Source organism: Pseudorca crassidens, chromosome 16 (assembly GCF_039906515.1).
Source record: "Pseudorca crassidens isolate mPseCra1 chromosome 16, mPseCra1.hap1, whole genome shotgun sequence".
In the NCBI taxonomy this organism is placed as follows: Eukaryota; Metazoa; Chordata; class Mammalia; order Artiodactyla; family Delphinidae; genus Pseudorca; species Pseudorca crassidens.
In genome coordinates, this window is record NC_090311.1 from 53,478,238 (window position 1) to 53,602,676 (window position 124,439).

The 124,439-nt window shown below is 44.8% G+C and overlaps 3 protein-coding genes across 9 annotated transcripts; 2 read left to right on the top strand and 1 right to left on the bottom strand.

The window, feature by feature from the left end:
* Window positions 1-7,814: 7,814 nt before the first annotated feature.
* On the bottom strand, window positions 7,815-18,172 carry DYDC2 (DPY30 domain containing 2). Its single transcript, XM_067710372.1, has 4 exons — window positions 17,672-18,172; window positions 12,631-12,825; window positions 12,164-12,289; window positions 7,815-9,401 (listed from the first exon to the last, which is right to left on the bottom strand). Exons 2-4 carry the CDS (start codon window positions 12,775-12,777, stop codon window positions 9,189-9,191), a joined length of 486 nt encoding a protein of 161 aa, XP_067566473.1. The 5' UTR covers window positions 12,778-12,825; window positions 17,672-18,172; the 3' UTR covers window positions 7,815-9,188.
* Window positions 18,173-18,366: 194 nt separating this feature from the next.
* On the top strand, window positions 18,367-99,476 carry MAT1A (methionine adenosyltransferase 1A). 6 transcript variants are annotated; one of them, XM_067710368.1, is made up of 15 exons: window positions 18,373-18,536; window positions 21,443-21,612; window positions 23,543-23,644; window positions 29,948-30,040; window positions 33,364-33,420; window positions 33,900-34,001; window positions 47,371-47,422; window positions 86,018-86,095; window positions 86,935-87,057; window positions 89,827-89,939; window positions 90,295-90,438; window positions 94,693-94,911; window positions 96,063-96,245; window positions 96,581-96,714; window positions 97,384-99,476. In XM_067710368.1, the coding sequence occupies exons 2-15, from the start codon at window positions 21,466-21,468 to the stop codon at window positions 97,484-97,486; spliced, it is 1,650 nt and encodes a 549-aa protein (XP_067566469.1). In that variant the 5' UTR covers window positions 18,373-18,536; window positions 21,443-21,465; the 3' UTR covers window positions 97,487-99,476. The 6 variants fall into 6 exon arrangements, 4 of the variants coding, with proteins under 4 accessions (XP_067566471.1, XP_067566472.1, XP_067566469.1 ...); XR_010935912.1 differs by lacking the exons at window positions 86,018-86,095; window positions 86,935-87,057; window positions 89,827-89,939; ... (3 more) ...; window positions 96,581-96,714; window positions 97,384-99,476 and adding exons at window positions 62,451-62,610; window positions 70,194-74,279; window positions 74,502-82,381 and having other exon boundaries at window positions 18,367-18,536; XR_010935913.1 differs by lacking the exons at window positions 47,371-47,422; window positions 86,018-86,095; window positions 86,935-87,057; ... (4 more) ...; window positions 96,581-96,714; window positions 97,384-99,476 and adding exons at window positions 62,451-62,610; window positions 70,194-74,279; window positions 74,502-82,381 and having other exon boundaries at window positions 18,369-18,536.
* Window positions 99,477-117,005: 17,529 nt separating this feature from the next.
* On the top strand, window positions 117,006-121,517 carry LOC137208518 (pulmonary surfactant-associated protein A-like). 2 transcript variants are annotated; one of them, XM_067708917.1, is made up of 6 exons: window positions 117,006-117,288; window positions 117,756-117,917; window positions 118,135-118,329; window positions 118,590-118,709; window positions 119,482-119,559; window positions 120,035-121,517. In XM_067708917.1, the coding sequence occupies exons 3-6, from the start codon at window positions 118,158-118,160 to the stop codon at window positions 120,409-120,411; spliced, it is 747 nt and encodes a 248-aa protein (XP_067565018.1). In that variant the 5' UTR covers window positions 117,006-117,288; window positions 117,756-117,917; window positions 118,135-118,157; the 3' UTR covers window positions 120,412-121,517. The 2 variants fall into 2 exon arrangements, with proteins under 2 accessions (XP_067565018.1, XP_067565019.1); XM_067708918.1 differs by lacking the exon at window positions 117,756-117,917 and having other exon boundaries at window positions 117,084-117,288.
* The last annotated feature ends 2,922 nt before the right edge of the window (window positions 121,518-124,439 follow it).

Sequence of the window (124,439 nt, forward strand, 5' to 3'; positions counted from 1 at the left end):
AGATTTTCTGACAGCATTTGCTGGGGAGAAGCTCCTGGCTCAAAGTATGCATTACTGGTTCCTCTCCTAAAGAATTGCTTGCAAGATTTTTATCCTGACTAATCATATGCTTGAACCTTTTTTTTTTTATCTCCAGATGGCATTATTTGACTAGACTTACTTACTATTATTTGTGATGACATTTGCTGAGAAATTTGTTCTTTATTTAAGGTTCTTTATTTGGTTTGGTAGCTTTACCCATGACAATGATAATGCTTTTGATGTTTTGTGTTGAAGGGATCTAGTGATGAATACTAATGTACCCCAAGGCATGTTCTCAGGAATATCACCCCGCAGAACCCCTTCAGTAAACCTGACTACTGACTGTTCTGAGGAATAACCCTAACAACCTCTGCCCTGGGGCTTGCTCTTAAACAATTGTTAAATTTCTCCAGATTTCAAGGTTTTCTTTCTCTCTCTCTCTTTTTTTTTTTTAATTAATTAATTTATTTTTGGCTGCGTTGGGTGTCTGTAGTTTGTAGTTTGTAGCGCAGGCTTTCTCTATTTGCGACGACCGGGGGCTACTCTTCGTTGCAGTGCATGGGTTTCTCATTGTGGTGGCTTCTCTTGTTGCAGAGCATGGGCTCTAGGAATGCGGGCTTCAGTAGGTGTGGAGTGTCAGCTCAGTAATTGTGGCTCACGGGCTTAGTTGCTCCTCGGCATGTGGGATCTTCCCGGACCAGGGCTCAAACCCATGTCCCCTGCATTGGCAGGCAAATTCTTAACCACTGCGCCACCAGGGAAGTCCCTCAAGGACTTTATCATTTCTCATTGAGTCAACAAACCATTCTTCAGATCCTGCCTCTTTTGAGGGTTTTATTCTAAACATCTTGACCTTTGGGCGTTATTTTTCTGTATGACTTTTCTGAACATCTGTTCTGGCCAATCCTCTTGATGGAAACTTCTCTTTCTAAGGCCAGCAACTGATTTTTGAGGCATCTCATAAACACTGGTTTTATACACTGATTGTGACAGTGATGAATATTGAGGAATTTTTCCCCTGGCTAACTGTTCTCATGAAATTGCTTTCTATTGGCCATTATTCATGAGGATTTTCCTTAGCCAGGCTCATCTGCAGAATTTATCTCCCCTAGTGATAATTCTTGCAAAGTCTCTCCTCAGCTAGTTTTGTCCATGTAGTTAGTTTTTCAGACAAATGATCTGGAGGTAATTCATTCTGGCGCGTTATGGTCTTGGCATACGTCCCCAGTGGTGACTTTTTTTGGGCTGTAGGGAATTATTGCAGTCTGGCTTAAAATAGACTTGTGCTTCATCATTAGGCGCAATGATTCCTGACCAGTTTCTCCCTTCTTGGCATTATGTATGTGGACTTTTCTTTTCTGGTGCCTCTTGTGGAGCAATTTTTGCCCCGATAACCGGTATCTGTGAACTGTATTTCTCCTGAAATTTTTGATAATTCCATTTCACTTTAGCTAAACTTATCTATGAGTGTAATATTTTTAGACAACATCTTTGGTTGCTATCTTTTTAGTCCTGGAGGTCATCCTTTTTGACAATGGCAACCAACTTTTTTTTTTCTTTTCTAATAATTTCTTTGAGAAATCCCTGGCACTAGGGAGTCAGGATGACTTCTGACCATGGCTTCCAAAAGTCTGCTTTCTGGGAACACTTAATGGGACTTTCTGCCATCTGTGACGTTTGGACTTGCCTTTTGTTGAAAAGCATCAGAAGAAGTTTCTTCTTGACAAATAGAACTCAAACATGAACACAGAAAGACCCAGAGAACTTTCCCTTTAGTAATATGAGACATGCAACAGGGTTCAGAGCTGTTCCTTGAGGAACTGTTGCCGTAAGCATTGAACTCTCTTCATACACATCATAAATTTTAATCCTGTCCAGAAAATCACTCACTAGTTTTTCTTTGCTGACAAGCGTCTTCTTAGAACCACATTTTTAGTTGATTTAAGCCATTTCATTCTCAAATTCTGAAAATATCTGGTTGTGACATCACAGGTTTTGCATTCGTTCCCCCAAAGTCTTTCTTCGTGTTCTCTTTCCAAAGATAGAAAAGTGAGATTTATTCCACCCCACAAGATATTATTCAACCTTTTGAAAAAATTTACAATTTGCATAAAAATATAACAATGATATTACTAGGTACTAGTTATTCAAAAGAATATTTTCACTGGATGGTATTACTCTGTCACTGGGAAGAGCTTTAGTGATGGACTTCATCACTTATGTGGTTATCACAGTGCCCCTAAAGGGTCTAACATGAATTTTTGAAGTATCCTGCTTGGAATTTTAAATGCTTAAGAGAGTTGGTTAATTTTGGCTGATAATCAAGACAATAAAATATGAATGAGTGAGGTTAAATGCTTCCGGATGAAAATGATCATTTGAAAGCTCTTTGAAGATTTGATTTCATCTGAGAGGTAAGAAAAAGACTGTAATTGGGCTTCCCTGGTGGCGCAGTGGTTGAGAGTCCACCCGCCGATGCAGGGGACACGGGTTCGTGCCCCAGTCCGGGAAGATCCCACATGCCACGGAGCGGCTGGGCCCGTGAGCCATGGCCACTGAGCCTGCGCGTCCGGAGCCTGTGCTCCGCAACGGGAGAGGCCACAACAGTGAGAGGCCCGCGTACCGCAAAAAAAAAAAAAAAAAAAGACTGTAGTTGACTTGAAGCAAAATATCCACTGACAGAGGAATTAAAATTCCTTCATTAGAAAGCATTAGGCAGCACCGCCTGGCAGTCAAGTGTGTGGGCTCCTGACAGACAGACCCGAGTGCCACTGCCTTGCTGTCTGACCTTGGGCCAGCCATCAGCTTCCGAACCTAACTTGTTTCCTCATCCATAACATGGGGATTATTCAAGTATCCAACTTGTGGAGTATTGTGAGATGTAAATGAGGGAATGCAATTAAGCACTTAGCATAGTGCCCGGCTCATATTCAACGTCCAACATAAGTCAGACATTATTACTGACAATGAAGATCATGCTTTTAAACTATGTCCCTTTCTTTCTTTAAACATGTGTGGAGGAATGAAACTGAGTGGAAAGTGGGAATTTCCATATTCCCTTTTGAAGGGTATGGAAAGTCTGATGAGCACATACCCTTCGGGGGAAGATGTGCTCCATCCTAGACTCTAGCTCTTTGGGAGACGTCCTGATTTTAAAGTCCCTTCAAAAGCAGACATTATTTTGGGGTGAATTTACTCAGCCCCTTAATTTCCCCCTAAACAAATAAAAGCTGGAAGCCGTTTTGGACTTCTCTCCCACTCACTGTAGATTCCTCTAGGATCCAGCCCTTTCCCTGCACCCTGAGCCTCTCTGGCAGCTCCTCACACACACCCTGCTTATGCTTCAGAGTCTTCACTCCTGTCTTTGTGCCTTTGCACGTGCCCTTCTCCTGCTCTGAAATGCTCTTTGTGGTGTCGTTCACCTGCTTTTGTTTATGCCGTCATGTCCCCCTGCACTGGCCCGTTACTGTGGTCATTGAAGTTTCCCATGCACTCAACACTGAATCCCTTACTGCTTCTGTCCATCACAGCTGCTCTTGATCAATAGACAGGATAAGTGAGGAAAGCTGCCAACCACAAGAACTAGAGGGTGAGGAAAATAAGAGAGTCTTTCTTCAGTTGCTTGTCAATTGCTCAGCAAGAGCAAAGCAAGCCTGGTCAGAGGTGAGACACATAATGTAAGCTTAGAGGGAGAGGCGAGAAAGACTCTAACCGGAGTGAAGGCATTCAGCTCCCTTTAGAAAGAATGTGTGCATCAGAAGGGGCAGCACAAGCGCTGGCAGTGACCTCCAGGCATTGCCGGGTGTCGGAGGGGAGAGGGCTTGGTCATTTCACTTTGCCATTTTCAACCCCTGGGCCAGGCTAGCCCCGGGAAAGCCTGTGAGAGTCTGGTAACCAGTCATGACTTGGTCTGTCCTGGACTGCAGGGTAGAGCCATCTCAGCTGGGAGAGGATGAGGCTTCTGAGCCAAGTGCCCTTAACCCTTTGTTTCTAAGCCTGCTTTTCTGAGGACAGTGCTGGTGAGTGAGCTCAAGCCCTCCCTTTGGAACCAAAATGTTGGGATTTGAACACTGGCTCTCCCACTCCTAGCCACATGGGCTCAGACAGGCTACCTAATGTCTTTGTGCCTCAGTTTCTTCACTGGTAAAATGGGGATAACAACAGTATGTATTTGCAAAACATATATCTGATAAGTGTTTAGTATTCAGAATATACATAAAGAACTTTACTATTTTTCATGTATGACTGGCCGAAAATAAAAGTAAAATAACTAGCTCAGCCTGGAGCCACAACTAAGAAGCCCACCTGCTGCAACTAAGGAGCCCACCTGTTGTAACTAAGACCCAGCACAACCAAAAAAAAAAAAAAAAAAAAAAACTAGCTCAGTGTAGCAAGAGTATAAAGAAATGGCCATTTTCATGTAGGAGTGTAAATTAGTCTAGACTTTCCAGATGACAACTTGGTGAAATTGATTGCAATTAAAAATAAAAGTTTATTTTTTAAATAAATAATAATAAATAAATAAAAGTTAAACTACATTATGGGGATAATTGAGGATGTTTGAAAATAGACTGTACATAAGGTAAGAATTTTACAACTTTTAAAATTTTAAACTTTTAATTTTGAGATAATTATAGATTTATATACAGTTGTATGAAATAATATAGAGAGATCTCATGTACAAAAGGTAACATCTTGCAAAACTATAGACTACTATGATACTGACATTGGTACAATTTACCAGTCTGGTTCAGATTTCCCCTGTTTACCTGTACTTATTTGTATATGTGTGTGTTTAATTCTAAGCAATTTTTTTCAGATATGTAACTTTGTGTATCTATCACCACAATCAAAAGATGAAACAGTTTTATCATCACAAGAATTCCTCTTGTTGCTCTTTTATAACCACATCCATCTCCCTCCTTCCCCAACCCCTGTCCCTAAGCCTTGGCAATCACTAATCTAGTCTGCATCTCTGTAATTTTGTCATTTCAAGAGTGTTATATAAGTGGATTCCTATAGCATGTAAAAACACTTAGCATAATTTCCTTCAGATTCATCCAAGTTGTTCATGTATCAATATTTCATTCCTTTTTACTGCTGAGTAATATTCCACGATATGAATGTACCACAGTTGGTTTAACTATTCACCCACTGAAGAATACTTGGGTTATTTCCAGTTTTTGCCTATTACAAATAAAGCTTTTATAAACACTCACATAAGGTTTATATGTAAACATAAGTTTTAATTTTTCTGGGATATGTGCCCAAGAGTACAATTGCTGGGCTGTATGGCTATTAATTATATGCTTAGTTTCATAAGAAACTGCTAAACGATTTTCCAGAGTAACTGTATCACTTTACATTCCCACCAGCAAAGTGTGAGTGACCTGGTTTCTCCTCATCCTCGCCATTGACATTTGGTATTGTCATTATCTTTTAACTTTAGCCATTATGACATATGTGTAGTAATATCATTGTGATTTTAATTTGCATTTCCCTAATGGCTACTGATGTTGGACATATGTTCATGTGCTTATTTGTCATGTGTCCATCCTCTCTGATGAAATGTCTATTCATTCCTGTCTTTTGCCCCCCAAATGCAAATTTTTTTTTGATTTAGCAATCCATAGATATATCAGTGGAGATTTACTCAGATACGTGTACAAGAAAGTTCACTGTAACAAGTTTTTAGTAATAAAACAACAACAAAAAAGTCAATGTAAAGAACATTGGTAGAGATTGATTAAATTATCACCGCCCAGTGATATAATCCAAAATTGGAGCCAAATAATGTAACAAAGGCAAAAAAGCATGGAATCCTTTAAAGCAGGCAGAGGTTACACTTCCCTCACACAGATTGTGATGTCCAGGAGACAGCAGCTCCCAGATGGAGGACAAACTACCTGGACTTCACCTTCCCACTGAGGGGCTGCAGACCCACCAAGGAGTCCAATAGGTCTTCTACAAAGCTGTTTGCTCTGTGTGGGGTTTTGGGATTCCCTGACCTTTTTCAGCTACTCTGGAAAGCCTGGCTGCATGCCTTCCCACCAGGTGCAAATTAGATGCAATGACCTCAGCACATGCCTGGAGTGCTTTACTAAAGATGGAGCAGGTCAAGGTCACTCAAAGTTTCCCAGGGTTGCCCTCTGTAGTGGAGTCTGGCTCCATTTTTTTTAGTAAATTTATTTATTTATTTATTTTTTGCCTGCGTTGGGTCTTCGTTGCTGCTCGTGGGCTTTCTTTAGTTGCGGCGAGCGGGGGCCTACTCTTTGTTGAGGTGTGCTGGCTTCTCATTGTGGTGGCTTCTCTTGTTGCGGAGCACAGGCTCTAGGCTCGCGGGCTTCAGTAGTTGTGGTTCGCGGGCTCTAGAGCGCAGGCTCAGTAGTTGTGGTGCGTGGGTTTAGTTGCTCCGCGGCCTGTGGGATCTTCCCGGACCAGGGCTCGAACCCGTGTTCCCTGCATTGGCAGGCGGATTCTTGACCACTGTGTCACCAGGGAAATCCCTGGCTCCATTTTTTGATGTTCGACTTCTGACAGCTTTTGGCTTCAACTCTTTCTCTTCTCCTTGTGCCTGGCATCACCGGGCCAGCTGATAAGCTCAGGTGCTCCCAACTTTGGCACAGCAGGAGTTTCAAACCACACAAGCCCCTCCCCATGTATGGTAGCTCCTACCTGGGCCCCTCCCCTCAACACAATATAAACCCCAAGCCCGTCTCCTTTCCTAGCTGTCTTAAGCCATTTTCAAACCTGTTTTGGGAAGCCCGGAAGCCTCATTATGTGAGTAATAAACCTCTTCATGCCTTCTTGCTGTGTGGCCACAACATCCTGAAGGCGTTAAGTCCATGCCTGAGGCCCTTTTCCTATAACCCATAACTGAGATCTAGTCCTATAACCCATCCCTGACCTAGGATTTAATACTTTTTCACTAGGAACCAGTAGGTCTAATCATTTTTACATTTATTTATTTACTTTTATTTTTTTTTAGAAGGAGGCAATTCTTTTTTTTTTTTAATAAATTTATTTATTTATTTTTGGCTGCCTTGTGTCTTAGCTGCTGCACGCGGGCTTTCTCTAGTTGCGGTAAGCGGGGGCTACTCTTCATTGTGGTGCATGGGCTTCTCATTGCGGTGGTTTCTCTTGTTGCAGAACACGGCTCTAAGCGCATGGGCTTCAGTAGTTGTGGCACGTGGGCTCAGTAGTTGTGGTGCACAGGCTTAGTTGCTCTGTGGCATGTGGGATCTTCCTGGACCAGGGCTCGAACCCATGTCCCCTGTGTTGGCAGGCGGATTCTTAACCGCTGTGTCACCAGGGAAGCTCCTGGGTCATATTTTAGATTCCACATATAAGTGATATCATCTGATGTTTGTCTTTCTCTATCTGACTTAACTTCACTTAATCTCTAGGTATGGACCTAGAGATTTATCCAGGGGTATGGGGAGATGGGAGCTTTCCAAGTGGAGAGAAGAGAAAGTAAAAGTTCTGAGATTGAACCATGCTTGGCATGTTTGAAGAACAGGAGGTTGGCATAGCTGGCATGGAGAGAACGATACGGAGAGTAAAAAAGTGATGGGGAATCACTCTTATAGTCTGGTAGGTCATGGTAGGGGCCTTAAATGTTTCTGTGACTGAGATGGGAAGCTGCTCATTAGACATGATCTGACTTAATGTTTCACCAAGATCATCCTGACTTTAATGTTGAGGATAGACTAGAAAGGTCAAGGGCAGAACAAGGGTGTTCAGTTAACAGGCTATTGTAATAATTTAGGCAAAAGATGATTGTGGCTTATGCATTCAAGTGGTTGAATTCTGTCTTTATTTTAAATGGAAAGCCAACAGACCAGATTTAGGGCTAACAAAAAAGAGTAGAGCCAAGGATGGCACCAAAAGTTTTGACTGAGCAGATTTAAAAAAATGGTAGAAACCAATTCAGGGAGGATATAAAGGATTCCATTTGGATCGCAGTTGATCCTTGAACAACATGGCTTCAAACAGCCCAGGTCCACTCACATGAGGATACTTTTCAATAGTAAATACTACAGTACTATACAGTCAGTGGTTGGTTGAATCCCAGGGTATGGAGGAACCTCAGGTATGGATGGCCAACTATAAGTTATATGTGGATTGAGCTCTGTGTTGTTCAAGCGTCAACTGTAGTTAGGTTTGAGATGTCCATTGGTTATCCAAGGAGAAATGTCAAACAGGGAGTCAAGTTCAAGGAAATTCTGATTAAAGATATAAATCTCAAGCCATCAGCATATAGATGATATTTGCATGAATACAGATAGAAAATAATTGAAAAAAAAGTCAAACTCCTAACTTTTACTGTCACTGGAGCTGTTTCAAAAATAAGGACATGTATAAACACTCCAAGAGGCCTGATTGCAAAATTCAGCTAGAGTTAAGATATGAACACATGAGATGGATGTGTTTTCACTGTCTAGTCTCCAAAAAAAAATGATAAAGCAAAAGGAAAAAGTCTCATCAGTTTAGTTCCTTATTATTATTTTTTTAATAACTATTTTATTTATTTAGTTAGGCTGTGTTGGGTCTTCATTGCTGTGCGTGGGCTTTCTCTAGTTGTGGCGAATGGGAGCTACTCTTTGTTGCGGTGCGTGGGCTTCTCATTGTCGTGGCTTCTCTTGTTGCAGAGGATGGGCTCTTGGCACACGGGCTTCAGTAGCTGTGGCATGTGGGCTCAGCAGTTGTGACACACGGGCTCTAGAGCGCAGGCTCAGTAGTTGTGACGCACAGGCTTAGTTGCTCCACGGCATGTGGGATCTTCCTGGACCAGGGCTTGAACCCATGTCCCCCGCATTAGCAGGAGGATTTTTAACCACTGCGCCACCAGGGAGGCCCTGGTTACTTATTTTAAATCCTTATTATGAGTTATTTTATCCTATAAGTAGTTCAAATCTTCACATGATTAAGGGGTTTTCATGGCTGTCAGGACAGGACTTGGGCTGGAGAGTCCCTGCAGACATCTCCTTCCACAGCCTCTCATATCTTGGTTTAATCCACATAGTTAATCATCTTCAAGTAAGAGCTCTTCTAGCTGGCCGTCTTCTCAGCTTGCAGCTTTGAGAGAAGCATCACTAGAATCATCCACCTTCTATAACCTAGGGAGGAGATGTGGAGCTAGGATGCATTTCAGGAGCAATTTCATGCTAAAAAGCCTGGTAATTTATGTCTTGTGAAGTTTCAATGTTCCAGTCAACCTGGACAGATGGCTCTGAAGAAGGAGTCTGTTGAGGCATTCCTGGAATCATACTGGAAATTCCTGGCAGGGATTCCTGCTTCAAGGCTTCCTTCTCAAGGGGTTTTGTGTTCTCCTGCATGAACACGGTCTTCTTTGTGGAACTCGCTACAGATATCAGTGGCTAAATAGAAAACAGAAGAGAAAACAGTCATTAGCAGAGACTAAACATACTGGGCGTGGCAAGAATACAATATTGCCATTTTCATGCCCAAGACTGAACAAAACTGAAAAAGACCTAATCCAGCAAAGCATGAAACAAATCTAATTGGATCAAGATAACTCACCAATAATGTAACTGCCTGACAGAACAAAATTCAACACCTTTTAAAGGAACACTACACAATCTAGATGCCCCATGAAGTATCATCTACAATGTTTAGCATACAAGTAATAATTACTAGACATGTGAAGAAGTAGGAAAATGTGAACCATAATCCAGAGAAAAAGTATTTAATAGAAAGAGACCTCAAAATGACAAAGACGATGAGACTGGCAGACAAGAACTTAAAACAGTGATTATAAATATTTTTTAAAATTGAAAGGAGAAAAATGGCCATAATGAGTGAAAAGATAGGGTATATCAGCAGAGAAAATGGAAATCATAGAAAGGAACCAGACAAATTCTAGAATTGAGAAAATATCTGAAATGAAAAAAATTCATTGAATTCCTAAATAGGATTGGACATTGCAGGAGAACGGATCAGTTAGCTTGAAGACAGATCAATGGAAAGTATCCAAACTGGAGCACAGAGGAAAAAAGATGGAAAAAACGAATGCAGTCTCAGTGACCTATGAGATGATAGCAAGCATCCATGTAACTGCAGTCCCTGGTGAGGTAGGAAGATTGGAGCTTGAGCTCTACTGGCCATCTCTACCCCATCTTTGTCCATTTTCCACTCAACAGTGGACCCTGTGGGGCACTGCAGCGAGGTCTGTGGAGTACTTGCCCACATGATCTCTAAGACCTTCTAACTCCAAAGTGCTATGAATCTATGCAGCAAATCTATGTATTATTTCCATAAAAATTTATTTCTAAAACACCTGTATGGCCCAGATCTTTATATCAAAGGGATTGCTTTCAGACTTAGAAACAGAATAATGGTTTACTTACTCAAAGCTGCCTCTGCTTAATGAAGAGAAATCACTACAAGGGCAACTTCTGCCAGCTTTCTTCTAGGTCTGACTCAAATGTTGTCTCCTCTGTGAGTCCCTTCTTGATTCCCATAATTAAGTATGATCTCTACCACACATAGTGCTGTTTCTACTCCCCTTTGGACACATCCACCGGACCAGCAGTATTCAATCTGGGGTACTAAAAGCAATGATGGTTTTAAGATATTAAGGAAAATCTTGCAAAGCTTTTAGTATAGGCGTAAAAGCCCATCAGCTAAATCAGCAGGCCTGCTGAAATCCTGTGCAACCTATCCTGGGGCTATCTCAGATAAGTTTTAAAGCTCTGGTGATGAAATCTAAAGATGACAGTAGCAAGGAATAATTTGCTATTCACCTTGAGCCAACAAGAAACCAGAAGTTAGAATCTCATCTTATTTGATGTACCTCCACCTCTTTGCCCTTTATCTAGCTCTTTCAATTTATACTAGGAGAGCAACTTGCTCTTGGAAGATATGGCTCTCCCTTGCCAGTAAGCAATAAGCTTTGTTTTACATCACTGTCGGGTTCCCTTTATTTCCTTCTAACAAAGGGAATCGATTTCCATAACCACAATTTGCCCATGAATTCTTTTCTAAAGCTGAGAACTTGCACATAGTGCAGGCATCAGGCTGGCTCTCATTTCTCAACTTCCCTTACAATCGCTGATTGTCTCATACTTGGCAAAAGAAGAGCAAACCTTTTACTCATCCGAATCTTGCTAAGAAATACTGCTTCAGGGTATAAAATCTCCTGAGTGTAACACAAAGGGACAATTAGAAAGGTTGATGTGAACAAAGTGTTCTTTAATAAAGGCATCATAAAACCAGGGTAGAGTTTTGGGAGTCTTTCCCTGCCTTATATATTTATATTTCTATTAACAGTGAAGCATGGTGTTAGAAAAGGATTAGAGTGGGCAGCAAGGTGACGATGACAACTTTTGCTTAATGATCTCAATTCTATCATCTCCCAACAACTGTTCCAAGAATGAACTGTTCCTGAGGGAGAGTTGGTTCAACTACTATTTTCAGACTGTAGTAGGAAACTATCTTTCTTTTGATTTATTTATAAAACATCCAGACTTAAAAATATAAATCTATTATGAGGAAATCTGAGAATATTGATATAAATGTACATAAGCTTAATATTTTCATGTCTTCATCAAAGGTGGCTTTGAAACTAGCAAAAGCTAGTAAATTGTATAGGACTACATTAAAGATTTTCATGCACAGGACAGAGTGATAGTTAAAAAGATGCCAGATATCAAGTTCAATAAGTGAATGACCGCTATTAGAGCAACACAGAGGAGACATCTGTGGCTTGATACATGAACAGCATATATTAAATTAAATATTTAAGTAAATAGTATATAATAAATTAAATAATATACCTGAAGTATATACTAGAAACCATATTTGGTTTCTGAAAAATATTGAGCAATGTTTGAAAAGGATTCAAAGGATCTTGTATAGAAATATATGTTCCAAGTGACACATTAGATTTTTCTTAAAATCTGATTTTTTAAACCAGTAACATGTAATTTATTCCCTGACATCGTAAGTGGAATTGCCTTTAAGCATTTTCTTTATTCATTACAAGGATTTTATTGACAAGGATTGTCAATAAGATTGATTTACATACAAACATATGAACATGGAGGAAAAAGTAGGTTTTGGGAGCCTCAGGGCACTGTGCACTAGGGTTGAGCTGTCTTGCAGGTTTCCTGGTACCCACCACGGGATGACGCTTTTCACACTTCTGTTGAATCTCACACTCTTCTTGCATCAGCATTTCTGTCACTCTGGTTTCTTTGAGGCTATTTTCATATTCTTCTTGCAGTTGGATCTTCTCTTGCCTATCCTGGGGCGATATGACAGAGTAGAATAAGGTCAGTCCTCGGAAGCAGGGACCCTCCCAGGACAGGCCCCGGGCCCTTGAGCCCTCCTGACTTTGCTCCTGTAACTAACTAGCTTCAACCTGCTAGTATCTCCAAACCCACCAACCCCACAACTCCTCTGAGTTGGATTCTCTCTTCAGCCCCCAGACTCCCTATACTTCAGGGATATCTGGGCCTAAGCCATCCTCAAAAGTGGAATAAACCATGACACTCCCCAGGCCAGCTCCAGCGTGGTGCCTTGGATTTCAAATTCCTCTGGGAAAGCTGAAAGCCCTCCCCAAGTCGACCCTGTGCGCACACACACCTTTTCTTTTGCCATCGCCGTTTTCTTGTAATGATAAAGCCAGTGAGCCAGGTACTCTATGGGGTCACTGGGCTGAACCTTTGCCACTTCTGCCAGCGCCTGAGCCAGGCAATTTCCAAAGCACCTCTTCAGGTATTCGCTTTCCATCCTGGTGGGTTTAGAAAACGTCAAGCAGGGTCACACTATTTCACAAATCTAATTGGACATAAAAAATAGACACATTCTAACCAACGCAGGTTCATTTCAGGACAAATATGAGATGTTTCTGGAGCCCATCCTTCCCCAAAGAACCAATAAATACATAAGTACTTGCCAATAGCTCTTACATTCAAATGGACATTTTTCTAAAGCTCTCCAGCTCTCCCAGGTCAGTAAATAGGTCCCGGGGCTCATCAGGCCTGAGAGGAGCTTGGTGGATTGGTGCTTAAAAGAGGCTAAGGCCTCCACTACACGACTCTACCCTTGACTAGGGAGGAAATAACTGAGCAGGCAGGAGGGCCCAGGAGGGGCTCTGAGCACCCAGCAAGCTGCACTATTGTGAGGTTGGGAGCTACAGTCATCTCTGACATAGATAAGACAGGCTTATCTATTTCACAACGGACCATTGAGAAGCCCTGAGGAGGAGAGGGACGGAGAATGCCCAGCACTGTAGCTAGAAAATATTCCATTTTCTATTGCTTAAGCAAGAAACTACTTTAGGTTGAGTTGAGCCCCTGGATTTACTCTTAATCAGATGTCAAGAATTGGAGGGAATGAAGCCTGAGTTAAACCATAAGTTAGGAGTGGAGGTGTAGTGTAGCAGTAGGAATGTAGAATTTGAGATCAGACAGACCAAGTTCCAGTCCTGGCTCTGCTTTTTATTAGCTGTGTGATCTTCAGCAACTTACTAAGTCTCTCTGAGCCTCAGTTTCCTGATCTGTGGAACAGAATAACAAAAATATGTATCTCATAACTGTGAGGATTAAAAGAGATGATAAATCCATGTGAAGCACATAGCCTGGCGTGCAGTACATGTTTAATAAATATTAGCTGTTACAGTGGAAGATTGTGACATGAAATGGCCTGGCACCCAGCCTATGCCTGAACATCTCTATGCTCCTGAAGCTGACATATTTTAACTCCAAAAGAGCTAATAATAAAGTAAATAATAAAGGCTTAGATCAATTCCTAACATTTTCTGGAGGCATTTTTCAGTTTAAGAAGGGAAAGATAAGTAGATAGATAGATACGAATACAGAAAAAAAAATTCCCAGCTCCTTCCACTGCAAACGCCTAGAAGCAAAAACACCTCAGTAGCAACGAACACACAGAATTTGCTTTTTTAAAAAAATTGAGGCATAGTTGATTTACAATGTTGTGTTAATTTCTGATGTATGGCAAAGTGATTCAGTTATACATATATATATGTATTCTTCTTTATGTTCTTTTCCATTATGGTTTATCACAGGATATTGAATATAGTTCCCTGTGCTATACAGTAGGACCTTGTTGTTTATCCATTCTATATATAACAGTTTGCATCTGCTAACCCCAAACTCCCAATCCATCCCTTCCCCACAGAACTTGCTTTTATTTATTTATTTTTAACATCTTTATTGGAGTACAATTGCTTTACAATGGTGTGTTACTTTCTGCTGTATAACAAAGTGAATCAGCTATACATATACATATATCCCCATATCTCCTCCCTCTTGCGTCTCCCTCCCACCCTCCCTATCCCACCCCTCCAGGTGGTCACAAAGCACGAGCTGATCTCCCTGTGCTATGTGGCTGCTTCCCACAAGCTATCTATTTTACGTTTGGTAGTGTATATATGTCCATGCCACTCTCTCACTTCATCCCAGCTTACCCTTCCCCCTCCCCGTGTCCTCAAGTCCATTCTCTACGTCTGCGTCTTTATTCCTGTCCTGCACCTAGGTTCTTCAGAACCTTTTTTTTTTTAGATTCCATATATGTGTGTTAGCATACGGTATTTGTTTTTCTCTTTCTGACTTCCTTCACTCTGTATGACAGTCTCTAGGTCCATCCACCTCACTGCAAATAACTCAATTTCGTTCTTTTATGGCTGAGTAAAATTCCATTAGAATTTGCTTTTAAATAGGCTTCACCACTTAAAAAGAATCAAGGTTCCTTGGAGAAATGACTAATTCCAAGATCAGGGCAGGAAATGTCTAATAACCCTGGAATGTTTTGTTGTCCCAGAAAGGAAATGCTAAAAAATAAAATGGTTGGGGACACAGGAGCCAGCTTGAAGGGGCTGCTACTGGCCAAACCTGGTGCAATTTGGCCACCAGAATTAATAATGACTGTAATGGATTATAACCAATTGAATAAAATAAGAATCCATGAGTCCATGTAGGAATAAACAAGTGAATGGGAGAGCAGGTAAGTTCTTTCTTAAAGTAGAATGCCAACTAATAAATGTGGAAAGAATAATGCAGTTAAAGAAACATTTTGAAACCATCATAATATAACTGAAGCAGCTATCAATGAGCACTAAAACTTGGTGAATATTTGACAAGGAATAGGATATTTATATATATTCTCAAAGTTTCTCCCCACAAATTATGGATTAATTCCAAAGTAAACATGGAAACTTTACAGTGGTGAAACCTGGCCGACACAACGTTAACCAATTGATCAAAGTAAACATCACCAGTAAAGGGACAAAATAACATCATGTGTCTCCTGATGCGATGCACTGCTTAGAAGGACATAATACATTTCTGTAGATTCCTGCTCCAAATGCAAAACTAGAATCTGATTGAGGAAACATCAAACAAAGCCAAACTGAGAGACAGTCTACAACTGGCCTGTACTCTTAAAAATGTCAAGATCATGAAAGACAAAAAAAGATGAGGCCAGGAGTTCCCTGGTGGCCTAGTGGTTAGTAGTCGGTGCTGTGCTGTCCCTGCTGTGGCCTGGGTTTGATCCCTGGTCGGGGAACTGAGATCTGCAAGCTGTGCGGTGTGGCCAAAATATTAAAAAAATAATAATAAAAATAAAAAAAGATGAGGCCCCAGTCCAGATCAAAGGAGCCTAAACAGCCATCACAACTACATGCAACACATGATCCTGGGTTGGATCTGGACCAGAAAATAGAATTCTGTAAAGGACGTTGTTGGAAATACCGAATGTGAATTGTAGATTACATAATAGAATTGTATCAGGGGTAAAATTCCTGGTTTTGGTAATTGAAATATGAGTAAGTAAGAAAATGTCCTTGTCCTTAGAAAATACACAGTGTGGTAGGGCTGAATAATGACTTTCCAAAGTGTCCACATCCTAATACCTGGAACCTATGAAATATGTTACCTTATATGGCAAAGGGGACTTTGCAGATGTGATTAAATTAAGCATTTTGCTTGGGGGAAATTTTACTGGATTATCCGGGTAGGCACAATGTAATCCCAGGGGTCTTTATAAGAGGGACACAGTAAAGTCAGACAGGGTAGAAGGAGATGTGGTGATGGAAGCAGGGGGAGAAAAGGTGATGTGATTCAGGGCCACGAGCCAAGGAGTGTGGGTAGCCTCCAGAAGCTGGAAAAGTTAAGGAAATAGATTCTCTCCTAAAGCCTCCAGAAGGAGCCAGCCCTGCTGATACTTTGGTTTTAGCCCTGTAAGATTCATCTTCGATTTCAAACTTCAAAAACTGTAAGATCATAAATGAGTGTTTAAAGTCACTACGTTTGGGGTAATGGTGGAGGGTGGGGATGGGATGTGTGGTGGCTCCTTCTACCAATCTGGGGCCCACCTGAACCAATGCACCTGAATAAACTGTCTTCCACACCCCTTCTACTCAAAGTGTGGTCCACTGTCAGCAGCACTGCTTCAACTGGAGGTTGTTGAAATGCAGATTCTCAGGTCCCACCTCAGACTTACAGATTGAGAGTCTGCATTTTAACAAAATCCCCAGGTGACACACAGTTACAGATGTCCTCTGCCTTTATCACAGTAGAACTGCCCTTCCCAGAGGGCGGAATCACCAACTCTGCATTCCCAGGAAGCGTCTTCACTGCCTGGTCCTTGGTGGCTGCCACACTGCAGTAGGTGTGGCAAACCCTTTCTGGAGAGAGCATCTGCACATTTTCAACACTGGTCTCAACAAAATACACTGACCTGACCGTCACTAAGACTTGATGTGAAAACAGCAGAGCCAGAAAAAAACAGCCACCATGTGAAGCCTGGAGAGGGAGGAACCAAAGGGGTGCATTTTATAGCCCACTCCCCACCAAATCAAGCCACACTCACCAGTGAGGAGGGGGCTATTTTTCAGTTTCCCAGGGCTCCTCTGAGGGTCTGCTTATACTGGACCTCCTTGCTCATGGCCCTGCATTCAGTAAGCGGGGTGCTAAGTATAGGGATTGTCTTTGTTCACACCACATCCTTAGTGCTGGGCACTCAGTACTTGCTCAGCAAATATTTCTTGACTTAAGCAGTGAGGGCTCTGATGTTTGCGGGCCCAGGCAAGAGCTCATGCTCCCTTCCATTTGTCAGTGCCCACACTGGCACTTACTAAGTACCTCAACTAATGGTTAACGAGGCATCTCCTGCCCAGCACTGCCCCACATAAATTGAAACAGACCATGGGAAATGCTAGTTGAGGACTGTGCACAAACCACTAGCCCAGGGAAGACCGCAAATGGCAAAGGCTAGAAGGCTTCCTGGAGGTGGGGGTACCTGTGCTTGTTCTGAAAGGAATGCCAACTAAAGAATGTCCCCAGCCAGCTGGCTACACCAGGCTCAAGTCATTAGCCACTGCAGTTGTTGAGTCACTAACACACCCTGGAAGGAGTTCAGGGTGGAGATCAGGAATGTGGAACTCTGCTCTCTGGGAAAATTGACAGAACAGACCTTCAAATAGAAATTTCCAGGAGAAAATTTTATAAACCCAATTTCTTCCATCTTCACATACTTAGAAAAGCACTAAAATAATTAAGCTATCTGTGCCTGGTGGCTAGCAGTGACCTTTTACCTAGATATGTTTGATTGCAGGTATTCCTTCTCCAAAAATCACATACATGCTGACCTCCCCCCTTACCTCTTCCAAGCAGAAGCAGTTTCTCAGAGTTGTCAGAGCAGCTGTCTCCAGGGCTAGAGTCCTCAGTTAAGTCCCCAAATAAAACTGAACTCACAGCTCTCAGATGTGCGATTTTTTTCAGTGGACAGGAACCAGGCAGAAGTCACCAGCAAATGCAAAGGTGCTAAGCTGGGAAAATACCAGGCTGCTCAGGTAGCTAGTCTTCTCTGGCGTAAGGCTGTGGGGCTTCACCTATAGGTAGTCTCTGCCCTTTCTCTCTCCCAGTATGCGCCCACCTGCCGGCCCCGCTCGCTCGATTCCCCTTTTCGGCAGCCCGTCCTCACAGCCTCTAGGTTGCACGTCCCTGTTCACCTACCCAGGTGCTCCCTGCTCTCCATCCTGCACCTTGCACACCTCGCGCGCACCCGCTCTCAACTGCTCGTCCTACCCCGCCCCGCTCCGCCCGCCTCTGCTCTTTGCAGCACATCCTCTTCCGGACCCCGCCTCCGATCAACCCCTGTCCGCGCGCCCCCCCGCCCCCGAACCCCGCCGGGCGCAGTCCGCTCAGCTCTCCGCGGGCGCCCCTTCCTCTCTGCCCCCGGCCGTCTCCCGCACCTGGAGCGCGCACGCTCGTTGCCTAGCGACGGGACGCGACTAGCGGGTAGGTAGGCGCATGCGTCAGCCGCCTGCGTTTAGAACGCAGGCGCCGTCTTGGAAGAACGGCTTCCGGTGCTGGGCTGGCTTCCGGCGGACGGAGGCGGTTTTGACCGTTGGACCTTGCGAGTGGTGTAGGGCTCAGGCGACGTCCAGGCTCCAGAGGCGAGAGAGGGTTAGCTCAGCGCCGGACTCCGTGGGCACCTCTGCGGCTGGGTCCTCCTCCTCGGTGGTGAGCGGCGACGCGCCATTTGGGAGGGGCAGGGGAGGCGGGCACCCTTCCGCCGACCCGGGATGGAAAACCAGCCGAAGCGCTCGGAATCCAGGGTTGCCAGATAAAATTAGGCGTACCCAGTTAAATCTGAATTTCACAGATTTTGTGCTTTTTAGCACAAATATAGTATAATACAAAATTAGTCATTGTTTATCTGAAATTTAAATTTAACTGGGCATCCTGTATTTTTATTTGCAAAACTGGCAGCCCTACCTGATCCCTTCCTTTGGTACTCGGCCGGCTTTCTCCCAAGCATGAGCGAGGAACCGCCTTCTATTTCTTCTGACAGCTTCTCCAGGCTTGAGGCAGCTGTTTCTGTGGGAAGGGGTTTCTTATGTATGAGCCAAGAAGCCTGTTGCTGTGTATGAAAAATAATATTCCTTACAACAGGCTTTTGAGATGGGTATTGTCGCTGTTTCATGGGCAGGAAACAAACCAAGCGAGGTAACGAGTTTCATCTGGGTTCCGCTGTTAACGAGATGCAGCCTGCGTAGGTTTGAGACCAATCCTACTTGGGAGGTTTCTCCTTACGGACCACGGTACCCTTCCCATGTGTTTGTTATCTTTCTGGATTAACAGCAGGAATCTGTTCCCTTTTTAATTGTTACTATTTCAAATGACATTGAGATTTGTCTTTAGAGTATTATCCCATTGAATTAGTACGATGAGGATACCGTGTTCCATACTCAGTTGTAATGATTCTTTTCTCTGTGTGGTTAAGGCACACAGCTTGATAAGGAATTAGGTTCGTTTGTGCCGGTTTTTAGTTTGCTTTTATGACTAAATTTATGTATACACACATACACATTCCTTTCCCCACTGCTGTTGCTAATACAAAAGACTATACACAAGTTCTTCATCTTGCTTTTTTTCACTTCACATTGTGTTCTAGAGATCACTCCCAATTTTGGAGATCTTCCTCATTCTCTTTTTATTTGCACAATAATTCATTGTGTAGCTGTATCTCATTAATCCTTTAATGATGAACATTTGGATGGGGGTCCCAATTTGGCTCTCCTTAGTAATAGTGCAAAACAACCCTGTGCATATATCATTGCATATTTTTGCAAGATAGGATCCCAGGAGTGAGATTGATCAGTCAAAGGGTAAATACATACGTAATTTTCTAGATATTTACAAATTTTTCTGCATGGGGTTCTGCCGTTTTGTACTCTACCACCATCATATGAGAGAGAGTAGTATTGGGGTCTATGGATGAAACTCAGGAGGTCATTGTTTCTGAAACTTTGTGCAGAATGTTAGGTGGATTTGTCCAGGGACAGGTCTAGACACTGGCAGTCTGTCCCCTATAATTGCTCATGCCTGACATGTAAGGTACTCAATATATATTTGTTGAATAATGAGTACATTTCATCAGATTCTCAGAGGAGTCTGGATTCCATAAGGGTAATTCGAAGGTGATCAGTTTTTTCAAAGCACCTTAAATAGAGTAGTTACTGCATTTCCCTCTCCCTCTCCCTCTCCCTCTCCCTCTCCCTCTCCCTCCCCCTCCCCCTCCCCCCCTCCCCCTCCCCTCCCCTCCCCCTCCCCTCCCCCTCCCTCCCCCTCCCCCCCTCCCCCCTCCCCCCCTCCCCCCTCCCCCCCTCCCCCTCCCCTCCCCCTCCCCTCCCCCTCCCCCCTCCCCTCCCCCTCCCCCCTCCCCCCTCCCCCCTCCCCTCCCCCTCCCCCCTCCCCCCTCCCCCCTCCCCCCTCCCCCCTCCCCCTCCCCCTCTCCCTCCCTCCCTCCCATCTCTCTCTCTCTGTCTGATCTGAGATTCCTGTCCATATTTGTAAATAAACTGGGACATTACTGAGAGAGTGGAGAAACTCATTCACTTGCCACCATGGAGAGCAAGCTGTGTCCACGCTGTGATTGAAACACACTTTTTGAGGAGCTAGAGAAGTTTGTCCTCTAGCAGGAGGACAGACATGTGCATACACAAATAATGCTCAGATAGTGTGAAAAGTACTGTGTGAGCTGCTTGGGGAAGGAGGAACGTCTTCGTGTTGCCTGGGAGACGGTTGTATTAGCCACAGCGGTGAGGAATTGGAGATGATTGATACCTTGCAAATGAGGAGATATTTTCCAAGCTGAGAGTGAGGGGGCCATCATGTGCAAAGTCATGGAGATGGAAACATGCAAGGTGTGAGCAGCAGAATGGCAGGATGTTCTGTGTAGTTAGAGCCCAGAACATGTTAGAGGCAGAAACTATATCGAGAGGTGAGCCTGGAAACAGAATTGGGGCCAAAGCATGAGGAGCTTCATAGGCTGTTCTTTGAAGGTTGAATTTTTTATTCTTTGGCCTTGAGATACTTGGATTTTTAAAAAATTTGAGGTGGTCTATTGTGATATTTTCTAGAAACGACTCTCATGGCTTGGGAGGAGCATCTCAGTAAGTCACTTAGGGTAATGACTCTGGAATCAAGAGTTGGGTATGAATCCCTCTTCATCATACACCACCTGTGTGATTCTGGGCTGTTCACGTATGCTCTTTGGGCCTGGGCGACCTCATCTGCACAGTGGGGCTAATGATACCACGTTCAGGTATGTTGTAAGGATTTAGTAAGACATGCATCGCTTGCCATATAGTCGTTTCACCATCAATAATGACAGTAACCCTTTTCTGACACTTGGACTCCAGGGTCCTTCAGGTTTTTGAAACTATTTTAGTTGTAGTGACTTCTGTGGAGGCTTTTTGGACACTGCTAGAAGTGTCCTGGAGCCAGCTTGCTTGTGCCATCCCTGATGGCAGGTGCCCATGACTGGTGACAGGATGTAATGCTTTGTTGGCCTCACTGAACTCTACTTCGATTGTGCCTTCATTGAAAATTTCCTGCTCTAATGCAAAATGTTCATCTTTTAGAGGTTTTTATTTAGCAGTTAGAAATGGAGTCGGCATATCTTCAAAAGAATCTTGGGACATGTCTAACTCAAGGTCTTGCAGAAGTGGCAAGGATGCGCCCAGTGGATCCAATAGAATACTTAGCATTGTGGATTTACAATTATAAGAACAATGTGACCATGGAGCAACAAGTAAGTATGGATCTTCTTTTTTTTTTAATTTATTTTTTATTGAAGTATAGTTGATTTACAATGTTATGTTAGTTTCAGGTCTACAGCAAAGTGATCAGTTATGCATATATATGTGTGTGTGTGTGTGTATATATATATACACACACACACATATATTTTTTTCAGATTCTTTTTCCATATAGGTTATTACAAAATATTCAGTATAGTTCCCTGCACTGTACAGTAGGTCCTTGTTGTTTATCTATTTTATATATAGTAGTGTATATATGTTACTCCCAAATTCCTGATTTATCTCTCTCCTCCCAGCCTTTCCCTTTTGGTAACCGTAAGTTTGTTTTCTAAGTCTGTGAGTCTGTTTCTGTTTTGTTAATAATTTCATTTGGATCATTTTTTAGATTCCACATATAACTGATATCATATAATATTTGTCTTTCTCTGTCTGACTTATTTCACTTAATATGATAATCTCTAGGTCCATCCATGTTGCTACAAATGGCATTATTTCATTCATTTTTATGGCTGAGTAGTATTCCATTGTATATATGTACCACATCTTCTTTATCCATTCATCTGTCAGTGGACATTTAGGTTGCTTCCATGTCTTGGCTATTGTAAGTAGTGCTGCAGTGAACATTGGGGTGCATGTAGCTTTTCAAATTATAGTTTTCTCCGGATATATGCCCAGGAGTGGGATAGAAGGATCATATGCACTCTATTTTTAGTTTTTTTTAAGAAACCTCCACACTGTTCTCCATAGTGACTGTACCAATTTATATTCCCACCAACAGTGTAGGAGGGTTCCCTTTCCTCCACACCTTCTCCAGCATTTATTATTTGTAGACTTTCTGACTGGTGTGAGGTGATACCTCATAGTTTTGATTTGCATTTCTCTAGTAATTAGTGATGCTGAGCATCTTTTCATGTGCCTTTGGCCATCTGTATGTCTTCTTTGGAGAAATGCCTATTTAGATCTTCTGCCCATTTTTTGATTGGGTTGTTTGTTTTTCTGATATTGAGCTATATGAGCTGTTCGTATAGTTTGGAGATTAATCCCTGTTGGTTGCATCGTTTGCAAATATTTTCTCCCATTCCATAGGTTGTCTTTTTGTTTATGGCTTCCTTTGCTGTGCAAAAGTTTTTAAGTTTAATCAGGTCCCATTTGTTTATTTTTGTTTTTATTTCCATTACTCTAGGAGATGGATCCAAAAAAGATATTGCTGTGATTTAGGTAAAAGAGTGTCCTGCCTATGTTTTGCTCTATAAGTTTTATAGTATCCAGTCTTACATTTAGCGCTTTAATCCATTTTGAGTTTATTTTTGTGTATGGTGCTAGAGAATGTTCTAATTTCATTCTTTTACAGGTAGCTGTCCAGTTTTCCCAGCACCACTTATTGAAGAGACTGTCTTTTCTCCATTAATTGACCATAGGTGCTTGGGTTTATTTCTGGGCCTTCTATCCTGTTCCATTGTGGATCTTCTTTTATAAAATTAGAGGAGTGAAATAATTGGTCCAGCTTCTTTGCTTTTTAAAAAAAGTTCAATATTATCATTTCTTTCTATTATAAAAATAGTATGTTTATTATTACAAAACTTAGATAACATGAAAAAGTAGAAAGAAGAAAATAAAGAAGACCTCTATTTAGATTCTTAGGTATTTTTAGGTATTCTAGTCTTTTTTCTACACATTTGCCTGGAGATTTTTTTTTTTACACAATTGTGATTGTATTTGCTGTGTAATTTTAATTTTGTGTTCTTTGTTGAAATAAAACACACATTTCCCCAAATTATTATACAGTTTCCAAATGGATAGACTATAATTTGCTTAATCCTTTCCCTACTGTTGGAGATTAAGATGCTGTTAAGATTGTTTTTACAGATTGTTTTATCTGTAATTAGTCACATGATGATTTTTTTTTTTAAACCATGTTAGAGACAAGAGGAAATGGCCCAGTTGGAGCAGGAAAGAGAATTAGCTGTGATGGAGCAGGAAATGATGGAGAGACTTAAAGCAGAGGAGTTCCTGTTTCAGCAGGTGAGACAAGAGAGTTGGTGATTGGAACTAGTGGAGTCACCCTTGGTGTGGTGCAACCCAGGTGTTGAAAAACTCATCTCTTGTGCTTAGATGTAGCTTTCTTATATCTTCATCTTTATGTCTGTATGTGGCTTCTTTACTGGAGAAGAAGCAGTGATGAGGTAGGAGGAAAACCCAGAGAGTCTGCTGTCACAGAAGCCAAGGGGACAGCGTCTCAATGAGACCTGAGTGGTCAACCATGTCTGTGGCTGGTTGAGTGGGAACAGAACTGCCAAGTCTCATTTAAGGCCACTGGTGACCTTGGTGGGAGCACCGAATGTGGGGTGGGGTAAAGCAGGGGAGATGGAGATGGTGAGTACAGGTAATGCTTTCAAGGAGATTTTCAGGGAAGGAGTTTTCTTTTGTTTATTTGTTTGGTTTTTTTAAGGAACTGAGTGGAGGGGAGTGGTTGATGTAAAGAAATAAAGGGGATGATTACTAGAGTCAACTTTTCATGGAGACCAGAGGAAATTGGCTCTGGAACACAGGTTAGGCGGGTGGAGGGGCCCTTCTTTGATTCTTTGATTCAAGGAAGGAGAGGACGGTGTTAGGTACATGTGGTGTGTAGATTTTGTGGCAAAAGTTGAAAGCAGTTTCTGTGTGACTGTTTCTCTTTTGTAAAGTAGGGACCCTGATCATCTGCCCAGAATGAGGTGGTAAGGTAGGAGGTGTGGGGAGAGTGGTGAAGGTTTGAAACAGTGGCTTTGGAGAGGTAGAGTTGACCAAGGAAACTTAGCATCCCTCGGTAGCACTGAATTCCCTGAGACCAAGCAGTCATAATGGGGCCTTTTGGTTTGGTTTTGTGATGATGTGATTTTCTCCACCTAGGGCTGGATATTTGAGTGAGGATGTGGAGGAGACAGACCTTTGACTGAAGTGAGTTTGGGTTAGCAGGATTGGGGAGGTAAAGATGTTGGTTTGAAAATGGTTGAAGAGGTGGGTCATGGAGTATAAACCAGAGAGGGGCAAGTTCTAGAGTGGCTTCTGGACTAATTTAATTTATGGAGCTCTTGTAAACCAAGTTGGAGCCACCCTATACTTCTGTCATATGGTACTTAACTCTAGAGTCTCAACTCCAGTTTACATATTATAAAAAGGGAAAGAAGCCTGTTATTTGGGTGTGTGGATAAAAAAGGAAAATGTAGACATGGGAACTAGCTTCTCTGTCTTGTCTCCCATCCTTGATACTGGGGTAGATCATTCTAGGCACCTTAGAAGGATATGGCTATTCTAAGCACCTTTACTGCTTCTGAGTCTCCATCTTTCAGTCATTTGGCTTATTTTTGTGGGGTGGTTGCACAGTGTTGAGTTGGATGTTAAATGACCATCCAAATGGGCAAGTGTCTGCTGCAGTCGCCCCAACTTTGAGTGAGGATCTGCCCTGCCTCTTCCAGCTCCTAGAGCTGGCATCTGTCCCCTGTCTATCAGAATAAGAACTTCTCAGCAGTTCTCCTTCCCTAAGATAGTTAGATCACAGATATGGAGATGTTTAATTTGCTTTGACTCATCTTCTTTACCTTACTTAAATAAAATTTGGCAATACTGGAACCCAAACGTCTTTCTAGCTGTATCAGTATGAAGCCATCCCCTGTGCATCAAACCCTAAGCATTGTATTGGGGGTGGAAGACATAGTGATATCCTGCAGAAGATGTGGTGGCCCATTAAAGAAGTGGATTGGTGGGCAGAGATAGATGAGAGGAGGAGAAGGGACGGGTAGACCAACAGATGAAGAGAAAGAGAGAGGCCTCTCCGTGTCCCCCGAGTCAAGTGAGCTGGAAGGTCCCGATTCTGGTCACCTGCCTGTTGGTTGCAAGAGCAGGTGTCCTCATAAATTCAAGGACTTGAAATTCCTTGAAATTTTAGGCATTCTCCAGCAAGCCTGGGTCCTTGTGAGCAGGGCAACATTTTTCTTGCTGTTTTCTGCTTAAGAGTTCATTTTGGAAGTACTGGCTTTTGTATTTGTTTGAATGTTTTTCTAATGGTTTGACACATGTGTGAAGAAAGCGATTGGGTTTCGAACATTTCCTGAAAATGTTAAGAAACCGGTTATGTTGACCAATGTGGTTGGTATTTAGCAACTGCACTTTGTGTTATTGTTGAGAGGTTAATTTCGCTTCCTCTACAAATATCTGAAAGCTGATTGAATGATAACGTTCCTGCATTTTGGCTACGTAGCCCATCACTTTTATCTTAGTGGGGATGATATAGGAATATGAAGAAATTACCTTTTGTGAATAAATATTAATCACTGTTTATTATCTCTTTGTAAAAATGTATTATTTTTTTAAAATGCGTTTAAAAATATAGTTTTAAAGTGCTCTTAATGGAATGAGCTTATATTAGGTTGTTTATGGGGTGGCACTGGACTGATGGTGAGAAATTATTTTCTAGCTGAGGTTGACAGACTCTTTCTGTAAAGGTGGATATTTTATGATTTTCAGGCCAAGAAGCAAAATTGAGGATGTTATGTAGGGATTATGGTATACTGTGTAGCTATAACAAGAGAGAAAATAAATTTCTACAAATGTTTTATTGGTGAAGTAAAAATTTAAAAAAATCAAATACAGTTTTTTCTGCAGTGTAGGCTTATTATTGAGAAGAATTACATTCCCTTTTTAAAGATAACGTTTCACTTAGTTGGAGTTCAAAGATAATGTTCCCTGTCATCAAAATGTATTGAAAATATGTATCTGTTAATGCTGATCTGTAATGAGATTTTATGTGTATCATCTTTGAAAAATGTCTTTTCCCTCATAGGTCCTGCCAAATATTGATATCAGTTCATGTGCCTATAATTTTGAGTGTATTCATCTCTTGGAAGGCGCTCGTAGAATTCTATTAGATTTTCCTCTTGATATTTGTCTTTTAGCCACTAGCTGGTAGGTTAATCCCTTCCAGTTGAAGGTTGGTGAAAACTTCTCAGTTACACAGTTAGATGGATTTTGAAATGTGGGAATTTCCTTTGCACTTACGTCAAGGCCTAAAAACACTCTGGAACTATAGTTTGAGCTTGGAAAATGTATCTGTCACAAATTTGTGTGGGAATGGAAATCCCGTTTCTGACAGCACTGGGAGTGTATAAAGCAGCTTGACATTGTGATTCAGAAAATTAGTTGTTGCTGAAATGACTTTCCTGCAGTGTAAGTTTTACATATGATGCTGTTTTGCCTTGTAGGCAACTTTTAGGTTAAATTGATTTAAAATCGTTACTAAGTCTGCAGCGGAAGCTAATTTCCAAAGCTATTTAATGTTTGATAATGGTAGTTGAAAATGGTCTTCTCATTAAGAAAAACGTCAGTCTTGTCCCTGAGCTCAAAAATTCACAATAAAACATTACCACTGTTGAGCCATGGAACTGTGGGGTGGTAGGGCAAGTCAAGATATATTCAGCTTCTATTTCTGACAGAAATTCACCAGAAATGATGCTTAAGTTCATAAGGGTAAATGAAGGTCACTGTTGACACTGTTACTGAACCAAACGGGTCTGCTCGCCCAACGCACAGCAAAGCCAAATCTATTGACAGTGGGTTCTAGTGAAGGAAAGTACAGAGTTTACTGCAGGGCGCCAAGCAAGGAAGTGGGAGACAAGCCTCGGATCCACTCCAACTGAGTCTTTGAGTGAGGGGTTTTCTTAAAGGGGAAGAGCAAAGAGGCTAGGATTAATCTTGTGATGTTTCTGTGACATTTCTTTGCTTTTTTTTTCATTGAAGTATAGTTGATTTACAATATTGTGTTAGTTTCAGGTGTATAGCAAAGTGGTTATATATACATATATATGTATATATCTGTGTTCTTTTTCATTCTATTTTGTTATAGTTTATTACGAGATATTGAATATAGTTCCCTGTGCTGTACAGTAAATCCTTGTTGTTTATTTTATATATGGTAGTGTGCATCTGTTAATCCCCTACTCCCAGTTTAATCCCCACCCCCTTTTGGTAATCATAAGTTTGTTTTCTATGTCTGTGAATCTGTTTCTGTTTTTTAAATAAGTTCATTTGTACTGTTTTTCAGTTTCCACATATAAGTGATATCATATGATACTTGTCTTTCTCTGACTTACTTCACTTAGTATGATAATCTCTAGGTCCATCCATGTTGCTGCAGCACTTCTGTTATATTTCTTAGTCATTGATTTTTTTCAGTCAGTGATGGATTTTTTCAGTCATTTTGAACTCAACATTGACTCCTTTGGAAGTCAGGTTGTCTCCAGTTTACAGTTCTCCAGCCAGGTGGTCCATGGCTTGCGGGGGGTCTGTTAGCTCATCTTGTCCTAGAGAAACAACCTGAGTTTGTACATTAATGATTATATCTATAATAGCAATTTTAGTACATTAACTATGCTATTGACAACAGTAATTTTAGTCATCTGACTCTGGTTGATTAGTGTTCAGTTAGCACAGGATTGAGGTCAGAGGGGACAAGAAAGGGAATAAAGTTTTGGAAAGAGAGATTAATCAGAAACTCAGTAAGGGAACTCAGCTTTAGGGGGGACTCGGTTTCAACACTGCTGGCTCAATAACACATGATAGAATCAGATATTTTCTGCAGAGTAGCTGCTGTTGAATCATAAAATGAGAACTCATAGGTTTTAAACACTATGTTTTCACCAACTTTGTAAATTTTGTCCAATTAAGCCTTTTTCTGTTCCATACACACTTTTATCACTGTTTGTTGTAACACATCTGAGCAGATGTCACATCTGGTTGTATTGAATTAATGTTCCTCAACGTCTTTGAAGATGTTCTTGCCTGTAGTACTGTTCATGAAGACTGTTCATAGTGGTTGATTTTTCAGTCACTGCAAACTCAACATTGACTCCTTTGATAAACAACAACTAAGCAGTGTTGGGAGTGTTTGTCTACTCATCAAGAGCCAGGGAAAACCACTCAGAACCCTTTGCCTTTGCCTTTAATTGACCATTGAGTTTGCTCCCCGTGTAATCGACTCTTTGAGCAGCGGTTCTCACCAAAAGGATAATAATCTTAAGTTTATGTTTTTTCTGGACATTGAATTCTCACTTGTTTTAATTGAATCACCATTGATAAATGTACTTCTTTGCTTGGCTAACAAAAGAGCCACTTGGGATCTTACTTTTGTTGCAGCCTCCATTTCATTTTTAATTTTTGTGAAGAAATCCTGCTCTCATGAAGTAATTCTGTTTTAAATTTCTTAATACTTCTGACCTTTGCATTCGTGTGAATTGAGAAGATCGTGATGAGTGCGTCCTCTGGTAATGCTGATATTTACTGTATTCTTTTAGTACAGTGTCGTTGCATGAGAAACACTGTCCTGTGCTGTTTAATCTGGTAATAAAGTAACCCACACTCCACTGTGTCTTAAAAGGACAACATTCAAAATCCACTTCTTTTCTTGTTTTGTTATGATGGGTAATGCACTGATAAAAAAAAAAAAAAAAAAAAAAGTCCCGGTATAGTGGTACCGTGGCACTCCAAACGCTGTGAGTTATAATGGTGTCACTGAACTTGCAGTGTGCTGAGCAGCAGTGCAAGGTAGTGAGAGTACCGCCTGTGGTCTCTGTTGCGTACACTCAGCTGTGCTGTCATGGGGCAGAAGCAGTCACACTAAATGAGTGAGCGTGAGCGTGGCAGTGTTTTAATAGAGCTTTATTTATAGACACTGACACTTGAATTTCATATAATTTTCATGTGCAATGAAATATTATTCTTTTGATATTATTCAACCATGAAAAATGTATAAAAACCATTCTTCACTCGTGGGCTGTACAAAAACAGGCGTTGGGTTAGGCTTGGTCCAAGGAGTTTAGTCTACCGACCCCCTGTTCTCGCGTGGCTAGGGTATATGTTGAGTTGGGACCAAATATGTTGTTGATCATCTCTGGTTTAAGATAATCTACTTAAAATGTTCTTATCTACTATTTTACAACCAAGGTTTGGCTATTTGAAGATCCATCTGTGCTTAAAGAGATTTTATCCAAAAAAAAAAAAAAAACCCACTGCAGTCTTATTTGTAGCTTCAGGAAGAACAGAGAAAACGACTTGATTTTGTACAAATAGTGCTTTTCTAAAATTAGCAATTAAGGAAGCTTCCTTTTTAATTTTCTACTAAAGGAAATATTTGTAAAAGCTAAAGTATTGGGTGGTTGTGACCATTTATTTTTGTAAGTTTCTGAAATTTAGGTGGGCATAAACTTAATTATCCTGGGACACTTTAGAGTAATAGAGTGAATTCCTTGCAATTGATCTGACTCTAATATGACTTATTTATTTCTGAATGTTCAGCAACAGTTGGCATTCCAGCTGGAGTTGGAAATGCAAGAAAAAGAGAGACAGAGAATAGAAGAACTGCAGAGAGCTCAAGAGCAACTTGAGAAGGTAATTTGAAGTTTTATAAATGTCTCTTTTATTCAAAACCTCTGAGAATCCTCAAACTGTTTCTTCCAGCTGTTATAGCAGGGGATTCATAGTCTAGAGACCACCCAGGAAGGTCTAATGTTGCCAGGAAGCCCTGGTCAACATTTTAGTCAAGAGATAGTTGTTCCTAATTATGGTAGCTGATACTGAAGTTCTTTGTAGTATTGGGGGTATTCTGATCTCTGAGGCAATAGTTTGTTTCTTTTCTTAATGTTAGATGTATTACCAACAATACTTTACATTTAAAACTATGTTTGGGGGACTTTCCTGGTGGCACAGTGGTTAAGAATCCGCCTGCCATAGCAGGGGACATGGGTTCAATCCCTGGTCCAGGAAGATCCCATATGCCGTGGAGCAACTAAGCCCGTGCACTGCAACTACTGAGCCTGCGCTCTAGAGCCCGTGAGCCACACTGCTGAGCCCACATGCCGCAGCTACTGAAGCCCATGCACTTAGAGCCTGTGCTCCACAACAAGAGAAGCCACCACAATGAGAAGCCTGCGCACTGCAATGAAGAGTAACCCCTGCTTGCCACAACTAGAGAAAGCCCGTGTGCAGCAACGAAGACCCAACGCAGCCAAAAATATATATATATGTATGTTTTTATTTGGATTTTTCATGTCTTTCTTTAAATAAACTATTCAGTAACTTATGTCAAAAAAGTCCATCTCCATTGACTGTGTCTGTGTTTTTTTTAATAAGTTTATTTTATTATTTTATTTTTTTGGCTGCATTGGGTCTTCATTGCTGCGCGTGGGCTTTTCTCTGGTTGCGGTGTGTGGGCTTCTCATTGCAGTGGCTTCTCTTGTTTGTGGAGCACGGGCTTCAGTAGTTGTGGCATGTGGGCTCGGTAGTTGTGGTACACAGGCTTAGTTGTTCCGCAGCATGTGGGATCTTGGACCAGGGCTCGAACCTGTGTCCCCTGCATTGGCAGGCGGATTCTTAACCACTGTGCCACCAGGGAAGCCCCCAGACTGTGTCTGTCTTATGTCAAGCCTCTTGCTTGGCTAATGTTTCCTTGTATCCGAAAAGTATGTGTCGTATAGACCAAACTTCTGCATGACTGAGTTATACTTTTCAACTGGATATTTCATATTGTATGCTTATAGCTAGTATCTGTTACTCAAATGTTACTCCTCTATTTATTCCGAAATTAAAATTTTAAAAAGAAGCAGGTTTTGTAGAAGATGTTTATTAATGGCTTAGATGAAATCATCATTATTTAAAGCAATTTTAAAAAGTAGGAAGGGTAAATTAAATTTTTTTAAAAGATGAGATTATTTAATTAGTTAATTTTTTAACTCTTGAGATAAATTCAATTCTTTTCTTCTTGTCAATGTACTATGCTCTTCATTCTGTAATAAGAGATTAATCTACTAAGAATTGTTCTTGACAAAGTGAAATCATTTAGTCCTGTTGTAGCCCAAGTGTCAGAAAACTACTTTTGTGAGTCAAAAAGATGAGATTTTAAAAGGATAAATTCAAACCTCTATACATAGTTTTAAAAAACACCGATGCTGATCTATCTTTGTCTGAATATGGTAGGACACATGGATACCCATGCATGCACACACACGTAAATGCATACCCCCTTCCTCTTCAGTTAAGATTCCGTGATTGCAAAAGAAAGAAGAACCAGAATACATCAAGAAGACGGTGATCAAAATAATAAGAGAATTGAAAGTATTTTTTATTGAGATGCCTGATAGCTATATCTGAGTGCTGGGAAGTCTGTGATTTATAGAAGGGATTGGCTCCAGAGGGTCCCATTCATGTTACTCTATGGCCATTACCAGACTATGTGACCAGAGCCACTGTAGCTTTAATAAGTCATGTTCCTACTGGCTTATCGCCCCTCTCTTCCCTGCAACATGCTGCTGCTTGACCCCTTGCTCAGAGACAAATTCACCCATGTCTTTTTGTCCTCGCCTTTTTATGGCTTCAGAGACATAACTTAAACTATCAGTTGCAAAAGGAAGTTTATTGGAAGGATCCTGGGTTGAAGAAAGGGTTTTACAACTAAACTGTGAAGGGCTCTGGTTGAGTTGGGTCTTCCAGACCTTTGGGAGCAAGAGAATCAGTGCTGCCAGGGCTCTTACCTCTGCTGTTGTCTCTCACTGTGGCCTGGTTTGCTGCACATGGGTGAGGATCACGATCCTTAATAGTTCCTGGGTCTTGTAATGTGGCTCCTACTGTCTGAGAGGAATAGATTCCTTTCTTTTCGGTTAAGAAAAGAATCTTGGGGAAGGATTCTGACTGGCTTAGTTTGTGTCAAGTATCCATCCCTTGGCTGGGCAACAGAGTCCTGTGAGAATATATGCTTTCACACCAGAGCCATGTGGTTGTGGGATAAGACATGCCCAGGAGAAGGGAATGATCTTGAGAAAGCCATATATGTACGATATATGTCCCCAATAATCAGGGTGACTGTATGTGATCACAAGATCACTAATCTTTTTTTTTTTTTTTTTTGCGGTACGGGGGCCTCTCACTGTTGTGGCCTCTCCCGTTGCGGAGCACAGGCTCTGGACGCGCAGGCTCAGCGGCCATGGCTCACGGGCCCAGCCGCTCCGTGGCATGTGGGATCTTCCCGGACCGGGGCACGAACCCGTGTCCCCTGCATCGGCAGGTGGACTCTCAACCACTGCGCCACCAGGGAAGCCCGATCACTAATCTTTGAACAGTTGAAATGAATCAGCTCAGGAGCAGTTAAGTCAGCCTGCTGCCTTAGAGTGAAAAGATAGAGGCCACAGCAAGGTTTGGCTTGGTTAGCAGATTCTACGTTTTCACATTCAGAAAGCAGTCGCCCATGTGTTCAGAGCATTATAGAGGGCATTGTCCAGGTACTGTGGAGAGGTGTCATGTATTGGATAGTGCCTTGGGCCAGATTAATTCCCTCAGAAATATTTGCTTCTTTTTTACTATGTATAAAATTCTACATAACTGTCAGTTCTTTCAAAATCTCGTATTCTAAGAGTTTATTAAAATTATTATTTTGTCACTTTTCAAATTTGCTAGTAATTTGGCTTCAGGGTTAGTGAAATAGTTAGCCTTTTTCATTTTTTAAAAAGTTCTATTTAATTATAGACAGAACATCGTAGTCACCTCTTAATAGAGTATTAAATGAGACTATCTGCAGTTTTGTATTCACATTGCTCCTTTGAGGGACAGCATTTTTGCTGTTAAATTGATCATAATGTAAAAATAAAATGCTTGAAAATTAAACATGGAATCAAAATAAAAAGTATATTAAAAGTATTTTTCTTCATTTTTTTGTATTATAGGAGTTGAGAATGAATATGGAAAGTATAGCTAAGGGTGAAGATATTTCACATGGAGAGGTGAGAAGAAAAAGTTACTCTATATTATGGGAAATGAATAAGTATCCTGGAATGTAAAGCTTAATTTTGATGCATTAATAGCTAAATTTTTAATAAGGAGATTATCAAAACTGATAGTCCAAATACATAGTCTAGTAATAACAAGTCACAAATATGACGTGCTTTAAAGCAAAATCTCCAAGTGGGTAGAACTGGGAGATTCGGGTTGTTTGGTATTTTTAAAAACCAGAATATTGTGAGATTATTGACCACATGATTACATGCAATGATATGTTTTAAATTTCTGATGTATTTTTTTAAACACGTTTTTGCGTTTATTCCTGGAATTCTCTTGTCATTAACAGGTATTGGTTCGTTCCATTAACTGACAGTGTTGAATTTTGATGTTGTAATACAGAAGTGTCTTAGCAAAACTGAAAGCAAATTAATGTATTAATCTCAAAATCATTTGAAAGTGAAAATGAGCTCTGTGATTGTAGGATGAAGCCGACTCAGGCAGAACACTAGCTGAAATTAGTGATCGATATGGAGCGCCGAACTTGAGCAGGGTGGAAGAACTTGATGAACCGATGCTATCGGATGTGAGTATCCGTAGGAAAGTGTTTTGTGAAAAGCAGATTTTTTTTTTTTTTTACTTTGGGAGAGCCTAGTGTATCTCAGGCCAAGGTTGGATGGCAAAATGGGCCTTTTGTTTCATAGAAAGAAAACCAGTGTTCTGGGTGCTGACTTATCCCTAATTTGCCTTCTGCCCTTCTGTGCACTGTGCTACTGGCCCTGAGGGTGAGAGTGGGCACTTGTCTGGCTCCACACAAATGTGTGGGCACTGATGGGGAGGTCACTGGGCATTAATGTGGATGGAGCAGTGTGCCCTCCTGTGTAGAGGGTGATATGTATATTTGGAAATGAGCCTTTGAAAATTTCAAAATCTCTTCAAAATACGTATTTAGAATCGTGGTGAAATACATAATCTTTCAATTAAATTTTGGGGGCCAACATTTTGGTTCTCAGTAGCAAACCGTGGAGCCAAGTAAATATCCTAATGAGGGTGCATGCTTTTAAAGTATATAAGTCCATTTGCTTATTTAATAAACATATAGTGTTTCCTATGCACCACATAAACTGTGCCCGATGCTTTTATGACCGAAAACAGGTCCTTCTTGACCTTGTCTAGGGAAGAAACAGACAACTGGACAAGCAGTTGATAGTCATTGTTAGAGTGAGCAGGTAATGTCTGGTCCAGAGCATTATGCTTGGAGAGCGAGAGGAGGGGCTGTTGCTAACAGGCCCATCAGCATCTGTAACCCGGGACTGCCCTGGCAGAGGGCTGCACTGAGTCACCTGCATCAGTGGGCACTGACAAAGCGGGACAGCCACCCAGTTGAGGACCCTTGGTCAGGGAAGGCTTCCTGGAGGAAGTCAGCTTTGTCACTCAGTGGTGGGATGGGAGGCTGGGGAGGGGAGAAGAGAGAGTGGGAGATAGGGAGATATCAGAGCTGAGGCAGTGGAGAGCAGGGGCCAGACCATGAAAAGACTTGTAATCTGTGCTCAGGACGTTTATATTTTATCCTAAAGGCAGTGGAGGCCAACATCAGAACTGTGTTTTAGGAAGGCCATCTGGCTATAGCGTGTAGAAGAGAATGGAGTGATCGATTTGAGGAGACCCACCAGGAGGCTATTTGTAATCTACAGAGGGATGGCACTGATGGCCTGAAGTAGTGAGTGGTGTTTTTAAGAGCTGTTCAGAAAGTGGAGCCGGGAGGATTTGGTGCTAATCAGTCAGTGGATACATTTTTGTTTAATGGCTGCTGTGTTTTGGTGCCATGCAGGGAGCTAGAAAATACCAGTGAACAAAACAGATAGGGTTTCTGCCCTTTGGGGACCATGGGCCAGCGGGGCAGGTGGTCTGAGAGGACAGAGCAGGGAAACCTGACCTAGCCTGGGTGAGTCTTCTCCAGGAAATGATGTTTAAGGAGTTAGCCTGAGATGAGCCCAGTGGATGGAGAGAGCAAGATACTTTCAAGGAATGCACATAGTCCAGTATTTTGGCTGAGTTGAATGGAGCTAGGAGAATGGTGTGATTTGAAGCTGGAGAAGTGGATAAAGGCCAGATCACACTGGGCTCTGTGTGTCCTCTTAAGGATTTTGGACTTATGTGCAGTGGGAGTCATTGAAAGGGTTTATGTAAGGATTAGATATGTGTTTTTAGAAGGTGGAGAAAGGATCTGAGTGGACAGGAGTGGAAACAGGAGACCACTTAGGAGGTTATCACAGTCATCCAGATGCAAGATGACCAGGGCTAGGACCAGACAGCAGAGATGGGGACAGCTGAGTGGATTTGATATCAGCTGGGAAGATAAGGGAGAGAAAGAAATTAAGGATGAAGCCCAGATTTCTGCCTTGGGCAACTGAACTCTTCACCATTTTTTGAGCTTTACCATTCGTTAAATTGAGGAACATATGAAGAGAAAGTAAGTTTTGTGAAAATGATGTCTTCAGTTGTGGACATGTTGATTTCAGGTCACTCTGAGGTATGCAGGTGAAAATGGCCAAAGACCCCTTGAAGTATGTTATGGGTCTGGAGGAAGGAGAGAGGTCCAGGCAGGAGAGATGAATTCAGCAGTCATCAGCATATATGCTAAGTGAAGCTAGGAGAGTGAGTCAGGTTACCTGGCTCACAAGAGAAATTTCAACATTTAAGGGATGCGTACAGGACCCCTGCAAGAAGGATACGGATAACAATAAGAGAGAATAGCAAGAGAAGTAGAAGAAAGGATGGGTTGATAAATACATTGAGAACACAGTTAAATTATTATTATATTGACTTCAGATTTTATTTGAAATAATCTGAAACTATCAAAAAGCTTCATTTACATAGTCACATAGAAGTTACCTAAGCGTAAATTTTCTATGGCTTGTACATTTCACAGTTCTAGTTGTATTTTAAAACATATTTACTTTTTGTTTTTAGGTTGCATTAAACATTGATCAAGATTTATAGGATCAACCAACCAAAGAACAATAAATTTTTCTTCTTCTTTCAAGTTTCAAAATAGGAGGTCGCCAATTGTTTTTTTCCCTCCAAACTTGAACTCTGCTTTTCCTCCCTCTAAAGACAGCTTTATAAATGGGCTTCAAGAGTGGCCTTAAAATACTGTTTTGATTACTTGTATGACACCATTTTGATTACTTGTGTGATGCCAGTGAGAGAACAGGAGAGAGTGTTTCCCAAAGCAACGAAAAGGGGCAAATGGGAGACAAGCTGAAAAGAATGTGTGCATCTATGTGAGAACAAGATTTCCTGAGTTGAAAGTTACTGGTTCTATGAGAAGTGAAAGGGGCTGCCACTGTGTAGAGCTCAGGAATTGTCAACATGCTTTAGATATGGTGGTTCCTCCTGGGAGTGCACTGCAAAGATTCCCCCAGTTTGCTGGGGAGTGATGCTTTGTAGTACCACTTAATCCATGCTTATTGATGGGGCTGGGATGGGGAGGGATGCAACAGTCCCAGGGACAGGGTAGCATTGTTTTTTCTGGAACAGTCACTGGGCAGAGGCCCTGTGCTGCTGTTGAAAGGAAGATCTTAGTGGACACAGGCCGTGCAAGGTGCTTCCTTCAGGGGATGCTGGGTGGTCTGTGGACCTTGACTGCACTCTTGGCCTCCTGGAGGTTTCAGGTCTAACTTTGAGCTTTAGGGAGAATTTTGCTTCTTTTATAAAATTCTTCCAAACCTAAGTCTATGTTATGAGTCCTTTCTGTTCTTTAAGGAATGGTGGAAGCATAAATGCCAGGAAGAGGCTTCTTTAAAAAAAAAAGAATTCTGTTTTTGGTTATAACATAACCTTTCCCGAGGCAGTGAGAACAGAACAGCCTAGTTGCTTAAGTGGGAAAAGAAAAAAGAAAAAAAAAATGGGAAAAAAAGTCTATTTAATTAAAAGAAATGGGGCTTCCCTGGTGGCACAGTGGTTGAGAGTCCACCTGCCGATGCAGGGGACGCAGGTTCGTGCCCTGGTCCGGGAAGATCCCACATGACGCAGAGCGGCTGGGCCCGTGAGCCATGGCCTCTGAGCCTGTGCCTCCGGAGCCTGTGCTCCGCAACGGGAGAGGCCACAACAGTGAGAGGCCCGCGTACCGCCAGAAAAAAAAAAAAAAAAAATTGAAATGTTATATCAGTTCTGTACATTTTCTAACAAGGTTTTTTTTTAATTTTTATAAATTTATTTATTTTTGGCTGCGTTGGGTCTTCATTGCTGCACACGGGCTTTTCTCTAGTGTAGCGAGCAAGGGCTACTCTACGTTGTGGGCAGGCTTCTCATTGTGGTGGCTTCTCTTGCTGCGGAGCATGGGCTCTAGGCGTGCAGGCTCAGAAGTTGTGGCTCACGGGCTCTAGAGCACAGGCTCAGTAGTTGTGGTGCACGGGCTTAGTTGCTCCGCAGCATGTGGGATCTTCCCGGACCAGGGCTTGAACCCGTGTCCCCTGCATTGGCAGGTGGATTCTTAACCACTGCGCCACCCGGGAAACCCAGTTCTCTACATTTTTTTTAATACATCTTTATTGGAGTATAATTGCTTCACAGTACCATGTTAGTTTCTGTTGCACAACAAAGTGAATCAGCCATATGCATACATATGTCCCCATATCCCCTCCCTCTTGAGCCTCCCTCCCATCCTCCCTATCCCACCTCTCTAGGTCACCGCAAAGCACCGAGCTGATCTCCCTGTACTATGCTGCTGCTTCCCACCAGCCAATTATTTTACATTCAGTAGTGTATATATGTCGATGCTACTCTCACTTCGCCCCAGCTACGCCCTCACACCCCATGTCCTCAAGTCCATTCTCTATGTCTACATCTTTATTCCTGCCCTGCAACTTGGTTCATCAGTACCTTTTTTTTTATATATTCCATATATATGCGTTAGCATATGGTATTTGGTTTTCTCTTTCTGACTTACTTCCCTCTGTATGTCAGACTCTATGTCCATCCACCTCACTACAAATAACTCGATTTCATTTCTTTCTATGGCTGAGTAATATTCCATTGTATATATGTGCCACATCTTCTTTATCCATTCATCAGTCGATGGAGATTTAGGTTGCTTCCATGACCTGGCTATTGTAAATATTGCTGCAATGAACATTGTGGTGCATGTCCCTTTTTGAGTTATGGTTTTCTCAGGGTATATGCCCAGTAGTGGGATTGCTGGGTCATATGGTAGTTCTATTTTTAGCTTTTTAAGGAACCTCCATACTGTTTTCCATAGTGGTTGTATCAATTTACATCCCCACCAACAGTGCAGGAGGTTTCCCTTTTCACCACACCCTTTCCAGCATTTATTGTTTCTAGCTTTTTTGATAATGGCCATTCTGACCAGTGTGAAGTGATGCCTCATTGTAGTTTTGATTTGCATTTCTCTAATAGTGATGTTGAGCATCTTTTCATGTGCCTCTTGGCCATCTGTATGTCTTCTTGGTGAAATGTCTATTTAGGTCTTCCACCCATTTTTTAACTGGATTGTTTGTTTGTTTTTGATATTGAGCTCCATGAGCTGTTTGTATATTTTAGAGATTAATCCTTTGTTGTTTCATTTGCAAATATTTTCTCCCATTCTGAGGGTTGTCTTTTTGTCTTGTTTATGGCTTCCTTTGCTGTGCAAAAGCTTTTAAGTTTAATTAAGTCCCATTTGTTTATTTTTGTTTTTATGTGTTACTCTAGGAGGTGGGTCAAAAAAGATCTTGCTGTGGTTTAAGTCAAAGAGTGATTTTTCCTTTGTTTTCCTCCAAGAGTTTTATAGTGTCTGGTCTTACATTTAGGTCTCTAATCCATTTTGAGTTTATTTTTGTATATGGTGTTAGGTAGTGTTCTAATTTCATTCTTTTACATGTAGCTGTCCAGTTTTCCCAACACTAATTATTGAAGAGGTTGTCTTTTCTCCATTGTATGTTCTTGCTCCTTTGTCATAAATTAGGTGCCCATATGTGCATGGGTTTATCTCTGGGCATTCTATCCTGTACTGTTGATCTATATTTCTGTTTTTGTGCCAGTAACATACTGTCTTGATTACTGTAGCTTTGTGGTATAGTTTGAAGTCAGGGAGCCTGATTCCTTCAACTCTGTTTTTCTTTCTCAAGATTGCTTTGACTATTCGGTGTCTTTTGTGTTTCCATACGAATTGTAAGTTTTTTTGTTTTAGATCTGTGAAGAATGCCATTGGTAGTTTGATAGGGATTGCATTGAATCTGTAGATTGCTTTTGGCAGTATAGTCATTTTCACAATATTGATTCTTCCAATCCAAGAACGTGGTATATCTCTCCATCTTTTTATGTCATCTTTGATTTCTTTCATCAGTGTTTTATACTTTTCTGAGTACAAGTCTTTGGCCTCCTTAGGCTGGTTTATTCCTAGGTATTTTATTCTTTTTGTTACAATGGTATATGGGAGTGTTTCCTTAATTTCTCTTTCTGATTTTTCGTTGGTGTATAGGAATGCAAGAGATTTCTGTGCATTAATTTTGTATCCTGCAGCCTTACCAAATTTATTGATTAGTTCTAGTAGTTTTCTGGTGGCATCTTTAAGATTTTCTATGTATAGTATCATGTCATCAGGAAATAGTGACGGTTTTACTTCTTCTTTTCCAGTTTGTATTCCTTTTATTTCTTTTTCTTCTCTGATTGCCGTGGCTAGGACTTCCAAAACTATGTTGAATAAGAGTGGCAAGAGTGGACCTCCTTGTCTTGTTCCTGATCCTAGTGGAAATGCTTTCAGTTTTTCACCATTGAGTATGATGTTTGCTGTGGGTTTGTCATATATGGCCTTTATTATGTTGAGGTAGGTTCCCTCTGTGCCCATTTTCTGGAGAGTTTTTATCATAAATGGGTGTTGAATTTTGTTAAAAGCTTTTTTCTGCATCTATTGAGATGATCATATGGGTTTTATTCCTTAATTTGTTAATATGGTGTATCACATTGATTGATTTGCATATATTGAAGAATCTTTGCATCCCTGGGATAAATCCCACTTGATCATGGTGTATGATCCTTTCATTGTGCTGTTGGGTTCTGTTTGCTAGTATTTTGTTCAGGACTTTTGCATCTATGTTCATCAGTGAAATTGGTCTGTAATTTTCTTTTTTTTGTGATACCATTTTCTGGTTTTTGTATCAGGGTGATGATAGTGGCTTCATAGAATGAATTTGGCAGTGTTTCTCCGTCTGCAATTTTTTGGAAGAGTTTGCAAAGGACTGGTGTTAGCTCTTCTCTAAATGTTTGATAGAATTCGCTTGTGAAGCCATCTGGTCCTGGGCTTTTGTTTGTGGGAGATTTTTAATTACGGTTTCAGTTTCCTTACTTGTGATATGTCTGTTTATATTTTCTAATTCTTCCTGGTTCATTCTTGGAAAATTGTACCTTTCCAAGAATTTGTCCATTTCTTCCTGGTTGTCCATTTTATTGGCATATAGTTGTTTGTAGTAGTCTCTTATAATCCTTTGTATTTCTGCAGTGTCAGTTGTGATTCCTCCTTTTTCATTTGCGTCCTCTCCCATTTTTTCTTGATGCGTCTGGCTAAGGGTTTATCAGTTTTGTTTATCTTGTCAAAGAACCAGCTTTTAGTTTTATTGATTTTGGCTATTGTTTTCTTCGTTTCTATTTCATTTATTTCTGCTGTGATCTTTATGATTTCTTTCCTTCTACTGACTTTGGGGTTTTTTTGTTCTTCTTTCTCTAGTTGTTTTAAGTGTAGGGTTAGATTGTTTATTTGAGATTTTTCTTGTTTCTTGAGGTGAGATTGAATTGCTCTAAACTTCTCTCTTAGAACTGCTTTTGTTGTGTCCCATAGTTTTTGGGTCGTCGTGTTTTCATTGTCATTTGTTTCTATGTAGTTTTTAATTTCTTCTTTGATTTCTTCAGTGATGTCTTGGTTATTTTGTAGCACACTATTTAGCCTCCACGTATTTTTGTTTTTTACAGTTTTTTCCCCCTGTAATTGATTTCCAATCTCATAGCGTCGTGGTCAGAAAGGATGCTTGTTACAGTTTCAGTTTTCTTAAATTTTCTGAGGCTTGATTTGTGACCCAAGATGTGATCTCTCCTGGAGAATGTTCCATGTGCACTTGAGAAGAGAGTGTATTCTGCCACTTTTGGGTGGAATATTCTATAAATATCAATTAAATCTATCTGGTCTACTGTGTCATTTAAAGCTTGTGTTTCCTTATTTATTTTCTGTTTGGATGATCTGTCCGTTGGTGTAAGTGGGATGTTAAAGTCCCCTACTATTATTGTGTTACCGTCGATTCCTCCTTTCATGTTGTTAGCATTTGCCTTATGTATTGAGGTGCTCCTATGTTGGGTGCATAAACATTTATAATTGTTATATCTTCTTCTTGGATTGATCCTTTGATCATTATGTAGTGTCCCTCCTTATCTCTTATAACTGTCTTTATTTTAAAGTCTATTTTATCTGATAGGAGTATTGCTACTCCAGCTTTCTTTTGATTTCCATTTGCATGGAATATCTTTTTCCATCCCTTCACTTGCAGTCTGTATGTGTCCCTAGGTCTGAAGTGGGTCTCTTGTAGACAGCATATATATGGGTCTTGTTTTTGTATCCATTCAACCAGTCTGTGTCTTTTGGTTGGGGCATTTAATCCATTTACATTCAAGGTTATTAGCAATATGTAATTTTTTTTTTTTTTACCATTTTCTTAATTGTTTTGGGGGTTTTATTGTGGGTCTTTTTCTTCTCTTGTGTTTCCTGCTTAGAGAAGTTTCTTTAGCATTTGTTGTAAAGCTGGTTTGGTGGTGCTGAATTCTCTTAACTTTTGTTTGTCTGAAAAGCTTTTGACTTCTCCATGGAATCTGAATGAGATCCTTGCTGGGTAGAGTAATCTTGGTTGTAGGTTTTTCTCTCTCATCACTTTATGTATATCCTGCCACTCTCTTCTGGCCTGCAGAGTTTCCACTGAAAAATCAGCTGATAACCTTATGGGGATTCCTTTGTATGTTATTTTTTGTTTTTCCCTTGCTGCTTTTAATATTTTTTTCTTTGAATTTAATTTTTATTAGTTTGATTATTATGTGTCTTGGTGTGTTTTTCCTAGGGTTTATGCTGTATGGGACTCTCTGTGCTTCCTGGACTTGGGTGACTATTCCCTTTCCCATATTAGGGACATTTTCGACTATAATCTCTTCAAATATTTTCTCAGACCCTTTCTTTTTCTCTTCTTCTTCTGGGACCCCATAATTCGAATGTTGCTGCATTTAGTGTTGTCCCAGAGGTCTCTGAGATTGTCCTCAATTCTTTTCATTCTTTCTTCTGCTCCTTGGCAGTTATTTCCACCATTCTGTCTTCCAGCTCATTTATTTGTTCTCCTGCCTCAGTTATTCTGTTATTGATTCCTTCTAGTGTATTTTTCATTTCAGTTATTGTATTGTTCATCTCTGTTTGTTCTTTAGTTCTTCTAGATTTTTGTTAAGATTTCTTGTATTTATTGTCTAGATTTCTAGTGTTTTCTCAATCTGTGCTTCCATTCTGTTTCTGAGATTCTGGATCATCTTTACTGTCATTACTCTGCATTCTTTTTCAGGTAGACTGTCTATTTCCTCTTCATTTACTTAGTCTTGTAGGTTTTTCCCTTGCTCCTTCCTCTGTGACATTTTGTTTTGCCGTCTCATTTTTTTTTTTTTTTATGAGTGGGGTTGTGTTCCTGTCTTACTGGTTGTTTGGCCTGAGGCTTCCAACACTGGAGTTTGTAGGCTTTTGGGTAGAGCTGGGTCTTGGTGCTGAGATGAGGAACTCTGTGAGACCTCAGTCCTATGAATATTCCCTGGGGTCTGAGATTCTCTGTTAGTCCAGTGGTTCAGACTTGGAGCTCCCGCTTCAGGAGCTTCCGCCTGACCGTAGGCTCGTGAATCAAGATCCCGCAAGCCATGTGGGGCAGCCAAAAAAAAAAAAAGAGCAATGACAAAGTAAAAAATAAAATTAGACTAGGAAACTAACAGATATGTGAGAAAAAATGTAAAAATAAAAATACAGATGAATCAGCAACTGGAAGGTACATCAGTACCACAACAGTAAAAAAAAGAGCAGGAAGGAAAAGAAAAAAAAAACAAAAAACAAAAAACCAAGGGCAGGGTGGTGGGGGAAGGCCTTGGCTGTGGAGGGTGGGGCCTAAGCAAGGGCAAGGTTTGTGCAGTGGGTGGGGCCAGTGCTCAGCACCCACAGGGCTGGAAAGGGTCCTGGGAGCTATGGGTGGTGGGGCTTAGGCTGAAGGGACAGAAGGGACCCAGGCGTGCCTGCTCTCGAGGGCAGGGGACCTCACCTGGGAGCCCAGCAGGCTTCCTGGGCTCAAATGGGTGGGGCAAATGCCCTCCTCTCCTCTCCTGCTCCTCTGGTCTGGGGTCTGGGAGGGCCCCTCCTGCCTTCCTCTCCTGATCACCAGCACCCCCCCCCCACCCCCACTTCCTGCCTATGCCCCCAGGACCAGTGCGGCTGGGGCGGGGAGGGAGGCCTTGGAGGGCAGGGGACTGGCCTGGGATCTCCTTAGGCTCTCCATGCCTGAGTGGGTGGGGCAATTGCTCCTCTCCTGCTCCTCCCAGAGGGCCCCTCCTGCCTGCCTCTCCTGGTCTCCCCACCTCCGTCCTATGCCCCCAAGGACCCATGTAGCCTGGAGGGGTGTTTGGAGGGCGGGGGATTGGCCTGGGAGCTCAGCAGGCTCCCTGGGCCCAAGTGGGCAGGGCAGTGGCCCTCTGCTCCTTTCCCACTCCTCCTGAGGGCCCTTCCTGCCTGCCTCTCCTGATCTCCCTGGCCTCCCTCCTATGCCCCCAGGACCCATGCAGCCTGGAGGGGGCTTTGGAGGTGGGGGAAGCAGCTTGGGAGCTCAGCAGACTCCTCGGCCTGAGTGGCCAGGAAATCGCCCTCTGCTCCTTTCTTGCTCTTCCCGGAGAGTCCCTCCCACCTGCTTCTCCTGATCTCCCCAGCCTCAGGGGTGCTGATCTTGTCTGGCGTCCACTTCTCCTCCCCTCTGGGTCCCCCTGCGTCCTACCGGTTCACTCTGGGCTTCCTCCTGTCTCCTTGGGATTCAGAGTTCCCCACCAGCAGCCGGCAGGCACCCTAGTTGAGGAGAGACACTAACTCCGTGTCTTCCCATACTGCCATCTTGACTCCTCTCCAGTTCTGTACATTTTTGAGAAAAAAGTCTCAGGTGCCCTGGAGAGATGACTTATGTGTCAGTCTACCAGGCACTGTGCCCCCAACATGGATGCCCTGCATTCACTTCACCCAGGTAGGAGTGTCAAAGGCAGCAAGAGAGTGTCCTTCAAGGCCTCATTCTCAGCCCATGTGGTACCATTGTGGAGGGCTAGGTGTGGAAGGGAAGGCTCAGAGGGCATCTTGGGCTCAGCACAGCCCGTGCTGGTCTGCGAAGGATGCAGTCTGGCTCTGGGATTTGACAGCAAGAGTCTCTGAGTGTTAGCCAGCACTCAGAGAGTTAGTGACTCTTGAGGCATTGTGATTCTGGGCAGAGGGTAGGTAGTCTTGTATGAAGAGCTCCCAGCCAGAACTGGGCATAAGAGTGAGGAGGTGGAATGGAGTAAGAAAGGAGATGAAACATGTTCAACCTCTGTCTGGAGAGAGAGCGCTCGTGAGGATTTAGCTGGTGATCAGGGTGCCTGGGAAGAGGCTCCTATGCCCCCAAGGAGATAACTCACAGATAGAGCAGATGCCCACTGCCTGCTGGGACTGGGGCAAGCCTGTTGTTTTCGGGCAGACACCTATGCTGAGTCTGGATCTAGGCCTTAGCGTTTTTGGCCATTGGCAGCAAGACTTATTTTAGACCCACCCAAACGACGGGGTGGGATGGCTCCTGCTCTGGCGGGCCTTTCTGTAGCTGGGTGGCATCCTGGTCTTAGCTGAGGTATTCTGGATTTCCCTGTGGATCTGGTTCTTGTGGAAGGCAAGGATAACAGAAGGGGAGGAAGAAATGGATGAAAGAATGGAGAGACCTAAAGGATCTAAACATAGGTAGTTAAACTACATTTCTCACTGCAAAAGGTGAGACAGAACAAACCATCAAAATACAGGTGCACCGAATAGACATTTTTTAATGTATTTTTTGTTATTGAATGAAAGAGTCTTTAAATTCTGTAGTGCTTTACAACTTTCAAAAGTTTCACACAAATTATTTTATATAATCCCATAATAACCCTTTTTAAAAAAATCCCCTACCCCTATATTGCCTCTCCCCACTGGTAGAACTAGTTTGTTCTCTGTATCTGTGAGGCTGCTTCTTTTTTGTTTTATTCACTAGTTTGTTGTATTTTTTTAGATTCCACATGTAAGTGATAACATACAGTTAAGTAGATGTTTTGGTTGAATCTTGCATGACGGAGTATTTTTTTTTTTTTTTTTTTTGCCTGCCAATGCAGGGGACACGTTTATTAATTAATTATTTTTGCTGTGTTGGGTCTTCGTTTCTGTGCAAGGGCTTTCTCTAGTTGCGGCAAGCGGGGGCCACTCTTCATCGCGGTGCGCGGGCCCCTCACTATCGTGGCCTCTCTTGTTGCGGAGCACAGGCTCCAGACGCACAGGCTCAGTAGTTGTGGCTCACGGGCCTAGTTGCTCCGCGGCATGTGGGATCCTCCCAGACCAGGGCTCGAACCCTTGTCCCCTGTATTAGCAGGCAGATTCTCAACCACTGCGTCATCAGGGAAGCCTGAATGACGGAGTATTAATCTCACTGTTCAGCCAGAGTCAAGGCTGAAGTTATATGTTAACTTCTGAGATACAACAATTTGAAAACTACACTTTTATTAAAATTTTGGTAGTTTAATATTATGGTGCTAGAGCAGTAATTTCTCAACATTTTTAACTGCTGTGGAACTTTTGTGGTCACTGTGCCACACGTTTGTGATACTACGTAAATGTTTATTCTCAGCTCAAATGGAGGAGATACTTCTCAGTACTTTTTTTCTCTAGTGTGTTTTTTCTTTAGACTCTCTGTTCTTTGTGTTTGATACTTTTGGGTACCTAATTTTTCTCCAATCCCATTTTCTTCTCTGTAGATGCTATATGTTTAATTTTGTTTGGATTGAAAATACTTTATCCTGGATATAGCTGTATATGATTTTTTGGGGGTGGTAACAGCTTTATTGAGATAAAGTTCACACACACACACCACCCGTTTAAAGTTTACTATTCATTGGTTTTTAGTACATTCACATTTTTGTGCAACCATCACCACATCAGTTTTAGAACATTTTTGTCACCCCAAGAAGAAACTCCATACTCTTAAGTGGTCACCACCCCCCGTCCTTCCCTCTAAACTCTAGGCAACCACTAATCTAGTTTTTCTGCATTATTGTACATCAGAAGACACAGTATCTGACCCACTATGAGTAAAGCTAAGATTAACCACTGGGTTAGGGTGATGGCAGTCTGTGCTTTCCAAGCTTTTGTGGCTCCCCTTGCAACTCCAGAGTAATTTGTGTGGTGTTACAATATGACCGTCCAATTCTAATTATTTTAATACCAGTTGCTAATTTTTACCCACATCAAAATTTGCATCGGAATTTGTGAAATGCATTTTGTTAATTCTGTATTCATTTTACTTTTATGTCTAGCATTCTTCTGAAAAGCTTTTCTTAATCATTGGGAATTACTGGGTTACTCTAAAATGTAATTCCTCCTGAAAAACAAATGTTTCTTTTCCCTTAATTACTAATGTTAAAAGTAAGGAGTTATGAAGTAGTTATGAATAGTGACAGTTTTTCTTTTCTGGCTTTCTTTTAATTGATTGTCATTATGGACTCATGGTATTTCATTCATTTAGTGTTTTTCATTCCATTACAAATATTTTTTATTGTCATAACCTTGGTAAGTGGGAGCTCCTTTATTCCTTATTTATAGTATTGTCATTATTCAGGACCCTGAATAATTGATATTATTCCCTATTCTACAGATGAAGAAACTGAGGCACAAAGAGAGGAGTTTTGTCTCATTTTATACAGTTGGTAAGTGACAGGGCTGACCTGGACTTAGCCTTTGTTGGGCCCCAAAGTCACAGTGGCAGTATTTTGTCACTTCACTATATGGCTTCTGGGTAGGGGCAAGAAAATTGAAAGCAATAATTTAAAAAAAGACCTGAAGCAATTATATTTGTATAGATCAATGTTCATAGAGAATTAGACTTTTTAAGTATATGTTTTATTTCTTACTGTGGTAAAACACGCATAACATAAAATTTACCATTTTAACCTTTTTAAAGTGTACAATTTAGTGGTATTAAGTACAGTCAGCCATCACCACTATCTAGTTCCAGGACTTCTTTATCATCCCAGATGCAGACTCCACACACATTAAGCAGTTACTCCCCATTTCCCCCTCCTCCCAGCCCCTGGCAACCACTAGTCAGATTTCTCTCTATGAATTTACCTGTTCTGGAAATTTCAAATAAATGGAATCATAATATATGGCCTGGGTTCTGTCACTTCCGTAATGATTTCAAAGTTCATCTAAGTTGTAGCATGTATCAGTACTTTTTTTGTTGCTGAATAATCATTTATTGTATTGATACACCACACTTATCCATTCATCAATTCATGGACACTTGGGTGGTTTCTACCTTTTGGCTGTTGTGAATAATGCTGCTGTGAACACGTGTACATAAACTTTTATGTGGACATATGTTTTCAGTTCTTTTGAGTATATACCTGGGAGTGAGTCGTACAGTAAATTCTATGTTGAAGTTTTTGAGGAACCGCCAAACTATTTTCCACAGTAGCTCACCATTTTACATTCGTACCAACAATGTATCACCCCCACCCACACTTGGTGTTTTCCATTTTCTTTTTTTCTTCTTTTTTTGGCTGCGTTGGGTCTTCACTGCTGCGCACGGGCTTTCTCTAGTTGCGGCTACTCTTCGTTGCGGTGCGTGGGCTTCTCATTGCGGTGGCTTCTTGTCATGGAGCATGAGCTCTAGGCATGCAGGCTTCAGTAGTTGCAGCATGCAGGCTCAGTAGTTGGGGCGCGCAGGCTTCAGTAGTTGAGGTGTGTGGGCTCAGTAGTTGCAGTGCATGGGCTCTAGGGTGCGTGGGCTTCAGTAGTTGTGACGCGTGGGCTCAGTAGTTGTGGCACACAGGCTTAGTTGCTTCATGGCATGTGGGATCTTCCCGGAGCGGGGATTGAACCCATGTCCCCTGCACTGGCAGGCAGATTCTTAACCATTGCACCACCAGGGAAGTCCTTTCCATTTCTTTTTCTTTTTTTGTGGCCATCCTAATGGGTGTGAAGTAGTATGTCATTGTGGTTTGGTTTACATTTCCCTAATGACTAACGACTTTAAGCATGTTTACATGTGCTTGTTGGTCATATGTACATCTTCTTTGGAGAAATGTTCATTCAGGTCCTTTGCCTATTTTTAAATTTGGTTGTTTGTCTTTTTGTTGTTGAGTTTTAAGGTTTTGGGTTTTTTTAATATATATTCTGGATTCTAGACCCTTACCGTTTATATGATTTGCAAATATTTTCTCCCATTCTGTGATTTGTCATTTCACTCTCTTGATAGTGTCCTTTGATGCCCAAATGATTTTCATTTTCACGAAGTCCAGTTCATCTATGTTTTTCTTTTGTTACTTGTGCTTTTGGTGTCATATGTAAGAAGTCATTGCCAAATCCAAGGCCATAAAGATTTACTTCTATAGTTTCTTTTAATTTTAGCTTTTATTTGGGTCTTTGATCTGTTTTGAGTTAATTTTTATATATGATATGAGGTAAGGGTCTGACTTTCTTCTTTTGCATTTGCCTATTCAGTTATCCCAGCATCTTTTGTTGAAGAGACTGTTCTTTCTCCATTGAATGGTCTTGGCACTCTGTTGAAATCAGTTCACCATAATGTATGGGTTTACCTCTGGAATGTCCGTTCCATTCAATTGATCTATTTTTATGCCAGTACTACCCTCTTTTGACTACTGTAGCTGTGTAATTTTTGTAAGTTTTGAAATTGGGAAATGTGCTTCCTCCAACTTTATTCTTTTTCAACATTGTTTTGGCTGTTAGGCCCCCTTGCAATTACATATGAATTTTAGGATTGGCTTTTTCATTTCTGCAAGAGAGGACATTGGGATTTTGATGGGGATTTCACTGACTCCTTAGATAGGTTTGGGGTGTATTGCCATCTTAACAATGTTAAGTCTTCTAATTCATGAATGTGAAATGTTTTTCTGTTTATTTAAGTTTTCTTCATTTCTGTCAACAATGTTTTGTAGTTTTCAGTGTACAAGTCTTGCCCCTCCTTAGTTAAATTTATTCCTAATTATTTTTTAATGCTATTATAAATGGAATCATTTTCTTAATTTCCCTTTTACATTGTTCATTGCTTGTGTATTGAAATATAACTGGTTTTGTTGTTGGTCTATTGTTGAATTCATTTATTAGCTTTAGTAGTTTTTTCTTTTTGTGATTCCTTAGAATTTTCTAAACACAAGATCATGTGATTTGCAAAGAGAGATAATTTTACTTCTTCCAATTTGGGAACCTTTTTACTCTTTTTTGTCCCCTCTAATTGCCCTGGCCAGAACTTTCAGTATAATGTTGAATAGAAGTGTTGAAAGCAGGAATCCTTGTCTTGTTCCTGATCTTAGGGAAAAAGCTTTCCATCTTTCACCATTAAGTATGATGTTACTGGGGTATTTCATACATTTTTTTTATCCAGTTGAGAAAGTTCCTCCGTATTCATGATTTGTTAAATGTTCTTATCATGGTATGATCTTTTTTATGTGGTTCTAGAGTCAAATCACTAGTAACTTGTTGAGGATATTTGCATCCATATTCAAAACAGATTCTGGTCTGTAGTTTTTTTGTGATGTCTTTGTCTGGCTTTGGTATCAGGTTAATACTAGTTTCATAGAATAGGTTGGGAAGTGTTCCTGTCTCTTTTGTTTTTGAAAGAGTTTATGAAGGATTGATATTTATTATTTATTATTCTTTAATTGGTAGAATTTTTAAAAATTGGTATAATTCACCCATGAAGCCATCTAGGCCTGTACTTTTCCAGGATTTCTATTTCTATTTCTTCTTGAGACAGTTTTTATAGTTCGTCTTTCTAGGAGTCTGTCCATTTCATCCAGGTTATCTAATTGGCATACAGTTAATATACAATTATTTATAGTATTCCCTTATAATCCTTTATGGGGTGTGTATATCTTCTTGAGTTATGTTTTCATTTTCTTTGAAAAATACCCAAAAGTGGATCATATAGTTTTATTTTATTTTTTGAAGAACCTCATACTGTTTTCCATAGCGGCTGCACCAATTTACATTCTCAAAAATAGTGCACTGAGGACTACTTTTCTCCACATCCTCACCCATACTTGTTATTTCTTGTGTTTTTGATAAAAGCCATTCTAATGGGTGTGAAGTGATACCTCATTGTGGTTTTTATTTGCATTCCCTGATGATCAGTCATGTTGAGCACCTTGTCATGTTGGCCATCTCTATGTCTTCTTTGAAAAAATGTCTATTTGGAGCCCCTGCCCATTTTTTAATTACTGTTTTTTGCCATTGAGTTGTATGAGTTCTTATCAGATATATGACTTTCAGATATTTTCTCCCATTTGGTAGGTTGCCTTTTCATTTTGTTGACGGTTTCTTTTGCTGTGCAGAAGCTTTTTAGTTTGATGTAGTCCCACTCGTTTATTTTTGCTCTTGTTGCCTTTGCTTTGGTGTCAAATTAGAAAAATAATCGCCAAGACAAATGTCAAGGAGCTTACCACCTTGTTCTAGGAGTTTTATGGCTTCAGATCTTATGTTCTTTAATCAATTTTGAGTTAATTTTTGTGAGTGGTATAAGATAGTGGTCCAGTTTCATTCTTTTGCATGTGGCTATCTAGTTTTCCCAGCACCATTTATTGAAGAGACTGTTCTTTCCAAGAAATATGTTAATATATAACACTCTGCTTTAAAATAATACCTACTTAATTTTATTTATTAACAGAAACTTTGCTGCTAGATAGCTCTGTTCCCTCACTCCTCTTTTGTGCTATTATTGTCATAGAAATAACATCTTATAATTTGTATACCCATTAACACAGATTTATAATTGTTGCTTTTAAATAATATAGGAGAAAAAATGTTACAAACAAAAATACATTTATATTGTCTTTTATATTTACCTACATAATTATGTTGATCAGTGCTCTTTATTTCTTCACGGAATTCAAATAACTGTCTAGTATCCTTTCATTTCTGCCTGAAGAATTCTCTTTAGCATTTCTTGCAGAGCAAGTCTGCTAGCAATGAATTCTGTCAGCTTTGTTTACCTGGGAATGTCTTAATTTCTCGTTCATTTCTTTTTTTTTTGGTCTGCCTAACATTTATTTATTTATTTATTAACATCTTTATTGAAGTATAATTGCTTTACAATGGTGTGTTAGTTTCTGCTTTATAACAAAGTGAATCAGCTATACATATACTATATCCCCATATCTCCTCCTTCCTGTGTCTCCCTCCCACCCTCCCTATCCCACCCCTCTAGGTGGTCACAAAGCCCCGAGCTGATCTCCCTGTGCTATGCGGCTGCTTCCCACTAGCTATCTGTTTTACATTTGGTAGTGTATATATGTCCATGCCACTCTCTCACTTCGTCCCAGCTTACCCTTCCCTCTTATTCATTTCTGAAGGATGGTTTTGCTGGACATAGAATTATTGATTATCAGCATTTTCTTTCAGCACTTTGAATATGTCATCCCCACTGCCTTCTAGCCTCCAAGGTTTCTGATGAGGAATTAGCTGTTAATCTCATTGAGGATCCCTTGTATGTGATGAGTTGCTTCTCTATTGCTGCTCCCAGGATTCACTCTTGGTCTTTGGATAGATTGACTGTGATTTCTCTCAGTGTGCATCTCTTTGAATTTATCTTACCTGGAGTTCATTGAACTTCTTGGATATGTAGATTAATGTTTTCCATAAAATTTGGGAAGTTTGGGGCCATTATTTCCTCAAATACTTTTTTAGCTTCTGTCTCTCTTTCCTTCTGCACCTCCATTATGCACATGTTGGTATACTTGATGGTGTCCTATTTGCCTCTTATGCTTTGTTATTTTATCTATATTTTTTCTTTCTGTGTCTCAGTGAATAATGTCAATTGACATATCTTCATAATCATTGATTTATTCTTCTGCCAGCTCAAATCTGCTGTTGAGTCCCTCTCTTGAATTTTTCATTCTAGTCATTGTATTTTTCAAATCCAGAATTTCTATTTGTTCTCTTTAGTTTTATGAATGGTTTATTTTAACTCTTTGCACATATTTAAAATAGTTGATTTAAGGTCTTTGTCTAATAAGCCCCATGCTTGGCCTTCCTCAGGAACCATTTCTTCCTTTTTTTTAAAATTAATTTTTATTGGAGTATGGTTGCTTCACAATGTTGTGTTAGCCTCCACTGCACAACATGATGAATCGGCCATACACATACAGATATCCCTCCCTTTTGGACTTCCCTCCCATTTAGGTTACCACAGTGCACTAGATGAGTTCCTTGTGCTATACAGCATGTTCCCATCAGTTGTCCATTTTATACATAGTATCAATAATGTATATGTGTCAATCCCAGTCTCCCAGTTCCTCCTACCCCACCCCTTTCCCTCTTGGTATCCATACATTTGTTCTCTACATTGGTGTCTCTATTTCTGCTTTGCAACTGAGGTCACCTATACCATTTTTCTAGATTCCACATATATGCGTTATTATTACAATATTTGCTTTTCTCTTTCTGACTTACTTCACTCTGTATGACAGTCTCTAGGTCCATCCATGTCTCTACAAAATCACCCAATTTCGTTCCTTTTTATGGCTGAGTCATATTCCATTGTATATATGTACCACATCTTCTTCATCCATTCCTCTGTCGGTGGACATTTAGGTTGTTTCCATGTCCTGGCTATTGTAAACAGTGCTTCAATGAACATTGAGATGCATGTGTTTTCTTTGAATTATTGTTTTCTCTGGGTATATGCCCAGTAGTGGGATTGCTGGGTCATATGGTAGTTCTATTTCAGTTTTTTAAGTTTTCCATAGTGGCTGTATCAATTTACATTACCTCAGGGACAATTTCTAATAGTCCTTTCTTTTCCTGAATATGGGCCATCCTTTCTTGTATCTTTGCATGCCTTGTAAGTTTCTGAAAACTGGATATTTTAAAATATATATATTGGCAATCCTGGAAAACAGATTCTGTCCCCCTTCCCAGGATTTCTTATTATTGCTATTTGTTCTTCTTGTTCCTATTTGTTTGTTTAGTACCTTTTCTGAACTTTGTAATGTCTGCATGTTTTATCATATGTGGTCATTGAAGTCTGCTTGGATTGCTTAGTGGTCAGCCAGTGATTTGACAGAGATTTCCTTAGATGTCTGGAACCAATAAGTCTTCCAGACTTGGTTGGTGGCATACATTCAATGCTTAGGCATGTATTGGGTTGAGCAAAAAGTTCATTTGGGTTTTCCATAAGATGTTACAGAAAAACCCAAATGAACTTTTTGGCCAACCCAACAGTTTACAACTCTGCTTTAACCTTCACTTTCTGATTGTGTTGAGGCCTCCAGTTCAGCCAGAGATGGAGCCTAGGGTCTTCTTCGGTCTTTCTCAACTGTGCATATAGCCTTAGGCACGTGTACAACCCTGCAAATATGTGTGGCCTTCTCAATTCCTAGCAATATGCCAGAGATTTTGAAATCCCCTTATGGAATCTTATTCTCAAGCTTTTCCACTTAAGTTTTTGGTCATCTTGTTCTTTGTCCCAGCTGTTATCACTGTTAAAAAGTTGATGCTGGGCTTCCCTGGTGGTACAGTGGTTGAGAGTCCGCCTGCCGATGCAGGGAACACGGGTCCGTGCCCCGGTCCGGGAAGATCCCACATGCCGCGGAGCGGCTGGGCCCATGAGCCATGGCCACTGAGCCTGCGCGTCTGGAGCCTGTACTCCGCGATGGGAGAGGCCACAACAGCGAGAGCCCCGCATACCGCAAAAAAACAAAAACCAAAAGTTGATGCTGATTTTTGTTGACAACACCCCCGGGAAAAAGGCTGGTTGCAATGGGTGAACTCTGAGTCATGTCAAATATAGTTTTTCAAGTGGGAGTTTCCATGGAACTTCCAGACAAGTCAAATAATGACTGTTTTCTGGGAATTGGGCTTTAGAAGAGTTCCAGATTCTGACTTTTTTATTGGCTTGCAGGTCACTGATTTTCATCATGGTTTCAACATGAAAGCCCTGTTGGTTGTCAAGGCTACCATAGACATGGGAGTAAGGGAATGGTAATAGAGAAAAGTAAATAGCCACAAAGCTAATGCTGTTCTTGAGATTCAGCTGTTTTTCTTGAATAAATATTCCCTGGATTGTTGCAAGCCTTTGGTTAATTTTAAGAGTTCTGAAGAAGTCGATATTGACAGTTTGCACCATTACTATCATTGCTTTTATGGAGGAGAGGATTTTTGGAGATCCTTATTCTACCATTTCTACTGACATTATTTTACCTTCATTTTTTAATTATTTATTTTTATTCTTCTGCATCCTAGTGAGATAAGGCCAAATGGTACATTTCTTGCTAACATTAAATGAAATCTGTAATCATCTATCATGTAATGATATAAGACACAAGTCTTTGAATTTTGTGTAGTTTTTGAATTTTGTATATAAATATATTTTCTGGATTTTTACCTTTGTTTTTGAAGGAGTTTTCCACTGCTTATAGAATTGTAGGTTGACAGTTTTTTCTCTTTCAGTATTTTAAAGATGATTCCTTGCTGTCTTCTCATTTGCATTGTTTTTGATAAGAAATATCATCCTTAACTGTTCCTATGTAATATGTCTGTTTCCTCTGATTTTAATATCTTATCTTTATCACTGGTTTTGAACAATTTGATTATAGTGTGCCTTGGTGTGGTTTCCTTCATGTTTTATATGCCTTAGGTTTGTTGAGTTCCTTGGCTTATAGGTTTTTATCAAATTTGAAAAAAAATTTAATCATTATTTCTTCAAGTATTTTTTCACTATCTTCTCCCCATTGGGTGAACTGAGCTCTCACTGATGCTTTAATTCCTTTCTTTTTATTTTTTTCTCTCTGTGTTTCATTTTTGAAAGTTTCTGTTGCTGTATCTTCAAGTAAACTTAACTTTTTTTTTTTCTGCAATGTCAAATCTGCTGTTAATCTTGTCTGGTATATTTAACATTTATATTTATTATTTTTTTAAAATGTCATCCATCCTCTACTTAATATGTTCATTCTTTCCTCTAGCTTCTAAAACATAGAAGACAATTAGAATGACTGCTTTAATGTCTTTGGTTACTAATTCTGTCATTGTATTATTTCTGAGGCAGAGTTTTTTTCTCATTAATAGGTCATTTGTTTTTCTCTACTTTTTTCTATGCCTGGTAATTTTTGATTAGATACGAATTTTATCTTCTTAAATGTTGGGTATTTTTATTCCTATAATAAATATTTTCGAGTTTTGTTCATAGGTGCAATTAAGTTACTTGGAAATAGTTTGATTTCTTTTCTGATCTTAGTTTTAAGAAGCTTTGTTAGGTGGGACTAAGGGAGCATTCAGTCTAGGGCTAATTTTGCCCTACAGTTGAGGCAACCATCTCTGGGTGTATGCTATCCAGTGCTGAGTGAATTATGAGAATTTCAACTTTGGCTGTGGGAAGATAAATTATTTTATTGTATTTTTATTTTTTTAATACATTTATTTATTTATTTTTGGCTGAGTTGGGTCTTTGTTGCTGCACGCAGGCTTTCTCTAGTAGCGGTGAGCAGGGGCCACTCTTCCTTGCGGTGCGCGGGCTTCTCATTGAGGTAGCTTCTCTTATTGCGGAGCACGGGTTCTAGGCACGCAGGCTTCAGTAGTTGTGGCACGTGAGCTTCAGTAGTTGTGGCTCGCGGGCTCTAGAGTGCAGGCTCAGTAGTTGTGGCCCACGGAGTTAGTTGCTCTGTGGCATGCGGGATCTTCCCGGACCAGGGCTTGAACCCCTGTCCCCTGCATTGGCAGGCAGATTCTTAACCACTGCGCCACCAGGGAAGCCCTATTTTATTGTATTTTTAAAACCACTTTATTTTTCCAATGGAAATCTATTATTTTAAAAAAAAATTATTTAATTTTATAGGAGTAGAGTTGATTTATAATGTGTTAGTTGCAGGTATACAGCAAAATGATTCAGTTTTACATATACATGTATTCATTCTTTTTCAGATTCTTTTCTCATATAGTAAAACCACTTTATTGATGTGTGATTGACAGGAAGAGATATTTTTCCTGGCTCTCTTTGAGCCATGGTAATGCCCTCTAATCACTTCAGGGGGTTCTCTCCTTAGCTTTGTGTCATTTCCTCATACACATGCATTTATCACTCAGCTGAAGACTCGAGGAGGACCCTCTGTAGGTACTTCTGTGCTCTCAGCTCCTTCTCCTTAAGTCGGGGAGACCACCAGGCTCTGTATACATTCCGCCTCCCGGCACTGTAGCTGGGCATCACTCTCAAGGAAGTACATTGGGGCAATTGTAGGGAACACTTTAATTGTTTCTCATTTCCCAGGGGTTATTGTCCCTTGTTGCCTTATGTTCACTGTCTTGACAAGTATTGTTTTATGTATTTTGTCCTGGTTTTAATTGTTTCACGTGTAAGTCCTATCCCTTTTAGACCATCCTGGCTTAAAGCCAAAGATCAAACCCTATAGACTTTTTCTCATGGAAAACTATTCCTTTGCTATACTCAACTTTCCTAATTTCATGAAGTTTAACGTGATTATTTTCTGAGAAGAACTTCGGGGGTCCTGGAGGTACCTAATGACTTATATCTCTTATCCTGTTTGGAACCAGGCATAAAGGGCCAAATGCGAGTCAAAGAATCAACTTTACAAACGTTAAAACTTCCACAGAGAGTGCACTTTGGACACTGGGCCCAAACTGAGTATTTTATTGCTGCTGGCTAGTCTCAGGAAAAGCATTCAGGGAGCTGCAGTTCTCTCTGTGTCAGATGGAGAGCCCGGTCTGCTCTGCTTCTCAGAGGGGAGATGGAAGCATGGAGGGTCCGTAGTCGGTTCTGCTTGCTGAGACATTCAGGGGCAAGAGCTCAAAGGACTGGTTGAGCCCGGGACCTTTACCCTATACCAACTCATCCTTCTCTTGGGAGGAGCAAGAGAGGAGGGTGCAGAAATAGCCTGGCCTCCTCGTCTGCCACACCATTCTCTTCTGGGAAATTATACTGTATTAGTCTTATTTTGGCTGAAATAACTAAAAAACCCAGACTCAACTGGCTTTATAGATCAAATGACTTAATGTCTCCTAGGAGAAGTGCAGAGAATGGGCAGGTCATAAACATGACAGATCAGGGCTCTAGCTGCCCCCTCTTGGCTCCGTCTTTCTCTTCTATTGGTTTCATCCTCGGGTTGCTCCTTGCATGGCTGCAGTAAATAAATCCAGGTGTTATATTCAGACACAACAGCATCTTGTGTGAGAAGTGGGGAGAGTCTTCCTGGGTGGTAGTATTTATATTCTAGAGACTCCTCAGCAGACTTTTCCTGTCTCACTGCTTGTGATTGCACTATATGCCTATCATCTCCAATCTCATTCCCAACAAAGATGGGTAGTCATCACCCAAAGTACTTACACTATCACCTTATTGATTCATTGGTTTAGATTCATTTATTCTCAATCTGCGTCAAAGAGACGTCACTAGTTACAGGGCAGGGCCAGTAACTGGATGAGGCAAATGCGGTAAAAGTTTAAGTGCTGACTCTGTAATTACAGGAACCTGAGTGACTGCCTCAAATTTTGCGCCGTAGGCACTCCGTTTGCCTTGTCCCAGTCCTATCCCTGCTAGTTACTGTGGGAAATAAGAATAAGGCATGACGTTTGCCCTTACAGTGCTTTTGTGTGGTTGAAAAGCATAACTTGTGTGCACATATAATTTGAGGCGGTGTGCATGAAGAACTATTAATTGTCACAAATAGGAGCTAAGGATTTAGAGGAGAGTATGATTTGAGCAAGGTTTATGAAAGGGAGAACCTTGGAAAAAACCTTAAAGGAGAGGTAAGTTTTGAACACGTGAAACCCATGGGGATGTGAAGAAAACTAGCCAAAGAGAGGGCTAGAGGGACCGTTAGGGGCCAGATCATGGAGGCCTGGGCGCCAGCCTCAAAGGTCTGGGCTTGCGACGCGGCAGTGATGTGTAGGAAGACTTGTGATGGCTTTTGAGGACTTTTTACAGTCTTCATTAAGGCTGTGGAGGTGAAATTCAGATCATGTGGTTAAGGCGTGAATTTTGGTAAAGAAGGGAAAGATTGTAAAGCTATTCTTTGGAGAAATTTGGTGATGAAGAGAAGTGGCTAGAGAATTTTGCAGGGTTGAAAAGGAATTCTTTTTGTGGGGAGAAATGAGGTTTTGTTTGTGGTTTTGGCAATAGGAATGTTGGGGAGTTGAGAGAGAGAGGCTAAAACTGTGGTTCAGGAGGGTTAGAGCAGGGTTCCAGAAGAACTGGGTGTGGAACAAAGTCACAGAGGGAGGAAAGCACTTTGGGAATTACTCTTTTCTCTCATCCAGGAGTGGGAAATATATATAGAGAGAGATTTTGAGGGAAGGGGATGAAATTTGGGACAGTGGTGCATTGCGGAATTTGCAACATATACCTCTGATCCTCTTGGTAAAGAAGGAGAGAAGGGCAGAGGTTGGTCAGGTACTTGAGTGAGAATGAATTTTAAAACATCTGCTGGCGGAATGGATGAATAAAATAATTGTTGGACAGCTCTGTGGGCCCTAAACTTAAATGAATTAAATGACTTAATTCATGTAGAGCTTTTGTAGCAGTGACTAGAATTTAGTAGGCACTCAAGTAGTGAAGTTGTTACTACTACCACGTTATTACATGCTGGGTACTGGGCTAGGTAAGTAGAGACCTCATCAGAGCTCTTAAATCATGTTCTCCAGTAGCCCGTAACAAACTCAAAGGTAGAGCAGTCAGTGGCTAATGGCGATGCCCTAGAGCTGAGGGTTGGTAGACTGTCACAAGACCGTGGGGTCTGGAGTCCAGCAAGAGCAGCACTGGAGTGTGCGGCTCCCAGGCCCACTGTCAGCTGGATGACCGCACGGCAGCTCTAGGGCAAGAGGTGAGTGGCCTTGTTCAAAGCAAATTCCCGGCCAGGAACAGAGCAATAGTGGGAGGGAGATGGGGGCAGGGGGGCAAGGTAGGAGAGGAGAGAGCAAACAGCACAGCTCGTGGTAGAGTATTTTGCAAAGATTTGGCCCAGCCAAGGAGTCAGTGTTTACCAAGGAGCTTGACTATCAATCAGGAGCAGGACCAATGCCCATTGTCCAGCCTAAACACACACTGTCAGGATTGGGGCAAGATAGAAGTGGGCTTGTGAGTGGGTGGAAAGGGGTCAGGTGTGAAGTTGGTGAAGGAGAGAGAAGGGGGCTAACACTGAGCCCTTCTTAATGCTGAAGGCTCTACTGAGGGTTCATGGGATTGTTGATAGGAGCCTGGATTTGAATGTATTAGAGAAAGGAAGTTTCAGAAAGTCACTGTTCCGAGCTGTCCAGCTAATGTGCTGGAGCTGGCCTCATTGCCCAGTTCTGTGTGAAATTTTTATACTACTGAATGTATTTGTGTGTGCTAAGAGTGTTACAGAAACAGCTGTGTCTGAAACATAGTTGACTTTATTTTCCTAGACACACTCTCCCCTCCTCACCTCTGCAGTATCACAGGCGGCTTCATTACTGTACAGGTGCCCAGTTTATAAGGTGGGAGCCTTCCTCAACCCTCTTGTGGTTCTCATACTTCTTGTCCAATACAAGGAGCCTGATACTCGCTCCTCTTTTCTCTCATGTTCCGAAGCCACCGGTGATAGGTTTTTTTAGCTCATCACCTTATGTCACTGTCGTCAGTCCCTCATCAAATTATAAGAGACCCGCTTGTTTAACACATTATTCAGAATCATGTGCCAGGTTCCTCCAGCTTAAAGATGATAAGGGCTTATCCTAATTGCAGTCAATGGCCTCCCCCCCACTCTACCTGGCTTACCTCATTTCAACAAGTCTCTCTAGGTTGGCTCCCCTCTGAGGCTCCCCTCTTAGCTGGTCTCTGAGTGCACAGACTGGTGTGAGAGGTGCTCAGTGCCACTGCAAAGCTCTTCCCCGCACGGTGAGCAAGGGCACAGGCGAGAAGGTAAATCATGATGGAAGTGGCAAAGGACCAGTTGGTAGTTAGTGCTATGAACTTTTTACATGGACAGAAGTCACTTAGAGCTTCATGGAAGTGAGAGATCAAAACATACAAAACACATAAAAAACAAAGAAGAAAGGTTCAGAATTGATTGTGGGTGGGTAGAAGGAGAAATTGAGCAGAGAAATGAAGGCAGGAATGCCTGCAGGCTGCCTGAGGAGTAGCAGATCTGTGCAGGGATGAAGTAGGAGGGAAGTTCAGAAAAGTTGATCTGGATCAGATTATGAAGCATATTAAAGTCCAAGCTAAGAAGTCTAGGCTGAGAGAGAACGGAAATGAGAAGTGTACGTTGAAAAACTTTATTAGGAACAGGGTGTGAGAAAGTGGTGTTCTTTTGCAAAGAGACGTTTTAAGATGCTTAATTGGTGGTGTTTAGGATGGTTCTGGCTAAGGATGCTGTTGTCTTAGTCTAGGCTTCAGGTAATGAAGGTCGGGACCTGGGTTGTCGTAGTGGAAATTCATCAGTAACATGTATTGTGTACCTACTATGTGCTAGGAACTGTTCTAGGTTCTTGTGGGGAACATCTGTGCTAGACGTGGTTCCTACTCTCAAGTCACTCACAGTTTAGTGGGGGATGTAAAGCAAACAAGTGCAGACATGGTACATTCTGTAAGCCAACTTGGAAGCTGATTGTGTGGATATGAACGATGTAGGAAGAGCCTGGGGCCTGGAGTAATGGTGGAGCAATTGAGGGCTTAGAGGGATCATGCAGGAGGTGTAGGTCCGGGGCAGAAAGGATGCCTGGCAGCTGGGTATGTAGCAGGGTGTAAGAAGCTCAGAGCTGCTGCTGCTGCTGTCACTGACCCAGAGAATGGGATGGCAGGGACGCCCTTGTTTGGGGGACACTAGAACTGATGTAATTGACACATTTTTCAGGAGACCAGTGGCTGAGCCATATAATTAATGAATATGAGATGATAACCTTATTCTAAAGTGTCATACCCATTAAAAATATTCAAGTACAGACCACTGAAAACAAAAATAGAAACAAAAAGAACAAGTATTAAATTTTTTGTGAAATTTAATTAAACCAAGAAATCAGGTATTAATACATTGAATCAAGTTTGTTTCTAATTGTGTATTAAATTGTAACTATTACTACTACCACTAGGTGTCACAAAGATTCAGTTTTTAAAGGCCCTACACCTCTTGAGGCTGTGGCTTTGAAACATTTCTTTTTGTACAGAAATGCGGTTTTCTAGTATTAACAAGTATAATGAAATGCTACTTTAAATTTTTTAATTATTATGAAATACCCCAGATATGCACAAGAATACACAGAATAATGCAAGCAGTATCTTTTACCCCAACCCAGATCTAACAAGTACTAACTTTTTATCATATATTTGACAGTCAAAAAAAGACTAAAATCTTACAGTTGATGTTCTTTTTGTCCTCCTCCATCCCATTCCTCTCATTTCTTGCCCACAGATAACCATTACCTTGAGATCAGTAGATTTACTTCCCAGATACACCCCTGATGTTTTCACACAAATGCTAATTTATTTATTCAAAGATAGCATCAGTATTTTGGGGTGAGATTTTAACAGTGTTAAATGGTATCATCCTATAGGTGTCGTTCTGCAGCTTGCTTTTTTTCATTCATGTTATATTTTCAAGATTTATCCCTGCCGGTTCATGAATATCTACTTCGTCTGTTTTAACTGCTGTATAGTGTACTGTCGTACCTCTTCTTCTACAGGCAGCTGTTTAGACTATTTTAAATGCTTTATTTGTATACATACGTCTTTGTATGTACCTCTTTGTGCAGATGTGTGCCTTTGAGGAAATCTGATTGTCTGCACACTGTCCTTTGACTCTCAGCGACATGCTGTCCTGGTAAACCAAGGTCTGTCTGTCAGACCACCTTCCCAGAGAATGTATCAAGGACCACGTCCCTGGTATTCTGACACAATGTCCTGATGAAACAGGTAAGGACGAAATGTGTGAGAAACTCGAGCATGCACCAGAACCTTCTGGAGGGCTTTTTATTTATTTATTTTTTTAATCTTACATATCACCTTTTTTTAAAAAAAATTTTTTAACAGCTTTATTGAAGTATAATTGCTTTACAATGGTGTGTTAGTTTCTGCTTTACAACAAAATGAATCAGTTATATATATACATATGTTCCCATATCTATCTATTCCCTCTTGCGTCTCCCTCCCTCCCACCCTCCCTGTCCCTGGAGGGCTTTTTAGAATGCACCCCCAGTAAGGCAGTAAGTCTGGGCTGGGGCTGGAGAATTTGCGTTTCTAACAGGCTCCCGGGTGGTGCTGCTCCAGCTCAGCGATCACACTTCGGAAAACGCTGCTCTAGGGGAGATGAGGCCCCCATGTGTGGTGCCGGTGCCCATTCTCGAGCTTCTGGACGAGGGTGAAATTGCTTCCCAAAGCGGTCATGTGAGTTTACTAGACAATCCTACCGGCAGGATATGGGGTTCCTTTTGTGCCATTTCCTTTCCAGTACTTGGTAATGTCATACTTCAACATTTTTGCCCATAACCGAGTGTAATGTGGTAGCTTCTTTGTTAATTTGCATTTTCCCTGATGTTAATGAGGTTACAGACCTTTTCATGTTTATTGCACAATGGGTTTGCTCTTGTGGGAGTTGCTCGTTCATATTGTTTGCTTATATTTGTTATTGATTTGTTTGTCTTTTTCTTATTGATTTTCTTTGTTGGTTGTATGTGTTGGGAAATCTCTCAGTTGATGGGTTGCCTTTTAACTTGGTTTATGGTGTTTATTGTTAGGCAGAAATGTTGTTTTATTTTAGTTAACTGTATCTTTTTTTCCATTCATGTTTTGTGCTTTTTTTGGTCTTTTGTTTAACAAATTAATGAAGCATTATTAATTCTGAAAAACTTATAAGATGCCCAGTTTGATTTAAGGATTATCTTTAAAAATTATTTCCATGTATTTTAACTTAGATTTTTTCAAATTAATTTCCTTCAAGTATAATCAGTAATCAAACAGACAGTTTAAAAATCAGGCTAGGGACTTCCCTGGAGGTCCAGTGGTTAAGACTCTGTGCTTCCAATGCAGGGACATGGATTTGATCCCTGGTTGGGGAACTGGGATCCCACAGGCTGCACGGTGTGGCAAAAAAAAAAAAAAAAAAAATCAGATTAAAGCATGATTTTACCAGTTATACTGAATAATAAAAACAATTCTAGTTTGTAACTTGTCCATTGATGATATTGCTGAAATGATATTTTAAGTGCTAAAAATGAGCTTATTGCCGTTTAAACTTATTACTTCCACCACTGCTAATACTTTTGGCCGTTTTATTTGATGATTAAACAGTTTTTCCAAGGAGAAAGGGAGAAGAGCTTTTGAATCAGAGGACTCCAAAGTATAAGTTAGTGTAGGAGAAGTTACCAGGTAGGAGCGGTGTGGTGTGTGACTTCCAGGCTCGTGGCGGTTGGCTGATGCGATTTTCCATGTCACAAGAAATGCTTGCCTACTCCAGAATGTCCCCTGTGTGGCTACACTGGCCGGAGCAGCACCAACTAGATATTTATTTGCATCAACATGATTTTGAAATTCAGTTTTCTCTGATGTTACTGGCTCATTCATTCAAAAGGAAGAGAGCACTTACTATGTGCCAGGCAACGTATGCAAGATGCTTTGCAGTATGTCTACTCCCTTTGTAAGGCAGGGATTGTCCTTATTTTACAGAGGCAGCAATGGAAGTTCAGAGAGTTTTTAACGCTTCTGAGACTCACAGCTAATCATTGAGAGAGCTGAGATGCAAACCCAGATTTCTGTGACTTTACAACTTTCTTGCTATCACTGTGTTCTCTCAGTAACATTCTATCAGAGCCCACTGTTTGTAGGCATTATTAGCTATTCATACTTTAGTGTGACTACTTTGCTAAATATTAAGCAGGTTATTTTGCGGAACCGTGAAACCTAGCTGAATTGGATATACTGTGGGAATAGATGAGCTGTCGCTGGAGAGTTTGAACTTGGCCATAACACCTTCTTAGAGCCTGAAATACTGGTACCCAAGGGCAGCACGGGGTGACAACCAGACAGGAGGAGGTTCACTTGCTTTGTCCTTTTTCCTAGGGTAGTGGTTCTCAAATTTTAATTTCTTATAAATTAATGAGGGAGAGGGGATTCTGTTCAAGTGTTGATTCTAATTTCCGAGTCTAGGGTGGAGCCCCACATTCTGCATTTCTAACAAGTGGGCAGGTGATGCTGAGGCTGTTCATTAGGGAACCACACTGAATAACAAAGGCCAAAGTTATACTCAGAAGGTGTGTGTGGAGGAGAATGGACTGGAGAAGAAAGAAAATGTGTTTGGTAGGCACATGGGTCACTGGAGGAGTTTGAGGGCCGAGCAGCAGTGCAGCAGTTTTAAGGAAGGTGAGGAGGCTGCTGCCTGGGTGGGGGTGATGGGGGAGGTGCGTGGTGGGCACTGTGCCTGCAGTGCCTTTAGTTCATGCTGTAGGTTCAGAGCCCAGGCTGAGCACAGTGTCACTTGCTCCATTATGGTGTCTGGTGATTCACTAGATATGGTGCTGCAGTACAAGTGATCCTCATGGCTCAGAAGCCAGCAAAAGCAGATCACACTGAGCGGTGGAAGTAGAGATGTGTTTGCCTCATTGTCCGAGGACCCTTTGGTGTAATTCTGGAGTATTCAATAGCAAGCTTTCTGCATTTGAGGCTGAGAAAGGCTTTTTTCCTGAGCTCTGGTAGCAGAAAGTATTAGAGTAGCTGGCAGCAGCTAAATAAGTAACCACACTTTGTGGGTAATTACTTTTTTATTATCTTGAATTAGGAAAAAAATGAAGCGCTTTTAACTGGCAGCACAGTGGGAAAAGGAGAGAATATTTGGAGTTGGAAGGACTGAGTTTGAGGATGGTGTCGCTTACCAGTTGTGTAACCCAAAATAAATCACCGAATCTCTCTGGGCCTGGGCTTCCTCCTCTGTTAAATGGGGACAGTACCCTGCTGAGTCATTGTGAGAGCTGACTGAGCTGACACTTGCAGGGGTGCTTTGTAAACCGCAAGACTTTCTATATGTATTTATTAATATGGAAAATTGGCATCAGAGACATCAGAGACAGAGTAGGAATGGGAGGCTGCTTCCACATAGGTTTGTGGGTTTTTTTCACAGTTTTTTTTTTTTTTTATCGAAGTATAGTTGATTTAATGTTGTGCCAGTCTCTGCTGTATAGCAGGGTGACTCAGTTACACACATCTTTACATTCTTTTTTATATTCTTTTCCATTATGGTTTATCCCGGGAGATTGGATGTAGTTCCCTGTGCTATACAGTAGGACGTTGCTGTTTATCCATTCTAAATGTAATAGTTTGCATTCACAAAGGTTTTTAAAATCTGTTTTCAACCCCCCAAATGAGACAATTTTATAGACATTTCAAAACATGAAATACTTCTGACCAAATTTTATTTATTTTTGTATTGGAGGGTCAGTTTGGCCTATATTACCTAAATAATGATTTTAGTTTCTTATGTCATTTAAAATATTTAGACCTCAACAACACTATTCATTTATATAAAAATATTGTCTGGAGTAAACAAGAGAAAGGCAAAATATCAAGAGAAGACTAAAGCCAGATGACTTCATGACTGTAATTTTCTTTCTCTACAATTTTTGCCTCTAAAATGTTCACCCTCCCTGTTTAGGTGTTTGAGATGGGGATTTGTTTAGTGAAGAAACTATTCTGGGAAAAAGGTGACGACTTCTGTCTCTGCCATACCCTTTGGCTGTATTGTGAAACCGTAGGTCAACGATTTAACTCCATTTAGTAAATTGTGGACTGAGGTCATATAGTTCACTGTCAATCCATACACTTCCCAGATTTCCCACCAGTGTTGATGAGTTTATGGTGAGTTGACTTAGAGGGAAGGATGTGATATTTTAAATTTCTATGAACGTAATAAGGTCAGTTGGGATAACCTTCAATTTTAATTTATTTTTTAAAATTTTTATTAGAGTGTAGTTGCTTTACAATGTTGTGTTAGCTTCTACTGTATAGCAAAGTGAATCAGCTATACGTATACATATATCCCCTCTTTTCTGGATTTCCTTCCCATTTAGGTCACCACAGAGCACTGAGTAGAATTCCTTGTGCTATACAGTAGGTTCTCATTAGTTATCTATTTTCTACATAGTATCAATAGTGTATATATATAACCTTCAGTTTTTAAAATAAAACTGATTTATTTTAGTTTATGGCTGGCTACGGCCATGATGATTCTATTTCAAAATGGAAGTTATGTGCATATGTATAGTCTTTAGGGGTAAGCTGACAGATGTCTAGACACATCCTAGCTATCTTCTAAGTTTAGAGTTGAGAGGTGATGGCTAATTCCTTGAGACCATGTATAGTATATTTAACATTCATATTGATTGCTGTGAATTGACTCATAGACTTGACTCAGTGTTTTTCTACTTTAAAAATACGAAGTCATTCTACAGCAAAGCTATTTTTAGCCCAGCGGAGAATTCCATAGAAGCACTCTGAATTAGTGATTCCCTAACAACGTTGGGCTTGTGTAGGCCACCCCTTCCTTCCCTCCACCAAGTTTACGCTGAGTTGGGAGATCCGCTGGCCAATCATAGGCTGCTCTTCCATCCCACCCAACTTTCTGCTTTTTCCTCCAAAATTACTGGCTAATTTAAACACACCCATGTCGCCTCCATTTTTACTTCAGTTGGATATTTACCTTGGCGAGTGTGTTTGCTTACATAAAAAAGAGTAGTGTTTACTTCGTGATAACAAGAACCTTCAGAATATTGCTTTTTTTAAAATATAGAATCACATATTTGTAGAAATCCTTACAGAAATGGCTTGTTCAGGGTGTGGGGTTATTTTCAAATTTTCTATCTGTAAATACTGCTTCAACTTTCTGGAGGCTCATTTAATACATCCTGTCCTGTTGAGTAAGACCTGGGGAATGACGTAAAGGCAAATACGCCAGCATTTGCAGGGTAGGAGACTGACACAGGTCCCTGAGAGCACCCAGTCCTCCCCAGAGCGCCAGCACTCACTCACCTCCTGGCAGGGTCTGACTCATCCTGGGAGCACACAGTGTTTGTGTTTATTGTCATTATTACTCTACTCTGGCATCCCATGAATTCACCCAGGTCAGACACGTGGAAGTCATCCCTGAATCCTCCCACCTTTTTGCTTCCTACATCCAGTGACGTATCAAATCCCACTTCTGCTTTCCGCCTATGCCATGTAATCTCTCTGCCTCCAGGGCAGCCCTCTCTAGTCTGGTCACCATAGAACAATAGCAGCAGCTGGCAAAATGGTTTCTGTAAAAGTCTGCATCTGATCATATGCCCCATCCATGCACGTCTTTTGCTTGAAACCCTTCACGAGCTTCCCTTTGTCATCAAGAAAAAGTCTGAACTCCTTATAGGACCCACAGAGCCCTTCACGATCTGGCCTCTGCCACCACCTCTAGTCTTCTCTCTGACAGTGCCCCAGCCCACGCCCCAGCCTCACTGAACCGCTTGAAAAATCATGAAGGCTTCACGCTCTCTCTAGCTTGTGGGTCTCGGTAAATGTTCTTCCCGTTGCCTAGAACATTTTCTCCCAGTGTCTCCTGGAATACCTATGTTTGTCCTTACTGTGGAGGGCCTACCCTATTCCTGGTATACAGTAGGTGTTTAGTTCATGTTCAAAGAAAGAATGTGTGGCATGTGAGCATGGGAGGAGGGTGGATGCGTGGATCCCTGTGTAGCTGAGGTGGAGCCTGTCCTGGTCATGCTGCCCAGCTGCCTTCCTGCCACTACTGAGACTGCACCCCAGTAGGGCATGTGGCTTCCTATCCATGTCTTGTCCCCAGCACAGTCTGGCTTGCAGAGAGCCAACAGCTAGCCTGGCCTTCTGGTGTAAGCCTAGATTCAAAGTAATTGTTCCTGCTAAGGCCAGGGGCTGGGCCGCCTGCTAGGGATTTGCCTTGTTTGGCTCCAGAACTGCCTATGAGTCCTCCTTGGAAATCCTGCTTGTTGATTGTCAGTTGACAGATTGTACGGTCTTCAGCCTGGGCTTTTAACTTCTCATAGATTTTTCTTCTACAATGAAGACTCAAGAAGATAATTTTTAATTTTGAAGTGGTAACTTTATTTCTATGGCTTGGCAACCACTTATTATTATTTTTCATTTTCTGCTGCAAACTCCTTGATGGCAGGAATCATGCTGGGTTTTGTTTTGCTGTTTGTATCTCCAGAGAATAGACTAGTGCCTGGGACACGACATAGTAGGTGCTCAGTAAATAATTCAGTGAGTAACGTGAATGAACATAAGAGTGAAGGAGCCAAGGTAAATATTTAGTTTAAAAAAATTTTTAGAACAGTTTTTTTAAAAAGTAAATTTGTTTATTTTATTTTTAGCTGTGTTGGGTCTTCTTTGCTGCACATGGGCTTTCTCTAGTTGTGGCGAGCGGGGGCTACTCTGTTGCCATGCACAGGCTTCTCATTGTGGTGGCTTCTCTTGTTGTGGAGCACGGGGTCTAGGCGCATGGAGTTCAGGAGTTGTGGCTCACGGGCTCTAGAGTGCAGGCTCAGTAGTTGTGGCACACAGGCTTAGTTGCTCTGTGGCATGTGGGATCTTCCCAGACCAGGGATTGAACCCGTGTCCCCTGCATTGGCAGGCGGATTCTAAACCACTGCGCCACCAGGAAAGTCCCTAGAACACTTCTGGATTTACGGAATTATTGCAAAGTTAGTACAGAGTTTCTGTGTATTCTGAACCCAGTTTCCCCTATTATTAGCATCTTACAGTGTTATTGGATCTCTTTCTGAGCTCTTCCCTCGGTGATCTTTCCAGTTTTTTCCCCACTCTGGGCCTCCTCTTTTCGGTCTTTTGTCCAGAAAGCTGGGTTTCAGTTACCCCATTCTGCTGTACACTTCGTATGGCCAAGCCTGTATCTGAAGCCAAGTGGCAGAAGATACACACAGAAAAAACAACAGGGATTGGTTCCACTTTCTTGGGATCACAGCTCCTCCATTCAGAGAGGAAGTTTCCCCTCCCTTAGAATTTTAGGTGCCCACGGGCCTCCACTGCCAGTTTTGTCACCATGGAATTGTCTGGGGGCTGGGGCTCAAGAGAATGGAAAAAAGAAAAAGAAACCCAAAGGATTTCCCTCCACTCTTGCAAACTTAGGGAATCCCCTTTCCTGCTCTTGATCAAGTCAATAAAAGGGCCTCTCCCAGAGCTTTCTCTCTGTGGGCCCTGGCACCCACTTCTGAGTTTTGCACTGCCTTGGGTCCAGGATACAGGAGGGGGGGAAAAAAAGGGAACCTCACTGCCTTTTTGGTCTCTTCCCCTATTTGCCTACTACTGTTTACTTTTCAGAATCCTCAAACAGCTACTCCATGCATTCTGTCCAGATGTTATAGCTGCATTCAGTGGGAGAGACAGGGTGGAGTGTGCTTATCGTGCTTATTCCATCTTGTTTGGAACTAGAACTCGACAGGTTTAATTAACTCTCAATTTTTTTTTTTTTTTTTTTTTGCGGTACGCAGGCCTCTCACTGTTGTGGCCTCTTCCGTTGCGGAGTACAGGCTCTGGACGCGCAGGCTCAGCGGCCATGGCTCACAGGCCCAGCCGCTCCGTGGCATGTGGGATCTTCCCGGACCGGGGCACGAACCCGCGTCCCCTGCATCGGCAGGCGGACTCTCAACTGCTGCACCACCAGGGAAGCCCCAACTCTCAAATTTTTATCTAAGTAACACATACACGGGACTATACCTATATAGATATATGGATATATTTCCTTCAAGAGAAAATATACCAGTGTATGAACTATGCTCATCAACCTATGAGTGGAAGGATGTACTATATTATTTTTCTTTTCTGTATTTTCTAAAAATTTCCCACAGTTACCATAAATTACACCAGAATAAAACTCAACTTTTTTTTTTAAAGAAGCCTAATACAATTGAACCTTGTAATTAGAACCTCACAGCACCATTTAATATGAAACGTTTTGCTTTTATTTCAGTATGAGAAACCAGCCTAAGAAAACCCAGAGGTTTGGGGATGTTGTATTGCTTTCTAGTTTTGGAAACATTTTGCTTATGCCAGTATCAGATACTGTTTTGATTGCTGTAGCTTTGTAGTAAGTTTTGAAATTTGGGAAATGTGAGTCCTCCGACCTCATTTTTCTTTTTCAAGATTGTTTTGGCTATTTGAGATCCTTTTCAATTCCATATTAATTTTAAGATAAGCTTTTACATTTGTGCAAAAGAGGCCTCTGGGATTTTGATAGAGATTGCATTGAATCTGTAGATTGCTTTGGGTAGCATTGCCATTGTAACTGTTTGTTTTCCAACCCATGAATATGAGATGTTAGGATTTTTTAAATTTATTTCAGCAATTTTTAGTTTTCCAGTGTAAAAATCTTGAACCTCCTTAAATTTTTCTAATTATTTTATTCTTTCTGATGCTATTATAAATGGAATTGTTTTCTTTTTTTTTAATTAATTTATTTTGGGCTGTCTTGGGTCTTCGTTACGGTGTGTGGGCTTCTCATTGGGGTGGCTTCTCTTTTTTTTTTAACATCTTTATTGGAGTATAATTGCTTTACAATGGTGTATTCGTTTCTGCTGTATAAAAAAGTGAATCAGCTATACGTATACATATATCCCCATATCCCCTCCCTCTTGCGTCTCCCTCCCACCCTCCCCATCCCACCTCTCTGTGGGGTGGCTTCTCTTGTTGTGGAGCACGGGCTCTAGGCTCATGGGCTTCGTAGTTGTGGCACACGGGCTTCAGAAGTTGTGGCTTGTGGGCTCTAGAGCACAGGCTCAGTAGTCGTGGTGCACAGGCTTAGTTGCTCCACGGCATGTGGGATCTTCCCAGACCATGGCTTGAACCCATGTCCCCTGCATTGGCAGGCAGATTCTCAACCACTGCACTACCAGGGAAGCCCTGAAATTGTTTTCTTAATTTCCTTTTCACATTGTTCATTGATCATGTATAGAAATACAACTGATTTTTGTGTGTTGATCATGTACCCCAAAGCTTTGCTGAATTAGTTTATAAGCTCTAATAGTTTACTTTTGTGTGGATTCCTTAGGATTTTCTATATGCAAGATTATGTTATCTGCAAATAGAGATAGTTTTAGTTCTTTCTCTCCAATTTCAGTGCCTTTTATTTCTTTTTCTTGCCCATTTGCTCTGACTGGAACTTCCAGTACAGTGTTGAATAGAAGTGGTGAAATGGGCATCCTTCTCTTGTTCCTGATCTTGGGGGGTGGGGGGGAAGCTTTCAGTTATTCGCCTTTGAGTGTAACGTGAGCTGTAGTTTTTCCATAAATGCCGTTTATCATGTTGAAGAAGTTCCTTCTAGTCCAAGTTTGTTTAGTGTTTTTATCATGTAAGACAGTTGGATTTTCCAGATGCTTTTCTTGTATCAAATGAGATGATCGTGTGTTTTTTCCCCCTTCATTCTATCACTATAGTGTATTACACTGATTTTCATATTTTAGTCACCCTTGCATTCCTGGGATAAATCATCTTTGTTCATGATGTGTAATTCTCTTAATATGTTGCTGGAACTTGTTTGCTATTATTTTGTTGAGGACTCTTTCATCTGTATTCATAAGGAAATACAGTATTGGTCTATAGTTCTTTTCTGATGTCTTTGTCTGGCTTTGGTTTCAGTGTAATGCTGGCCAAATAGAATGAGTTAGGAAGTGTTGCCTCCTTTTATTTTTTGGAAGAGTTTGAGAAGGATTGGTATTAATTATTCTTTAATTAAGGATTTGGGGGACTTTACCAGTGAAATCATCTGGATCTGGGCTTTTCATTATTGGAAGGTTTTTGATTGGTGATCCAATCTCTTGACTTGCTATAGTTCTTTTCAGATTTTCTGTTTATTTTTGGGTCAGTTTTTGTAGTTTGTATGTTTCTAGAAATTTGTTCATTTCTTCTAGGTTATCTAATTGGCTTACAATTGTTCATGTATACTCTTATAGTCCCTTTTATTTTAAGGTCTGTACTAATGTCACCAACTTTATTTCTGCTTTTAATAATTTCAGTCTTCTCTTTGATGTCTTTTGGTCCATTGAGCTCAATGTTTATCAATTTTGTTGGTTTTTCAAAGAAGTAGCTTTTCATTTTGTTGATTCTATTTTTCCTAGTCTCTATTTCATTTATCTCTGTTCTAATTTCTATTATGTTATCCCTCTGCTAGCTTTGGGTTTAACATGTTCTTCCTAGGTTTTTAAGGTGTAAAATTAAGTTATTGGTTTGGGATCTTTTAAAAAATATATAAGCATTTACAGCTATAAATTTCACTCTGAGCACTGCTTTTGCTACATAACATAAATTTGGTAATGTTTATTTTCCTTCATATCAATGTATTTTCTAATTTCATTTATAATTTCTTTTTGACTCATTTTTGAATCAAGACTGTGCAGGTTAATTTTCATGTTTTTGTGAATTTTCTAGTTTTCCTCTTGTTACTGATGTCTATCTTCATTCCATTGTGGTCAAAGAAGATACTTTGTATGATTTCAGTCTTTTCAAATTTGAGAGTTTTGTCACCTAATATATGGTCTATTCTGGAGAATGTTCCATGTGTAGTTGAGAAGAATCTATATTCTGTTTTCGGGGGGACTTTTCTATATGCATCAGTTAGGTCTAGTTGGTCTATAGTGTTGTTCAAGTCCTCTGTTTCCTTATTGATCTTCTGTATAATTCTGTCCATTATTGAAAATGGAATATTGAAATCTCCAACTATTTCTACCTTGAATTCTGTCAGTTTTTGCTCTATGTATTTTGGTGCTCTGTTGTTAGGTGTGTATATGTTTATATTGGTTATATCTTCTCAATGGATTTATCCTTTTATCAATATATAAAGTGATTATTTTGTAACAATTTTTAACTTAAATTCTATTTTCTCTGATATTAGGTTAGCCATCCTAACTCTCTTCTGGTTATTATTTGTGTAGAATATCTTTTTCCTTCCTTTCACTTTCAGTCTATTTGTGTATTTGGATCTAAAGTGAGTCTCTTATAACAGTATATAGTTGGATCATGTTTTGTTTTTAATACATTCTGCCTTTTAATTGGAGAGTTTAATTCATTTGTATTTAAAATAATTGTGGATGAGAAAGGACTTCAGCCACTTTGCTGTTTCTTTTTCTGTATATACTTTAGGGTTTTTTTTTTTCCTTAGTGCTTACCTTACTGGATTTTTTCCTTAGTGGATTACAGTTAACATCTTAAATTCATAGCAATCAAGTTTGAATTAATACCAACACAGTTTCAGTAGTATACAGAGACACTGCTCAGTCGGTCTCCTCTGTCATGTTTATTGGCCCTAATTGCAACTTTATACATACTGTGTCCATTAACAAAGGTTTATAATTGTTTTATACATTTGTCTTTTAAATACAAAAAGAGTTATGAAAGAAAACTCCAATAATACTACCTTTTATGTTTACCTAGGTACCTGTGTATGTACCATTGTTCTTTCTTTCTTCGTGTGGCTTTGAGTTACTGTCTGCTGTCGTTTAATTTCAGCCCCAGAGCCTCCCTTTAGCATTCCATATAGGGCATGTCTACCGTGACAAACTCCCTCAGTTTTTATTTATCTGAATGTCTTAATTTCCCCTTCATTTTTTTTTTTTTTTTTTTTGCGGTACGCGGGCCTCTCACTCCCGCGGCCTCTCCCGTTGCGGAGCACAGGCTCCGGACGCGCAGGCTCAGCGGCCATGGCTCACGGGCCCAGCCGCTCCGCGGCATGTGGGATCCTCCCGGACCGGGGCACGAACCCATGTCCCCTGCATCGGCAGGCGGACTCCCAACCACTGCGCCACCAGGGAAGCCCCTCCCCTTCATTTTTGAAGTATAATTTTGTTGGATGTAGAATTCTTGGTTGACAGGTTTTCTTTTTTTCCTTTCAATACTTTAAATATGTTATCTCATTGCCTTCTGGCTTCCACAGTTTCTGAAGAGAAATTGTCTGTTAATACTATAGAAGAGGGGCTTCCCTGGTGGCGCAGTGGTTGAGAGTCCGCCTGCCGATGCAGGGGACACAGGTTTGTGCTCCGGTCCGGGAGGATCCCACATGCCGCGGAGCGGCTGGGCCCGTGAGCCATGGCCGCTGAGCCTGCGCATCTGGAGCCTGTGCTCCGCAATGGGAGAGGCCACAACAGTGAGAGGCCTGCATACTGCAAAAAAAAAAAATACTATAGAAGGTTCCTTGTATGTCATGAGATGCCTCTCTTGCTGCTTTCAAGAATCTCTCTCTGTCTGTCCTTCAGAAGTTTGACTATAATGTGTGTCAGTGTGGATCTCTTTGATTTTATCCTGCTTAGATTTTGTTGAGAATCTTGAATCTGTAAGTTTGTGTCTTTCACCAAATTTGGGAAGTTTTTAAGCATTGTTTCTTCAAGTATTCTTTCTGCCCCTTTCTCTCTCTCCTATCCCTGTGAGATTCCCATATGCACATGTTGTTAAACTTGATGGTATCCTACGTGCTTCTCTGACTCTGTTCATTTTTCTTTATTCTTTCCTATTTCTGCTTCTCAAACTGAACAATCTCAGTTGGCCTATCTTCATATTCACTGACTCCTTTGTCTGCCTGAATCCGCTGTTGAACCCCTTTAATGAATTCTTGATTTCTATTATTATACTTTTCAGCTTCAAAATTCCTAGTTGGTTCATTTTTATCATTTTTATTACTTTATTGATATTCTGTTTGGTGAGACACCATGCTGGCTTCCTTTAATTTTTTTGTCTGTGGTTCCTTTATACCTTTGAGAATATATGACAGTTGATTTTAAATCTTTGTCTAGTAAGTGCAATGCATGGGCTTCCTCAGGGACAGTTTCTATTAGTTTCTTTTTTTTTTCCTCCTTGCATATGGGCTATACTTTTTTGTTTCTTTGCATGCCTGGTAATTTTTTGTTGAAAAATGGACATTTTGAATATTATAATATGGCAACTCTGGAATAAGATTCTCTTCTCCCTGGCATGTGCTGTTGCCATTTGTTGTGGGTCACTGTTGTTTAATACTTTTCTGAACTATTTTATATTCTTTTGTTGTGTGTGGCCAATGAAGTCTGTGTTCCATTAGCTTAGTGGTTAGCTAGTGTTTTGACAAAGTTTCCTTATATACCTGGATCCTAGAAAAGAAGAAAATACTCTCCCAGTCTTTGCAGAGTGCCTCCATGTTAGGGAATTCTTCAGTGCTTAGCTAGGCCATCTACAACTCTGCCTTACCCTTGACTTCCTGTTTTTGGGACCCTGAAGTTCAGCCACAGGTGAGAACTTAGGGTCTTCTCAGGCCTGTTCTGAGGATCTGTCTGGCTCTGGTCGTGTTCTTGGCCTTCTTGATTCCCTGGTATACATGGTAGCTTTAAAAATCTCTTATTCCCCATATATCTTTTCCCCCAACCTCTTCCTTTCCAGGCTTTTGGTCTATTCTTGCTTGTCCCAAGTGTCACCCTTTGCCTCAGTCTGCTGTGGCCAACACCTTTGCCTTGAAATGCCTTCTGCAAATGCCATCTGGGAAGCTGCCTTTTCCTGTCAGATGGAACCTCCCATTTTCTTGCCTCTCTGCAGGGCTACTTACTGCTCTGAATCCCAGCTCCTGACCTCCCTGGCTTCCCAGCCCTCTACCTCCCTGCCCAGTTATCCCCACCCCTCAGTTGGAGTCAGAGCAGTGTACAAACTCTAATTAATGCTGTGGCTTCTTGGCTGTGAAGTCTCCCCAACTGCCCCCCTCAGAGCCTCCCTTTCTCTCTGCTGCCTTTTAAAATCCTGTAATTCCTTTGGGGTCTAGCTCAGGTTCTGCTTTTTCCACGAAGTCTTTCCACATTTCTTTCTTCCTTTTCAGAATAGCTGTTATATATGGGGTGCTTATTTGGACTTTTTACTGGATGAAGCTCACATAATGCTGAAATTACCTAAAACTTTTTAAATGTACAGTCTGAGTCAGTTATTTTTTTAATTGAAGTATAGCTTATTTACAATTTTATTCGTTTTAGCTGTACAACATAGTGATTCAATATTTTTATAGATTATGCTCCATTTAAAATTACTATAAAATATTGGCTATATTCCCTGTGTTATACATTACATCTTTGTATCTTATTTATTTTATACCTAGTAGTTTGTACCTCTTAATCTCCTTCTTCTATCTTGCCCCTCCCCGCTTCTCCCCACTGGTAGTGACTCGTTTGTTCTCTGTATCTATGAGTCTGTTTCTGTTTTGTTATATTCATTTGTTTTATGTTTTAGATTCCACATATATGTGAAAACATACAGTGTTTGTCTTTCTCTGTGTGACTTACTTCACTAAGCATAATACCCTCCAGGTCCTTCCACGTGGTTGAAAGTGGCGGTTTCATTCTTCTTTATGGCTGAATAATATTCCATTGTGCATGTGTATGTTTATATGTATGTGTGTGTGTGTGTGTGTGTCTGTGTGTATAGTATATATACACACACACACACCCCCCACATCTTTTTTCTTTTTTAAATTAATTAATTAATTAATTAATTTATTTATTTTTGGCTGCTTTGGGTCTTTGTTGCTGCACACAGGCTTTCTCTAGTTGTGGAGATCGGGGGCTACTCTTCATTGCGGCGTGCAGGCTTCTCCTTGTGGTGGCTTCTCTTGTTGTGGAGCACAGGCTCTAGGCATGTGGGCTTCAGTAGTTGTGGCTCGTGGGCTCAACAGTTGTGGCTTGTGGGCTCTAGAGCACAGGCTCAGTAGTTGTAGCGCACGGCCTTAGTTGCTCCGGGATCTTCCTAGACCAGCACTCGAACCTGTGTCCCCTGCATTGGCAGGCAAATTCTTAACCACTGCGCCACCAGGGAAGTCCCCACATCTTTTCTATTCATCTGTTGATGGACACGTAGGTTGCTTCCACATCTTGGCTATTGTAAATAATGCTGCTATAAACATTAAGGTGCATATATCTTTTTGCATTAGTGTTTTTGTTTTCTTTGGATATATACCCGGGAGTAGAATTGCTGGATCATATGGTAGCTCTGTTTTCTTTCTTTTTTTCTTCCTTCCTTTCTTTCTTTCTTTCTTTTTTTTGAGGAACCTCCATACAGTTTTCCCTAGTGGCTGTACCAATTTACATTCCCACCAACAGTGTAGGAGGGCTCCCTTTTCTCCACACCCTCTCCAGCATTTCTTATTTGTAGACTTTTTAATGATGACCTTTCTGACTGGTGTGAGGTGGTACCTCATTGTAGTTTTGATTTGCACTCTTCTAATAATCAGAAATGTTAATCATCTTCTCAAGTGCCTGTTGGACATCTGTATGTCTTCTTTGGAAAAATGTCTATTCAGGTCTTCTGCCCATTTTTAAATCAGGTTGTTTGTTTTTTGGATATTGAGTTATAAGAGCTCTTTATATAGTTTGGATATTAACCCCTTATCAAGCATATCATTTGCAAATATCTTCTCCCATTCAGTAGCTTGTCCTTTCGTTTTGTTGATGGCTTCCTTTGATGTGCAAAAACTTTTGAATTTAATTAGGTTCCATTTGTTTATTTTTGCTTTTGTTTCCCTTGCCTGAGGAGACAGATCCAAAAATATATTGTTAAGACTTATGTCAGAGAGTGTACTGTCTATGTTTTCTTCTAGGATTTTTATGGTTTTCAGTCTTACATTTAGGTCTTTAGTTCATTTTGAGTTTATTTTTGTATATGATGTGAAAAAATGTTCTGATTTCATTCTTTTACATGTAGCTGTGTTATGCAATCCCTATCAAAATACCTATGATGTTTTTCACACAACTAGAACAAATAATCCTAAAATTTGTATGGAACCACAAAAGACCCCAAATAACAAAGGCAATCTTGAGAAAAAAGAACAAAGCTAGAGGTGTCATGCTCCCTGACTTCGGACTATACTACAAAGCTATAGTAATCAAAACAGTATGGTTATGGCACGAAAATAGACACATAGATCAGTGGAACAGAATAGAGAGCTCAGAAATAAACCCACACACATATGATCAATTAATCTATGACAAAGGAGGCAAAAATATACAATGTGGAAAAGACAGCCTCTTCAATAAGTGGTGTTGAGTCAGTTTTACCTTTTTTCATGAATAAGTTATTTGTGTTCCAGGATGACATATGTGATAAAAGTTTGTGTTTAATGAGGGCAAAAGAAGCAAATATTCCATGTGGTTATTATGCCATTTAAGTTAGGGGAGTTTCTCACCAAAGTTTAGAAATGTTTGCACTTAAACAGCATTTAAGAGGTGGATGCACACTCCACTTCTGCATCAGAGTTTTAGGTCATCAAACTGACCTTTCTTCTGCCTGTGGCATAGCCATCATACATGGCAGTGCAGGGGCAAGCAAAGGGCACCATTGGCCAGCTGCTTTCCACTAGTTCTGCTGCCTCATGGTGTTATGTGGGATAAGGTGCCCTTAAGCTTATTCCTGAAACTGGTCAGTGTGGCTTACATATACTGTTCATCGGAAACATGGTTTTCCACTTGATATTTTACATTTAGAGATTCCTCAGGGGTAAATCTAACTGAAAGTGATATTTTCAAAGGCAGGTTTCTTCAGAGATTAGTCAGCAGAGGTTTAGAGTTGAAGGTTGCTACATGGAAGTGAGATCAACTCTGGGCCTTTGACACGTATTGGACTTAGGTAATCAGTGGGGCTGGGTCGGGGGACATTAGGACAATTCATGCGTAAGGGAGAACGGGACAGTCTTTGCGTAAGGGAGGCTTTAATTTGAGTTTATGATAGCAGATTAGGGCTATGTAGTTCTCGTAGGTTCAGTTCTCTAAGTAATTATGTCATTGCCAAGGTCTGCCAATTATATCTGAAGGGGGCAGATTGATGCTGCTGTTTTAACTCATTGTTGAAGTGCTGTTTCTTTTCACTAACTGGGTAAAATTTATTACAAAAGGGAAATCTTTGGTCTAGTTCAGCATTGCCAGGCCCTTGCATTTTGTCTTTTTATAAAAGGATGCCAGTGATTAGTATCTTCTCTGCAGCATTATGGTAACACTAAATAATTAGAAGTTGAAAATATCCAGCCATTGGGGAATGAGTGGTTAAATAATTTACGGTATATCCTCATTGTGGGATATTAGTCAAGTGCTAAAAATGAGGTCTGCCTATATGTTGAGATGTAAAAAGAGAACCATAGTATATTGTGAAAAGCAAGATGCAAATAACATGTATATGGTGAGCTATTTTTTTTTTCAGAAGAAAATCATGTGTATGTACATAGAAGGTGCTTAGGTAATATTTTATTAAACCCTTATTGTGTGCTAGCACTATGCTCAATACCCAGCATACCCGTGTGATCTCTTGTAGTTCTGACAGTAATGCTCTGAGGTAGGTAATTATTTAACCTGCTTTAAAGATGAGGAAACAGCAGCCTAGAGAGTGTAGGAAGCCTACCCCAGGGTGCATAGTGGGTTAGAGGCAAAACAGGACTCCAGCCCTGAAGCCTGCACTCCCAGCCACCGTGTTTTGTGCACTTCTTGTTAACACTTATCTGCTGAAAGAGCGTACGGTGGCCTAGTAGTTAGTAGGGATGTCATATGAGACTCATAAGATGGATACTCAACTAGGTGCCTTCCAGATCCTTCACTCACTCTGCATTTATGTCCAGGCTGCAGAAGCCTCCTGCATACGTTTCTGAAAGTGCCGCTTCTCCGGACCCGACATTGTCCCCTGCATCCCACCCACTCCCCCACCCCCACCCCATGCCTCTTCGCCCCATGATGCTGTTATTCATTTTGGAATTCAGAGGGCAGTTAGGCTGCTTTGTTTTCTGGCTTCTTGCAAGCTCTAGGAATCTGCACGAGTACTTGAAACTTCATCTTTCTCTTAAAGCACATTTAGAACATAATGGCTGTCGTTGTAAATGCTTCGGTAACCTAGGTCTACAGTTCACATTAAACATTAGCTCACATTGCCTCCAGGCTTGAAACCAGTGTACCCAGAAGAAATTTACAAAAGGACAGTGATGTTGAAATATTTTAAGTGCAAACAGCAGGATTCCTGTGTGTTGACAGGGACAAGGCTATGTTGTCTAAAGTCCCTGTTTGATTCCTCATTTTCCATCCCTTCCCAGTGGCCTCTTCCTCTTTGGACCTTCTGCAGTCTTGTGACTGAGCATTCTAGCCCCCTCTTTGTAAAATGCCTCTGATTAAATGTGTATATGTAAAATCTCTTACTTTATCCCAGAAGACATCGCTTTAATATGGTTTTAATTCCCTGGAGGGATAGTACTGCCACTGTTGACCAGTTGGAAAACTCAAGATTTGGAAAAAAAAAATTTTAAATGCTCCTAAGTACAGAGGGGATTTGGTTGCCAGAACTGTTCATTGGGGCAATTGTGTCCTCCCTTTTGCTTCCCACAGTCCGGTGCTTGATGCACAAGGTTTTGGTTGATTACTTTGTATTGCATTCTAGTGGGAACCAGTTTCTCCACCCATTCTCACTCTCTGTGATCTCAATTCCCTATTGTTCCTTGGGCCTGAGGATGCAGCTAGATCTGAGAGTGGGAGGGAGTGAAGTGAAAGATGCTGTCATTTAGTGTAGGAATTGGTTCAGGATATAATCCTGTCCACTTCTTTTCTTGGTCAAAGCAAAAATAATGCAGGAGTCACGTGAGCAGGATGTTTCTCAAGTGTATAGGACCAACTTATCATAAGAAGCTTTGGGAAACTGGACTCTGATGATTTCCCCATAATGAATCTGCCTCTCAGGAATCCTTTTCCAAAAATCATTGTTCTCTGTAGCCCGTGCGGATACTTTTTTAACATCTTGCTTGTCAATGTGATTGCCAGCGTCTTAGAGAAGTTGACAGTTTCTGTGATTTCTATGAGCAGAAAAATGTGGGCTCAAAAGCTTTTCCTCTAAATGAATCTGTTGTGTAACATCCAAGCTGACTCAGAATATAGGTGCATACTCTTGCTCTGAGAAGGTAGAAGAAGGGGAAGAGCCCAATTCAGACAAGGTGTGGGCGAGGAGGCAGGGCACCCAAGAGCAAAGGCGTCCTGTGCTGTAATCTCAGCCTAAACCATATCTCTGGGCAGGAGTTTTTTGCTTCCTATTTATTTGTATCCCTGAGTAACCACAGACCCCCGCCTCCAACGTGGGATGTTAACCTTGGTGCACTGAGGAGGTGAGCTGCAGAGCTAAAGCAGAGTCCCAGAGGAGCTTCACTTATGCAGAATCTGTACAACCTTCTTTGCCATACATTGGCCACATGCTTAGGACTTGGGAGATGAGAGCTAAGGGCTGAAATTCCTCAAGGTGAGAAGACACACACACACACACACACCCCGGAAGTGGACTCCTCCAATTTTCTCACATGATTATTCAGGCACTTTCACTTTTCCATATATAGGAGTCACTCAGGAGCAAGCTCTGGCCAGTTGGAGGGAGTGACACATCCTTCTCCAGTCCCTCCCTTCTCATCCCTCCACACCTTTACTCTCACGTGCGCTTGCAGGCACTTAGGCAGAAGTGAGCCCTGTGGCTCTGCGGAGACGAGCCTGTTGGGTTTAAAGAAGGAAACAAACAAACAGAACCCTCAGGCCAAGTCCCAGCATTAAAATTGTTACCTTGAAGAAGCCGAGTGGACAGTTTGAAGAGATGAATGGACCGGTGGATGGCTTGTGTGACCATTCTCTAAGCGAGGAAGGGGCCTTCATGTTCACCTCGGAATCTGTAGGAGAGGGGCACCCGGGTGAGTAGGTGGTCCTGGTTGGATGGTGACCTGTACCGGGGTGTCGCTGTTACTGAAGGCCTGGAAAACGGTGTGGGTCAGTAACTGTAAGGGATCTTGGCAAGAACAATATGCAGTATTTTTTTATTCTGTTAATTTGCAGTCTTGTAAAACAGTCACTTGTTATGCAAATAATAGATTGTAAGTTAACGAGGCCGAGGATCTGTGCCGCAGCCCACCACCAGCATCTCCTCACAGCGGGACTGCGACGGAGAACACACGGCTGGTTGGATAAACATGTGTGTAAAATGTATCATCAGGTATTAACTCTATATAGAGAGGTTTTTTTTTTTGAGTAAAGCTTTATTATCAATGAGCAGCTTAAGTCAACAGAGAATGTTCCCGCAAGCAAGACCACGGGTCACTAAGTTTTGCATGTAAAGCATGTGCGGTTTAGAAGTGAACGGCGGTGCGTTCTAAACAGGGGCTGAGACGGATCTCTGGAAGAAAATTCCAGCATTTTATTGGGTCTCTGAAAGGTAGGAGGACTGTGATGTGGGGAAACGAGAGAGGCTTCCGTGAAGACCACAGTGGGAGCCTCAACTTTCTGGGACAGTGGTTCCCAGGCTTCAGGGCACATCAGCGTCACCCCACGGGCTTGTTAGAACACAACGTACTGGGCTCCACCCCCAGAGTTTCTGATTTAGTAGATCTTGGGTGAGGCTCAAGAATTTGCATTCTTAAGAAGTTCCCAGGCGATGCTGCTGCTGCTGATGAGGGAGCCGCACTTTCAGAACCACTGGTCTAGGAGAACCTTGGGGGCCAGACACACTGATTTATGTATTTAAGCACCTCTTCACAATTCGCTGGAGTATTTGAAGTTCTTGGTCACTAATCATCACTAAGTCTAACTTTTTTTCATCTTCCTCATCCTTGTTCTTTCTCAAAGAGCTTTAACTTTCATACCTCGCAGCCCAGCTTTAGATACCTCAGCGCGCTGCTCCTTCCATATGCTTCAGCCGCTGGTTCTCAGCTGGGGAGGGTGTGCCCTTTTCCCGCAAGGGCATTTTGTGGTGGCTGTCACAGCTGTCGGGGGGTGGGGTGGGCGTGGGGTGAGACTGGCATTTAGTGGAGAGAGGCCAGGTGTGCTTCTAAACACCCTGCGTGCACAAGACCATCCCCCACAAAGAAGAAATTTTCCAGCCCCAAAGGTCAGTATTGCCATTGAGAAATCTTGGCTTAAACTGAGTTTTGTATGTGACTTAGCTCAATTCAATGTAAATAGCATCTTTAATTCTGCATGACTTTATGAAGTATCTAGGTTTACTGTACTCATAATCTCAGATCCATTGCTATGTCTAACATATTCTGGACAGCTCCATGACGTACGTATGAAAGCCATATACAGGTTAGGAGATGGCCATAGATAGGATTTGCTCCATGCGGTGGAAGTGGGTGCTTTGTCACGCAGTGGCCAGTGGTCCCATTGTACACACAACAATGTGCTCAATGGACAGAGAATGAAAATTCCAGCCAATCAGTTGGCTGTTCTGTCTACTTAATGGCAGCCCTTCAATTTGTCTGATTCTCCTTGCGCTTGCCACTATAAATTAGCCATTCATGTTAAGACAGTTTCCTTGGTGGCTTTCTGCTTGTCATTCCAGTGCTGAATTCCTCTCCATCAGAAAGATAAAATTAATGCTTCTTTTTCAACTTCCAAGAAAACCAACTATTGGCTGTCTTAAGACTACTAAGTGATATTGATAGAAATTTCGAAAGCCTCAAGAAAGAGTTCAGAAAGGACCTCCTAAGGCATTATCTTAGTCTGTGAAGCTGTCTTAATACCCTTGCTCAACTCCAGCTTTATCCCTAATATCCCTTATCCTATTTCCCTGTGTGCACTGGAAACATGTGACCTGTGTCGTCTAAACGAGCAGAGTCATCCGTGGTCGTTGTGTGAGTGGCTCCTAGGAGGCCTGATGGCTGGGTCTAAAGTGGACATTTGGGCAGTAGGAGGCCATGATTGGTAGGGGGTTGCAGAGGCATGGACTCAGGCAAACCTAGATTTATGACCAGGATCTGCAGGAAGATAGAAAAACTCAAATATATGTTTAGTAGCAGTTTCTGAAGGAAAGATTAGAGAATTCACCTTCAGATTAACTAACATTTTAACTACAGAGCTTAATAGGCACTTTCAAAAGCAGAAATGCTTGATTCTGGACCTGCGTTCTTAATTTAAAAACTTAAAAAACGACAGGAGGGACACAAGGAGATTTTGGAGGTGACGGATGTTTATTAAACCCTGATGGTGGTGATGGTAATACAAGTATGTACATGTGACCAAGCTTAGCAAACTACATACATTAATTATATGCAGATTTTTATATACCAATTATACCCAAATAAAGCTGGAAAAAAACTTATTAATTTACTAAGAGCAGACTCTATGGGTATTTTTGAACACTAAACGAGATGTAATATGTGTAAATAGATGTCACTTTTTTTTCTGAATTTGTGAACATAATGCCAAAGCAAGAGTGGATTTTTCCACAGTGTCTACATACTCAACCATGGGGAGTCTTTTTTAAAAAATTTATTGATTTACTTGTTTTATTTTTGGCTGTGTTGGGTGTTTGTTGCTACATGCAGGCTTTCTCTAGTTGCGGCGAGCGGGGGCTACTCTTCGTTGCGTTGCGCGGGCTTCTCATTGTTGTGGCTTCTCTTGTTGCAGAGCACGGGCTCTAGGCACATGGTCTTCAGTCGTTGTGGCTCGCGGGGTCTAGAGCGCAGGCTCAGTGGTTGTGACGCACGGGCTTAGTTGCTCCGCGACATGTGGGATCTTCCCGGGCCAGGGCTCGAACCCGTGTCCCCTGCATTGGCAGGCGGATTCTTAACCACTGCGCCACCAGGGAAGCCCCAGGCCATGGGGAGTCTTTAAGGCAAATCGTAGAATAAGATGAAATGCCAGTTCATGTTGGACTCTTTGTCAATCCCACCTTGATTGAGGAGATCAAACCCAGCTGTTAGGATATCTGGCTTTCAGGAGGCTGAGTGACGGCGGGAAGGATCTGAGAGCTGCTTGTGGAAGTATTCTGCAAAACAGCAGTGGCAGTAATGTGCAGAGGTTCTCTTACGCGATTCTTACAGGTGTAGTCCCAGAACCGGGTGTGGTATTTTCTACACAGCGCACTGCATCTTGCGGGACCAGCGGTACCATGTGTCTGTCCCATCCTAGTCCGCCTCTTGGCACCTAATCTTACTGATGTCATCAGTTATATTTTAACTTCTGTTTCTAGGACTTTTCTAGATGTTAGAATTAAAGGGAATATGCTGAGGGATGAGATACTTTTTAGTTAGAAGAATATGCGTGTGTGTGTGTGTGTGTGTGTGTGAATTGCTTTAGGCTCTTGTAACTGGTTTTGGAATATATTTCTCTTTTTAGGGAATTTTATGACTTTATATAATATACATCATCCAATATTAAGGCAGAAATGGGAAGAAATTAAAATTCCAAAAAATTTATAATTTCTTATATTTAAAAAGTGTCCTCTTAGGTAGATTCGATATGTAAACTGACGAAGTATCTAATTATTTTAACATTTCAGTTTGCTAGGCTTAATATTCCTGTGATTCTTACACATGTTCATTCTCTTCCAGATAAGATCTGTGACCAGATCAGCGATGCAGTGCTGGATGCGCACCTCAAGCAGGACCCCAGTGCCAAGGTGGCCTGCGGTAAGAAACGCCTAATCCCTCCTGCTGGAGACCTGAGTGGGCTGAGCTTGAAACCTTTGCCTGTGTTGAAGTCTTCAGCACAGCAGAGAGCCGGGGGCTTCAGAACCTGGAGGGCTCCAGGGGTGGTAGGTCTAGCCCCCTCACTTTACTGAGGAGATCTTGGGTGCAGCTTAATCAGGGCCTTGGCCAAGGTCATGGGGTAGGGGTCCCGACGTGGAGATCAGAGCCCCGATCTCCTCATGGTCAGCACCCTGTCCTTTTTGCTGTACAGACCCGCCCTTCCCTCTCCAGGGCCACCCTAGCCCCCAGAATGAGCACTGTAGGGACCCGTGCCCCTCTGAGGGTGGACTTCACCCTGACATCTTTACAAATAACCTGCCTTGATTCTCTGCTCAGGACCCCACGCCTAAAGCCTGCAGTGGAGTTTTAGCAATAAGGGGGCGGGAGAGGCCTCACGTATGTTGGCTGCATTCTGCATTCTCTATGACCGCATACAGCCAGCGTCTCATTCTAATCCCCAAAGCAGTCTTATGATTATCTTCACCCAACAGCTGAGGCTGAATAAGTAGTTCAGGGTCAGGCAAGTGTGCGACAGTAAGTGCGAGGTATGAAAACTCGGGTGTGACCAATTCTCTGCGAGCCGCAGTTCTCCGGGTGGCCTGTGAAGATGGTCAGCACTTGTGCCGGGATTTACTCTCCTTATTAGCGTCATGAGTTTTCCTTCTGGAGTCCATTCCTTGCGCGGCTCCTTGCGTGTCTCTGTCTCAGCACTGTGAGAGGTCCAGGTGTGGAGCCCCCTTCGCCAGCACATGGCCACTAACATGTCTCCTTCCCTTCAGAGACGGTGTGTAAGACGGGCATGGTGCTGCTGTGCGGGGAGATCACCTCCATGGCCATGGTGGACTACCAGCGGGTGGTACGGGACACCATCAAGCACATCGGCTACGACGACTCGGCCAAGGGTGAGGCCAGGGCCCCAGGGCTGAGTCCCACCTGAGGCTCTCCATCTCCTGGAAGAGCAGATACCTCCCAGGGGAAGAAGGCTCCTAGGCCTGCCTGCCAGGGTCCAGGGCTCCCAGCCTCTGGCACAACAGTGTGGCAGCCCAGGGGGATCAGCCTCTGTCCAGCCATGGCTGCCTCTGGTCTTGTTTATGGTCCTGCCATCTTGGAAGAGGAGGAAGCTCCCAGTACAAGGAGCTGCCCTCTGCTGGGGCCGTGTTCTCTGCCGGGCTCTGGGGCTGGTCTCTGTGTGCGTCTTCCTACCTAACTGTTCAAGGAGCTCTGCTCTGCTCCTCATGCAGATGAGGAAGTTGAAGCTTCCATATGTCGGTAACTTGTGTAAGGTGACACGATCAGTAAGTGGCTGCCGCCCGCCCCCCGGTTGGGACTCCTGCACTTTCTACTAAGTTATGCTGCTTCCCCACATAGACAAAGAAGAAGGTGACTCAGTCCAGAACGGGTGCCGAAAGCAGGCAGAGGAGACAGGCTGGCCCAGGGTAGCTCCAGTGCCAGGCAGTGTGGGAGCCTACGACCCAGCAAAGGGGCCCAGGCCCTGGCGGGAGCTGAGGAAGAGCTCTGTGATGGGGTGGGGGTGAGAGCTGGAGAGAACTGAGGGCCCTGAAGCAGACTCCCATACCGGGGACCGGGCAGGCTGGGAAGGGGCCCAGCCTGGAGGGCGTGAAAAGACAGGGTGCGAGGGCCAGATACTAGGGCCAGTGTACACTACGTTGTACTTATGGGTTGTTTGGGCTGATGTGTGGCATCTTTGTGGGTCAGGGCAGGCTGGGGTGACGTGCACGCATCTCCATAAGTGAGAGAGGCGCTCTCTGCGTGAGGGCGCGGACACACAGAAGCTCAGTGCAGCCACCTTCTGGCTCGCTCAGAGGACTCGCTTGAGCGCACGAAAGTTTTGGGGGTATATCAAGAATCGCTGGGAGGAAACCAGTGAGTACAGGTCGGTTCTCCCAGCCAGCATGTGGGGTGTCCGCGGAGGAGACGCGTCGTCCCAGAGCAGCAGCCTCCTGACACGTTACCACGCAGAGCCTTCGCCCTGTTCTACCAGGAAGAGCCGACTTGTTTATGTACACTTAGACCTTGTTCAAGAGCGAACCTTGCTCTGCGTTAGGCAGCAGGAACGTTTCCCAGAGGTACAACGTCCCCCGGAAAGGGAGGAGTGGGAGCGCGCCCACCTGTGCCTGTCAGTGCGCCTGCACCAAGCGGCCAGCAGGCTGCGGGCTGGCCTGCAGCCACAAGGCCCTAGGCTAGTGGCTCCCCCTGCCCCTTCCAAGCCCTCCTCCTCTCCCCTTAGTCCCCTGAACTCTGTTCTCCTGAGTCACTTGGAGCCTTTAATTTTCAGCGCTAAGAAGATTTATTATTTAGACCCGGAGTGAGGAGGTGAGTCCTCGGCAGCTAAAGATTGTTCCCTAAAGGTTGTTCCTTGGTTTGTGCATTCAGAAACGTGCACTGCGAACAGGGGCTGCAGAGGACAGAGGTGGCCTGATGGCTCCTGAGCGGGGGCACTGCCTGGCATTAGTGATACAGTACAGGGTGCCCGGCGGCCAGTCGGAGGCAGAGTGTGCAGTGAAGAGCTGCGGGGGGGACCGTCCAAGGACGTTTTCAGAGAGCTAGATGGACTTGTGGAGGGGGATGGGAGGCAGAGGAGGAGCATTCTAGGCAGAGAGCCCTAGTGGAGGTGGCAGAGGAGGTTGTGTTTAAGGCTAAGCCCGAGATCCCGTGGGCTGAGAGCTCTCAGCCCGGAAGGCCTGGCTGGAGCTGAGCGGTTTCGGTTTACTTCCTTTGGCGGCAGGTCCCCACTTGAAGCATGAGCATAAACGATAGAGCGAACCTAGGCTTTTTTGTTTTAATAAGCCCATTCTGGCCACATGGGTAGGAGGACAGACTGGAAAGAGGGTGACAGTCATCTCGTCACTGATACGTGTCCCTGTGGTGAGGCCTCTGTGCGTTTTAGCTCCTCATTTGTGTCCGTCCTGTAGCTGAGCCCAGTGAGGACCAGTGTCGGAGAGGTTGTGCTGTCTGCCCGGCGGCTCCCTCTCAGGGCTCCTTGGCCTGGGCTGCTGCTACCCAGGACTCCACGTCCCAGGCCCCAGCCCGCTGTGCCCACCTGCGGGGGACTGGCCTCCATCTCTGTGCTTGAGCTTTGGGGATGGCCTGAAGGGGCCTCGGCCTCCAGAGGTGTGGTTTTTCCATTTTGCTCCAGGCCGCGGGCCCGTCTCGGGCTCAGGGGACTCTGGCTCCGGGAGTGTCTCTGGATGGTTCACATGCACCGTATTGTTCAGTATATTTGATGCTTGGGTTTGGCATGTGCCTGGGCTTTTGAAAGGGCCCTTGATGTTCATTCAGTGCAGTGATTTTCCACCTGGGTCCTGGGAGGTGCCTCTGGGAGAGGCAAAGGGGGCAGGGCCGTGAGTCACCCACCTGCCCTTCAGCCAGGGCAGCTGTAGCTGCTATTTGATCTTCATACTGCTGCTCTGTGTAGGATATATATTTTTAATCGAGGTATAATTTAATACTCTGTGGAGGATTTTTTTTGGCTGAAGAGTTGCACGTGATAGGATGGGAAGGATACTGATGTTCCCCGTCCTGGGCCTCAGCTCTGGGCCCAGACGGATGGTAGAGAGACCACCCACGCCGCTAAATGCCCTGTCGTGTGCCGAGCAGTCCCCCAGGAGCTCCAGCCTCCCTCTGCTCAGGCCTGCTCTCCTTGTGCCTAGGCTTTGACTTCAAGACCTGCAACGTGCTGGTGGCTTTGGAGCAGCAGTCCCCGGATATTGCCCAGTGTGTCCATCTGGACAGAAACGAAGAGGATGTCGGTGCCGGAGATCAGGTCACTAAACGCTGAGCGTTGGCCCTGCGTCAGGACGGTAGTGCAGTGTGCTCTGTGTGAGGGGCTAGCCGGGGAAGTTCATATGTAATGGACTGAATGCACTATGGGGTAGACCCCCGTCCCCATGCCTGGAGTGAGTCACCCCTTCTTCAGGGTAGCGACTTGAGGGCAGGGAGGGTTGGGGACACCCGGTGTGGGCTTGTCTCCCCTTCTAGAGTGTTGAGTTCGGGGACCACGTCTTCCCCTCCACAAGTGCCCAGTGCTAAAGTTACATACCCGCGAGGATGGAGGGCCAGTGGGGCTTTAGATTTGAGGAGGGTTGTTGCCTGTGGTCTGAAGCAGGTGTCTGCTGCAGGGCCTGATGTTCGGCTACGCCACAGACGAGACGGAGGAGTGCATGCCCCTCACCATCATCCTGGCGCACAGACTCAACGCCCGCATGGCGGAACTGCGGCGCTCGGGGCAGCTCCCCTGGCTGCGGCCTGACTCCAAGACGCAGGTGAGCCCCTGCCCTCCGCCCCCTGTGGGGCTCCAGACGCGTGCCTCAAACACCACCCCCCTTCCTCTTGATTCTGATCGTTGTTAGATCCAAATGTTCCGTCTGGGCATTCAAAGAATTGTTGATTCTGAAAAGAACTATTTGTTTCAAAAATCTTCAGCTCCAGATCTTTTCTCCCCTGCCCCCAACACTTTATTATGAAAAATTTCAGAAGACACAGAAAAATGAAAAGAGCAGTTCTAGGTTTTTAGTGCGGGGGCTTTCTTAGCATAAGTTGACTCTAGTAATATGATTCCCCAATTCCTGCCACAAACGTCCTCTGTAACAGGTTTCAGACTTTCGGTCGCTGCCTATCAGGTCTCCACGTCTTGAGCAAACCTTGAACACGCCGTGAACAAGTACTGTCTGCAGCTCGCTGTGGCCCTTTCGCTTTGTTTCTCATAAAAAGGCTTTGCCGATTCTGACTGTCTGTGGCAAAGCCGCCCTGACCCCTGTGCTCCCTGCAGTGAAGAAATCCGCACCGACGTCTGTATTGTTTGAAGGCCGGTGGTGATGCATGTGTTGGCACACGCAGAGGCCTCCTGTCCGCCTCCTCTCCCTGCACCCTGACGGCCCCGATGGCCCCTCTCCTCAAGGCTTCCTTCCCCAGCTCCTCTTCCACACTCCAGTGGGGTCTTGGCACTTCCTCTTCCACGCTCTTTTCTCCTGCCCACGCTTGTGAATCCAGCCTTCACCTCTGGACGCTCCGCTTCCAGATCTTCCCCCTGCAGGTCTAACTGAATCACCAGCCCCATTTCTCATTCACCCAGCAAACACCCGGGCCCTGGGAGCTCTCCTCAGCTGAAGGAGTGCGATGGAGCCCACCTTTTCCTGGCCCTGTCTGTCTCCACTCTACCTGGGCTCCCGTTTTCCCTCTAGTGCATCCCGTCCGCTCCAGCCCCTTTTCCCAGGCCAGGCCCAGGAACAGTGCTGTGTCCTCCCAAAGGTTCTCCCTGCCTGGAAACTTCAGTTAATTCCCTTTGGGCTTCACTTTTAATTTCCTTGTATCTGCTCAGAATTGTCTACAACTTTCTGCCTCCTTCCTACTCGTTATTCTGGTATTTAACGCCTGTATGGTCTTCCAGCTTTACCTTCTTCTGTCCCCACCCCCAGTCTTTGCTTAAACCATATCCTTTCACTCATGCTCCCCTTTTTTCTCGGTCCTTTGCACCTGCGCTCCCACACTTCGCCTTCCTTGGAAGCTTTCTCCGGCCTCCACCTGTCCGTCAGTGGCCAGCGTGGTTCCCACCTCCTCGTGGTCTTCTCTGGCCGCCCTCAGGTGGGACCTCCTCTTGACCCCGCACTTGGAATTTGGCTCACGTGGTTTTATAGCTCAGCGTGGTGCACGCGACTCTGTCCCGTTCCTCCAGCTTCACAGAGGCGCATCCTTCTCACCGCAAGTGTAAGGCCACACAAGGCAGAAGTTGCATATCGGCTGTACCTGGGGCAAGGGAGTACCTCTGTGGCCTAAAAGAAACCCACCCTTTGACTTCTGGTGTTATCCACATGACCCCCAAGGTGAGAAGTGGAACCATGAGCATCCCTCAGGTGTTCTTTGAGGTTGTGGGCAGGAGAGCTAAAACATGTAGATTGTGATGGTACCGAAAGAAAAGAGCCCTCCCCGTCCTGTGGCAGAGCTGTGCTGTGATGGGAAGCAGGTTGGAGATTCACAGAAAAGGAAATCCTAGAACAGGGATAGGAGGAAGTAAGTGGGGTGACTCGGGTTTCCTTCTCCCCGCCTGAGGGTAAGGACTGGAGGGTCCACCTACTGGACCCGCTGAAATAGGAAAGACCTCCTGTATTTGCTTAGTAATAGAACGTTTCTGAGTTCAGAAGGCAGTGAGGGAGGGAGGGGAGGATGGGCTCTTCCAGGCTTTCCCTTCTTGCAAGGAGACACTGAATTCTCTTACAAATGCTACTTTGGATACCAGTCGGCCTCACTCCCCTGCCGCAGCCAGCGGGCATCAGAGAGGGTGCGGGGGTCTGCTGACGGAGCCTCTCCCTGAGGCCCTCGGCCGGCCTCCACGCGGCTGCTGCACTGGGACGGGCACCCTGCCAGGAACAATGTCTGGGCCTTCTCCTCTATACCTTACTGGTAAAGGATTTTCATCATCTATCCAGAGTGTCGACTGTGAACAGGAGGAACCTTTCCACCTGAGCAAATTCTTGCTGCTGATACTGAGAATTGAGTGGCAGCACGGATGGCTGTTTTTGTACCTGGCCAGAGTTGTGTTTTCCACGGTGTACTTTTCCCCACATCTTGCTGACGTGATGAGATAAGAGCGATGCTTGGGGCCCTTTGCTCTGCCACAGCTCTGCTTGGGGTTTGTGGCAGGGCAGGGGAGTCGGTAGCAGTGGAGATGGGCCTCAGCAGCTGCGCAGGATAGGAGCCTTCTCCTGAGGCCAGGTGCAGCAGGTCTGGTCCCAGAGCCGCCACAGGGCCTCCCCTCTGGAGCCCGCCAAGCCCCCAACTCCAGCTCCCTCTCACAGGGCCCTGTGTGCACGCAGCCCAGAGCACTCTCAGAGCACAGGCGGTGTGCGTCTGCCCATCTCACTAGGATCAGGCATCGTGGGGTCAGGGCTCTTTCCCTTCCTTCTTCTGGATCCCACCCTTTGGCTCTTTGGACCAGGCAGGACATAGAGTAGAGTTTGATACACATCCCATGTTTGATGGATATCTGAGGGGCCTTTGGGCAGGCCGGGACCTCGCCTCAGGCATAGCCCCAGGGGCCACTGTTTGCTGCCCTGTGATCCTGTCAAGGCCCTTGGGGTGGGGAGCAGTCATGTGCCTGCTGGCCAGTGTCCCTGCCAGACCATGCAGCATAGCTGCACTCCTGCAGGCGCACAGCCCCTCTGGGCACTGCCCTTGTGGGTCCATGCTGCCTCGGGTAGTGACGGGGCCTGTGGCTCCAGCCTTGAGGGTCTCGGGTGACGACCTTGTGCTGGGCAGAGCTGCAGGCACCGGGCCGCACGGCGCACGGTCACAGCCCACCTCTGCTGGCTGTGCGATCTTGAGCTCTAGTGTTTATGTTCTGGAAGCTCAGCTTTCTTGTCTTTAAAGTGGGGCTGGTGACAGCTTCTCACAGCTTGTGGCATGGCTTGTCGCGTACGGTACACACTCGGTCTGGCTGAGTGTGTTTTGCTGGCTTCTCTTTTCTTTTCCCAGCCTCATCTGCCATCCTCACCATCCCTTTCCCTCTCGCTCTGTAAGCCCAGGGTGCCCAGGCTGCTCTCCTTCGTCACCGGACAGATCAGGCTGTGATGTCGGGCTCTCGCGCCCTCCTGATGTGTCGGTAGAGGACAGAGTGCGGAGGCATTTTCTCTGCTGCTCTGGGCGGGACACAGCGTTGGGGGCAGGCAGAGCAGTGTTGGCTCCTGGGCTTTTCACCGACTGGCGTGTGACTTCAGGGAAGTTGTTTCACTTCTCAGAGCCTGGTCTTCCTCATTTGTAAAGTGGAGACAGTAATGCCGATCTTGCTGGGATGGTTTAAATATTCATCGATAATACATAGAGTGGGCACAGAACTGACCCACGCTGGAGGGAGTGAACCCCGCTCTGTCCCTGTGGCCTGCCCTGCGCGGGAGCTGCAGGCAGGATCCTTCCCTCCACGCGCTCTGCTTTTCCTTGCTTTTGTGCAGACACACAGAGGCTGGTGACCCAGAGCTTGCTGCTCCCTCCACTTCAGTCCTCCTGGCTCGAGTCCCTGTCACCCTGTCCCTCCAGCAGGCAAGGCCTCTGGCCCCATATGCTTCCAGAGCTCCTCCACCGAGGGGGCCGGGGCAGTGGGCGTGTGGCCTGTGGACTCCTGTGTTCCTTGGTGGGAGCCGGGGTGTCTTGGGCCTGGGCCACGGAGGGTCAAGACAGGGCTTTGGCAGAGGGACATTTTCTGGCACCCAGAGCCCTCTGAGGTAGGAGGAGTGGAGTCTAGTGGATCACAGAGCAGAAACTCTGTGACACCCGAGTCTCCAAGTGGCATTGATTGTGGTCACAGGTGGGAATAGCTTGTGCCTCGTGCCCAGTCGTCTCACAGCGCCAGGCAGTTATCCAGTTTAAGAATGTGTCAGATGAACTTGCCTGAAGGCCCTTGGGGGACAGGGGGTCCCTCTGGCTCCTGGGAGCCCTGCCTGCCTCCTGGGCACCTGCGCCTGGCAGCAGCGTGTCCTCAGCTCAGGGCAGGGCCTCACGACGTTTCCTCCCTCCCTGCCGCCCGCCAGGTGACAGTGCAGTACACGCAGGAGCGCGGCGCGGTCATCCCCGTGCGCATCCACACCATCGTCATCTCCGTGCAGCACAACGAAGACGTCACGCTGGAGGACATGCGCAGGGCGCTGAAGGAGCAGGTGATCAGGGCCGTGGTGCCGGCCCAGTACCTGGACAAGGACACCATCTACCACCTGCAGCCCAGCGGGCGGTTTGTCATTGGAGGCCCCCAGGTGCGTCCCCGGCTCTGCGTGAGGCCCTGCCGTTGCTCACCTCCCTGAGGGCAAAGGCCACGGGAGGGTGCTGGCTTTGTGTGGCTCGGCCAGATGGGTCTGGCCCTGGACGAAACGTGAAGTCAGCTTGTTCTGTGAAGCCTGCTGTGCGCCCTTGAGTACAGGAGGAATGGGGACATGTCCCCAGGAGGCTCCCCCTCAGTGCTGCCTGGCCCTCCCGCTCGAGACGTCTCACATGTGTCCAGCTGCCGCCTGACCCTGCCCGGGGCTAACTCACCATCATGGGCGCTGAGCTTGCCCGGGTGGCGCTTCCTGGGTCTCGGCCACGCGTGACCTGCAGCTCTTGTGGGTACCAAGGTGGGGCTGTGTTTTAGATGTGGACGTGGGGGGGGGGCCCTTTCTCCCGTGCAGCCGGCGTGAGCAGTTGGAGAGTGCCCTAGACCCTCCGAGAGGCTGCTGACCACCGCCGGGGCACCTCCCTGTGGACGTGTTGCCGCAAAGCGGAGTCCCTGGGTTGGGTGCTCTAGCCAAAGTAGCGCAGAAACCCAGGGTGAAAGGAAGGCACAGCTCACTGTGTTTTCCTGCAGGACTTCTCAGGGTCTCGGCATGCTGCTGTGAACTGTGGATCTCTAAGCGGGGCAGGGGGGGATGGTATAGTACGCAGACTTCCCCCACATCATTTAACAGAGAAACATAGAGACCCCCCCCCCGCCCCCAAACATCTTTGTTGACAGAGATGCACAGAGCAGACACTTGAGGAAACGGGCAACTTAACGTTTGCCGGGTGGCACCAGCCGGGGCACAGCCCGGGGTGTATTTGCCACAGCGCAGTTTCCTCCTGCACTTGGATTTCTCCGTTATGATTGACTCCTACAAACAAAGGCTTTACGAGCGGGCTGTGACCCCAGCTGGCCCACCTTTTGCCCTTTCTGACGAGGCTCTGACAGGTGACCTGACTTCTGTGACTAGTCAGTGATTGAACTGGGATTAGAGCCCAGGGTTTCTGGCTGACTCCAGCCAAGGGGTCTTTGGAACGTGTGCCCCCAGAAGCTTCGGGGACCACCTCCAAGTTGTGGTCCAGCGGCCACTGCAGTGCTTTGGCTGCCCCCTCCTCCCACATCCTCCCTCTGTGTCTTCCTTTCCCTCCACAGGGGGATGCAGGCGTCACTGGCCGTAAGATCATTGTGGACACCTATGGCGGCTGGGGGGCGCACGGCGGGGGCGCCTTCTCCGGGAAGGACTACACCAAGGTGGACCGCTCAGCTGCGTACGCTGCCCGCTGGGTGGCCAAGTCCCTGGTGAAGGCGGGGCTCTGCCGGAGAGTGCTTGTGCAGGTGGGTCAGAGCCCCCCGGCTCGGACCCCCAGGTCTACCCTGAGTAAGGGCACCCTGGCCTAGGGGAAGGCCCATACTTTGCCGGAGGATGTGACTCTGTGTGTGTCATGTTGGGCTCTGTGGCCGGTGCCCTGCAAACCTGGGAGTGGGAAAACAAGTCTTCAGGCAGCGGGGCACGTACAGAAACTGCCCACCGTGAAGATGGCAGGGATTTCTAGGCAGATGGGGGGCTGGGGGAACGTGTTGGGCAGGGCGTGTGTGGTTTCAGCATCCCCTCCCTGAGGATGTCAGGGTCTCTGCAAGGGGCCCGTCCTTGACCCTGGACTCTTCTCAAGGTGTCCTATGCCATTGGTGTGGCCGAGCCACTGTCCATTTCCATCTTCACCTACGGAACGTCCCAGAAGACAGAGAGAGAGCTGCTGGATGTGGTCAACAAGAACTTCGACCTTCGGCCTGGCGTCATCGTCAGGTAAAAGGACCGCCCCCTCTGTTGGGCAGGACCCTCTTCCCTCACCCGGTGCTCAGCTCACTGGAAAGGGAAGCAGAAGGGAGGATGTTCAGCCTCCCAGAAGCAGGAGGGGCTTCCGGCTCTTGGTCCAGCACAGTGCAAACCCCAAATGCAGGATGTCTGGTTTTCAGGTTGAAGGCGGCTGGGTCGGGTCCCTGCTGGCCCAGCAGACCCTGACCCCAGGGGGGCCACCTTTGAGCAGGTGGGGGATCTTAGGAAAATAACCCCAAGGCCCGTTGGCTGGGAATTTAGTCGGCAAGTCCATCCCCACCTGCTCTCGTTTCTGATGCCACCCCTGCTGCCTGGAGCTTGGCGGTGTTGATGTCGGTCTGGGCCAAGTGAGTGGAGTGGAGAGTAGGCCAGAGTTCACATCCCTGGTTCCTGCTGCATTTGTGTGATCAGTCAGGCTGTCCCTGAACTCAGCCTGTTTCCTAAGCACCAGTGGCAGTCACCTCGTAAGACGTGGCATCGCGGAGACAGAACACTTAGAGGGAGTTAGTTGTTCTCGGGTGGGTAACACCACCCCCACAGACTGTCGTCGTCTCTTAATTGCTCCTGTGCCCAAATTCAGAGGAAGAAACTCTGCTCCTTTTCCATTAGAAATGACCTTTTTTTCTGCTGAACACACAGGGACTTGGATTTGAAGAAGCCCATCTACCAGAAGACGGCGTGCTATGGCCATTTCGGAAGAAGCGAGTTCCCCTGGGAAGTTCCGAAAAAGCTTGTGTTTTAGTGCTGGTGGGACCAGGCCTGGCCGCACCGTGGAGGCATCTGGGTGGAACAGAGCCGTGTTCCTCTTTTCTAGGACCCCAACTCTCAGATCTCCCGGACCCCGGGCTGGGCCTTGCCCACCCACTGCCGCCTCCCTGGCAAAGCCAGGCCCCTCTGATTTAGCAGGAGGAGGGGGCCTCCTGGTGCCGGGCTCAGATCTCCTCGTGAGGACAGTCACGAGGTTCCCCTGCCTCTCCCACAGGCCAGGGCGATGTGAATTTAGTGGAAATCCCACCCGTGTCGGCAGGAAATCCCCTCGCTCACCTTCCGCCACGGCCTGGACGCTGACCAGCCCCTGCCTCCCTGGCGTGTGCCGAGGGCAGCACACGGCACAGATCTCAGGGCTCCGTGTGGGCCTGGGTGTGCTGGGGCTGCCCCTCACGTCTGCGGCCGTGCGGTCAGCGTCCTGAGCCCAGGCCTTCCAGAGGCCCTCCCAGGCTGGGCTTGTGGCAGGGGTGAGAGCGTCTAGTGTGTAAGGGACCGAGCTACTCACTGATCTCATTTCTTCTTCACTGCAACACAGTGAGGTGACCCCCTGTGTTACCTGCATGTATAGATGGGGAAGCCGAAGTAGCTTTCACAAGGCTAGATGTGAGAGCGGGAGCCCATACACCGTGTCTCCCCCCGCCAGCGCCCCCATCTCATGCCAGAGACAGCTCTGAGCGATGACCAAGTGCATTGAGATGAGGCTGTGACCTCTGTCCTGAAGACTTGAGGTCTCTGGGAATTAGGGGGTTAAGCCCTTGGTGAGCCCTGGGCCATGATCTGCAGAGTCAGGACAGACCCAGAGGGGTGTTTCCTTTGCCTCTTTCATTTCAGAAGACAGTTCGGGGTGCGCTGGCTATCCTGGCCCACAGGGCTGGGCTGGAGTTGGGAATTAAGAGGCAGCGGTATAATCCCAGCCCTGCCCACTCAGGGACATGCAGGGCTGGGCCTGTGGACCCCTGGGGAAAGGGTCCAAGGCCAGTCCTGTCCCATCGGGCTTCCTAGAGCAGGAGCCGTGTTCCTCCTGCTTGGCCCTTAAACAGGGAGTGGAACCCTGTGTCCTCCACGGCTCGCTCTCTCTCTGGCCCCTCTGTAACCCCTGCAGTCTGACTGCTGTTAGGATCAGTGGGTGAGCCCCTCAGACCCCACTTCCAGAGAGGACAGCCCTAAGGCCTGAATATCAAATGTTAAATGGTGACTCAAAGTGGCAGGGCTTGACTCCTAATGGGAGATAAGTCAGGATGTCAAGAGGCGGTTTCTGCCTTTACCAGGCAGCCTCTGGGGGCAGCTCTACCCCTGAGGTCCTGGGTGCTCCTTTGTGCACCAGGGTCTTGGAAGCTGCACATTCCCCAGCCTTTCCATCTGTGGCTGGTACCCACTCCCCCATCCCCCTTCCTCAGCCTGGGCCTCTGACAGCTGCACCTCTACGTTCTCCCCAGCTCCCCAGACCACAGGCTCAGGTAGGGGCCTCCATGGGCTTCTGGAGAACGCTGGGGACTGGCCTTCTTTCTGGGGCACACGGTGCTGGATCTGGCTGGGAGACACAGCCCAGGAAGCCTCATCTGGGTGGCAGGCGGCCAGCAGCTGGGCTCTAGGCCTGAAGCACGAAGACCCTCGGCTTTCTCTTCCCCTCAGGGAAAAGGCAGCTTGTTCAGGGCAGAGAAAGAAGCCCAGATCTCCATAAAAGCCTAGAGCTGGTGTGTGTGATACGGAAGCTCAGGTCTCTCTCAGGGCTCCAGGTCACCCAGGAAGTCTTGAGTTCCTTTCGGGAGAGGGAGGCTCAGCCTTGCAGGTGGCTGAGTTCCTCTAACTTGGGCCATATTCGAAGTGAAAATTCAGAATTTTATACTTTCCCCACCCGCTGGAGAAACAAGGTTTTTTTGGGTCAACACTGTTTATATGAAACTAGAGTCTATTTGTTAATAGTTCCTGCTAAACCGGTGAATAAAAACACAAGGAGCAACTACTCTATGCTTAGTTTTTGTCTGCAATCCCCTAGAAACCTCCCCTCCAAGTAACATTACCTGATCCCCGTCCCGCAGCGAAGCAGGTGTCCTGCCTTCAGGGTTTGCCAGCCAGGGTCCCTCCGATCCCGTGCGTGCGGGGTCCAGCCAGCACAGGTTAAGGCATCTCGTGCCACCTCCTGCGGCATCACTGCATCACCGTATTCATTCTGCAGCACGCCGCCCAGAGGTAGGCATTCCTAGCAAACCCACGTCACACGTGGAGACCCTGAGGCCCGAAGTGGGATGGGAGTGTGGCCGAGGGCACCAGGCTGGCAGGTGGCTTCAGAGTGTGCCCCCTCCATCATCTGGCATTTGTGCCCCTTGTCCTCACCTGGTTCCTTCTGCTGCCCCTCCCTGCGTGTTGTCTGCAGTAAGCCTGGCACGAGGCGGGCGCTCGTGCAGTATTTGTCAGCCGGTTCAGTGACTGAAGTGAGGTGAGTGAATGAAGGGGGTTGGTTGGCAGAGAGACGAGCCAGGCCTTCAGTGGGTGCACGTTTCCCTTCACACGTCTCGTGAGGAGAGTTAACAGACCATCGTTTGGATGAGAGATTGTCCCCGCAGGAGCCCCCGGAGAGGTCGTCCTGGGGCATGGTCAGAGCAGGCGGTGGGGAGGGGGTCAGCTCTGGGGAAACGTCGGGAGGAGGGGGAGACTGCGGAAAGAGGTTTCTGGTGACACCCCGGCGCAAGACAGGCTGACCGGGGCGCCAGGAAGGACAGACCTGGGAGTGCGGCAGAGAGAGGAGACCTGTGCTCTAGAGGCTATTGCCTGGGCTGTGCAATGACTACATTTCCTAGAAAATAATACACATGAGAACACATAAGTAAAAAGATGCACGTGAGCCGTGTTAGGATATGTGCCCGGGAGGGAAGGTGGTAGAAGAACGGCTCTGTAGGATCAAAGGCCGAATAATTAGTGAGAGCATGGAGGGGAAGCCCTTTCTGGGCCATGAAGTTCCCAAGTGTCAAGGTGTCAGGGAAATGAAATAGCAAAGGAGACAGGAAGGGAGCCGCGGGGGGAGGGGGGGGGGATGAGGGAGGGGAAGCCAGGAGAGTTGTGGGAGTGGGGAGCGTCCTTCGGAGCTAAGCGAAGATGAGTGCGGGTCGCCCACGTGGAATGACACCAGCGGCTTACGTGACATGAGGCCTCCGAGTGCCCAGGGACTTCAGCCACATGGAGGTTGTCGGTGATCTGGGGAAAGGAGACTCCTTAAAATAATGTGGCCGTGTTTCGCACCCCAGTTGTAATCCTTGAGTACCTCTAATACACCAGGTATTAGCTGTCAGTGTCCCATGTGCCTGCCCACTACCCATCTGTCTGCCCTCATTCTGGGCTCTCCCACCACCCCACTCCAGACTCCCTGGCTTCTCTGGCTTCACCAAACAGGCCCCACTCACTCCTGCCCCAGGACCTTTGCAAATGCCGTTCTTTCTGTGATACACTTCTTCTGTCTTTGGATGGATGCTCTGTCTCATCCTGTAGGTTTCAGATGAAATTTCTGTGTTTCTGAAAAACCCCTTCCTTGGTCACCTCCCCTTTCTACTCCCATGTTTTGTTTCTTGTTCAGTGTGTATAATGTGTAAATATGTGATTTCCTCGTTTAACCTTGGGGCCCAAACCCCTCGCGTCTCCTTCTCTACCCACCCACCCTCTCGTCTCTTCACAGGTGGTTCCTCCGAACCCTTCCAGTCTCCGTTTACTAATCACCCTCCAGAAAGACTCTCCCAAACATCCTCCATAAATGATGGCCATCTTACTCTGGTCCTGAGCCATCAAAAGCTGTAACTCCTTGTGGGCGGCAGTGCTTGCTTGTTCGTGCCTGTCGCATCCATGGGACTCAGAATTCTTTTATTTATTTATTTATTCATTCATTCATTCATTTATGGCTGCATTGGGTCTTTGTTGCTGTGTGCGGGCTTTCTCTAGTTCCGGTGAGCAGGGGCTATTCGTTGTGGGGCGCGGCAGTGGCTTGTTGCAGAGCACAGGCTCTAGGCACATGGGCTTCAGGAGTTGTGGCTCGCAGGCTCTGGAGCGCAGGCTCAGTAGTTGTGGCGCACAGGTTTAGTTGCTCCGCAGCATGTGGGATCTTCCCAGACCAGGGCTTGAACCCGTGTCCCCTGCATCGGCAGGAGGATTCTTAGCCACTGCACCATCAGGGAGGCCCCAGACTCAGAATTCTTGAGGTCTTGCCTTGGCTGCTTTGTTTGCCATTTCATACCTGGCTCCAGTGCAGGGCCTGGCACAGAGGAGGTGCTCGATGTAGTCATATCAGAATGAATCCTAGGTGTGCCCATCTCTCCTGCTCCCTGAGCTCCCCTCATCAAAGAGGTTCTGCAGGCGCTGAGAATCCTGCTTGCCCTCCGGTGGGTTCTGTGCCAGGCTCAGGTGCCCAGAGATGTAGATGTAGATTACCATCCTTCATCAGGGTTGTGTGGGGGTTTTTGGGGGGTTGTTTTTTTGTATGTGTGTGTGTGTTTTAGCACTTGTTAAGAAGTAGCACTGTAACCGTGAGTAGTTATACAGCAATCACTTGGCAGTTTAATGTTTCAACCCTGGAAGTGAACAGGGAATGAATGACACGATATGACAAAGCCCATTTCCCACAGAGGGTCCAGAGGGAGGTGACATCAGATGGGGAGGCACTTGGAGGCGGGTATTGAGGAAGGGGAGTTGGGAGTTTGGTCTGAGAGGTGGTGGTGGATGGAGGGGTGGGGGAATGAGAGGCGAATGGGAGAAACAGCAGTGGGTGGCTGGGGTGAAAGGCTTGGAAATTGAAACTTCAGGAGAAATTTTGGCCTGGGACAAATTCCCCAGAGCAGATGTGACCCAGGCACAGTGTAAGAAGCAGTGACACAATAGCCAAGATATGGAAGCAACCGAAGTGTCCACCAATGGAAGAATAAATAGAGAAGATGTGTCGTAGATGTACGGTGGAATATCACTCATGAGCAAGGAGGAAATCCTTCCGTTTGCAACAACATGGATGAACCTGGAGGGCATTGTGCTGAGTGAGGTAAGTCGGGGAAAGACACACACCGTATGACGTCACTTACGTGAGGGATCTACAAAAGCCAAACTCACAGAAACGAGTAGAATGGTGGTTACCAGGGGCTCAAGGGGGTGGGAGGGTGAGTGGATGGGGGAGTGGGGAAATGTTGGTTAAAGGGTACACACTTCCAGTTTAAAGATAAGTTCTGGGGATCTAATGTATAGCATGGTGATTATAGCTAATAGCACTGTATTATATACTTAAAAAGATCTAAGAGAGTAGATCTTAAATGTTCCCACCACAAAACAGAAATGGTAACTATGTGACATGTTGGAGGTGTGCGCTAGTGCACTGGTGGTAATCATTGTGCAGTGTATCAAGTGTATCAAATCAGCACTTTGCACACCTTAAACTTATACAATGTTATACGTCAATTATATCTCAATAAGTCTGTGGGGAAAAAAAATTGAGACAGACACCTGGTTCCTGGGCTCTGAGGTCTACTGCCTTGGCATCTTCATGAAAGAGGTTTTGGAGAAATAAGGAAGAGGGGCTGTGTTCTGAGTTCAGTTCGTATCAGCCCTAGATGCAAAAAAATGTGGGTAGGAAAATAATTCATTGGAAGAGGAAACCAACCAGGGGGAACGGGGGAGTTTACAACCCCCAAAATCTGTGTCAAAGGTGGCATTAGACGTCCCCTTACAATATGGGAGGTTACAGCAGACCCATTTGATGTGACTGTCACAGGACAGTGTGAGACTCAAAAGGCATAAGGGAAATAATTCGCTAAATCTGATGTCATAAAAGAAATTCTTGTGCATTAGGTGAAAAAACCCACAACGATAAAACATAACTGACAAATGGAAAATATTTACAATGTCAAATTTAATGAACCACAGATCAATAAGAAAGCGGCCCAAACCCCAGAAGTAAATGGACAAAGTATAAGGACAGGAATAAACATGTAATTAAAGAAATGGAAGAAACCACAAGAAATGAAAGTTGCTCGAAGGCGCACATTTCAAGGAATAACTTTTAAAAAATGCAATATTGTATTTTGGCGAACAAATGGCTGGGGGGGAAATGTTCTTAAAATCCAGGGCTGGCAAAGATGTAAGGAAATGTGCATTTCCAAATACGGTCGGTGTGACTTGTTACAAACTTTCTGGAGGGTACTTCGTTCTTTTTTCTTGAAATTTAAATGCCATGTTTGTCAGGTTTGAGCCTTGGGTCAGAGGTGCCGTCAAGATAGGGAGGGAGAGCTTTGCTCCCAGACCTGTGGGTCAGGTGGCCACACCCTGTCCTGAGGACGGCAGGAGGGCAAGGTCGGTTTGGGCTGACCGGATCAGGGTGGTCGGGGGGAGGGGGGACTCTCAGGAAGCCCACGTCTGCTCTTGGCCTCCTAAGAGCAGGACTCCCCCCCTTGCTGCCAAGGCTGAGGGGGCTACCTCTAGGGGGTTTTGTGGAGCCCCCAAAAGATGGCCCTGGGACACGGGGGCTGGGAGGAGCCCTCGTCCTGCACAAGCCAAGGCTGCAGCTGCTGAGGCGACCATGGCAGCCTAAGAGGACCATTCAGATCCCCAGGTTACAGAGGACGAAACTGAGGCTCAGGCGGGTGAGGCCACTTCTGAGGATCCCCACTCAGTAAAGGGCAGACCCCGTCCCCGGGCAGGATGGGAACCACGGTGTGGCGGCATGATTCCCCTTCCCTTCGTTGGGAGAAGTGGCTGGATCGTGTCCTCACCCAGCACTGGGCCTCGTCCTGCTGCTCTGGAGGGGTGTGAGGACCCTCGGAGCTGTGCATGTTCTCCAGCAGGAGGGGCAGCCCCTAGGGGAGGAGTAGGAGACCGCTTCCCCTCAGTCCTGGACCCACCCCTCACCTCCAGGGGCCCTGACCCCAACCACTGTGCTCACCTCCCTCCTCCCGACAGGAGGTTGGATGGCTTGTTCTAGTCTCAACTCTGGGCTGAGGGATCCCGTAAGAGTCCCAGGGGGAGCACCTGGCCAGGCTGACCCTGCCCCCTCCCCATCACCTCCTCCAGGGCTGCTCCAACCTCCCAAGAGGCACTGTGGGACCATCCATCTCCCCGCACAGAACTCTGAAAGGCAGCTCTGAACATTCTCCCTTTAAAAAAAAAGAAAAAAACAGAAAGAAGGAAGGAAGACAGAAAGAAAAGGATGGAAGGGAAGAAAGGAAAGAAAAGGAATATCACCTTGTAATTAGCTCTGATTTTGGCATCAAAGCATCCCGAGGTTATGAGTTCTCAGATATTTCATTTGTTTTGACCTCATTTCTATTTCTCTGCTTTCCTTGTGTTTCATTTTCCATTTCTAACTTTCTGAGCTGCATGTAGGCTCAGCTGCTTCTAGATCCAAAATTTACCCCAGAGGCAGTTCTAAAATTTCCACATGGTTGTTTTTGCTTGAATTTTTTCACTTGTTCCTAGTTTCACTGACAGGCAATTACAGAAAATAATCTCTGTTATTTGTACTTTTCAAAAATTTTTGAGGTTTTTGTTGTATAACAGTCCAAAATGGTGACTTCTAATGTTATGTGGTCACCTGATGTTATTAGCATATAGATTTGCATTTATTTTAATTTGTTGAATATTTAAATTTATATAACACGTATTTCTATTTTAAATTATGTAATTTGTAATTCAGATACTCCTGTGGACAGTAATTTTAAGCTTTCCTTAGGGAAAGCCACAGACAAGAGAGAACAAAAATGTGTGAATACTCAGGAATGGCAAACGGTGGTTTCCTCCCTCCCTCCCTCCCTCCCTCCTGCCGTCCAAGACTTGCATGGATCATGGAGCACTGTGCCGCGGGCCCTGGGGACATGGGCCGGGGAACCCAGGGGTTACATGTGGGAACGTGCTCACAGCATGAGCAGTGAGAGGAAGGGCTCACCAGACAGAGGGGACAGTGCGGGCAGAGGATGGGAGATGGGTCCTCGGAGACCACAGAAGCAAGGCTTCAGCAGAAGGCAGGAGGGTTGAGAGTGTGTGCCTTTATTGTTGCTGTCCTTCCCTGCCCCCCTGTAGTGCTGGTCTGCCCTGGTTACCAGGCACAGGTGTGTCCCCTGGTCTCCTCCCTGTTGTGGCCCAGCAGACGATTGAGGGTGGGGGCCCTTCATCAGCCTGGGGAACTAGGGAGGACTTAGCCTCCCATGAAGCTGTTATAGCGGCAAACCTAGGAGATGCTGCAGAGTTTCATGGCAGGAGAACCTTCCGTATGATATGAGGCCAAGTCTAACTCTCCCTGGGTCTCAGTGGGAGATGCTGGAGGGTGCTGTGGTAGGTGTCCTGATAATAGTTCTCTTGTTTCTGATGGACTCGTTCAACCAGTGGCAGACATTCTTTACAGGGAGCTGAGAAGCATGCCAGTAGCAGTTCAGCACTAATTCTAGGAAGATGTAAAGCCCTCATCAAGTTTTGTCCTGGAATAGAAGACCAAAGCCTAGAAATGTCAGATGTCCTGGACGTGTCCAAAATGGATCTGGAGCTACAAAGAATGATTCAGAGATCTTGGAACATCCCAGTGCAGGGGGCCTGGGTTCGATCCCTGGTCAGGGAACTAAATCCCACATGCCACAACTAAAGATCCCGCCTGCCACAGCTAAGACCCAGCACAGCCAAACAAATAATTAATTAATTAATATTTTTTAAAAAAACACACAAAGCTCTTGGAACAAAGCTGGAAAGATCCGTTTCTTCTTCTCAAAACAGGATTCTGTCCCTTGAACTGAAAACTCATGTTCATTGAAGGCTGAAAGAAACAACATCACCTCCAGACAGGAGGTGCAGGCCCAAGACAAAGAATATCGGAAAGAGCGATTACACCAGAGTTTCCAGCAGGGAGATCAGGATGGCGGAGTAGGAGGACACCGAGCTCACCTCCCCCCACGAACGCATCTGTAATACATGTGGAGCAACTCTCACTGAAAACTAACAGGACTTGCAGAAAGCCTCTTCCCCAGTCAAGGCTGTAAAGAAAGGTCCACATGGAGTTGGGCAGAAGGGAGGAGGGATCAGGTCAGGAGCTGTGCCCCTAGCAGGGGACACAGAAGAGGAGGAGGACTGCATGGGCTTGGAGATCCTCCCTGGGGAGTGAGGGGTTTGAGCGACACATTGGACGCCCCAGCTCTGGGGTCTGATGCGGGGAAGACGAGTACCCTTAGCTGGTTTGAAAAGCCGTGGGACTTAGTGGAGGGCTGTAAGAGACCTAGACACCACCCTTGAAGAGCGCACACATACTCGTGCTTAGTCCTGGGAACAAGGCAGAGGAAGCAGATGGAAACCTCCCCCGGGCTGTGGCCAGTTTCATGCGTACCCCAGCCCACAGCGGGAGCCTGCCCAGCCACTCTTGGCTCTGGTGCAGCTGTCCCCCAGGGCAAAGGCTGCCATTGCTAAGGAGAGAGCACACTTGGTGGGGGGATGAAGATGGCTTGAACCTGGCCCTGCCTCCAATAGGGTGAGGGCTCCTGTAGGTGGCGAGCGTGCAGAGACAGCAGGTCAGCAACGACCGGGGCTCTGACGGGCTTGCTGGAACTGTCCCAGAGCGTACTGCAGCCCACAACAGGCACCTTCTCCAGCCTGTCTTGCTCCAGTGCTGGAACCAGCTTGGACCTCACCCTCAGGGCTTCTGCGCCAGCACCTGGGACCCTGACCATGCCCCCAATAGGGACTGATGGCCACTGAGCAGAGGAGATACCCCTGCTCACAGCTGGCTCCAGCTCTAGCCCCTCCATCTCCAGCCCTACCCCCCACCGAGGCGGTAGCTGCCAGCACACCCTGAGGGAAGATGTGACCCATGCTCACTTCCACCAGAGCCACTGGGCACACGCAAACTGCTTAGGAGCACTCTCACACAAGGACACACCTTCAAGACGGGGGTAGGTTACTAATTTTCACCTAATTTTATAGAGACGTTTAAACAGAATGAGAAGACAGAGGAATTTGTTTCAAACAAAATAACAAGAAAAAAAATGCTGGAGAAACAGAGAGATTTACCAGATAAAGAGTTAAAAGCATTAGTAATAAGAATGCTAACTAAACTAGGGAAAAGAATAGATGAACACAGTGAGAATTTTAACAGAAAATATAAAAAAGAACCAGTCAGAGAAGAATACAATAACTGAAATGAAAAACAGAAGGAATTACCAGCAAACTAGGTGATACAGCAGACTAGGCGATACAGAAGAATGCATAAACAATCTGGAAGATAGAATAATGGAAGTCAACCAATAAGAACAAGAAAATGAAATTTTCTAAAAAGGAGGATTGTTTAAGGGGACCTTAGGGACAACATCAAGTGTACTAACGTTCACATTGTGGGAGTCCCAGAAGGAGAAGAGAGAGTGAAAGGGGTAGAAAATGTACTTGATGAAATTATGGCTGAAAATTTCCCAAAGCTGAAGAAGGAAACAGATTTCCAGGTACAGAAAGCACAGAGGGTCTCCAACAAGATGAACCCAAACAGACCCACACCAAGGTATATCAAGATAATTAAAATGGCGAAAGTTAAAGAGAATTTTAAGGGCAGCAAGAGAAAAAAAAAGATTCACATACAAGGGAACCCTCATCAGGCAATTTTTCTGCAGAAACTTCACAGGCCAGAAGGGAGCTCTTACAACTCAATATAAAAAAACCCGAACAACCCAATAAAAAAAATGGACAAGACCTGAGTAGACATTTTTCCAAAGAACACATACAGGTGGCCGACATTCACATGAAAAGATGCTCAACATCACTAAGCATCAGGAGATGAAAATCACAACCACAATGAGATATCACCTTGAACCTGTCATAATGGCTGTGATCAAAAAGAGAATAAATAAGGAGTTCCTTGGTAGTCCAGTGGTTAGTCCAGTGGTTTCACTGCCATGGCCCGGGTTTAACCCCTGGTCCGGGAACTAAGATCTCGCAAGCTGCACAGCATGACTGAAAAAAAAAAATCCACAGAGAGAGAGAATAAATAATAAATGTTGGTGAAGATGTGGAGAAAAGGGAACCCTAGTACATATACCATTTGTGGGAATGTACATTGGTATAGCCACTGTGGAAAACAGTATGGAGGTTCCTCAAAAAATTAAAAATAGAACTACCATATGATTCAGCAATCCCACTCCTGGGTACTTATCTGAAGAAAACAAAAACACTAATTCAAAAAGATATATGCATCCTAATATTCATAGCTGCATTATTTACAGCAGCTAAGATAAGGGGCAAACAAAGTGTCCATCAACAGAGGAATGGAAAAGAAGATTTGGGACGTATTTACAATGGAATATTATTCAGCCATAAAAAGGATGGAATTTTGCCATTTACAACAACATGAATGGACCTGGAGAGTATTATGCTTAGTGAAATAAATCAAACAGAGAAAGACAAATACTGTATGTTGTCACTGATATTTGAAATCTAAAAAACAAAACTAATGAATATAACAAAAAGGAAACAGACTTACAGATACAGAGAATAAACTAGCGGTTTATTTATAGTAGAAAGAGGAGCGGGGAGGGGCAAGATAGGGGCAGGATTAAGAGGTAAAGCACTATCTTTAATATAAATTGGTGACAAGGGAATATTGTATAGCACAGGGAATACAGCCAATATTTTATAATAACTTTAAATGGAGTATAGTCTATAAAAATATTGAATCACTGTTGTATACCTGAAGATAACATAATGTTACAGATCAACTATAGTTTAATTAAAAAAAAAAACAAACAGAGCTTCTAGACTTGGGTGACACATCTGATGATCCAGATGGAGCACTTATCAGGGAGCACATGCTACCCGAGCCCTGGGCCCTTGTTTTTCTCCCCCACTTTTTCCCTCCGTGGCTGCCAGGTGTTCCCTGCCCCTCTTCTTCCTCCACGCTGTCCAGTGAATCCACATGTGGAGTTCATGGTGGGAGGATGTTCTCTTCCACCCCTTCCTCCAGGAAGCCCAGGCGGGGCCCTGAGCTGGCTTCTCACCAAGGGGTCTTTGTCCTCCCTGTCGTCCTCCCTCAGGGGCTGGGTCTTCCCTGAACACGCTCATCCAGAACGTGCAAATGAGTTACCTCCTAGCTTCATGACCAAATCCCAAATCACCCCAAGGCCCACTATAATAGCTCACCTTTGTCCAAATGTAATTTTGAATTATCTATATTTGTTTTTAGTTTAAAGAACTCTTTGTACATAAGTTTTTTACTTTTTCTCAGATTGTATCTCAATAGAATTATAAACAAACTTCTGGATAGTATTTAGTAAGTAGTGGGTTTTTTTTTTTTTTTTTCTTTGCGGTACGCGGGCCTCTCGCTGTTGTGGCCTCTCCCGTCGCGGAGCACAGGCTCCGGACGCGCAGGCTCAGCGGCCATGGCTCACGGACCTAGCCGCTCTGCGGCATGTGGGATCTTCCCGGACCGGGGCACGAACCTGCGTCCCCTGCATCGGCAGGCGGACTCTCAACCACTGCGCCACCAGGGAAGCCCAGTAGTGGGTTTTTAAATGATTCTCTTCATATTTTAATTTCTAGAAAATATAACGGGTTAAATTTAAGTTGATGACACAATTCACTATTTCTTAAACAACTATTCTCTGGGAGGAGTTCAACCACCAGAGACATTGGAAATATCAGAACACCTTCTCTCTGCCGATGGCTTCTGTGTTGCTGGGTAATAAGAGAACAGTGGGGATGATGTCATGGTCTCTGTAGTTGATCAAAGAATGGCTGGGCTGTGCTGATTGTGTGGGGAGCAGGTGTGTGGAATGAGGGGCCCAGGGGGCTCCTGGTGCTCTGGGCCCAGTAGAGCTGCTGCCCTCTGGTTGTCAGGGCCCCTGGCCAGGGCTGGACTGAACTCAGTTACTCAGGGCTGCAGAAGGTGGGTACAGGCTGGGATTCTCAGCTCTGTTCCACCTCTCCAGGGCATCTGGGTCTTTTCAGCTAGAGCAAAGAGCCTGCTCCAGTGGCACCACCGGCTGTGCAGTGCACCTGCTGAGGGCCTTGGGGGCAGCCTGTACCAAGCTCTGGGCCAGCAGCCTTGGGGCCGAAGGCTGGGGTATAAGTTGCTGAGCTCAGTCTAGCTGAGCCAGGATCAAGCATGTCCAGGGGTGGACGTGGATTCTAGGCAAAGAGCAAGGCTGGAGCTTCTGGGGGATACAGTAAGCCGTCCTGGCACCTGAGGCTTGGATGAGGTCCACGTTGCCAGAGTGACAGTCCAGGAGGAGCCCATCCAGGGCCTGAGCCATGGCTATGGGCAAAGAATGCACTGGATCTTCAGGGAAGCCATGCCTAAGATGCTGTGGGATCAGACGGAAAGACATTTAAACCAGGCTCTAGAACCTGCAGGCTGGACCACTTCTAGTAAGTTATGGGAACCTCACTGAGACTCAGTTTCCTTCTCTGCTCTAAGCGGGTAAAGATGGGCCCTGTCTTCCAGTGAGCCTTGGAGGGATATGGTAGATGTAAATGTACCTAGCAGGTGTTCAGGAATGGACACTGGTTTATATCAGCCTTCTCCGGGGCACAGCACTGAGTCAGCCTCTGTGGACAAACAGGGATGGGACGATTAGCAAGAGGAGCCCTGACAAAGGGAGGCCCACAAGGGTGAAGACTCTGTATCAGACTAGGTCAGGAGGAAGCGGGGAATAATCCTCATGGATGCAGCCAGGGGAGTCAGAGGATTAAGTCAGGGCCTATCACAGCACCTGATACAAAGTAGCCCCCCGTGAAGGTGGAATCAATGAACCTGGAGGGTGATGTGCGATGTTTGTCTGCACATCCTCGCCTTTGACTGCAGTTTTTCATTCAGCCACCAGAGGGCAGAGCTGACCCATACATTCCTCGTGGGATCGAGGCCAGGCTCCCTCTCCTGAGTTCTATTGGGGATGATAAGCCTCAGAACGCAGGGAGCACCGTTCCTCTCTGTAGGTACGGAAGCCATTCACAGCCCCTGAGAGGTCAGAACCCTTTTCTCATCATTCCCTCTCTCTGGAACAAAAAAGTCCAGTTGAGGCAAATGTTCCTGCACCAGTCTGATCAGATTTCTCAGGACTTTGGTGTGCCTGTGCCCCCCTCTCATCCCAGGGAGTACCCCCTTCTTTCTCCTTTGTTAGGGGTGTACTGTTCTGGGGGTGGGGAAGGATTATGCACATGAGAGACTGACCCTCAGGTTCTTCAGGAAACCAGGGGGGACACAGATGCCAGCCAACATTTGTGTCTGCTCTCAAGTGGAACTTAGAAGGGAATGGGAATTCCTGATCAAGGACACTGAAGCCCCGGGCCCAGGCGCCATCCCCCACCCTGCAGCGAGCCAGGCCTCAGGGGCACAGCTGGGAACCGCGGGTTTCCTGAGTGAGGATTCTCCCCAGGGTCATGAGAGTCTGAGGCACAGGCAGCAGCATTTGTGGCACTGTGTCCTACCACTCCCTGGCCTTTTGTGACATGTACCAGCCTGGGTCTCCTTCCCCCCGTGGGCCCCTCTATTCCTCCCATGTGTCTCTCCCAATCTGGCTAACTCTCCTTGGTTCTCCGGGGTGGACCTCAAGCTGTGTGCAACCCTCTGCTGGTCTCTCAGTTCCCTCTGCATTCGCAGGGTGTGCTTGCGTCCTTGTGGGTCTCTGTGATGAGTCACCTGATCCCTTCCCTGGTTCATGTTTATCCGAGACACTCATCCTCAGGTTACCCTTCCACACTTCACAGGCAGAGGCTCTTTCTCCTCCAGCTTCAATATCCCTGTTGCTCCTCGGACCAGGCTGGATGCTGGGTCAGGATCTCATGCAGATTCCGTGTTTGTCCTATGGATGTCTGCAGGGCTGTGTACAGACAAGCCACGGCAGTGGGCACAGCCCCAGGACAGTACCGCTGGGTTGCTGGGACAAGGCTTTGTGGTGGAAGCAGATGTGGCTGGTGGCCAGTGGCCCTGCAATGGTCACCTGCCATAGTTGCACTCCTGAAGGCCCTGCCTCTCTGAATGTCCCTGCAGGCCTGGCTCCTGACCTGGGGCAGTGTGGGGTCCATGGCCCAGCATGTGCCCTCTGGTCTTGAGTTGGGGCACAGCCATGTAGCTTAGGAGAGTCCCAGCTCTGGCACATGGTGGGGCTGTGCTCGCTTTGCAGAGGGCTGAGTTCCTCTGGCTCGGGTCATATATGAAGCACAAATTCAGTTTTTTATATTTATACTCACAGTCATAATTTTTATATTAACACCATCTCCCAGTAAACCAAGATGTGTTTGGTTGAAGCTGTTTTAAATACATGTTGACTGGAAGCTGGAGTCTTTATTTGTTCCTAGTCAGTTTCTCCCGGGTCAGTGAGTAACAACTCCAGCACCCACCCAACAGATCCTCTGCTACAAGGGGCCTGGAAAGCAGGAACCACACACCAGGGGTAGTTTCGGAAGAAGACTCTAGAGTTAGGAGTGATGCAGATGCCAGGGAAGCCCTGCCTGCCCCCGCAGAGGGCGGGCATTGGACGGGTGCCTGAGGAGCTGGTCCCTTCACCTCTACAGAGGTGGGACACTCCGGCAAGGATCAGATTTTCCCCACACCAGTCACCCTGCCAGGAGCTCTACCTGAACTGTCATCTTTCATCATCTCTTCAGCCCAACGAGGTGGAGCAGCCTGTGGTCTGGCTGCCCTTCAGGATGCCCTGAGGGAGCAGGGTGGGCGGTGCTGAGACCTCCTTCTCGGCCCCATTCTTGAGCTGAAAGCTCCAGAGAATGCCCTCTCTTCTTGAACATTCAGGTCTTTTAGAAAATGAAACCCAGACCATAGCCAGTCTTAGGCCCACAACTTGGCCTGAGGGGACATCGCTCTGACATCCCAGATCACTGGGACAAGCGTTGCAGGCCTAAATGCCGAGAGGCTTTGGTCCCTTCTGAAATGTTTTCAAAAGTCTAGAATGAATGTGTTGAGATATTGTTGCTGTAATCTGAGGTTAATTAAATATAGGAGGTCTCACAGAAGGGCACTGCACACGAGAGAGTAGAACACATCCAGGCTGTAGGACCAGGAAGAAGGAGCCTCTTTAGAGAGCTCTGTGGACACGCCCACAGCTGACGCCACGGTGTTCCGGGGCCTGGCTCCTGGGTGAGCCAGGAGGGGGCCGAGGCTGTCACGGGAGGGTCACGTGGGTGTCAGGATGTGGGCTCAGGTGTCCTCTGAGGACAGTGGAGGCACCGGATGAATGCAGTGAATGTGGGGGAGGAATGGGGAGATCCATGATGGGAAAAGTCCCTTCAGTTCCAGTGAAAACACGAGGCTGGGATCAGACCAGAAGCTGGTTGTTCCATGAAGCAGGGCGAAAAGAATCCCATGTTGTCCTGAGCCTGGAATTCCTCCCAGGGGAACAGCTGTGACTGCGTAGAGCACATGCTAATGTACCTGTTTGATTCTGAAGACCAGGGCCTCCTTGATCCCGTGATGCACTGGAGTTAAGCTAAAGTGTTGTCCATGAAGAAGCTTGCAGGCCATTGAGAGTTCTCTCCTGTCGCAGTGTAGGTGGCAGACGGTTTCTCTAGCTCCCTCCGGCTGGGATCCAGGCGCAGCCCATCTTGCACCTTTCCTGGGGAGAACCCCAGCCTGCTTGCTGCCAACCCCTCCCTGCCCCTGCTGTCTGCCTGTCCCGTCCTGTCCCACCGGCTGCTCTCAGCTTTGTCTCCACCAGGCAGCCTCATGTAAACAACCACCAGGGCCTGAGCCCTGGCTGGTGCCTCCTCTCTGGGCTTTGCACGTGTTTGCAAGGCATCTAGAGCCCACTGCCCCAGAGAAATGGACACTTAGGCTCTGTGAGAAGCCTGTGCACTTGGTCAACATCCCTGCTTTGATGGACACTCATCCCCAGGAAGCCTGGTCGGGAGCTGCAGCCACACCTGGTCCCTTCCTTTGCTCTGTCCTACTGGGTCTTACCTTGCCGTCCTCCCTCCCAATGTAGCCATGGAAACTCCTCAGGAGAGTCATTCTAGTCCAGGTGGAGGCAGGGATAAAGCAAATCCTGGGCTTTCTCACCCCCAGCTCCTGGATGTTCCCTGCCGCTTCAGGAGAGCTGGGGTTTGTTTTAAATACCAGCCCCATTTGTAACCCATACACTCCACACTTCAGCCCCTGCTCAAAAGCCACACAGAGGTCAGGAAGACTTTTCATCTGTATCTGAGCCAAAAATCAGCAACTTTGACAATGTGGGCCCAACAATGTGGGCCCAGACTAAACCCATAAGATGACAGCAAGCCAGAGGAGGTCTCTCCTGCCTCACCCAGAGCCTCTGCTTGACGGTACCTGCAGGTAGGTTTGCCAGATAAAATATAAGATGCCCAACGACACCTGAACTTCAGATCAACAATGAATAATTTTTTAGTATAAGTACGTCCCAAATGTTGCATACTTACAGTAAAAAATTCTTTGTTCCCTTGTGCCCTGTTGGTGGGATTATAAACTGGTAAATGGGTCTAGCCACTATGGGTAACAGTATGGAGGTCCCTCAAAAATTTAAAAACAGAACTACTATATGATCCAGCCGTCCCAGTTTTGGGTATATATCCAAAGGAAATGAAAACAGGTTTTCAAGGAGATATCTTCACTCCCAGGTTTATTGCAGCATTATTCACAAGGATGGAAACAACCTAAGTGTCCACTGATACATGAATGGATAAAGATGTGGTGTATACATACAACGGAATATTATTCACCCACGAAAAAAAGGAAATCCTGTCATTTGCAGCAACATGGATAGTCCTTGAGGACATTATGCTAAGTGAGATAAGTCAGACAGAGAAAGACAAATATTGTATGACATCCACCCTTTGTTGTGTGTGGCAGAAAAGGCAGTCAGAACACTCCAGACAAGAGAAGAATCATGCTCAGAGGAAGAGCGCCGTGGAAAGCACCCCTCAGTTCTGTGAACTTGGGGCACCCTCTTAGAAGCTGGAGAAGGAGAGTGGTGGGACACAGGATGAAGAAGGAGGTAAGACCAGGTAAATAATTAATTAGTCATTTTATTAGAATTTTTATGACATACTTTAATATATTGGCATTAAGCCATGTGAGTGACTTAAGTTAAACAGGTGACTTAAAAGATTAAATAAAATACCCCATGATACTCTTTCATGTTTTTAAGTAAAAATAATATCTGAACCAGTGTTAATTTCTTGATTTTGATGGTTATATTGGAAAACATCTTCATATGGAATATAAACTAATATACTAGGGTGATGGAGTGTCATGTTTGCAACCTACTCTCATAGGTTCAGAAAAAAATTTGTAGTGCACCTGCCTCTTTCTTGTAGGTTTGTTATTACTTCAAAATAAGAATTTCAAAGAACCCCAGAAAACCATGGCTCAGGAAGTTATATAACCTGACCTAGGCCACTGGGATAACAAGTGGCAGCTCCAAAGTGCAGCTCAGGTGTGTCTGACTCCTTAGTCCACACCCTTCCCCACCAGCCATGGCCCGGACCTCCAGGCTGCCTCCCCCCAGACCCTTTAAAATCTGCCCAAGAAGACCCCTGCTCCCATTCCTTCACCTGCAGAACCGCATTGCCTCCAAGCCGAGTTGTGGTCCTTAAGCTGGAGCTGCTCCCCAGTTGCCCCAACCCTGCGCTGGCCCTGCCTCCCCATCCTGTGCCTGACAGGGTCGCAGGGCACGTGACAGGCGGCAGCAGGGCAGCTGAAAGCACTCAGGGCTCCAGCGAGGCTCTGACAGGCTCCCTGCTCCTGGGAAAGGGATTCCATTAGCTGAGCTCCCACTCTCCCTGAGGATCTCAAGATTTTTCAGACCACTCACAGGTAAGCATGGCGATTTCTTCCTGTCTCTGTTCCCCATCGTTACCATCCCTATGTTAGAGATTCCCTCCTCATCAAGTGGCTTGAAGAGGGAATCTTATCAATTAAGGCTTCACGTGTCATTCCACTACTTAAAGAAACCACCACTGCAGGTCGTCAGACATCACCAAGGCCGAGACAGAAACTGCTGTCCTCCTGTGACCTTCCAGACCCCGCCCTGCTTCCCCACCTCTGAGCCTGCCGGGGCGGAGGGCTGGGGAACCCGCCCAGGGTTCACCTGTACCGGTGAACCATGCTCCGTCAACTCAGCTGCAGGCCCCGGAAGCAAGAGCTGGGGGCTCAGTGGGGCGCCACGCCCCATGACAGACAGTTTGTTCCAGCTCACCCTGACCACCCTTTGGCTTCAGACGTGACCTCTGCACACTCTGGAGCCCTATGGACACTTCCAAGAGCCAAAGAGGCTCTGGAGCTGGAATGGCCCCAGGAGGAAGCCCTGTATGTCACTGACCTGCCTCTTTGCTCCCCTGGGAAAAGAGTCCAGCCCTGGTATGTTCTCTCCAGCTGGCGGGCTTTTGGGGGATCGTGATTCTGGGGCTGCGAACGTATCACGAGCCAGGACCGGGAGGCCAAGGCCCAGGAGGGAGAGGGCTCCTTTTGCCACGTGGCTCCATCGGTTCCCGTATAAGCGCTCTCGTTCTTCACTGCTTTGGGGAAAGTGGGTGGAGGGAGAGTGGGTGGCCTCCGGTCCGTGGGAATTTTCCCTTCTTACCGATCTGGAGTTTCTCTTTAGTGGGTTTCCTAAGTGGCCCTCCAGCTGAGTGCCCTGTGGGGAAAAGTACTGGGTAAACAAGATGACAGCTTCCTGCCTGGCTGTCCTGGAGTAGAGGCCCTTGTGGCAGGCCCCTCCCTGGGGTGGAGAGGAAGCCTGGTAGCCTACGGTCAGTATAAATGTTGCTGTCCACCTCGCCACCTGGAGGCAGATCGGGAGGCAGAGAGCCACATAGGCTCTGTTCGTGTGGGTGAGTTTAGCCCCATCCCCTGGGTCTTTCCCAGGGTTGCAGCAGCATGAAGCAGCCCAGCAGCCACAGGCTTCACTATGGGTCAGGCAGGGAAGGAGGGGCCCTCCCTGGGTACCACTGGGACTTGTTCCACAGAACCCTAACTATGGGTACAGGAAGGTGGGCTTGCGAATATCCTCATACTTCACTGTGCGCCTGGGCCGGGCCCATTGGCCCCAGGGATTCAGCAGGGCCTGCAGGGTGGAGGCAGGGGGAGAAACAGCCTGCCAAAGAGAAAGCGTCCCGAGAAAGCAGGGAGGAGGGGACTCCCTATCACTGACCACTGTGGGGGGGCCAAGACGTGGGCCCTGGTCATCTCTGCTCATCCTCAGGATCACGATCCCTTAGAAATCAAGAGGAACGGGTAGCTGAGAGGATGAGGGACAGATGGAGCGAGTGGATGTTGACCACATCCTTCCTCCCAACAGCCTGGGAGGGACAGGACAGGATTGCCTCCAGGACAGAAGTTTCAGCTGAAGCCAAGAGAGGTGAAGTGAGTTCCCCACGGTCACACAGTGAGGAGCAGAGACTCCATTAGAACCGAGGTCCTCTGACTCTCCAGAGCTCTTTACCACTGCTCACCTGCCCAGGTACCACTCCACCTCCAGCCAGAGGGATGGGGCATGAGACCATGTTAGATACCAGATGATGCTGGGAGTTTCCAAGGATAGTATGGGTCTTTCCAGAGCTCCTGTCCGTACCTGCCCTGGCCCTCAGGCTCCATCACGTGCCTGAATCTTGACAAAGCACAGCAAGGGGAGACCTTGGCAAATGCTTCGGGTGGGCCACAGCCTTTCCCTTCCACAGAAGGAGCCGCTGGAGCAGGCACCATGCTGCTGTGCTCTTTGACCCTCACCCTCATCTGGATGGTGGTTTCTGGCCTTGAGTACAACATGAAGGAAGTTTGTCTTGGAAGCCCTGGCACCCCTGGTACTCCTGGATCCCATGGCCTGCCAGGAAGAGATGGGAGAGATGGCATCAAAGGAGACCCTGGACCTCCAGGTACTGAGTGGGAGCTGAGGGACAGTGACCTGTTTTCAGGGGGATTTGCTGTCCAGGGTTCTGGGCTGCGTTCAAGGGTCAGGTGGATGGTGGGAGTTTCCGGGGACCCATAGACTGGAGCAGCCCTGGAGGGTCTACCCTCAAGGTGCCCGTGGAGTGACAGGTGAGTCAGCCTGGCTGATAAGGGAGGTCCAGTCCCATCAGCCCCAACCCACTGTGGATGATAGATAGCATACATCCTTGTCCCCCTCTCTCTGCAGGCCCCATGGGCCCCCCTGGAGGAATGCCAGGCCCCCCTGGGCGTGATGGGATGATTGGAGCCCCTGGCCTCACTGGAGAGCGTGGAGAAAAGGGAGAGCCTGGTGAGAGGGGTCCTCCAGGTGAGCAGGATGTGGCCAGTGGACAGAAGCAACTGGACACCGTGCCCATGTGGTCAGTTACTTGAGGGATGAAGGGGAGCAGACAAAACCACGGAAGTCCCCAAAGGGTATATGTTTCAACCTAGATAAGAGAATATGAGGTTGAGAAATCAGAGGGGTCTGGGCCGTCGGCCACAGCGCAGGGACTGGTGGGTAGTGGAAGTGTTCCACGCATCACAACAGCTGATGGGGAGACACAGGGCGTCAGGTGTGGGAACTGGGACAGCACTGCGAGGAGGCGAGGCACTTCCTAGTGCTGAGGCATAGGGGCATTCTGAGGGCGCAGGGGCTTATGTGGACCAAGGACCAGACAGATGATATCACTGGGAACCCCGCATGTCCAGGGCAACTCTGCAGCTCTGAGCAGTAATCAAGGTCCCTCAGGAGAGTCAGAGAGAACCACATTTGCTCTTGTGGTTGGAAGGTGGGGAAGGGGGCCCTGCCCAGAAACTAGAAAACCCCGCAGAAGTGGACAGACAGAGCCATGAAAGGATATGGCAGGAAAGAAGAGCAGAGAGGGGGCTGAGCAAGTGCGAGGCTGCATTAAAGGACAAGTGTGTAGGGAGTAGGAAACACACTCCAACCTCGGGGACCCTTATGACCTGGGGCCTGGGCAGTGGCTCTAGACAAGTGAAGGGCAGAATGGCAGGCTTGCAGCTGGCCTCACACCTGCTTGGCACAAGTGGGGGTTTTTGTTGGCCTGCCCCTCTTCTTGCTGGGGATCTCTCTACAGGGCTTCCACCTTATCTAGACGAGGAGCTCCAGAGCACACTCCTTGAGATCAACCATCAAATGCTGAAGATGATGCGTGGTAAGGGGATCCCTTGGGGCCCTCTAAGGGTAGGGGGTTCCCATAAGTTCTCCTCGTTCTCAGCATCAGGCTCCAGACTCTAGAGACTTGACAAACAAGTGTGGACATGGAGGTCCTTGTTCAGATGTTCCTGAACGGCTCAGAGGAGACCGAGGTAGATGTGGATTCTCTCCCTATGTCCTGGGGAAGCAATGTTCCTGGCTGTACTGCTTTCTATTGAATCCCAGGAAATTGCACAGTTTCAGGCACATAATAGACGGTCAATAAGTAATTGTTAAATGGGTGAATGGATAATTAAATGATGGGAGCATGGAGGGGAATCCAGAAAGACTAGGATTGGAAGAGGGAGGGAAGAAGGAGAGAGAGGAAGAGGTGAAGAGATTGCAAAGCGCATAAAGGCAGAGAGCATAAAGGGAAGGAAAAGGACTTGGAAACAAAGAGGCCTGTGGCCTGACCCGGATTCCTCTGCTGTCAGTCCTCAGTCTGCAGGGGTCCATGCTGGCAGTGGGAGAGAAGGTCTTCGCCACCAGTGGGCAGTCGGTCAATTTTGATGCCACTAGAGAGTCGTGTGCCAGAGCAGGTGGACGCATTGCTACACCAAGGAGTCTAGAGGAGAATGAGGCCATTGCAAACATCGTGAAGAAGCACAATACTTATGCTTACCTGGGCCTGACTGAGGGTCCCACTGCTGGAAACTTCCACTACCTGGATGGAAACCCTGTGGATTACACCAACTGGTACCCAGGGGAGCCCGGGGGTTGGGGCAAAGAGAAGTGTGTGGAGATGTACACAGATGGCCGGTGGAATGACAAGAACTGCCTGCAGTCCCGACTGGCCATCTGTGAGTTTTGAGCAGGCACCACGGCCACAGGATGGAGAGGGTCCTGCCTTGCCTTTCAGCCCACGTCCTGGGGAATCCACCTGGTCTATGAGGTGCTGTAACACCTTTGTAGCTATAAGAGTTGGAGGTATCTTAGCCACGGCACTCCCCGCTGGGCCCTGACTCCTCCCCCTTGATTACTAATCAGTCTGACTCCCCCCGGAGCCCCTTCTCAGCTTTGCACTCTAGACAGCCACTCTAACTTCGCCCTTTGGCAAGAGAGGGAGGCTTCTTTCTTCCTCTTCTTGTCCAACTCCTTCATTTATAGATGGCAACAGTGAAGTCCTGGGATGGAGGTTCCCTCCAAAAGCACACACAGGGTGCCTGCTTCCTGGCCCCTCTACTCTTTCTTTGCAGCCCACTGCCTGCCCAGCCTTATCAAGATTTAGCAGTGCCGCTCAAGCATAATGAGAGATGGGTGGACTTCTGGGAAATTCCAAATGTGTGGAGCTAAGGATACATTCGGGATTATCTGGCAGCCTGAGGTCTGTGGGGCACATCTGCTCAGGCTCTCCATGAGGTCAGAGGGCCGGGTGGTGCCCCAGCATGGTGGAGGCCAACCCACCCCTAGTGATTGGCATGTATTATCCACTCCCTTGACTCTGGGGGTACCAACTCAACTCCCTGACCTAAAAGCAGCCAGCCTATGCCTCTAGGGAAGATCTCACTCCCACCTCAGGCATTACCCGAGTAACTTCCTGCTGATGAACACATCCCCACCACTTCAGACCTCAGTGAAGTGTTTATTGAGCATATACTATATACCAAGCACCTTGACAAGCACTTCTAAGACATCTTATAAACTATGATTTAATCTTCACACAGTGCCATGGAACGAGCATTATTTTCCCCATTTTTTATACAAGAACACTGAAACTTAAAGAAGTTAAATGTTTTGAGTTTTGTTACACGGAGCAAGTGACAGAGGCTGTTTTCAAACCCATCTACCTGAACCTGAAGCTTATGCTCATCACCACCCCATCCTCTCACCGAGCAGAGATGATTCAAGTGTAATAAATCATGAATATGTTAACATGAGTTTCCATTGCTTTGGTTTCAAGAAATATTTCTGTGATTTTAGAAATCAAGTTAACTCTGGCTCTGAGGCCCCACTTACCTGAAAAGTGGAAAGTTCAATCTCAGGTTAAGCTTTCTTTGTTGGGTGGAAGGGGCAACCTGCTCCCACCCTCAGGTTGTATGGGCAGATGGGGGGTTACAGAAATGTCTGGAGGAACAGAGGAGCATTAGTGTTGATGGCTGGCCTCCAGATAGCTCCTGATCTAAGTCTACATGTTCCATTTGAGGGTGGTGATATCATGCCTTCCGTTCCCCACTCAGCCCCCTGGATGTTTGCCATGGCCCAACAGTGGTGGCATTCAGGGCTCTGTGAGCCACCTCAGTCTCAGGACTGCATGGAAAGGGACCATGGCCCCCATGTCCCAAGGCTGTGTGGGAATTGGATCATGTCTCTACTTGCTTGAGGAGGTGACCATATCTATGTCCCATCTCCAGAAAGGTCCCCACTTCTCCCACCTTCACGTAATGCCCTCCCTCACTGCATATACTTCTTTTTCGGGACAAGAGGAAGTTCTGGATCACAATCCACAAAACCAGATGGGAACGAGCAGAACTATTTCTCATTCTTTCATGAATGTCAATTTTTAATCTGGTCACCCTGCCACATGAGCTTAGGGCCCAGCACACAAATTATTGAGCCTTCCCCAAAATTCAAAAAAGTACGGAGAAACATATTTCCCGTATTTTACGGAGGAACAGTCTAAGTCTCTGAAAATCGTTGTCTTCTCATTTCTTGTTAGGTTTATTTTTACTTCCTTTATGGTGTTATTTGCAATTGTTATTATATTATTTTTATCACATTTTAAATTAATTATTGCTGGTTTATAAGAAAACTATTGATTTATTTTTGGTTGATTGTATGTCCAGCCATCATTTTGGATTCTCACTTTCCCTCTAATATTTCTAATAATTGATTCTCACATTTTATAAATATATGCTTATATTTACAAATGACAGAAATTTTGCCTGTTCCTCATGATATTTATATTTCTTATATATCATTCTTATCTTTTTGTAGGGGCCAGGAGACCCTATATATTGTTGAAGACACTCAGTGATGAATGTTATCTTTAGGGGCGCATTGAATGTATCATGAGAACATTTCCAGTATTTCAGCATGGAGTTGCTTGTTTTAGGTTTCTGATGCCTTTTATCAAGGCAAAGTTCCCTCTTTTTCATAGTTTGCTGAGATTCATTTTCATCATGAATGTGTACTGAGCTTTATCGGGTGATTTCTTTGGCATTTCCTTTAAGCTGTTAACATCAAAAGGGTGTCAAGTGTGAGTTGAGTCATTTCTTGTTCCTGGGTACTGGCATCTAGAGCCCACAGGTGAGAGTAAAAGGGTCATCTTTTAATGAGTCCAGGGGGTTCCAGGGACCCCACCATGGAACCTGCAAGGTGAGGGCCATTCAACGTGAGTGGTTTAGTAATTCGCGTTCTGTTGGTCAGTATAAGGAAGACTAAAGAGGCGAAAGCAAGCTGACCTTCCATGGGTGACATCTGTACTCTCACAATGGAATTTATCCCTTCCTCTCCTCTCCCTGTGGCATGGGGGAGGGGACTGTCCTATCCTCCTCCTAATCTTTGCAAATAGGGATGCCCGAATTACTTTGCCTTCCTTCCCTCATTAAGTCACCTAAGGCAGGAATCTCCTGTTCTAAAATTGCTGAAGAGCTGAACCAGCAGAGGGCCTGATCTTGCTGAGGCATGGGGAGATGGAGAAGGGGGAGAATAGAACTGTTAGCAGGTGTGTTCTGGGGCAATGTGGATTTCCACCACTTGGATGGAATTTCCCAGGGGCTGCCAATGTCGATGTCATGGAAGCTAGCCAGAGTTTAAGCCCTACTCACGAGCAGATTGCTTCTTGGAACACAGGGACTTGAAGAGCAAGAGACTATGAAGTGACGTGTTCACTGATGTCATGTTGAGGGTAGGGAGCAGGCAGCTGGAGGCTTTTACAGAGCCCCTTATCTGAAGGACCAGCTCCTGGGAGGAGCTGTCATTTATAATCAGTCATACAGAGGGACCCAACAACCAGTTAGGATGGGCCGAGAAGCAGCAGTGTTCCCACTGATATATGGTGCCTCCTGTGAGCAGGTATTGCCACCCTGGGCACCATCACTCTCTCTACCAACCATACATGCAAAAAATAAATAAATAAATAAGAGAGGAGGCACTGTCCACCCTTCACTTCAAGAAGCCGCCACTCTATGGCCAGGGTGGTGATGAATCAGAGATAAAACAGATTTTAGTGACAAAACTAAGGGACAATAATCATTTGGACTATATTTTAACTCAACCCTAGAAAGTTTGTATTCCAAGGGAAGAATAGGTATGAAGAATTTTGAGAGCATGTATTAGTTTCGAGAAAAGGGTGAGCTTCAAGCCTCAAGATTGTACATATCTGCATTAAGATTCTTAAACTTGTTATATATTAAATTAGTGAGTTAACTGGACTATGTTTTGATGTTGAACCATCTTTGCATTCCTGGGATACCCTACTTGGTCTAATGGCTGATACTCTCATCACACTTACCACGTACCAGGTATTATACTTCCATTAACTCATATAATCCTCATTAACCCTATTATGTAGACGTTATTATTACGCCCAATTTACAGATGAGAATATTGAGGCACGTAGAGATTAAAGTGATTTTCCAAAGATCATGCAGCCAGTTCATGGCAGAAGTGGGCTATGAATACAGGAAGTCAGATTCCAGGGACTGTGCTATTAACCATGGATGCATGGCTGGACTTTAATTTAAACTCTTTTTTTACTTCAAGCTTTCAGGGGAGTTCCTGTTCGCTCCACATCATTTCATTATTCTGATATTAGCGGCTACTGGGGACATATTCTTCCCACATTTAAAGCTGCTGCTCCCTTAGTGTCCGCTCACGGTCACATGGCCAAGGCAAATA

What these genes read in the sequence shown, in the direction of transcription:
- DYDC2 (XM_067710372.1), bottom strand. Translation starts at nt 12,777, where the DNA reads ATGGAAAGCGAATACCTGAAGAGGTGCTTTGGAAATTGCCTGGCTCAG. An exon ending in CGGCGATGGCAAAAGAAAAG is followed by an intron (nt 12,290 to 12,630) that starts GTGTGTGTGCGC and finishes ATATCGCCCCAG; the next exon opens with GATAGGCAAGAGAAGATCCA. An exon ending in GTGAAAAGCGTCATCCCGTG is followed by an intron (nt 9,402 to 12,163) that starts GTGGGTACCAGG and finishes TTTTCTATTTAG; the next exon opens with CCACTGATATCTGTAGCGAG.
- MAT1A (XM_067710368.1), top strand. Translation starts at nt 21,466, where the DNA reads ATGGAGTCGGCATATCTTCAAAAGAATCTTGGGACATGTCTAACTCAA. An exon ending in ATGTGACCATGGAGCAACAA is followed by an intron (nt 21,613 to 23,542) that starts GTAAGTATGGAT and finishes AAACCATGTTAG; the next exon opens with AGACAAGAGGAAATGGCCCA. An exon ending in TGTCTCATTTTATACAGTTG is followed by an intron (nt 47,423 to 86,017) that starts GTAAGTGACAGG and finishes ATTCTCTTCCAG; the next exon opens with ATAAGATCTGTGACCAGATC.
- LOC137208518 (XM_067708917.1), top strand. Translation starts at nt 118,158, where the DNA reads ATGCTGCTGTGCTCTTTGACCCTCACCCTCATCTGGATGGTGGTTTCT. An exon ending in AGGAGACCCTGGACCTCCAG is followed by an intron (nt 118,330 to 118,589) that starts GTACTGAGTGGG and finishes CTCTCTCTGCAG; the next exon opens with GCCCCATGGGCCCCCCTGGA. An exon ending in AATGCTGAAGATGATGCGTG is followed by an intron (nt 119,560 to 120,034) that starts GTAAGGGGATCC and finishes CTCTGCTGTCAG; the next exon opens with TCCTCAGTCTGCAGGGGTCC.